The sequence below is a fragment of the Triturus cristatus genome, chromosome 7 (genome assembly GCF_964204655.1).
Source record: "Triturus cristatus chromosome 7, aTriCri1.1, whole genome shotgun sequence".
Classification (NCBI taxonomy): Eukaryota; Metazoa; Chordata; class Amphibia; order Caudata; family Salamandridae; genus Triturus; species Triturus cristatus.
The window spans coordinates 997145868-997290046 of NC_140590.1; positions in this window are offsets into that span (position 1 = coordinate 997145868).

Below are 144179 nucleotides of genomic sequence, written 5' to 3' on the forward strand. Positions count from 1 at the left end.
TTTATGGGATAACACAATTCCTTCACTCTGCCGTATTGACACAGCTGTCGCCGCAACCGAGCGAAAACACCCTGGCAATGCTCGGGCGACAGGATCAAGTACGGCCGAAAAGTATGCACAAGGGCGCTGCTTATCACCATGCATCTGCACTAAGACTGATAATGCACATCCATCCTTCTCATGCACATACAACGAAAAGGGTTTTGCATAATCAGGGGTCCCTAACACTGGTGCTGAACAAAGGGCCTGTCTCAATTGCTGAAAAGCAGCGTCACACTCATCTGACCAGGGGATCGGGATGGGCGTGTCTTTTGTCAAGAGAGCTAGTAATGGCTTAGCTATGTGTGAAAACCCCAATATCCACTGTCTACAAAACGAAACAAGACCCAAAAATGCACGCACATCCTTCTGCGTGGATGGCCTTGGTGTGTCCAAAATTACTTGGATACGATCTGGTGTGAGTGCACGCCCCTCCTTAGACAAAAGGTGACCCAAATAAGTCACCTTTGGTCTACAGAATTGCAATTTCTTCCTAGAGACCTTGTGATTGTGGGATGCTAAAAAGGAAAGTAAGGCTATCGTACTTTTCTCGCACAACTCCAGGGTGTCAGCCGCCAATAGGATGTCATCGACATATTGAATGAGGGCGACCCCCTCGAGTAAGGCAAAGGAATCCAACTGTCGCTTCAAAGCCTGACTATAAATACTAGGGCTTTCTGTATAGCCCTGGGGAATTCTACAAAAACGATAAGATCTATTGTTTAATGTGAACCCAAAAAGAAATCGGCTATCAGGGTGAATGGGAATAGAAAAGAAGGCATTTTTCAAATCAATCACTGAGAACACGGTCGCCGTAGGCGGGACCAAGGTAAGCAACGTCGTGATATCAGAAACCACCGGGTACTGAGGTATCACGATCTTGTTTACCTCCCTCAAATCAATTATGAACCGATAGACCTTTGCATCCGTGTCCTTTTTCAGAATAGGGAGAATCGGACTGTTACAGATATTATAGGGAACTTCTCCCACTACTCCTACTGCGATCAGGTCTTGCACAATCTGTATGAGAGCCTCCTCGCCCTCCTGGGAAATACGATACTGTGGGAGGCGTGGTAGTACGGCCCCCTCCTGGACACTAATGTGGACCGGAGGAATCACCATTTGTCCGACATCTGTGTCCGACGTCGCCCATAAAGTTCGGGGGAGGGTAGCCAATAACGCATCCTCTGAGATCGTACACATCCGCCCAGATCGGGGGTAGTTGTCATTTAAAATCACCCTCACACCCTCAGGGGAACAACGAATTGTAGCCCTAAAGTACTTTAACATATCAAGGCCCATAATGTTATCCGGTGTGTACGGAGCAAGCAGAAACGGGCAAGGCGCAGAAAAGCAATCAACTTTAAATGCAAGGGGCTGTGAAAGAGGGCTTCGGGAGAGTGTACCGTCAAACCCTACCGATGTAACTATTGAGCCGGATGGGGGAGCCCCCGGAACCAAGTACCTAGACAATGCACTACGTGTCGCTCCTGTATCCACTAGGAACTGATCAGTAGAACCTAAAACCTCAGCCGATACATAAGGACCCGTCTGATCGACCGGCACCTCAACTGATTCGGACCCCCATCCTACGCATTCCTATGCATGCTGAGAATCATGATATCCCGATCGATCGATGTCCGATACATGATACTGGTGCTGGCGATCGAAAACGTTTGAGCTATCTCGGTGCTGTCCGGCAGTATCGAAACGGGCATTATCGTTGGAATTCCCTCTAAAGTTCGAGAAGCCCCCTCTACCTCTCGGGCCACCCGGAGTGTGCCCCTGACGCGAAGCACGCAACGCTAGGCAATCCCTGGCCCAATGGCCCAACTGCTTGCAATACGCACACTGGTTCCTATTCAAATCAGATCGGCCCGAAGGGGGACCATAAGATCCACCCCTTCCTCTATTATTATTACCCCGGCGGGGCGGGCCATATACTTGTGCTAACATCACTTTAGTTTTGAGATCTTTCGATTTCTTCTCCTCCTGGCCCTTCGCCTCGTGCTCCTGACGCTCATAATACTGGGCGATGGTCAGAAGGGCCGTCGGTGTCGCGGAGGACCAAGAACTCTCACTCGCTTTTAACCGGGCCGCAACTGCCGGCAGCAGATTAGCCACATATTTGTCCGCAAAAAGGTGGCGGCCCGTGTCGTCAGTAAGCGACTGGCCACTAAAATCATGAAACGTCTCCTCAAAGCGCGTAAAGAAGTCCGCAACTGACTCGTCAACTTTCTGTTTACACGCAGCTAACATATTCCAATCAATCTTTTTAGGGGGGATAATCGTCTTCAACTTAGCCACAATAGCCGCAGGGAGATCTAAAATATTCTGGGGTGGTTTCTGTGCGGGCTTCCGTTCCCTATCCTCATCCTCAAGGTCAGACCACCGGGCCTTGAAGGCAACCGCATCATCTACCTTTCGGACAGAGCGCCACGTATCCGGCGGTAGGATAAGGCCAAAGAACAAGTCTATATCCGCTAAGGTCATAATGCAAGAATTCAAGGCCCCCTCGACTTCTTCATAGAAGGCCGCTGGATTCTTGCGGGGGTCAGGCAGCGCATTCTTTAATGCCATAACATCGGCCCTATGCCATGGAGTATAAACCCAATTATACACAAAATATCCCCTAGCATCGACAGAATTAATATCCGAGCTAGTCCCTGCTCCCTTGGGAGGAACATACAAAGGCGCCGCCTCTCGCATTGGTTTAACATGCACTATGTCATCCTTATCTGACTGGGAGGCGGATGGGTGGCCCCCTGCTGCAGACGAATCCGACTGCTTCTCCTCCTCCGTTTGTTGACGTGCTTTCTCTCTAAGGGCCAGCACCTCGTCCCGCAAAGCGAACAGCCGCCGAGCCGCCTCAGAAGCCTTAGGGGGAGAAAAAACACCATTACGTAATGCTCCGGCATCCGAAGACACTTCGTCAGGCTCAAGGACACTAGAATATTTTCGGAAAGCAGCAATTACTTCTTCTGAAAAATGAGACAGAAAATACACCCTCTCTCTATCTTGCCACGACCCCCAAGTATGGAACAACTCATCCTTAGACATCTTGCCCTTAAGTGCACGGAGGGAAAGTTTCCGAAGATCAGCCATATGCTCGGCCGATAACATGGACCGTGTGTCGACCTTACCCGGAGCCGGACCAGAATCTTGCGGCCGCGGAGCAGATGCGCCAACATAAGGGGGCGGAGAGCGATCTAGTAAATAAAAATCGTCATCAGGATTATTAAGGACAGGATAAAGCGGCTGACGAACAACATATTGACCCGAAACTTGTAGCCTACGCTCTTTCTCTTGTCTGTCCGTTTGCTCTTTGTCCTCCCGACGCTTCGCTTCCTGCGCTCGCATATGATCATTCTTTCGCTGCTCCTTATCAAACAGCGCTTTCTCACGTTTCTCTCGCTCACGCACTTCCTTCACCCATAATCGCACACACTCAAACATATCCTGACGAGCACGTCGCTTACACATACACTGTTCCACATACTCAATCTTACGTATATCAAACGATCCATACAAAGGCCATCGCAACTCAGGATCCTTCCTCGTATATTTCCTCCATAACGTGCTGTACATTATGGAAGAAAGACCATGCTTCACGTACATATCCCTATTAGGAGTCCCCTCTGGGGGAGCTGGAGCAGATTCCTCGAGGTTCAACCGGTTTCCAAGACAGCAGCACCACTTACGAAGTGCGCTAAAAGCAGGCATGCTAGGAATAATGCAAAATATGCAGTATTATCAAGAAAAAAATGGCACTTAATCGTTGCGCCGTTCAAAGTTTACACAGCTCCGGAGAAATTTCTCCACATTACCTGCCTATATGTGTTGCAACGCATATATTTTCACAAAGACAAATTCAAAATATGACTAGTCACCATCAATCAAACTCAAATAGCCAGACCAGGCTTCAAAACTCGGAGCAAGTACCGTACAACGGTTCTTACCAATCAAGAGTCCAGGTTCCAACTGCCAAGCTCCACAATCGCCCAAACGGCTCTCACGGCAGGACCGACAGAAGAGGTCTCAGTCGATGACCGGCGCCACCCAGATGGTCAGCTCGGAAGGGAAGGAAGAAAAACCTCGGGATGCCAGGGCTAAGACGCCGCTGGCAGTGATCACGTCCCCGGCCAAACTCCTCACCTTCGTCGCGACCAGTCCTTCGAGCATCCGAGTCGCCGATGAGCCCCACGTGACGGGCGCCAATTGATGAATACAAGCCCCAGCTAGGCCCGCAAGAGACAAGGGTTCGCTCTTCTGTAACGAAATCTATAAGGAAGTTGGCACGGAAACTGCAAAGTACAAAAACAACGTTTATTAACCCTTAAGGGTGGTCCTACAATCCACACAACACTCTTCAGTATTGCAAGGAGTAGCACAAAAAACTTGCATACACAGTCCCCTTTTATACACAGCAAAGGGGCTCATGAGTGGGTGGATACCACAGAGTTGAAGAACATTACCATTTAGGGTCATTCTCGATACCGAATCAATACATGGGCGGGGCTAACACACTCCTTGGGCCCGCGAAAACACATGGTCAAGCAAAGCTAATTATAACAGATGTGGTCAAGTCTGGGCATGCGCCAGACGGACAAGAGAGAGCTATTTATAAACTGTTGCTAGGCAGATTACAAGAGCAACTAACACAGAGGTCGGACTCTCCTCGTGGTGAACACATGGCAGCATGCCAATACAAATGGAGTCCGGACTTCGGCCAACATAATGAGGAAAACATGAACAAAGGGAAACACTAATGTCTTCAGTAAATGCTTAATCACATTCTGCCTTAATTTACAACAAGACTGCGCAGGTCCACACAAACACGGATACCATTACCATTGGCTTTAGAAGCAATAACTAAAGGGGCCAACCATTCAGATGCCTCTATAGGTTGAATGACACCCATGTCACACAATTTATCTAACTCACTTTTGAGGACTTCTCTCAACCGGAAGGGAACTGGTCGCGCTCTGTGGACCACAGGTTTAGCGCCCCTTTTGACTTTAATTCTGTGTTGGAAATCATTTAACTTTCCCAATTTTTCGGTAAAAAGATCAGGAAACGCCTCTTGTATGAGCTTATTGCCATTAGGAATGTCTACTAAGATAACCTGGTTCTCATTATTGGGGTCAAGGATAATACCCAAATCTTTCTGGTGTTTCCACCCCAACAGATTCGCACCCCTCTCAACTACATACACCTTGCCTACAATGGTTCTACCCTTGAAGTCTATGTGACTACTAACCATCCCCACCAAAGGGATGGGGTCCCTGGTATATCCCTCAGGCGATATATCAGGGGGAGCCAACATACCCTTGTCACGCCCCAGGGAATTCTCAAAATCTGCTAGGTTAATCAACGTAAACGGTGAACACGAGTCCGCATACACCTCAAGGGGTTTGTTGTCAATGAGAATGACACATTTAGGATAATTCGGCCTTTCCACTTCTTGACTATCTTTCACCTGAAAAATGAATCTTGCTTGCGACTCCCCACTGGTGTTGACAGTCCTAGCAGAGCTACTTGAACTTGATCCATCCCTGCATACCCTGGCTAAATGTCCTCTTCTATTGCATTTTTTACACAAAACCCCCCGTGCAGAACAAAAGGGGCTGTTGGCCAGGTGGTTATTGCTTCCACACCTAAAACATTTTAACCCTAGGGACTCCCTTATAGGATTACTACTGGGTGTGCTTTTACTACTTTCTCTATTGTTAACCTTAAAAACTTCTCCCTCAGACCCTTCACACTGAATGGCTGCCACAACCTCCTCTTTAATTTTCATTTCTCTGACACACTTGGCGGTGTGCTCCACAGATTGTGCAATAGAAATGGCATCCTTTAGGGATGGGTTTTTAGCTAACAGTTTCTCTTGTACTTTTCCACTATTTGTACACCTCACCAGTTGATCTCTTATAAGGGAATCGTTTAAGTCACCAAAATCACACAATTGTGTAAGACCTCTCAGGGCAGCTATGTAATTATTAATTGACTCCCCCTTTCCTTGGGTGCGACTAAAAAACTTATGGCGTTCAAGCACCACATTGACTTTGTCACCAAAATGTAATTCCAACGTCATCAGAGTAATGTCATACACATCAAGATTGTCCTCTTCTTCCAACTCAGGTTCAGGTAAAGTTTCATAGACTTTCCGTCCATGAACGCCCAAATTGTGTAACAAAATATGTTGTTTTCGCAGCGGGGAGAACCTTTCACCCCCAATTGCGATTAAATAGGACTCAAATAACTTTGTCCAGTCTTTCCAATGTATCTCTGGATCACCACAGTCATTGAGGAAAGACGGAGGTTGACTCATGCCAGGAGTGCCCATTTCGTAACTAAGAGGCTCACAAAGATAAAAGGCTATTTTACTGGCAACCTCAACTTAAACGGAAGAAGTGCAGGGTTGGGGCACTACAACTTATGCGAAGAACATAGCAAGAACAGGAGCAGGATTACCCATCTAAATACATGCCAGATGAGCCTCAAATAACAAAAACGCACAATGGTGTGCGTATCACCGTGGATTAGGCACCCAAAATATGTAGAGTAAGCACACGAGATAGATTAACCATGCAGGAATAGCTTAGACTGTCCAGAATGTGTGCGTGCCACAGTGCAGAAATACACGCAAAAGCATACAGCATTTGAGATGCACACCTCCTGTGTGCATGTCACAGAGAAGAAGGAGCACGCGATGAAAGAATGGCTATGAAAGAATATTTTCCACACGCCTATGTGCGCACGTCACAGACGAACTGAAGAAAACTGGATGGACCTTACTTGTTTATCTGAAGACTTCAGACCGACAGAAAAGGACAGGAGCGCCGGTAGAAGGTGCCTCAGGGCGGGGCCAAGGAGACTGCTGACCGGCCCAACGAAGACTGGTGCGCCGACAGACGACACCACAGGGCGGAGCCGAACACCTCCTCAGGACGGCAGCTACACAGGAAACAGCTGTACCAGGAGAAGGCGAGCGCCGGAGCTGACACCAACAGGCTGCCGATCCAAGGCTGAACTCGATGGAAATGCACTCCGCTCCGGGGGAAGAGCACGACAAACCCACCAAGCGGAACTTCACAGGAGAACAGCTGGGCACCAGGATCTCGGCAGACGGGGCTGATCACGCATCCCTCACAGGAACGCTGAGGCAAAATATGTCACTTTCCTCAGGGCAGGAATGTAAACTCCGTCTTTCTCCTTCAACAACGAAGCACAGGATGTCGACCGTCTCAGCACCCCACACGTCGGTCGCTCTCCGTGAGGACTTGACAGCACCTCTGTATAATAACCCAAGACTGACTTGTACTTGAGCACGTAGCAGGAGAGAACACATAAAAAGGGGAGATGACCAGCTGCCCCCTCCGCAGACGTCGCCAGTGTTATGAAAAGTAAAAGCACACACGAGGTGAGTGTGACTCTCTTTATTCTGATCATCCGCTCTCCACACTGAATCAGAATCTACGTTTCACAACATTCTATAGTGAGCTCCCACAGCCCGGCCATACCAACAGGGTCAGCAGGGAGGGGGAATGGGCTATACCATTATAACATAGATGGAGATTACAACAGGATGCTTGTTTCCAGTCCAGGGAGAACCTGGCCTGGCAGTTCGGGCTGGACTGTTCCCATTGGCTGCATGGTCAAGACTGATTTGCATATGGCTGGATTCAAATTGTAATGGCATGGGGAGCAAAAAAACAATAGATTCACGCCAAGATCCCTGTACTGGGGTAAATGTATGGCATTGTTCTGCATTCTTTCCATCAATTGTTGTTTTTGCATTTGTCATCCTGAGTGGGACGGGTATGCCCAGACGTGGGTCCTGTGCTCTCCATGACACTGGAGTCAAGCGATCCTGGCTGATGAGGGGTGAAACCGAAGGATCTGGCTTGGCAGTTCGGACTGGACTGTTCCCATGAGGCACAGGGTCAAGAATGATTTGCATATGGTTAGGTCTAAACTGGGGTGGCATGGTGAGCAAAAGAATGATGGATTTAACCCAGATTGCTTGACTGGGGTGAATGTTTTGATTTGTTCTGCATTCCGTCCATCAATTGTGTGTCTTTTGCTTTCTCGCCCTAAGTGCACCGGGTATGCCCAGACGTGGGTTCCGGGCTCACTGTGCTACCAGATTCAAGCCATCCTGGCTGATGAGGGGTGAAACCCCGAAACCGGTCCTAGAATGCTCGTTTCCAGTGAAGAGAGAACCTGGCTTGGTAGTTTGGGCTGGACTGTTCCCTCGAGGCACAGGGTCAAGACTGATTTGCATATGGCCAGGTTTAAACTGAAGTGGCATGGTGAGCAAAAGAATGATGGATTTAACCCAGATCTCTTGACCGGGGGTGAATGTTTTGATTTGTTCTGCATTCCGTCCATCAATTGTGTGTCTTTTGCTTTCTTGCCCTAAGTGTGCCGGGTATGCCCAGACGTGGGATGTGGGCTCACTGTGCCACTGGAATCCAGCTATCCTGGCTGATGAGGGGTGAAACCCCAAAACCAGTACTAGGATGCTTATTTCCGGTCCAGGGAGGACCTGGCTTGGCAGGGTCGACTGATTTGCATATGGCCAGGTCTAAACTGGGGTGGCATGGTTAGCAAAAGAATGATGGATTTAACCCCGATCTCGTGACTGGGGGTGAATGTTTTGATTTGTTCTGCATTCCGTCCATCAATTATGTGTCTTTTGGGTCTGAAAATAGGCCCAAGCACCAACATAAAAGGGACCCTCATTTGTCAGTTAAATAGCTAAAAAAGTGGCCTATCTTTGCAAATGGAGGGCAGTTTTGAATTTGTATCGACACGCTGTATAGTTGTTTTGCAGAGAATGGAAGACTGTGATGGGGCAAATTTTAAATAATATGGTTAAAGCTTTTCTTACCATCAGTTTCAGGGTTAAGGTTTTTTAATGCACTGGCTTCTAAGTACCACTCACTACAGGTGACGATTCTTTGCCACCGCGTTTTCAACCAGGATCTATTTCAACATCCTAAATTAAATCACAATAACACTTCTAATATTCAGTCTATGATGAGAGTTTGAAATAGTTTTAAAAGATGTATTTTTATTCAAATTAGTCAATAAATTGAGTACGTTTACAGACATCTCATTAAAAAAATGATTAGAACAAATAATACAATAATGCATAAAGCACATTCTATTAAGGCCCAAAATCCATATTCTAAAGAACAGCATCAGAATTTGAAGTTAGTAGAACTCATGAACAGTTCAAGTTTAGAGGAAAAGAGTGAGATAAAGAGAGCATTAAGCTCGAAACGTCAAATTAGAGCAGCAGTACTGCTCATGAAGAGTAGTTCATGAAAACTCCACCAAGTCTCGTAATTCGAGCAATCAATCATACAGTTGCAGTAGCACTCTGTCAAAATTTAAGCCTCAAAGTAAAGTAAGGGATAAACAGAAACAGTAGTAGCCCCAGCTGTCAGATCAGGGAAGAGAGAGTGGGATAAAGTCCATAAAATAATGGCATTGCATCTAACTAGGAACATGCACTTCTATAAAAGGCAAAAATAATGTTTCAAAATGAGCAGCAGGAATCCCCTCCTTGGATCCAATGAGGCACAGCATTCATCTGAGAGTGAGTTCAGCTCTTCTTTTCCCATGAAATAACATGTAGCTTGCAAAGTTTTATCACAAAGTTTGTCACAGACATCTGACATGCTTGTCCTTTTATTGATAAATCTTCATTCCAATAGATAGTGAATAAAGCTTAACCTTCAAATTTTAATGTCTCATGGCGTACACAATGAGCTGTGCTAAAAGAAGAGAAACATCAATTTTAATTTTCAAAATACTATTTAGTGATGTATTTCATTAATACGAACGAGAAATACTGTTTTAAAATGTGCAACTATTCTGTTCAAACATTATATGAAATATGGTGAGATTGGGAAGCTTAATCATAGCAAATAATATGTTGCTTAGTAAAATACACTTACTATAATCAGGACATTCTGCAGTTAATACAAACATTTCTTAACATGTCACATCAAGGTCAAGCATTTAAAATGCATTGTGCATATTTTAGCAATATCAAGTTAACTTCTGGCTAAAAGAAAATTTGTAGTTAGGCATTTCTGCCACCTTTACTAATAACTATGGCTTCCTAGTACAACTTGCACCTTTAAAATGTGTGTAATTTTCCTTTACTATTGCATGTTAATCATTGCACATAGCTATTAGTTATTGAAAATTGCATTTAATTAATTAACATTGCTCAACTGCATGGACTTGAGCTTGCTGCGGGCAATGTTTTAATATCAGGGAAATTAACAGTAAAATCTGTCCCAGAGACCATAAAACTGGCCCACAAACTGCACTGCCTAATTGCCCTACAGCCCACTCCGATCATGACCAAGACGTCTTTAACTGTGCATGGGACAATAACTAAAGGCAACTTCAGCGCACTCGAAAGAGAGACTATCATGAGGCTAACATGTTAATGATGTGCAACTACCCCCAACATAAGCCTAAAAGAAAACCTTTCTCAAGATTAATATATACTTTCTATTTTTATTTACAAAAAACTTACTTATAATTGTGAAGAAGCCTCACTATTGTGCTCTAACAACATACACACAAAAGTTGCTTTAAATGTTAAGAGAACAAAATACCCTGCTGAGTTGTCCGAGGAGCAAAATTCAAAAGAAAAGAAATGTGGAATGTAGTTGGTATCCATGGTCTCTGCAAAAACTTTCTAGGTGTTACTTCTTTCTCTCTGGTATCCTTTAAGTGCTGCTGCTGGGGAATGGCATTTAAAGAGTAATGAATAATGCTAACCTATGGAATTGAATTAAAATCACAATTGATGAAATTGTTCACCTGTCAATGAGATTCAGAAAGATTCATGTCATGAGTTCAGAATAGGACTAATAAGAAACACCACCATTTCTATGCTCATGTTTCCTAACTTGCCTTCTCTTTTACACACAATGACCATTGACATACATTTGCGTGTGTGTCAGTGCAGGATAACATTCTCTGAATCTCCATTGCTTATATTTTTAATTAGTGGGTACATATCATGACACCTTGAGCATTCAGTACAAGGGATAAAGTTCACTGTGCAAATTGTCATCATTGTTGATGTCCGTAAGGTGATGACGCTATCCAACTAGAATAAACAATTGATGCCTGACAGGGGTATACATACACAACCACCTCCCTGTTTGGGCAGGGGAGCACTCAGTTGACGCTGTGGGGTTACCACATATCGGAATTCCAGCTTAGCTGATTCCTCCATACCAACACAAGGAATGTCCAGCTCTACACCAAAACAGGCCGTATGATGGCACTTGCCCACAGGTAACTGTTATTCCATCCAGAGGGATTTGGCAGACCACCCACCCTAGGCAAAACTTGCTTAGGGAACGCTAGGTAGAAGTACAGCTATGCACAGTATTTGTATGCCTGCAAATATTCACTGTCTTAGCACAATGGTGAAAATGTTCATCCTTTTCACTGTGCTTGTGATAAGAATTACGCTAATCTGTTTCATTCTACTGAGTATCGCAGTGCATGTATTTTATGCAAGAATCACAATGCTTCTATACATTTTGAAAAGCCTTGCTCGGTATTTCCTGTGTACTTCTTTGGGTATGCATGAGAGTCCAAACAAAAAGCTTCAAGATCTACTGCCACGATGTCCTAGGGGGATCAGAGTTGTCATGTTCAATGGTTGCACACACATTTGTTGCCTTGCAAAGTTAGGGGTACAGATGGTGCACTGTGGCTAGCAGGGACATAGGCCAACATATCCTGAGGGTGTGCACGGAATCAGTCTAGCACAATCGTGATGTTTATGTTGTCTGATAAATGCCCACTTTTAATGAGGGAGGTAGAAGCCATATGACACTCTCTGGTGTCCTTAAGGTGTTGCCCTGGGGCGCAAAAGACACACAATTGATGGACGGAATGCAGAACAAATCAAAACATTCACCCCCAGTCAAGAGATCTGAGTTAAATCCATAATTCGTTTGCTCACCATGCCACCCCAGTTTAGACCTGGCCATATGCAAATCAGTCTTGACCCTGTGCCTCATGGGAACAGTCCAGCCCGAACTGCCAAGTCAGGTCCTCCCTGGTCCCTAAACAATTATCCTAGGACCGGTTTCGGGGTTTCACCCCTCATCAGCCAGGATAGCTTGATACCAGTGGCAAAGTGAGCCCAGGACCCACGTCTAGGTATACCTGGTGCACTTAGGGCGAGAAAGCAAAAGACACAAAATTGATCGACGGAATGCAGAACAAATCAAAACATTCACCCCCAGTCAAGAGATCTGGGTTAAATCCATCATTCTTTTGCTCACCATGCCACCCCAGTTTAGACCTGGCCTGGGGCGTGACATTAAAAGAGTGATGCCTAATGCTAACCTATGACAATAAATTAAAATCACAATCATTGAAATGATTTGCCAGTCAACAGGAGTCAGAAAAAAGGTGTTCTATCTGTGTCAGATATAAAAATACAACATGCTATCCAGAATAGAACACTTCAAGTTCATATATGCACCTGTGTGCAGTGATCCCATCATTACAGGTAGCAGCAAGCGAAAGGACTGTAATGAGGTATTCACAAAATAAGTCTTCTAGCAGCCAATGATTGAAAAACATGCATACAATTTGTAATGGACACTGGAACATAAAAAACAAAAATGAAGTTGCTATTTATCCAGCTGTCAACCAACTAATCTCTGCTACTTACCCAGCTGCCCACCAAACAGTGCATAATCTCTGCTGCTTAGCTGGCCACAGACTTATTAGAAGTGATTAGGTACAATTTGACTGGTGGCCAGAGAAGCAGCGTGAAGGAGGCCTTTATTTAACTGGCCATGAATAACAAAGGCAATCCAGGAAATGGTATGATGGTGGTCATCTTCTAATGGGGATGCTGTATATGTGAAGCATTTGAAACTATGTGCATATACAAATGTAAAATAGTTTGTGCAAATGTGCATGAATTAAGCTAAGCTGTTTACAGATAACAAAATGTGAAATCAATTTCAATAAAAACATTTATATCATTTTAGTATTCAAATGAGACATGTAGGAATCAAACTTATTTTTCAGGAGCTTCAGGATATGAAAACAAATATATTTTGTGCTGCAGTCTAGTAGTATTTGGCACTGCAAAGAACACTGAGTATGGCTTTAAGGGTCCTGTGCTCGCTATGCCACTGGGTTTGAGCTACCCTGGCTGATGAGGAGTGATACTCCAAAATGGGTCCCAGGATGCAACAAAAAAAATACAGCCCTGAACTATAATGACAAGGTTAGCTAGGAGGGCCTAAGGGCACCCTCAAGGACTGTCATATGTCCCGAGCAGGCCCATTGCTGTGTTTCCTATGTTAGCATGAGAATGCTGCAGTCTTTCCTTTGCTTTGCACACGTTACTATGCACCCTTATTTTTCTTTGTGCCACACTGTACTTTCACACAGACCCTACTGTTTTTTGTCATTTTGTTCTTTCCTGGGATTTAGTCTGAACTCTGTAGACAAGTTCAAACAACAATGCCCCTTGTGTGAGAAGTTGGCCTGGCATCTGCTGGTCACTAGTTCTAGTGGCCACCTTGCACCAGTCCAATTCGACTCTTGGTAGATAGGTTTAAAGACAACCTTTTAAAAGAAAGCTATCCTAGTGGTAGCTGTGGAGAGCAGCCTTCAGGCTAAGTCTCTGAGGAATGTAAAGCAGCTTGTTTTACCTTATAATCTCTTGGATTACCAAATGAAAGGACACCACACAGGTATATATATATGAAATATATAGGTATTTATTACTAAATATACTCTACTAATCTCTTTATGAGATTAGTCCCAGGTAAACATTCAAAAGATCAACAGTTCTCAATAAATTAAGCACATAAATCACTGTAGCCGTAGGGGCGTACCAGACCATATACTAAGTAAATGGTATAACAAATTCGACAAGCAAAATGAAGAGGCCTAGGGCCTTGGGGATCACTGGGGCTTCACTGCTGTAGTGTGTTCAGGTAAGTAACCAGCCCACAGGAGGCGCGTGCAGTGTCTACACACGCACGCGAGTTTCTCATAGACTTCAATGCAAAAATGTTGCGATTTGTATTTTAAAGTTCTAGGGCACTTCTGAGTGGACAACAAGCACACAATTTACAGGGTAAGTATTTCGATAGCCAATGCACACTTGGGCACCGTAATGCCAGAGTTACCTCACCCAGGGAGTCCGGGTGCACAGGTGTCCTTTGGTGTCGGGTTGCGATGCTGATTTCAATGGGAATCGAGGTGTTCTTGCTGCTTGAGTCGTCGAGAGAGGTGTCCGTTCGGTTCCAACGATGGATTGGAGTTGCAGGCGACCTAGAAATTGAGGGGACAGAGTTCAGAGTCACTTGCCAGTGACCGGTGGCCTTCAGGATAGATGACCACAACTGTCGCGTCGCTTTCGTCGCTGATGGTGTTTTGTCACTTCACCCACGTCATCCAGGAGGGATTGATGCTGATCAGCAGCTGGAGTTGGAGGGTCCCACAACGTCTGCAGCTGTTGGCGGTGTCGGCACTCGGATTGGAGCCAACAAACCTTGGCAACTGCAAGTCTCGGGTACAGTGAAGATTGTGAATGGCTCAGACCAGCAAGGTCCGAGGGACTTACCCAGCAAGGGTAAGTGAGGGTAGTCCCAGAGCAACCAGGCCAGCCCTTGGAATAGTTGAGGATGTCTTCAAGAGGGCTACTAGCCAACGGGCAAGCAACCGCGAAGACGCCTTTGCAGGAAAACTTCAGCAACAGCCCACGGTCACTCGGGACGGGGTAGGCGACTGATCTTTGGTTCAGCACCTGCTCGGGACTTGGACAGTTAGTGGTCCAAAGCACAGGTTTGTAGTTCGTCGTTCAGGGCTTGCACTCGAAATCAGTGCACGGTTCCCTGGTATTGTCGTCCCTCGTCACTCGTGGGGTCCAGACGCCACAGCTTCGATGGGGACTCAAAATGGCCGTAGAGAGGTCAGGAAATTGACTTCAGGGGACGCAGGGACTTCGGGCTCCGGCGGGAGCGGTAAAGTTTGCAACCGTTGTTCAGTCCTTAAGGTACCTGCAAAGCAGGGGAGCCACTCCTTGGCTCCAAGGGAGATCCTTCGGTCTTCTAAAGGTAGTAGAACGTTGAAGGGACCGGATTCTTCTTCGTAGAGCGTCGTCCAGGTGTAATCTGAATTGCATTGGCAATATTTGGTATCTTATACTGTAAAGATGGGAGGGACTAGCTCTATGGCCACTCCTCTAGGAGGGCCAGGGTAGGGGGTGGTTACACCCACTTCCCTTTGTCCAGTTTCGCGCCAGGACAGGGGCAGAGGCCCCTGAACCGGTTTGAGCTGGCATATGCACAGAGGAGCCTACTGCTCCCCCAGTGCAGGACTTCAAAGGCACTCTAAGAGTGCACCCACCCAGCTCCAATACACTAAATCCTGTCTGGAAGGTTGTGAAACCTCCCTGTGACAGGAAACCCTTTGTTGAGCTCCCTCCACTGCGAGTTTCGGTCAGCAGCAGGAGGGCAGCCCGGTGTCTGTGCTGGTGGCATCCATTTTGTGATGACAGGGCTCTAGAAGATTTCTACCGTTTGGTACAGTGGGTACATGTCGTCCCCTCTAGTAGGGTGGGATCATACTCCCACACCAGTGACTGGTGTGGGGGTATGATTCCAAAACGTTTGACACCAAACACGACATGTTTTGATGCAGTCATTCCAAAGTTAGCATTAACCGGGAGGTTATAATGCACTTAAGAGTATATGGTTTAACCGCATCCACAAACAGCAGCAGAGAATAGACTCTGCCAGCTGCAGAGGGGTCCTGCTCAGGCAGAAGCACCCCCTCACATAGTAAACCACGCACCCTGCCCTTGGGATTGATAGGGCCTACCATAGGGGTGACTGATAGGTTCATATGTGTGTGTATGGTGAGATATAGAAACCTATACCTCAGTGAGGAGTGCTAACACTACCTCACACAGGCTGCAGTAGCAGGCCTGTGGTGTCAGATTGAGAATGCTTCCCAGGGGTGGCATAATACATGCTGCAGCCCCTGGTAGGCCTGTGAAGTACCAATGCCCTAGGTACCTAAGGTACCATATACTAGGGGCTCACAAGGTACCACAGTATCCAATCACTAGTGCATCTAATATGCACACCAATCATTTTAGGGAGTAAGCAGATAGGCTGGGGTCCTGAATAGCAGGATCCCAGCCAGACTAGTCAAAAACCACTCAAACACCAGGAAAAAAGTGGGGGCAACCATATAGTCAGATTCCACCTTCCTACATAACCCCCCCCCCCAAACGAAAGGAGATAAGGCTAACCTTGTCCAGATAAGCCTTTATTTCCTGAGTGGCCATATAAGGAAGAACCTGCACTAGCATGGTTGCTCCCTGTCTCATGGTCCACTTGGGAAATTCTACCCCAAGGGGTTCTAGAGTTTCTCCAAAGTCTAGGGAAATTACCTGTATTGGTTTTTGGGTCAGAGGTGGGCTGGTGGGGTGTCTGAGTCTGGAAGTGAGGCCCTATTTGGGTTGGTCTCAACCTCCTCAGATCACTGGCCACTATGGAAGCCTTTCTGCCCATGACTGTGTCATATCTGGCCCTAAGGGTCAACCTCCGGCTGCCTACAGCTGGGGGTTGGATCCCTTTGGTTGGAATAGTGGAGGGCACTGGAAGGTTTGGGGCAACTAGGCCCCAGGTTTCCCTGTGTTCAACAACATCCATTTGAGGGGTGCCTATACCTAGGGGTAAGGGGGATCCCTCAGGTTGTAGAGGAATTTTCACCTGGCTAGAACTACTCTGCTGGGTGTCCCTAATCTGCTGATGAGGGGGTTCCTCTGGACAGGGGCCCATTAAGGGTCCACTGACCTCCCTGACCTCTGCAGCCCTGGGCTGACTGTGGCAGGGTAGAGAGGGGCAGGATACCTGCTCCAGACTGGGTACCACCTTGGAAGGATCCCCTGCCATCAGAGAGGTGACCAGGCCAGGCCTGTCCACTTCTGGGGCAGTTACTTCACAAGGGGCAGGATCAGTTCCCTTAGAAACTTGACCCTCACCCTTGGTCTGGTGGGGGGAGGACTGTTCCTCTCCCCCTATGCTCTCTGTTTGGGTAGAGTGATCCATAGTTTCAGGCTTCACTCCCCTTACTTTCTCCTGGGGTGGAGGTGAGGCCCTCAGGGTCTCATCCACTCTCTCAGGGATGCCTAACATTCTTAAATGGGCAATGCGGTCTACCTCAGCCCAGGCTGAGATCTCTAGATCATTCCCCAGTAAACAATCTACAGGCAAGGTTGGGGACACTGCCACTCTCTTGGGGCCAGTGACCCCTCCCCAGCTGAGATTTACTACTGCCATGGGATGGTCTGTCCTAATTCCATCAATGTTGGTCACCTGGTAGCTAAACTCAGGTAAAAGCTGTTCTAGGGGCACTAGTCTCCTTGTCACCATGGTGACACTAGCCCCTGTGTCCCTGTAGGCCACAGCCTTCTGACCATTGATCATAGGCTCTTGTCTGTACCTGCCCAAGATATTGGGACTCATGGTAAAGTTGGCAAACCCCATGCCACCATCACAGACTAGAGTTGCTTGTGTAGGGGACCTGGTTAGGCCAGAGTCCACCTGTGTTCCCCAAGAAAACCCAACTAAGTTTTTGGGTGCACTCCCACCACCTGGGGGATTACTACTGGTAGTAACAGGAGGTGTTGGAGCTGCTTTGGGAGGAACATTCTCTTTATTGCCATTCTTTGGACAGCTGGAGTCAGTTTTCCAGTGTCCAGGTTGCTTGCACATATGGCAATATGGTTTCTTATTGGAAGAGGAAGGATTTTGGGACCCACCCCCAGAACTTGGTTTTGGGGCCCTTCAGAGGACTTTTCTGTTTTGTCATCCCCACCTTTCTCTTTGGGCTTAGTGGAATCTTTCTTCTGGTCACCACCTTGGTTCTTGGGCCTAACCCTGGTTCGGACCCATTTGTCTGCCTTCTTTCCCAATTCTTGGGGAGAGGTCAGATCAGAGTCCACCAGGTACTGGTGTAAGAGTTGGTTTTGACAATTATTAAGGATCTGCTCTCTCATAATCAAATTATACAATCCCTTAAAGTCAGTGACTCTACTGCCAACAATCCAACCCTCCAGAGCCTTGGTAGCACAATCTACAAAGTCCACCCAATCCTGAGTCTGTGCTTTCTGGGTATCCCTGAACTTCAACCTGTACTGTTCAGTGGTTAAGCCAAACCCATCTATCAAAGCACTCTTCAGGGATTCATAGTCATTAGCATCCTCTTCTCTAACAGTGAGGAGCTTGTCTCTACCTTTATCTGAAAAGGAGAGCCACAAGATTGCTGCCCACTGTTTCTGGGGGACCTGTTGAACTTTACAGGCCCTCTCCATAGCAGTTATCCATTTGTGGATATCATCCCCACTCTGGTAGGGAGGAACAACCTTGGACAGGTTCCTATGGTCAGGAGTATAATCTCTGTTTCTAGGGACACTGTTGCTGCCACCAGGGGCATCTAACCCCTCCTTCTTTGAAGCTCTTTGGAGCTCGAAGGCTTCCCTATCTAAGGCCAGTTGCTTGGCTCTGAGAGCAAGCCTAGCTTCCTCATACTGTAGCAACTTGTACCTTCTCTCAGAAGAGGTCTCCCTGGGAAAGTTGGAGTTCTTCTGTGGGACAGATTCTCTTCCAGAGTGGTATGAATGGTCAGATTCCCTTGAGAGGGACCTAGGCCTCTCTCCCACTCTGTCAGTTCTCTTAGGGAGAATTCCTCTGTTCCTTTCAGACTCTTCTGAGTCTGGCCCTTCAATCACAGACTCCAGGTCATCTTGATTTTCATCATCAGACCCAGAGACTATGTTTGACCCACCCCCTGATCCAGACCCACTTGCTGCTAGAGCTTGTTTCAGGTCATCTGCTACTAGCAGATCTATCAGGTGCTGTGATGAGGGACTCCTGCCCACCCTCAGTCCTCTTTCAAAGCATAAGGCCTTCAGGTCAGTGTAGGCCAGGTCTTTGTACTGAGCTGGGATGGACCCACTGGCTCCATCCTGGTGAGGCATACTAGTGTTGTGCAGTGTTGTACTACCTACACTAGTTGTGGCCTACTAAACCTAGCTTGAGCTGTAGCAAGGGTGTGCTTATCCCTTTACACACAGCTCTAAGTTCAGTAGAACTTATTGATACTAGCTTGACTTTATATGTACCTTGAGTACCTTAAGTGGTTTTCAGTTAGTAATTCAAATTGAGATTTTCTGGTAAAACAATGGCAAGCTGTAATCCCACACGCTGCCCACCAAAGTGAGAAATTGGCCTGGCATATGCTGGTCACTAGTTCTAGTGGCCACCTTGCACCAGTCCAATTCGACTCTTGGTAGATAGGTTTAAAGACAACCTTTTAAAAGAAAGCTATCCTAGTGGTAGCTGTAGAGAGCAGCCTTCAGGCTAAGTCTCTGAGGAATGTAAAGCAGCTTGTTTTACCTTATAATCTCTTGGATTACCAAATGAAAGGACACCACACAGGTATATATATATGAAATATATAGGTATTTATTACTAAATATACTCTACTAATCTCTTTATGAGATTAGTCCCAGGTAAACATTCAAAAGATCAACAGTTCTCAATAAATTAAGCACATAAATCACTGTAGCCCTAGGGGCGTACCAGACCATATACTAAGTAAATGGTATAACAAATTCGACAAGCAAAATGAAGAGGCCTAGGGCCTTGGGGATCGCTGGGGCTTCACTGCTGTAGTGTGTTCAGGTAAGTAACCAGCCCACAGGAGGCGCGTGCAGTGTCTAAACACGCACGCGAGTTTCTCATAGACTTCAATGCAAAAATGTCGCGATTTGTATTTTAAAGTTCTAGGGCACTTCTGAGAGGACAACAAGCACACAACTTACAGGGTAAGTATTTCGATAGCCAATGCACACTTGGGCACCGTAATGCCAGAGTTACCTCACCCAGGGAGTCCGGGTGCACAGGTGTCCTTTGGTGTCGGGTTGCGATGCTGATTTCAATGGGAATCGAGGTGTTCTTGCTGCTTGAGTCGTCGAGAGAGGTGTCCGTTCGGTTCCAACGATGGATTGGAGTTGCAGGCGACCTAGAAATTGAGGGGACAGAGTTCAGAGTCACTTGCCAGTGACCGGTGGCCTTCAGGATAGATGACCACAACTGTCGCGTCGCTTTCGTCGCTGATGGTGTTTTGTCTCTTCGCCCACGTCGTCCAGGAGGGATCGACGCCAATCAGCAGCTGGAGTTGGAGGGTCCTACGACGTCTGCAGCTGTTGGCGGTGACGGCACTCGGATTGGAGCCAACAAACCTTGGCAACTGCAAGTCTCGGGTAGAGTGAAGATTGTGGATGGCTCAGACCAGCAAGGTCCGAGGGACTTACCCAGTGAGGGTAAGTGAGGGTAGGCCCAGAGCAACCAGGCCAGCCCTTGGAATAGTTGAGGATGTCTTCAAGAGGGCTACTAGCCAACGGGCAAGCAACCGCAAAGACGCCTTTGCAGGAAAACTTCAGCAACAGCCCACGATCACTCAGGATGGGGTAGGCCGCTGATCTTTGGTTCAGTACCTGCTCGGGACTTGGAGAATAAGTGGTCCAAAGCACAGGTTTGTAGTTCGTCGTTCAGGGCTTGCACTCGAAATCAGTGCACGGTTCCCTGGTATTGTCGTCCCTCGTCACTCGTGGGGTCCAGACGCCACAGCTTCGCTGGGGACTCAAAATGGCCATAGAGAGGTCAGGAAATCGACTTCAGGGGACACAGGAACTTCGGGCTCCGGCGGGAGCGGTAAAGTTTGCAACCGTTGTTCAGTCCTTAAGGTACCTGCAAAGCAGGGGAGCCACTCCTTGGCTCCAAGGGAGATCCTTCGGTCTTCTAAAGGTAGTAGAATGTTGAAGGGACCGGATTCTTCTTCGTAGAGCGTCGTCCAGGTGTAATCTGAATTGCATTGGCAATATTTGGTATCTTATACTGTAAAGATGGGAGGGACTAGCTCTATGGCCACTCTTCTAGGAGGGCCAGGGTAGGGGGTGGTTACACCCACTTCCCTTTGTCCAGTTTCGTGCCAGGACAGGGGCAGAGGCCCCTGAACCGGTTTGAGCTGGCATATGCACAGAGGAGCCTACTGCTCCCCCAGTGCAGGACTTCAAAGGCACTCTAAGAGTGCACCCACCCAGCTCCAATACACTAAATCCTGTCTGGAAGGTTGTGACACCTCCCTGTGACAGGAAACCCTTTGTTGAGCTCCCTCCACTGCGAGTTTCGGTCAGCAGCAGGAGGGCAGCCCGGTGTCTGTGCTGGTGGCATCCATTTTGTGATGCCAGGGCTCTAGAAGATTTCTACCGTTTGGTACAGTGGGTACATGTCGTCCCCTCTAGTAGGGGGGTATGATTCCAAAACGTTTGACACCAAACACGACATGTTTTGATGCAGTCATTCCAAAGTTAGCATTAACCGGGAGGTTATAATGCACTTAAGAGTATATGGTTTAACCGCATCCACAAACAGCAGCAGAGAATAGACTCTGCCAGCTGCAGAGGGGTCCTGCTCAGGCAGAAGCACCCCCTCACATAGTAAACCACGCACCCTGCCCTTGGGATTGATAGGGCCTACCATAGGGGTGACTGATAGGTTCATATGTGTGTGTATGGTGAGATATAGTAAGAAGAATGGAGTATGCAGTTCCTCGAAAACAAGGGAAGAGTGAGAGTGTCAGGAGGAGACCGTGTATAGAGGGAGGGGAATTCCTCTAGTCGGAACTAGGGTCCTCACACACCCAGCAAGCTAGGTGTCATGCTTCATCATATGGACCTGCTCCTCGTCGGGACGGCGCTGCAATCCCCGACGGGCACCCTTAAAGGGGCTCTTTGGCGGAGATCTTCTGTTCCTGGCCGTATGATGTGGTGTGTGTGAGGGGTCTAGTGATATAAATGTGGATGTGTGTGAGTGATTAAAACAAGTTGGATAGTCCACAAACAGGACTTTATTAAGAGAGGCTATCCACTTGATTAAAAAACAAGAAACAGAGTGGCAGCTGACTGACGTTAGGGTTCAGCTAAGCTATGCTCTTCTGTGATGGTCAACATGTTTCATGCCTAGTGGTCTAATGATCCATGGCAATTCTTCAGGACCTAATTAACAAATAACTATCCACACACTGTGGTGAGTACAATAGTTACCTGCCACGTGTATTTATGGGACAATGGTCTCACCATATGCAAGAGGGAACCTAAGGGAAGAAAAGTGTTATATAAGGTCACCCCGGCATCGGTCAGTGTTAATTTATTACTGTGAATCAAATAATAACACAAGGTCTCTCTCCCTAAACAATGTGACATAGAACGGTGTCAATTGTGACTTGGTGTAGAGTAACACACAGTACAGTTCAAAGTGCTCTTAGTGAAAGTGGGATTAAAAACAAGCACCAATTTAAAATCAGAAGACAGGAGATGGATACTTCACTATCCTTCTTTCTAAATACATTGCACCCTATTCTAGTGACTTATAAGGAAGCTAAACATGCCAATTCGGTATAAGCCAATGTTAGGGAAAAAGTACAAGCACTTTAGCACTGGTTAGCAGTGTTAAAGTGTGCAGAGTCTTAAGGTCTACAAAAGCGAAGTCAGCAAAAACAGGAGGTCTGAAAGCAAAATGTTGGGGGGAACCTACGCCAAGGATGCAAAACAACCACACAGAATAAAACTAAAGCAGCACTCATGCATGTTACTAGCAGCAAGAATAATATGAATATTTCTAACATGATTGGAATGTTCCTAGCAGCCTAACTCCCTAAATACTACTTCTATGTGCTACACTATGAGAGCAAGGAGTAGCTAAATTGCCTCTAGATTTTCTAGGGATTGAGCACACTGCATGCCTTTTCACAGTGGAGAAGCTGTGATTATCAGACTTTCGCCTGAAGAGAGTGTTCCCTCGGAATAAAAACATGCATCAGGTAAGCTGAGCTCTTCTCCTCTATGCATCTTGTCTGCATAGGAATGGATGCTGCAGCAGTATGGTAGGACCTCTGCGATAATCTAGGGCAAAGACAACTTCCCTTCAAGGGTCAAAATCATGTGTTATAGATAGTGTTGACAACTGGCGTTTAGCCTATATTGGGGGACTTTCCATTAATTTGAGACTGAACAAGCATGATGAAAAGACGTCAACTCAGACTCCATGTTTACTCTGTACATTCATAGTCAGACCTTAAAATGTACATTTCAAAGATCTTAAAACTGACTTAAGTGTGGTGTATAAAAAGGTCCATGACCTGGAGCAAGTGAAAAAGGAGAAAATAATTATCAACAACAGGGGCAGCCCTGAAACCTGAACCAGGGGCAAACAATACTGGAATCCTAACAAAGGTTCAAGTTTGACACTTAGATACACAAAACATACATCAAAAAATTATTTTCACTATTCAAAGAAAAAGAATCCTAAATATAAAGAAAGAGACAGTCAAATATAAAGTACCCATGCATAAGAAAATACGATTTGTAGAAAATTTATTAACGAAAGATAAATAATTACATCCAAAAACACATAATATCATTGGTCCTCAACACGGTACACAAACAACAGGATAAACAATACAGTGTGTAATCAAGAAAGTGGCGGAGGTAAACATTATACAAAATGGGAAGTTCAGGACAAGACAAAAACAACACAAAGCAAACAATGGGTTCTCTTCAGTTTGGGCCACATATATGCGTCGACGGCGTTTCAACCTTAATATAATTAAATTGCCATCATCAGGACAAGACAATGATTATAGGAGCGTCCAAAATAATTAAATGAAACATCTATTCTCATAGTAGATCCAACCGAAAGTATGACAATAATATAGAGTCCACAGTATGGTTGACTCAGACGTATGTTAATCCAGGGCAGAATGTGATGTATCCAAGAGACATAGTATGCAAAAGTTGGAAAGCTCAAGAGATGATGTACGTGACCAGCCTGCTCCTTCAAAAATTAGGGGCAGAGCCAAACTAATGCCAGAGAGCTTGTATGTAGATGTATACACACACATGCAATCCAGTCCCAAAGGATCTGGTAGTTTTCGGTATCTGTACAGAAGGTTACATCATTAAAATTAGTTATATCATAAACTTAAAACTTTGTCTTGGAAATTATGAGTCCAGCGAGAACTTGTAAGGGCTGTGCACAATGGCCAGGTCCCACCTGATGGGCTCTCTGTCACTGAAAGAGTACTAGGTATCAAGGAGAGAGAGAGGAACAAGACAGCTAGTTCCCTTCCCCTAATGACATGTATACAATCAAGAAGAACTAGCTAATACGAATGAAGCAACAAGAAGTGTATGTTTGTAGAAGAAAGAAAAACTATTTCCTATGAAAGCCCTCACCCACCAACCAAGTTGGTGGAATGCTTCATCATCGGGTCCCACCCGGTGGCACCGAGCGTGCCCCGGATGTGCTGCAACACCTGTTTACAGTGGAGCTGGTATTTTGGTGCTTGAGTGTGCAGTGATAGTGTGTGAGTGTAAATTAAAATCTGTCCTTGGGTCCTACTACCCACAAGAGTTATTTTAATAAATGGGCCTTTGGCAGTATTAAAAGCAAGACGGTGGATGTGTGTGGAGTTAGTTATGGTCTCCCACATCCGGTGTGGTCAACATGTTTCAGCCAGGCCTTGACTATGATTTGGCTTTCTTCAGAGCCTTGTATGTTTAAAGAGTGAGGTCAATTAAAAGTATAAGTGACCAGATATGTGCTGCACTCGCTAAGGTGCACTATGGGTAAGAGGGTAATTCCCTCTATGGTTTGTTACTCTTCTGATTAACAGAGAAAACCTCATGAGTATCCGGCAAGTGGTCTGGCTTATAGTCACACGTTCATCAAAGCTCAGGACCCTCATCAAACCTACTTGGTTGCGTCGGATCTCCATCCAAAAGATCTTCTTGTTGCTTCATTCATATAAGCTAGTGTAGTGACGGCACTTCACACTTCCTTCCCCATAGTCTCCTGCCTAGCCTGTAGAATGTTGAAATCATCATGATGATGTATTAGAATGCTGCAGTGCTCTGGGTTGTCAGTTGAGAGTTAGGGCTGAGCTGGTACCATCCTGCTCCTGGTGGGGTTTATTATTTCCTTTACTTTAACTTAATTTATGTACTCTTATCCTGTACCATCTACTTAAAATAAATATACTTGATCAATTACCTGGATTCAATGATCATCCTTCACTACATTTATTTTGGCGACGATCTGGTCTTCAAACCCTGCGTGGATTCAAATTCTATGGACTTTCATTTCAAGTAACCTTCTTTCAGCAACTAAGAAACCTACAAGGATTTTCAAATTCTAAGCAACTTCAAGGTAATGACTTTGTTTTCTTTCTTAAGCATACTGGCCAACCCCACCAGTGACCAATCCACCGGTCGTCCTCCTCTTCTTTAATATGCCAGTCCCTGCTGTAACCTTCTGCCTTCGTGAGGATTTCCCTGTGTTTCTACTTATTTTGCCAAATTGAGAAATCCTGTGAACTACGATCTGGCATTCGTTTTCAAAACAAACTGGCAGTGTTTAAAATACTTTAATAACTTAATTCGACAAAGTGTTAAATGATGACCACCTGTTATCTTCCTGCTACCTTCGAAGTATGTTTATCTAAGGCACAGTTTTCCACAGCAGCGTTCACTTTCAATCCTGCCTGCCTGCCTGCAAGGATCGAGTTTACATTCAACGGTCCTGGGCCTTTCTCTGAGAAACTGGCCTTGTAATTGGTTATTGGAGTACAGGCATTTTGGGGAGCATATGCGCATATTTTAAAAGTCTGTGCCATTTTCTTTCATTTTTTCATTATTTTCGAGGCGCTCCCCGACTATGATCAATGGCATCGCAATATTCAAATTCAAAGCACACGCGCGCGCTATTCACCTTACTTCTAGCGTCGCGTGGAGCCTGAGTGCATCTATTACGTCTGTCTCTCCTCGTTCCTCCATGGCTCTTGTGCAGCTGCCTATTGACGCCTGCATGCCTTTGCGCGCCTTGAACCACCCTGCATTGCGTCAAGAAACGTACCGCCATCTTGCGGTTGGCACTTATCCAAGCATTCTGTATGCGTGCTACCATTGATTTCTGCTTCATTGTACCTGCAACTTCAAAAGGGAGCTACTGCCAACCACGTTTTTTTTCAACAGTTTTGTCAACGTGCCTTAAGTACACTTGTTACCAAGAAATCTTCTAAATTTTCCATGACTTAGGGGACTTCGACCTTTTTCTCATCTCACAGGATTGTTGTTCCCAGTTCTTCGGAATGTGCAAGGCATCTGCAAATTCAAGGTTTTTGTCCCCTCAGGTTCTGTTGGTGATTGTACTCTTTTCATTAAATAACCACGAAGAACGTAAGTACTTTGCTCCTGTTACATTTCTACGGAGACGACAACGGTGACCACTTCTTTTATTTTATTTTATTGTTTTCTTGTTTCCTTCGCCAGAATCCAGATTGTACAATTTATTTATTATATTGTATTTCATGAATGTGTTATGTACGATCTGTTATGTTCTACCATTTATTATTTTCAACTCAAAACGTAACATGACTTTTACCTGCTAACTCTTTTAAAATGAAATTGTGAAACGCTTCATTTCCTTTCCCATTTTATCGTCTACACATATTTCATAGAGTTTTTGTGTTCTTCAAAAAAACTTTTTTTTTCATTAATTATGTATTTTCTTCGCAGGTTTGACTTCTCATTCGTTTTCAGAATGTATGCATTCTTCGTTTAGTTGATGCATGTTGTGTTTCTGCACTTATTTCATTCTAGAATTTTCTGTTTATCCTGATAGTTATGTCTTTTATGACTTACTATACTTAGTTCAAACAGCTGTTCACATTTTCTTCGTATTTTATGATGCATTTAATTTTCTATACTTGTTGGAATGCTTATTGATTTGCAGAATTTTTCGCACCTTCGCTTGAGTTCTTGCACAGTGCGTTTTCTCACAAGTTTTATTTTAGAAAATGTTTCATTTTATGCTGTTTTATGGAAATTTCTTCTTTTAGGTTGTCGACTCCTGCATTTTCTTATTTATTCACTATGAACTCATGAGTTTTACAGCGGTTCTGTGCACGGAACTCCTGTTGTTAAATGTTTTTCTTAAGTTTTGCCATGTTATGTTCTATTTTGCGCAAAGTTTTCATTCTGACCTTTTCCTGGCAAGTTAAGATTTTCCTTTAATTCATTTATTATTGTTACTCCTGTTAGGTGTAGTTTTCTTTTCCTCACCTTTCTCATTCATGTTTTGGAGATCTCTTATGTTCTCCTGTTGGAGTAATTTTCTTGCTTTTATATGTTCTGTCTTTTTTTCATATCTCATCGTTCCTTGATTCATGCATACATTCCAGTATGGCCAACTGGTATGCCTCGCTGTATCTTGAACGTTTTTCTGTACGTGTTACCTTTCGTCTTTCAGTGTATTCTTCGTTCTGTTTTCCTCTTTCTCTTTTCTATATTGTTGTTGAAGGAGATGATGTCCTGTCTTCCTTCTTGCATCCTTGATAATCTTTCTTCTTTCTTCCGCGCTTAGTTCTTGTCCTTCTCAGTGCACCCTAGCATTGTTTCTTTCATAATCTTTCTTCTTTCTTGCTTGCTTAGTTCTTGTCCTTCTCAGTGCCACCTAGCATTGTTTCTTTCATCTTTTCTAGTTTTTCTTCATGGTGTTACTTACTTGTTCCACTTTATGCCTTTATTGCTTTCTCTTATTCTCATTCTTGATGTGATTTTCTTGTTGTTCTTTCTTTTAGTGTTTTTCTTATTCTTCTCTACTTTGTCTTCTTTTTACTGCATTGTGTGAGCCTCATATTTTTGTTGATATTGTAAAAGGGGAAGATGTGTAGTGACGGCACTTCACACTTCCTTCCCCATAGTCTCCTGCCTAGCCTGTAGAATGTTGACATCATGATGATGTATTAGAATGCTGCAGTGCTCTGGGTTGTCAGTTGAGAGTTAGGGCTGAGCTGGTACCATCCTGCTCCTGGTGGGGTTTATTATTTCCTTTACTTTAACTTAATTCATGTACTCTTATCCTGTACCATCTACTTAAAATAAAAATACTTGATCAATTACCTGGATTCAATGATCATCCTTCACTACAGCTAGTTCTACTCAAAGAGTACTAACATCCCAAATCACTCCTGAAGGAGCTTTCCAATTTATGCATACTATGTCTCTTGGATACATCACATTCTGCTCTGGATTAACATACTTCTGAGTCAACCATACTGTGGACTCCATACGATTGTAATACATTCAGTTGGATCTACTATGAGAATAGATGTTTCATTGAATTGTTTTGGATGCTCCTATAATCATTGTCTTGTCCTGATGATGACCATTTAATTATATGATGGTCGAAACACCGTTGATGCATATAAGTGGCCCAAACTGAAGAGGACGCATTTTTTGCTTTCTGTTGAATTTATCTTGTCCTAAACTTACCATTTTGTATCATTTTTTCCTCTGCCACTTTCTTAATTATACACTGTATTGTTTAGCTTGTTGGTTGTGTACCGTGTTGAGTGCCAATGTTCTTATATGTTTTTGGATCTAGTTATTTATCATTTGTTGATACATTTTCTACAAATCGTATTTTCTTATGCATGGGTACTTTATATTTGAATGTCTCTTTCCTTATATTTATGATTCTTATTCTTTTAATAGAGTAAATAATTTTTTGATGTCTTTTTTGTGAAAAAAGAGAGGCAGGACCCAAAGGTGTAGGTGCAGGAGTACATGGGAATGATGGCCAGACAGACAAGGAAGTACAGGGCCATGAGCTTCGGAGGCTAGCTTGAACCAGAGGTAAAAGAACGTCAGAACTAGCAAAGACCAGGATGATGTGTGGTGGGCCAGGACAAGTTATTGCAAAGCCACGAAAAGCGGAAGGAGCAGGAGGACTCTAGCAGGAAGATTAGGACTAGATTGGCAAGGACTATGAAGATTAGGACCTGGAGGGCAATGGACAGTAGTACCTGGATACCATGAGAAGCAGGACAGGGTCTAGAAAGATGAGGGAACTCTGTAGCAGAAGCAAACAGAAGACTACAGCAAAGAGGACTGGGTGAACGTAAAAAGGTTTAAGGCCATGAGGACCAGAAGCTGAGCTAAGTGGGCCAAGAAGATTAAGACCTAAGGGATCAGGGCTTGGATTATCAAGTGGGTCAGAGCAATCATTACAGGCAGCAGGCCCAGGGTGAGGAAGATCAGATGTAAGAAGCCAACTAGAATCTGGAAGACCAAGGATACTGGGCAGTGGGGGCCAGGAGGACTAGAACCAAAATGACCAGGCTCAGGAGGACCCAAACAAGTAGAAACGAGATCTAGAGGGCCAAGAGTAATGGCTGCAGTACCAGTAAGACTAAGAGGACAAGGAACAGATCCAGGAACAGGTCCACCCAAATGAAGAGGAAAAAGACTAAGAGGGTCAGGACATGAGTGGCCAGATAGACCAGAATCTGCATTACCAGGGCTTGGAGGTTCAGGGTGAGGAGCACCCGGACCATGGTGAGGAGAAAATGGAGGATCAGGACCCAGGGCATCAGGACGGTGACGGGTACACCCTGATAGTCCACGCCACAAGTCTAGGAACAAGAAGGTCAGAAAGATGAGGAACAAGACGGCCTGGCCCAGGACAACCTACAGCAAGGAGGACAATGATATGTTGGTGTAGAAGCACAAGGATAAGAGGCAGGACGATCAAGACCAGATCCTGGAAGACTATGAAGATTAGGAGCATGAGGATTATGGGCAATACGGCCAGGAGACCAGACTAAGCAAGCAAGATGAGGGAGTCAGTACCAATGGTACCGGGAGGGACAGAGCCAGGAGGACCAGCGCAAAGATGATTAGAAGGATCAGCACCAATAGGACCAGGGGAAGGCCTAGAAGTGCCAGGGGGACCATGACCATAGAACCAGGTCCCAGAGTACCATGTAGCAGAAAGACCATGACCAGGTGTGAGGAGGATCCGTAGGACCAGAACAGCCACAGCCAGGAAGACTAAGGGGACTGCGCCTGGATGTACAGAAGGACAAGGACCAAAATGATGAGGCTCAGAAAGATCCAGGCACAGAGAACCAGAACCAAGCGGGACCAGACCATTAGGTACAGTGCCAGAAGGAAGAAAATGCACAAGATACAGGGCTTGGAGGACCAGGATTATTTAAACCAGGAAGACCAGGCTAAGAAGCCAAAGCCTAAGAGGAACAGAAAACAAAAGGCCAGGTGGCCTGAGGGAATCAGTAGGACTAAGAACTGATGTACTAGGAATAGGATGAGCAGTGAAAACAATCGGAATAGCCACATCAAAGGGACAAGAGTAAAGAGGATAAGAAAGGAAAAGTAAGGGCTAGGAGAAGGGGCCATGGAATTACTAGGATAGCAAGGAGAACCATAACAAAGACAATTAAGAATACAAAGACCCAAACGAGAATGACCAGAAACAAAAGAATCAGGTCTATTGGACACATGACCAGGAACAGAACACAGATTGTGAGGACCAGGAATAGGATGACCAGTGCTAGGCAAACCCGATAGGGTGAGGAAAACTAAGAGAACAGGACCTGGGAAATCAGATTGTATAGCCAAGAAACCAGAGTCAGTAGGACAAGAGCTAAGAGGACCATGGCAAGAAGGCCGAATGGGACCAGAGCGAAAGAGAAAAGGAAGGTCAAATCATAAAGGCCCAGGAGTATCAGTACTTGGTATAAAAGGACAAGGAAGACCAGGATAATGAGGAAAAGGAAAGTCAGGACAATGAAGGTCAGGATAACAGGAGCCAGGATGACCCAGCTTGGAGGCTAGAACAGGATGACTTGGACAAGGAGGATCAGGACTAAGTTGACAAGTTAGTGCAGAAACAGGATGGCCAGGAGCAGGAGCACCAGGACCAGAGTATCATGACAAGTGTGAGGAGGACAAGGATAACTAGTTAGAGCAGTGTTAGAACCGGCGGCCTCTAGTTGGCAGAGGTATACACTTCTGACAAATAGGGACCCACCAACTCTAGTCAGGGCAAGGGGATTACACACTCAGATAACCCCTGCTACCCCCTTGGTAGCTTGGCAGAGCAGACAGGCTTATCTCAGAGGCAGTGTGTTAAGCATTTATGACCACATACAGTAATAAAGTGAATACACTACAAATGGACACAACACAGGAGTTATTATAAAAATAGTATTTTTATATAAGGCTTAGCACAAGACCAAATAACGACAAAAATATACCACAGTCTTAATAAATACTCTTTGGAAGGAAAAATAATAGTTCAAGTAAAGTTTCTTCTCAGGAAATAGTTCTTTAGCAACAAAAGTACGTATTCTTCTTAAAACACAGTTCTTGGCAACAATGTGACACCCACAGGAGTCACACAAACGTCGAGTTTACGATATTCCCAAGGTTCGGCGTCGACCGCGAGGAGCGCTACGTCGAGCCTGGAGTTGCAACAGAACCCCCAAACACAGTACCTTTGGAAATGAAGAAAACGATGATCCACGGCGTCGAGATGTCGGCGTCGAGGTCAGCGTCGGTCGTGCCGCGAATTCGGGTCGATCTGCAGCGGCGTCGAGAGGTGTCGGGCCGGAGCAGCGCTCATGGCGTCGAGAAGGGCGTCGAGTCGATGCGATCAGCAGTGGCGTCGAGACGGGGTCGCTTAGAGCTGGAGCCGATACTCACTACTCAGCGGCGTCGATACCGGCGTCAAGACGGGGTCACTTGGAGCTGGAGCCGATACTCACTACTCCTGGCGTTGCTGCTGGCGTCGATCGGGCCCGGCGGCCGGCGTCGAAGGCTCGGAACACTGGAGCCGTTACTCACGATGTCGAGCTGGATTCGGCGGCGTCGGCGGCGTCGAGACTGCAGATTTTCCCCTGTGCACTGGAAATAACCCTTCCCAGCAACCAGCAATTCAGTAGAGGGTGAAGTCCTTTGGCCCTGTGACTTCAACAGGAGGCTAGCACTCTTCCAGCCCTTGGAGATTTTCTAGCAAGCTTTTGAGAGTACACACCAAGTTCCTCTCTCCTTGTTCCATGGCAAAAATAAAGAAGCAGCTTCAGGTTCCCCCCAGAAAACAGCACACTGGCAGAAGGGGGAGGCAAGTTTAGATCAGCAGGCTTCTTGTCCTTGGTAGAGGTTTCCTTTTCAGAAGTGATCTGAGTTCTTGGTTCAGGGGTCCTTCTCTTATACCCCTTTTCTGCTTTGTTCCCATTGTCCAAGCAGGGAAATTCCCCCCATCCTGGGTTTGTTGTGGGTGTTGCCAGGCAGAGGCCCCTGGTCTATTCACTGAGCAGGGCAGGGTCCTCAGCCGCCCAGCAGGAGGCGGAGCCAGTATTGTCACTGGCAGGAGCAGGGCTATCAGTCGCCCGGCAGGAGGTGGAGCCAGCATTGTGTCAGGCAGGGCAGGCTACTCTTCCCTCACTCTAAGTGTAAATGCCTCATTCACCCCACACTGACTCATTCAGACCTCTGGAGCCACCCAGCCCCTGACACACACACCAAACCAGCAGAGACCGGTGGATGGTTGGACAAGAAAATAGCCACTTTCTAAAAGGGCTATTTTCAAACACAGAATTTAAAAACCACCCATCCTAAAGGGTGTGTTATTAAATTCTGAGTTCAGGGATACTAAACTCGATCTGCTACCATGCTCCCTGAGTCAGTTAGATTATAATGGAGTTAATAATCAGTCTGCCCAGTCTGGCCTATTGGAGGCAGGTAGCCCTTCAATAGTGAAAAACGAAAATGTCTGTAATTCACTATTAGGTCATGCCACACACATCAGGGCATGACCTACCTTTTACCCACAATGCACCCAGCCCTAGGGCCTACCATAGAGGTGTCTGAAATGTGGCAAAGTGAAGGTTTTTAGAGACTGGCAAGTAGGTTTCCTTGCCAAGTCGACATGGCAGTCAGGGACTGCACACAGGCTCTGCGATGGCAGGCCTGAGACACATTTTACACGCTGCTTCTGTGGGTGGCACAAGCAGTGCTGCAAGCCCACCAGCAGCAGTTAACTTACACGCCCTTGGCACACGCAGTGCACTAGACTAGGGTCTGAACAGTAAGTCAACCAAGCCAATCATGGTAACACCAATCAATGTCTCAATTTAACATTGGGGAGCACTTGCACTGTGGCACTGATCAGCAGTGGCACAGTGCCCAAAGCAATATTCCAGCAAAAACATCATAAACAGAGGAGGCAAACGGAAGAAAATGGAGGAGAGACTCATGCAAATGAGGCCAGGTCTAACACGTGTCCCCTCCAGTTGAAATGTGGGGAGAACTACCGTTCACCCAGGGAGTCCTCATCACTAAGGTGGAAAAATCTGGACAGACCATCAGCATTGGCGTGATCTGTACCAGGGCGGTGTTCCACCGTAAAGTCCATCCCCTGTAGGGAAATGGACCACCTCAACAGCTTTGGGTTCTCACCTTTCATCTGCATTAACCATCTGAGGGGCCTGTGGTCTGTCTGAACCCGGAAGTGAGTCCCAAACAGGTAGGGTCTTAGCTTCTTCAGCCCCCAGACCACAGCAAATGCCTCACGCTCTATCGCACTCCACCTTTGTTCCCTGGGAAGTAACCTCCGGCTGATGAAGGCTACAGGTAAGTCTCGGCCCTCCTCATTCATCTGTGCTAGAACAGCCCCCACACCATGCTCTGAAGCGTCTGTCTGGACAATGAACTCTTTTGAAAAGTCGGGTGCCTGGAGGACCGGTGCTGTACACATTGCAGTTTTCAGGGTGTTAAAGGCTTTCTGACAGGCGTCAGTCCAGATCACAAGTCTTGGCTGCTTCCTGGAAGTCAGCGAGGTCAAGGGGTGCACAATGTTGCCATACCCCTTGACAAACCTCCTGTAGTAACCCGTGAGACCCAAGAAGGCTCTCACCTGCATCTGGGTTTTAGGCGGTTCCCAAGCCAGGATGGTATCTATCTTGGGTTGCAGGGGGGCCACCTTGCCGCTCCCTACTTGGTGCCAGAAGTACACCACTGAACCCTGCCCAATCTGGCACTTACTGGCCTTGATTGTGAGGCCTGCTCTGCGCAGGGCCAACAACACTTCCTGGAGGTGGCGCAAGTGTTCCTCCCAGCTGGCGCTGAACACTGCTATATCGTCCAGGTAGACGGCGCTGAAATCTTCCAGCCCGGCCAATACCTGGTTAACCAACCTCTGGAATGTGGCAGGGGCATTCTTCATTCCAAAGGGCATCACCCGGAACTGGTAGTGCCCATCTGGTGTGGAGAATGCAGACCTCTCTTTTGCCCCATCAGTCAAGGCGATCTGCCAGTACCCAGACGTTAGATCAAACGTACTAAGGTACCGGGCAGCCCCCAACCGATCTATGAGCTCATCAGCTCTGGGGATGGGGTGCGCGTCAGTCTTGGTTACCGAATTGAGTCCTCGGTAATCCACACAGAACCGAAGTTCTGGTGAAGCACCAGGCGCTGCAGCCTTTGGGACCAAGACCACTGGGCTGGCCCAAGGACTGCTAGAGGACTCAACCACCCCTAAGGCAAACATCTTGGAGACCTCCTCCTTGATGTATGCTCTGACCTTGTCAGTCACTCTGTAGGCCTTGTGCCTCACAGGAGTGCTGTCCCCGGTGTCCACATCGTGGACACACCACTGAGTGACACCAGGGATTAAGGAGAACAGATCAGGGAATTGTCCCAGCAGATGGCGACAATCTTGCTGCTGCTCAAGGGTCAGTGTGTCAGAGAGGACAACACCATCCACTGACCCATCTTGCTCTTTTGCACACAGGAGGTCAGGAAGAGGCTCACTCTCCTCCTCCATTCCAGCATCTGTGGCTAGGAGCATGCCCACTTCGGACCTTTCTAAGTGGGGCTTTAACCGGTTGACATGCAGGACCCACAAGGGGTTCCTGAGAGACTTCAAGTCCACCAAGTAGGTGACATCGCTCTTCTTCTCCACAACCTCAAATGGTCCAGTCCACCTGTCCTTGAGTGCACAAGGTTCTACAGGGGCCATGACCCAAACTTTCTGACCAGGTTGAAGCTCAACCAGAGTGGCATTCTGGTCGTACCACCGCTTCATCTCTTCCTGGCTGGCCTCCAGATTTGCCTGAGCAAGATCTCTGAAGCGCCGAGTCTGGTTCCTAAAGGCCAGCATGTAACTGTATACATCCTGGGGAGGTTTCCTGGGAGATTGCTCCCAGCCTTCTTTGACCAGACTCAAAGGTCCTCTTACCGGGTGTCCATACAAAAGCTCAAAGGGACTGAACCCCAGAGACTTTTGTGGCACCTCACGGTAAGCAAACAGCAGGCATGGTAAGAGTACGTCCCATTTACGCCTCATTGGTTCTTCAAGACCCATAATCATGCCTTTTAGGGTCCGGTTTAATCTCTCAACCAGCCCATTACCTTGAGGGTGGTAAGGAGTGGTAAACTTGTAGGTTACCCCACACTCCTTCCACAGAGACTTCATATAATTAGAAATGAAGTTGGTGCCCCGGTCTGACACCACCTCTCTGGGGAACCCCATGCGGGAGAAAACACCCATCAGTGCCCGTCCCACCACGGGCGCCGTCACTGTGCGGAGAGGGATGGTTTCCGGGTACCGGGTGGCATGGTCCACCAAGACCAGGATAAACCTGTTGCCCATGGCTGTCTTGGGGTCCAGTGGCCCCACAATGTCAATCCCCACTCGCTCAAAGGGGGTACTGACGACGGGAAAAAGTTGGAGGGGAGCCTTCTGCTTCCGCCCACTTTTCCCACTTGCCTGGCAAGTTTGACAGGTCCTACAATGGATATCTGAATCCCTTCTCATCTGGGGCCAATAAAAATGGGTGACAAGCCTGTCATAGGTCTTGTCCTGCCCCAGATGTCCAGCTAACGGAACGTCATGAGCCAACCCCAGTAGGAAGGCTCTGAAGCGCTGGGGTATCAACAGCACACGGGCTGACCCTGGCTCAGCAGCCTTAGGCTTGCTATACAGGAGGTCGTTCTCCCAGTAGATCCAATGTGATCCTGACTGATCACCTGTCATTTGGGCTGAGGCCTGCTGCCTCATACCCACAAGAGAAGGGCATACTTTCTGTTCAGCACAAAATTCCTCCCTGGAGGGACCACCATCCTGCTGCCAATGGGTCAGCTTGGGCAGGTCTCCCAGTTCGGCCACTTGTTCTCCTGTCGGTTCCAGGGCATCCCCCTCAGGGTCTGCTCCCTCCTGGACCGCGGGAACGATGGGAGACGGTTTCCCACGCCCCCTGCCTCTTCTCTTCACGGTTGGGACCTGGGCCATACTTTCAGGCTCCAGGGCCCCATCAACACCCTTACTAACTGACATGGACCGGGTGGTCGCACACACCCACTCAGGCAGACCCAACATTTCCAGATGCGACTTTCTCTCCACCTTAGCCCAAGGGGAGTCCTCCAAATCATTGCCCAGGAGACAATCAACAGGCATGGCGGGCCTCACAGCAACCTGAAGAGTACCTGAGACCCCCCCCACTCAAAAGGAACTTGAGCTACCTCACACATACTCTGTGAGTTGTCAGCAGCTACAACGGGGTAGAATGCATGAGGGACCACCTGCTCTCTGGACACCAAGTGACACTTGACAGCTGTCACACTTGCTTCGGTGTCTCTGAGAGCTTCCACCCTATGGCCATTAATGGTCACCCACTGCCTATATTTTTAGTGTTATTAGGCAGAGGGGTTGGAGGGACCATTTCCACGTCTCCTAAAGAGACCAGGGACATTTCTGCGGGAGCCCACCCACCGGGGGCACCCATCTCACTTCCTCCCAGGGCTACGTTCACTACCTGACGGGGGGGTGCACGCGGCGGTGCATTCGAATCCTTCATGGGACACTGGGGATCATAATAACGGTGTCCCACCTGCTTACAAACGCAGCAGGTCATTGGGCCCCTGGGAACAGGTTTACCTGTCGGGACCTCTGGCTTCTTTACAGGGGGAGGCTGGGAACCCTTCCCTTGGTTCCCTTGGGGATTACTTTGGGGCCCTTTCTGAAACTCCCGCTGTTTACTCCTGTCCCCCCCACTCTTGTGCTGGGGACCCTGCCCACCTTTGGCTGAGTCTCCCACTGGACCCTTGTGGACCCTGGTACTGACCCAGCGGTCCGCCTCCTCAGCAACTTTTCTAGGGTTAGATATCTTGCTATCGATAAGGTGCTGGCGTAGCTCTGGAAAACAGTTATTAGACAAGTGCTCCCATGCAAACAAATCATAAAGAGCATCATAACTATCCACCTTGCTACCCTTTACCCAACCATCCATGGCTCTGCAAAAGAAGGACACATATTCAACCCACGTAGTACCAGGCAACTTCTTACATTCTCTAAAGGTTTGTCGGTACTTTTCTGGAGTTAAGCCATACCTCAACATTAAAGCATCTTTCATATGAGTATAAGACATCCTATCCTCAGCAGGCCTGTCCAACAAGGTATCTCTCCCTTCATTGACAAAGCGACCCCACAACCCCGCTCCCCAATCTTTCTCAGGGACCCGGTGGGCCAACAATGCTAACTCATATGCTTTAAACCATTGACCAATATCCTCATTTCTACTGTAATCTTTTATCACATCTTTGGGAAAATAAAACCTACTTTCTGCAGGCACAGATGGAGTGCTGCCACCAGAGGGATTCAACTCTAAACTCTTAGTTTTAAGCTCCATCTCCCTCAACATCTTCTCACGTTCAAACGCTAATTTCTCTTTCAAAATCTAATCTTTTGCTCTCCATTTCAGCTTCCCTTTCGCTTCTTGCATTCTCTAATTCCAACTGCCCTCCTAATTTAAGTTTTGCCATCTCTAACTTGTATTCCCTCTCCTTCTCCCTGTCTTCCAACTCTTCATGAGAAAGGCTCTTAGAGGAAACACTGCTGCCGGGAGATGACACGTGCCCATTCAGGTTCTCTTCCTCTTCCTCTTCCTCTTCCGGTACCACCCCCGGATCAGAGGGATCTCTGGCCTCTAACCAGGCCTTCAGCGCTTTAAGGAAGTCGTCTCTCACTCTGAGACCTGTGGTAGGAACTTTAAACTGCTTGCAAAATTGCTCTAGCTCCTTCTTCTTGTACTTATTTATCAATTTCTTATCAAATTCCTCCACAACAATAAGAGAAGGGGTAGCATCTCCGGCATCCTCCATGGTCAAAACTGGCAGTGTTTAAAAAATAAGCTCCAGGAAAGCGGAGAACAAAAATAGAATATCCTACCAAAACAGATTGTGGCTGCGCTATGGTCTGCTTTCACTATGTAGCGCACACTAATCACTGCACATGAGTCATAAATGCAAAGTTCAATCCTCACCGCTGACCACCAATGTTAGAACCGGCGGTCTCTAGTTGGCAGAGGTATACACTTCTGACAAATAGGGACCCACCAACTCTAGTCAGGGCAAGGGGATTACACACTCAGATAACCCCTGCTACCCCCTTGGTAGCTTGGCAGAGCAGACAGGCTTATCTCAGAGGCAGTGTGTTAAGCATTTATGACCACATACAGTAATAAAGCGAATACACTACAAATGGACACAACACAGGAGTTATTATAAAAATAGTATTTTTATATAAGGCTTAGCACAAGACCAAATAACGACAAAAATATACCACAGTCTTAATAAATACTCTTTGGAAGGAAAAATAATAGTTCAAGTAAAGTTTCTTCTTAGGAAATAAGTCTTTAGCAACAAAAGTAAGTATTCTTCTGAAAACACAGTTCTTGGCAACAATGTGACCCCCACAGGAGTCACACGACGTCGAGTTTACGATATTCCCGAAGTTCGGCGTCGACCGCGAGGAGCGCTACATCGAGCCTTGAGTTGCAACAGAACCCCCACACACAGTACCTTTGGAAATGAAGAAAACGATGATCCACGGCGTCGAGATGTTGAGGTCGGCGTCGGTCGTGCCTCGGATTCGGGTCGATCCGCAGCGGCGTCGAGGGCCGGAGCAGCGCTGACGGCGTCGAGATCGGCGTCGATCGTACCTCGGAGTCGGGTCAATCCGCAGCGGCGTCGAGGCATGTCGGGCCATGCAGTGCTCACGGCGTCGAGAAGGGCGTCGAGTCGATGCGATCAGCAGCGGCGTCGAGACGAGGTCGCTTGGAGCTGGAGCCGATACTCACTACTCACTGGCGTCGATACCGGCATCAAGACGGGGTCACTTGGAGCTGGAGCCGATACTCACTACTCCTGGCGTTGCTACTGGCGTCGATCGGGCCCGGCGGCCGGCGTCGAAGGCTAGTAACACTGGAGCCGTTACTCACGATGTCGAGCTGGATTCGGCGGCGGCGGCGGCGGCGTCGAGACTGCAGATTTTCCCCTGTGTACTGGAAATAACACTTTCCAGCAACCAGCAATTCAGTAGAGGGTGAAGTCCTTTGGCCCTGTGACTTCAACAGGAGGCTGGCACTCTTCCAGCCCTTGGAGATTTTCTAGCAAGCTTTTGAGAGTACACACCAAGTTCCTCTCTCCTTGTTCCTTGGCAAAAATAAAGAAGCAGCTTCAGGTTCCCCCCAGCAAACAGCACACTGGCAGAAGGGGGAGGCAAGTCCTTAGATCAGCAGGCTTCTTGTCCTTGGTAGAGGTTTCCTTGTCAGAAGTGATCTGAGTTCTTGGTTCAGGGGTCCTTCTCTTATACCCCTTTTCTGCTTTGTTCCCATTGTCCAAGCAGGGAAATTCCCCCCATCCTGGGTTTGTTGTGGGTGTTGCCAGGCAGAGGCACCTGGTCTATTCACTGAGCAGGGCAGGGTCCTCAGCCGCCCAGCAGGAGGCGGAGCCAGTATTGTCACTGGCAGGAGCAGGGCTATCAGTCGCCCGGCAGGAGGTGGAGCCAGCATTGTGTCAGGCAGGGCAGGCTACTCTTCCCTCACTCTAAGTGTAAATGCCTCATTCACCCCACACTGACTCATTCAGACCTCTGGAGCCACCCAGCCCCTGACACACACACCAAACCAGCAGAGACCGGTGGATGGTTGGACAAGAAAATAGCCACTTTCTAAAAGGGCTATTTTCAAACACAGAATTTAAAAACCATCCATCCTAAAGGGCGTGTTATTAAATTCTGAGTTCAGGGATACTAAACTCGATCTGCTACCATGCTCCCTGAGTCAGTTAGATTATAATGGAGTTAATAATCAGTCTGCCCAGTCTGGCCTATTGGAGGCAGGTAGCCCTTCAATAGTGAAAAACGAAAATGGCTGTAATTCACTATTAGGTCATGCCACACACCTCAGGGCATGACCTACCTTTTACCCACAATGCACCCAGCCCTAGGGCCTACCATAGAGGTGTCTGAAATGTGGCAAAGTGAAGGTTTTTAGAGACTGGCAAGTAGGTTTCCTTGCCAAGTCGACATGGCAGTCAGGGACTGCACACAGGCTCTGCGATGGCAGGCCTGAGACACATTTTACACGCTGCTTCTGTGGGTGGCACAACCAGTGCTGCAAGCCCACCAGCAGCAGTTAACTTACACGCCCTTGGCACACGCAGTGCACTAGACTAGGGTCTGAACAGTAAGTCAACCAAGCCAATCATGGTAACACCAATCAATGTCTCAATTTAACATAGGGAGCACTTGCACTGTGGCACTGATCAGCAGTGGCACAGTGCCCAAAGCAATATTCCAGCAAAAACATCGTAAACAGAGGAGGCAAACGGAAAAAAATGGAGGAGAGACTCATGCCAATGATGCCAGGTCTAACAAGCAGCAACAGGTGGACTAGGGCTATTAGGACCATATGGGAAGGGATAGGTCAACTAGAAGGAATCCGAATAAGCAGGACACAGAAGAGGGCTAGGAGGACCAGACATGGGTCACAACTAATGGAACCAGGCCCTGAAGTACCGAGTGGAGCAGTAGGACTAGTAACTGGGATATCAGGACTAGGCTGGTGAGGACCAGGACAACCAGAGCCACTAGGACTAATGAGACCAGATCAGGACCAAAATAACCAGGCCCAGCCCAAGAGGACCTAATAAGGAGGTTCAGAACCTGTGTACATAGTACCATGTGGAAAATGAAGACCGGGACCAGGGCAAGAAGAATAAAGATGACCCAATCCAGGAAGTCTAGGAGTGTCAAATCTAGGAAATCCAGGACAACGGGGTTAGGTGGAGAAGGGCCCAGCAAACCAGCAGGATCAGGGTGAGGATCTGCAATTCCAGGAAGAGGAATCCACAGGAAGGGCAAATACGGTCTGGCAGGACTAGAACCAGGTGCACCAGATTCAGAAAACCAGCACCAGGGTGACCAGAACTAGTTGGACTGGGACCAGTATGAGGATCATAAAGACAAAACACCTAGAAAAGGAGGACTTGGAACAAGTCCAAGAAATGACCCAACACTAGAGGGGGATCTAAAGGTGAATGAGTGAAAAGGAGTGTGGTCTGCGAAGAATACCAGAAAGGATATGTGAACCTCCGATGGCTAAAGTCAGCAAACTTGGTTAATGGCTAGCAAAGGGGGTTACAAGTCTATGGAAATTTGCAAAGCGGAGCTCAGGATCTTAAGAAGGCTCAGACGAGCAGAAGAGGGAGTCAGAATTGCTCCAGATTGATTGTCTCAGATTCACCAAAGAGGGATGCGAAGTAACAAAGGGCTCTGATTGCCATCTGAGACAGTACTGGGAACCAAGGCCAGCAGTGAAAGCTTCATCAGTAGACGAGTGGTCTGTGAAACTGTAGGGGCTAGATGAAGAGTGTTTGGAAGACCAGAAAAGAGGGAATGAGTGTCAAAAGCCGCAGACTAGTGTGTGTGATTCCCAGAACGTTGAGCTAGCATTCCATGTGCATGTATGTGCAGTGGATATGTAGCAAGTGTGAAGTACTAAGACTGTGTTTGGTAAAAGTCTGACTGCCTGGACCACTGGGATGCATTTTGTATGACGTGATGGATAGTAGATAGAGCTTCCCTAGACAGTGGAAATGTATTGACTGCAGTGGCTGCAGGATGGAGACCTGAACATTAAAGTGAGGCAGGATGGATAAAAGGCTTCCCACATGTTAGAAAGGATAGACGGACCGGGAGGGTCGGCCGGGGTCAGGAGGAGAGGTCTCCGGGGAGAGCCGTCTCCAGCGATCGTACAGACAAGTAACTTCCCCCCCACAGACAGATACCACACACGGATAAGGTTCAGTGTTCTTTATAAGCACTTCTTAAGGTACGGTTGAATGGTACAAGGAGGACTGGACTCAGGGGTCCCCTCGATTCAAGTCTCTCAAAGCAGGGTAAGGGGTAGCGGGACAGTCTGTCTACCAGTCAGGTAGTTTGGATGAGATGATGATTAGCTCACAATCCTCGAGCTCAGTTGGTGCGGGCCGCGGCAGCGCCAGCAGGTCCCGGAAAGATGGTCGATGTACGGTCCGCGGCAGCGCCAGCAGGTCCCGGTGAGGATGGTCGTTACAACGGGCCGCGGCAGCGCCAGCAGGTCCCGGAAAGATGGTCGATGTACGGTCCGCGGCAGCGCCAGCAGGTCCCGGTGAGGATGGTCGTTACAACGGGCCGCGGCAGCGCCAGCAGGTCCCGACGAGGATGGATGTTGTAGAAGGCCGCGGCAGCGCCAGCAGGCAGGACGATGGTTCACAAGAGCGGGCTACGGCAGCGCCAGTAGTCCGTCAAGGCTGAGTTCTCTCGGTGTCTCTCGACTCCAGGATACAACTGCCTTCCTGCTCCGGAGTTGCCCCAGTTATAGGGCAGGCGCTCTTTGATGTCCGGACCCTCGCACTTGGGGGTCGGAGGGCAGGGATGAAAGTGTCCAGACACCCAGCAGGGGGTGGGGCCAGCGCCTGGGGGAGCTGGAGGCGATCGGCACCTGGCGGGGGAAGAGCTCTTTGACACTTCGTCCTCCCATTGACCTGCCAAGTGGTCCGCTCACCTCCCGGGTGGATGGTGGTGCCGGGATGTCGGGGCCGGTCAGGCCCGGGGTTAGGGTCGGGGCGAGGCCACGCGGCCTCGTGGTGCAGGGCCCAAGATGGCGGCTTGAACCGGCCGGGGGAGCCGGTGGGGCTGGGCCCCGTGATGAGTAGAGGTCCGAGGGCAGAAGATCCGTCGGGGGACGGGGTACGGGTGCTTTTCGTGGGTTATGCCTGGTGGGCCGGAGCTCGGGCCCTGTCGTGCGGGGAGGGAGCAAGCCCTTCGTGTGGCCTGTCCAACATGCGTCCCCCCCAGCTGAAGGCGGGGAGAGTCACCCATCTCCTTGGGGACTCTCTTCGTCGAGGCGGAAAAAGCGGGACAGGCCATCCGCATTGGCGTGGTCTTGGCCTGGTCGGTGCTCCACAGTGAAGTCCATTCCCTGCAGGGAAATGGACCAGCGCAAGAGTTTTGGGTTCTCCCCCCGCATCTGCATCAGCCACTGCAGGGGTCGATGGTCGGTTTGTACCCGGAAGTGGGTACCGAAGAGATAGGGCCGGAGCTTTTTGAGGGCCCACACCACTGCGAAGGCCTCCCTCTCGATGGTGCTCCAGCGCTGTTCTCGGGCCAGGAGACGTCGACTGATGAAGGCCACCGGTTGGTCATGACCTTCGGGGTTTAACTGAGAAAGGACGGCTCCGATGCCGTGGTCGGAGGCGTCGGTCTGTACCATGAATTCCCGACTGTAATCGGGGGCCTGGAGCACGGGGGCGGTGCATAGAGCGGCCTTCAGCTTCTCGAAGGCCGCTTGACAATCGGGGGTCCAGTTAATCCGCTTCGGCTGGTTCTTGGACGTGAGACCCGTGAGGGGCCCCACGATGCTGCCGTAGTCCTTTACGAACCGCCGGTAGTAGCCGGTGAGCCCCAAGAAGGCTCGGACCTCGGTCTGGGTGACGGGGGGCTGCCAGGACTGGATGGCAGCAATCTTAAGTTGTAGCGGGGCCACCAGCCCGCTTCCCACTTGGTGCCCAAGGTAGGTCACAGACCCTTGGCCAATTTGGCACTTGCCGGCCTTAATTGTGAGGCCGGCCCGCTGGAGGGCCTGTAGGACTTCTTGGAGGTGACGGAGGTGGTCGGGCCAGTGGTGGCTGTACACAGCGATATCGTCCAGGTAGGCAGCGCTGAACTCTTCGAGCCCCGCCAAGACCTGGTTCACGAGGCGTTGAAACGTGGCGGGGGCATTCTTCATGCCGAAGGGCATGACCTTGAATTGGTAGTGGCCATCGGGGGTAGAGAAGGCTGACCGTTCCTGAGCCCTGGGTGTGAGGCCGATCTGCCAGTAGCCCGCTGTTAGGTCGAAGATACTGAGGTAGCGGGCGGCCCCCAGCCGGTCGATCAGCTCGTCTGCTCGGGGGATCGGATGAGCGTCGGTCCGGGTGACAGCGTTCAAGCCCCGGTAGTCGACGCAGAATCTCAGTTCAGGTGCGGTGCCGGGGGCAGCGGCTTTGGGGACCAATACAACCGGACTGGCCCAGGGACTGTCCGAGGGCTCGATGACCCCGATTGTGAGCATCTTGGCCACCTCCTCCTGTATGCAGGCCCGTACCCGATCTGGTACGCGGTAGGCCCGGTGTCGGACAGGGGGACTGTCCCCGGTGTCCACGTCGTGCAAACACCAAGGGGTGACCCCGGGGGTGAGGGAGAACAGGGTAGCGAACTGCAGCAGGAGGTTCCGGCAGCCCTGGCGTTGCTCCGAAGTGAGGGCGTCAGAGAGCCGGACCCCGTCCACGGAGCCGTCATTCTCCTGAGTCTTCAGAAGATCCGGGAGGGGTTCGGAGTCTTCCTCTGCCCCACTGTCCGTAGCCATCAGGAGGCTGAGTTCTGAGCGCACAAAGTGTGGTTTGAGTCGGTTGGTGTGGAGGACCCGAAGGGGGTTCCGGGAGGTCCCCAGGTCGATGAGGTAAGTGACGGGGCTTTTGCGCTCGACAACTTTGAAGGGCCCCGTCCGCTTATCTTGCAAGGCACATGGTTCGGTGGGGGACATCACCCATACTTGTTGTCCAGGCTCGAACTCAACGGAGGAGGCATTGTGATCATACCACTTCTTCATGTCCTCCTGGCTGGCCTCGAGGTTCGCCTTGGCCATCTCTCTGAAGCGCCGGGTCTGATTGCGTAGGGCCAGGAGGTATTTGAAGACGTCTGGAGGGGTCTTTAGGGGGGCCATCTCCCAACCTTCTTTTACTAGGCTGAGGGGCCCTCGCACAGGGTGCCCGTACAGGAGTTCGAAAGGGCTAAAACCGAGGGACTTCTGGGGAACTTCGCGGTAGGCGAAGAGGAGGCACGGGAGTAGTACATCCCACTGGCGACGGAGGGGCTCTTCCAATCCCCCAATCATCCCCTTGAGGGTGCGGTTAAAACGCTCCACTAGTCCGTTCCCTTGGGGGTGATAGGGGGTCGTGAATCTGTAGGTGACCCCGCATTGTTGCCAGAGGGACTTCATGTATTTGGATATAAAGTTCGTGCCTCGGTCGCTGACGACTTCTCGGGGGAAGCCTACCCGGGAGAAGATCCCCATTAGGGCCCGGCCAACCACCGGAGCTGTCACGGTCCGTAGGGGCACCGCCTCGGGGTAGCGGGTGGCATGGTCCACCAGTACTAAGATGAACCTGTGTCCTTGTGCCGTGCGGGGGTCCAGAGGCCCCACGATGTCTATCCCCACCCTCTCGAACGGGGTGGTGACCACAGGGAAGGGTTGCAGAGGGGCTTTCAGCTTCCGACCACTCTTCCCGCTGGCTTGGCATGTGGGGCAAGATCGGCAGTGGTTCAGGACGTCGTTCCTCATCTTCGGCCAGAAAAAGTGGGTCACTAGGCGGCTGTACGTTTTATCTTGGCCCAGGTGTCCAGCCAGGGGGACATCATGGGCCAGGTTGAGCAGAAAGTCTCTGAAGCGGAGAGGTACCACCAGTACTCGACCGGCCCCCAGCTCGGCGATTCTTTGCTCGCTGTATAGCAGGTCGTTATCCCAGTAGACCCAGTGAGTTCCGGTGGAGTCCCCTGCGTTCTGGGCGCTGGCTTGTTGGCGGAGTCCCTCGAGGGAGGGACAGGTCTTTTGTTCCTGGCGGAACTGTGCTTGGGTGGGCCCCCCCTCTTGACGCCACTGAGCCAGGTCAGGAAGGTCCTGGGGTTGCGCGTCCCCTTCGGCCGTCGGGTCTGGGAGGCTGGCCTCGTCGTTGTCTTCTACTGGGGCGACTGGGGGCGGAGGTGCTGGCCATTCTGGTTCTTCTGATCGAGGGACGGCACGGGCGGCCATGGACCGGGTGGTTACGCAGGCCCAGTCCGGGAGGCCCAGCATCCCCAGGTGCTCTCTTCTCTCAACGGTGGCCCACGGGGAACTCTCGAGGTCATTCCCCAGGAGGCAGTCCACGGGGGCATCGTCCCGGACCGTCACCTTCAACAGGCCGGAGACCCCTCCCCATTCGAATGGAACGCAGGCCATTTGACACATACTTTCAGAGTTGTCTGCCGAGCGGACGGGGCAGAGAATGTTCGGCAGGATCTGCTCGGGCTTCACCAGGTGACAGCGGACGGCCGTCACACTGGCGCCTGTGTCACGCAAGGCCTCGGCTCGCTGTCCATTAATGGTCACCCACTGACCGTATTTCCTGGTGTTAGCGGGTAGGGGAGCCCGCGGGACCATGTCTCTTCCCCCTAAGCATGCCAGGACCATGGCGGCCGGTTCCCACTCTTGCTGGGCCGGCTCATACTCCTCTGGTTCCTCCAATGATCGCTCTTCCCCCAGGGCGGCGGCAGCTACCTGGCGGGGCTTGGGTGTTTGGTTCTGCGGGCAGCTCGGGTCATTGGCGTAGTGGCCGACTCGCTGGCATCGGTGGCACGTGACGTTGGCTCGGACCCCAGGACGCCACGGGGGGTTGCCCCGACCGGCCGGAGCCGGGGTGCTGGCCACGGGTGTTGCGGGCAAGGCGTCTCTCCCTCGCCCCTGGCCCCCTCCTCCTCCCCGAGGACGGTGCTGGCCTTGGTTGTTTCTGTTCTGTTCGTGTGGCCCCCTCCGGCCCACTCGGGTGCTTTCCCATCGGTCAGCTTCGGCGGCGAGCTGCCGGGGGTCAGTCAGCTTACTGTCGAGGAGGTGCTGCCTGAGCTCGACGAAGCAGTTGTTCGACAGGTGCTCCCATACCATCAGGTTAAAGAGTTGTTCGTAGGTGGTGACCTGGCTCCCCTTTATCCAACCCTCGAAGGCACGGCTGAAATAGTTCACGTATTCCACCCAAGTTGTACCTGGGATCCGGGTGCAATCTCTGAACCTCTGGCGGTACATCTCGGGTGTGAGGCCGTAGCGGGTGAGGAGGGCAGCCTTCATGTGGTCGTAGGACGACATTTGGTGATCTGGGAGCTGCAGTAGGGCATCGCGCCCCTCGTTGATAAACCTCCCCCAGAGTCCGGCTCCCCAATCACTCCGGTCGATCCGGTGGGAGGTCATGGCGATCTCGTAGGCTTTAAACCACTGTTGTATGTCGTCTTCTCGGACATACTCGCGGACAACATCCTTGGGGATGTGGACTTTTTTCTCGATTGGCCCCGGGGTGTGTGGTCGCTCAGGCACCCCCAGTTCTTTATTCTGTTTCCGAAGTTCTATTTCCGCCAGTTTGCGCTCGTGCTCGAGCGTTATTTTTTTCTCCTCCAGTTCTCTCTGTCTCTGCTTCTCTTCTCGTTCATCTCGGAGCCGCATGTGCTCGAGGTTGAGTTTCTGTTCAGCTAACTTGAGTTCCCCATCCATCTTGAGTCGTGCCATTTCCAACTCGTGCAATCTGGTTCTTTCTCTTTCTCGGATCTCTTCCTGCGAGAGGCCCGTTCCCCGCTCCTCGGGAGCCGTGGCGTTCCCCTCTGGTGTGATGCTGCTTTGGTCGGAGGGTCCGGCGACCCCCGTTTCTGTCCATGACTCTAGGGCGTGCTTTAGATCATCTTTGGTACTCAGGCCGGTGGTAGCAATGCCAAGTTCTATGCAGAATTGTCTCAGTTCGCGGTGGTTGTATTCTTCTAATTTATCCATTTGGAATTTCTCGGTGGAGTTGCTATCTTTGGCTGACATCGTGTTGTTGTCGTGGGGTGAGCTACTCTCTGTACGATTACGCGTTGATTCGGATCGCGCCGCTGGCCACCAATGTTAGAAAGGATAGACGGACCGGGAGGGTCGGCCGGGGTCAGGAGGAGAGGTCTCCGGGGAGAGCCGTCTCCAGCGATCGTACAGACAAGTAACTTCCCCCCCACAGACAGATACCACACACGGATAAGGTTCAGTGTTCTTTATAAGCACTTCTTAAGGTACGGTTGAATGGTACAAGGAGGACTGGACTCAGGGGTCCCCTCGATTCAAGTCTCTCAAAGCAGGGTAAGGGGTAGCGGGACAGTCTGTCTACCAGTCAGGTAGTTTGGATGAGATGATGATTAGCTCACAATCCTCGAGCTCAGTTGGTGCGGGCCGCGGCAGCGCCAGCAGGTCCCGGAAAGATGGTCGATGTACGGTCCGCGGCAGCGCCAGCAGGTCCCGGTGAGGATGGTCGTTACAACGGGCCGCGGCAGCGCCAGCAGGTCCCGGAAAGATGGTCGATGTACGGTCCGCGGCAGCGCCAGCAGGTCCCGGTGAGGATGGTCGTTACAACGGGCCGCGGCAGCGCCAGCAGGTCCCGACGAGGATGGATGTTGTAGAAGGCCGCGGCAGCGCCAGCAGGCAGGACGATGGTTCACAAGAGCGGGCTACGGCAGCGCCAGTAGTCCGTCAAGGCTGAGTTCTCTCGGTGTCTCTCGACTCCAGGATACAACTGCCTTCCTGCTCCGGAGTTGCCCCAGTTATAGGGCAGGCGCTCTTTGATGTCCGGACCCTCGCACTTGGGGGTCGGAGGGCCCGGGATGAAGGTGTCCAGACACCCAGCAGGGGGTGGGGCCAGCGCCTGGGGGAGCTGGAGGCGATCGGCACCTGGCGGGGGAAGAGCTCTTTGACACTTCGTCCTCCCATTGACCTGCCAAGTGGTCCGCTCACCTCCCGGGTGGATGGTGGTGCCGGGATGTCGGGGCCGGTCAGGCCCGGGGTTAGGGTCGGGGCGAGGCCACGCGGCCTCGTGGTGCAGGGCCCAAGATGGCGGCTTGAACCGGCCGGGGGAGCCGGTGGGGCTGGGCCCCGTGATGAGTAGAGGTCCGAGGGCAGAAGATCCGTCGGGGGACGGGGTACGGGTGCTTTTCGTGGGTTATGCCTGGTGGGCCGGAGCTCGGGCCCTGTCGTGCGGGGAGGGAGCAAGCCCTTCGTGTGGCCTGTCCAACACCACACAAATTCTGTCCTTGTTAGCAAAGGGCTGAAGATTAGTTCTTCCTGATTGACAAATTAGGCTAGATGTTAGGAGTGACAGGTAGGTCAGAGGATTCTCTTGCAGAAGGGGACAAAGTTTCTAAGAAAGGCTGCCCTTTGTCTGTGCTTGATGACTGGTCAGTAAGGTGGATGACAGTCAGGTGCGGAGATCTCACGCTTTATTGTGTCCTTATTTTAGATACTTCTGCTTGGAGTCAGCACTATTGCTACTGCTGTATGAGAGCTATCACCTAGCATAAAGATTGTGTCTGAGTCTGAGCTAGCGCCAGCAGATGACATTTGAAAGAAAATCCCCACAAATCAGTTCTGAAACCTCAATTGTGGATCCACATTCCCTGTCTGGAAAATGAGAATAAAAGTGGAACTGTCAAATGAATGTTCCCCATATCACTAGAATTGAGATAATAAAATGTCTGTTTATTCAGTATCTTATTTTTTTTTGTGTGTTGGATGCTGATATGTCTTTCTCTGATTTACTGGGAATATTCATTTGTATTCCGATTACATTCAGTTCAATTATAGTCTCATTTCTTTCCTCGTGGCTCCTTGATAAAATTCTTCCTCCGGTGGCCCAACAAAGTAGCGGGTCATCGGAGGACAGACTTTACACCATCCACTCTATTTAGGGAAAACCTGATTGTAAGGGACAGGAAAAAAATAATGACACTGACACCATGAGAGAAAACTTGCAGCATGTGTTTGCCATTAGTTGTTCGCTTTCAAAAACACACTCCTACTTTAGGAGTGTTTTTTTGAAAAACAAAAAAAACTAGAAGCTTAGTCGGATTTGTTTACATGAACTGAACAAGAACTAATAATTCCAGAATGTACTGATTTGCTGCGATAAAAGAGGTGTTCTGATAACATGGAGACTTTTGCTAATCCTATATCTGGCCTTGGTACATTCCCATGGATTTGTAGGTAAGATTGAGTACATAGCAGTAGAAGAGTAAACAGCTTCAACTAGTCTTGTAAGGGTTTTAATCATCCTTATCATTAGCCACCTCTGCAAGTGAACGTAAAGGAATAGGAGGATTTGTGGAACACTAGACAACTCCATAAGGAGCCCCCCTAAGTAGATGTGTCTTGGCCCATGATGTATTGGAATGGCATTCTGTGCCTCATCTGTCAAAATAATATGTAAACATTCAAACATTTGGGACCTTTAGATCTAAAAGTAGGGATGAGCATAACTTGTGTAATTTGCTGTAGCGTAGTTACGGAAAGATTAAGTGGAATTATGCATGGAGCGTAACCCAGTATTTGCGCCATTTTCTTAGCGCAAAAAGCACCCTCACATTCAAAATAGACCGAGGATTAAATTTGCGCTAAGAAAATAGGGATAAATGTAACAGAACAAGAACAGCAGCAGCCAATTGCTCTAGCTAAGTTCATTATTCAAATGCTCATGAGGAAGGATTTTTTACCCAAATTTCTCTCAAGTGTGCAATTGTGTCATTTTCAGTGATTTTCTATCTGAAAAGTAATGTGGAAATACCAAAATTACTCCAGTGTAATTGAAATTTCACACAGGCGTACTTATAACACAGTGCTTGTATCTAAGACAACTTTAGCACTGAAGGCCTCATATCATGAAATCACTGGGTTTGTGACCACAAAAGTTCTGTTCATTACAAAACCCCTTTTATGAGTTGCAAAATTCTTGAGACCCATGAAAGAACTTTTGTTTTTTTTGTGAATTGAAATAGAAGGGGTCATGAAAGGGGTTTCCCCCTCTCCTTTCCAATTTGGAAAATAATTTATTGATAGTTTACGACTGCAATTGCTACCAAAACAGAAACATGCGTTTTTTAAAGCAGCACTGCTTCCTTTAACCCCTTCGCCGTGGCACGAATTTTGCTGCAGCGCTTGGGGGGTTTGGGGGCAGCGCGGCGCCGCCATGCTCGTGACGGAACCACTCCGTCATGAGCCACGGGCGCGCTGTGCTCATGACGGAGTGGTTCCGTCACGACTTCGCCCACTCGCGCTAATCGCCCGCACAGGCAGGGAATCAGCGCCGCGTGGGCGGAGCGGCCGCGGCCGCAGCATGACGGAACCACTCCGTCATGAGCACACGGCGCCCGTGGCTCATGACGGAGTGGTTCCGTCATGAGCAGGGAAGGGGTTAAGAAAGGCAGGCTGCTTTAAAAAAAATGTTTTCCTTTTTGGAATTCAGTAATAAGAATGGGTGTGAGCAGTAACTTGCAAGCCTCCTACCTGTGACTAAAGCCAACCAAGAGGGTCGCAAATTGGCACATGCATAAAGAATATTAATTAGGCATGTCATTTTGCAACGTCCTGTGATTCAGTAAATTGTGAACTAACCAATTAGTACACAGGTCAACTTGCAAAATACTATTCCTTTTGCAAAAAGTATGAGTTCAATTTGAGACCACATTTTGGAAATGAAATAATAAAACATCATGAGATATAAGGAGACAGATGACAATTATATTCGCTCCTTGTTTGCAGTCTGCCTGGTGGCAAGTGCCTATTTAAATCCTCATAAGGTATAATAATTGTGGAAGACAGTGGCCTAGTGGTTAAGGTATCTGACTCTGAACCTGAAGATTCCATGTTCAAATCCCAGTGTTTCCATCGTTTTGGTTTCTGAAGAAAAATTGTAGGGAAGGGTGCTTTCTCAGGTAAAAAAATTAATTAATTAAATGAAGGCTGTTTATACAGCAGCCTGGTAAATAGAGACGTTCCACTTCTATTTGCAATGCTATTTGGCCTTTTTGTACATACTGTCTGCTATTTAGTGAGCCAACAGGTGAATAATGAAGTTTCTTTTGCAGGGTCACTGGCCAAACAGTGCATCAGTTCTACTAGATAGCCAGCAGCCAGGTAAACATATTTTATTTTGCTATTTGCCAGGCTACTGGTGTAATAGCATATAATCTCTACTATTTAACCAGCAGCTAAGAACATAATTATGTTTATTTGCTATTTGCATAACTGCTGGCCAAATTATAAATAATAAAAATCTGCGCACACACGTACTCCCAAGGCAAAAGGGCCCACCTCAAGGACCATACTCCTACATTCCTAAATCTGACATCAAAACGGGTGCGCGATCCTTAGTTTTATCGAGGCTAGACTATGGCAAGTCCTATTTCCTGTGATGCACCCTGCATTTTTGTAGGCGGTGCTATATGCTACCACTTGGATGGTGTCAGGTAGAAAAAGATCTGATCATGTATCCCCACTTCCGGTCTCATTGCTGTGAATATTGAAACCAGAAGTATTTCCAAAATGGCTTGTATGGGCCTAAAGCTCTATAGTCTGGAACCTCGAAATGCCTTGCTCATAAAAAAGACTATTTTGGAAATGTATGTTATATAAACAGACTCTGGACCCTTCTTAAGGAATGACAAGTCTTCACAAATATAGAATGCATTAATCCTTCCCAAGAAGGGCTTCCAGGATCTGGAAATATATTCTTCCTGAAATGCAGATTGACACATCACTTTGAATGTTCAAAAAAGATCTGAAATGCCTCTGCGCCCAACACTACTTCCAGAAATAATTGGTTGTATGTTTCCTAAACCCTGAACATCTCTCTGTACATTGATTCAATGAAGTATCAGAGCAACAGAAATATGTTAATTAAACTGTTTTATCCTTGATTAAAAAATAATTTAGCAAAAAATGTTGATATTCGCTTACACATTTACTTGAGATGACAGACAATAAATATGATATATTGTGGGCTGGGGATGTCTTAAGTATTTAGGTTAAGAAGTGAAGTCTTGAATAAAATTGCGTTAATCTGCCAGAAATTTCAGGAATGGGATTATTACTATAAAATAAGGCAAATCAATTTCCCTTTGAGAATTTGAGAATAAATCAACTAATTATGTACTCAGAGATTTCCAATTCAGCTCCCATTTCTAAGCCAATCGCAGACGGGTTAGTCTGCTTGCCTCCAGAGGTCAGGAGTAGCTTGCTGCAATCGAAAATGGCGTGTCTGCTTCCAAACTGTGGATGAGAAGGTACGGTTTAAACGAAACTAGTGCCTGTTAAAAGTGGAGTCTGACACCCAGTATATCTTCCAACAAAATGGCCATTTTACTGCTTGCATACATTGATTGGAGTCCTTCCTCTGACATAGAAGATGGTTAAAATGTGCCATCTGCTGAATGGTGGTCGCTTTCAGATTGAACTCACAAGTTGACTCAGTGGTGAGGTCCATCAAATGCCAAATGAAAGTGATGGGTCATAGTCTCCTGTTTCTTTTAATCACAGATCAGGCTGTATTTCTCAATGCTTCTTCGGTTGAAGCAAGATGTTGAATATGTTTTCAGTGCTGGGGGTTTACTTGCTTTACCTCGACATTCGTTAGCCAATCTTTAATATCTGGAAGTGCCACGGCAGGCCTTCAAGCTGTTAATGGGCTTCCCACTTGAGCGCGTCATAATGCCCGGCTCTATCTAAAACATAAAGGTATCAGTGGTCAAGCCAATGTGTGTTCGAAACACAATCCATCTCCATGGATATTATGGCTGCACTGTATGTATTATAACCTATACTTTCTCGGGCCTGAAGACCAAATATCTCCGATCTGGCACCACTACTACGGAGTTCATTACTGAAGTCAATTCATTGAGCTAATGAGATTTTACCAAATGTTCGCTCTGGGCGCCATGCCTTTGTGGAATGTTTTGATTGCAGGTTGAGCGTGGTTTACTTCGGAAGCTGAAAACGGTAATGGCTGGATATGCTCTACCCGATCTGAAGGACTCCTAATCCCTTTGTGGACATTCATTCCATCTTTTGAAGTTCACCTGTGCCATTACAGATCACAGACGGGCTAAGCAGCGGACAAAAAGTCTCATTGGTCAAGCGCCGAGAGGTACAGGTCCTCTGGTTACGCTGCTATTCTTTGTACCAATGTAGTAAAGCAAAATGACAGCCCCCCCCCCCCCCCCCCCCTGCAGAATGTGTTGAGGAGCCCTTGAGTCTCCGATAGCTATTCGTTGGCACTGGGCTGAATGGAGGCCCTTAAAAAACTGGGAGGTCCCCTAGAGTATTGGCCCCGTCCCCCGAGGTCTTGTTTTACACCCCAGCCTTCCACACCTGGAGAGGAGTACAGACCGTCCCTGACATACCTCAGACTCGATGGGCCCCGTCATTGAGATGCCGCCGGAGTCCCTATGACGCAGCGAGCTTCAGACCCACATTTGGGCACATCTCTCCTAGTTATTGAGACTCACCCATCGCACCAAGTAACGGGGTGACTTTTTTTTTAATACATTTGAACCACTGGTAATTAGCCTGGCAGCACCCCATTCCATCGTGTGTGAAGTACTGCCAAAAAGTGAATTTATTTATATTGGCACCCTTACGTAACACATTGAAGCAAATGCAGGCAATGAAAAACTTTCAGTATATCCATATGCTGAAAGCGCGCAAAGGCACTTCATAGTCTGTGTATAATATCTGATAATCAGCAGAAGTCTCCCTTCCTTCATTTCATAGCCTGAGGGGGGGACGTGCGTTTCCGAGAGACGTGGCACGGTTCGCGCACGCTGTAATCTGCCCACACAAGGGAGCTATAAATGCTACACAGGCCCAAAGACATGATAACAGCGGCAAGGTGATTCCAAGCGCTGCATAATGATGATTACAGCAACGCAAATGAATACAGCGGCCCCTTCAAAGCGGACATGATAGCTCCGGCATTGTGCTGCGGACCATCCGAGGACTGCTAAAGACCCGCGCATTCAGCATGAGGTCTGGATGTCAATCCGCACAAAAGGAACCAGCCAGCCTTATCTTGATGGCTTCCACTTTAATTACACCGGCTCGCCCCATCGATTTTCATGCTTTCGCACCAGTGGTTTGAGAGACAAGACCTGGAAATTACAGGTCACAAAGAGCCTTATAATTGCTGGTCCTTTGAGGCTAGCAGAGTGCAGCCCTGTCGATGCATGGAACCTTCAACGTGCCGTCCATCCACAGCATGGCAGGGATGCACTTAGAGGATTGGAAAAGTACGGGCTATCGATCACATACCTCGGCAATATCATTTGGAAGTACTTCATGGGATGCATTAATCTATCATTTAAAACCTTAACATATTAGGGCACTAGGAAAAGCTTTCTTTTGAAAGGAGCCATCAAATGTAGAGAAACAACACTTTTCTCTTTTACCAGCCCTGCATCTCCCACAACCACAAACAATAGGAGAATGTTCCTTTGTTTGATGATCTCAGTTTGGACTTCGTGACATAATTTACTAGATGGCCTCTTAAGGTGCTGAAATCGTCACAATCACGTCAGGCTGACATCACTATGTATTCCATCTCATTTTTCTCAATCCTCACATTTATGGTGCTTGTGGAACTGTTATCTCTGTTAAAACATCAATACAAAAAACAGAAACCTACTTTTCCGCTTAATCTACCATAATCCTCTCTAAAACTCCATGGGGTAAGTTTCTGAAGTTTGCGTGCGGGTGGGGGGGGGGGGTCGCATGGTGTAAAGTGCCACAAAGCGTTGCGTCAAACAATTACAACAAATAAGGCCTGAGGGCGCAGGGCAAAATTGTGCAGCACCAATCAAGCACCCATGAATTTTAGTACATTTAGGCCCATGTTAGACTCGTTTCATTCTTCAGATTGTAAAGCAGCATTGGGGTACCAGAGTGGTTCTCAAACTTTTTGCATCACGGCTCCCTTGACCTATTGGTCGTTGGCCGAGGCTCCTCATTATGTTACTTTTGTTTGGCCGGCAGGAGGATGTAAGCCCGGCCCCTAGAGTATTTCTATTTTTGTTCCTGAAAATAATTGGAATGAAGCTGATGAAGGTATTATAATCATAGATGTAAACTCTAATTGGTTAACTCAGAAACAATACAAGGGAAACTCTTCAGCACTGGATCCGTATATGTAATCATAGGTGTACAAAATAATAAAGACATTCCACCGGTGGGCTCTCCTCTAGAGTTAGCACTCGCTTCACAAATCAAGGGAAACATCTTCACCATCCACCTCTAAATTAGGTCTCCAGACTGCTCGACTGCAAGGGAACTACGCTAGTGTGTATGATACTCTATCCATACTTCCCTGGAGACATCCTCTCTCCTTCCTTAAGTCTTCACTTTGTCATTTACTCTTCAATCCCTTCTTTGGCTCCCTGGTCTAGAATTTTAGTTCTCACTCTGCTCTCTTTCACTTTACCAATCCATTGCTCTTGTCCTCCTCTTCATTCTTTATCCATCCTTTCTTTTTTCCCTGCTTTAATCGATCTGCATTTTCTCTAGTTTTTCTTTCATTCATTCTGAGCTCTTTCCTCTTTTCTTTTCCACATATTGTCTCTCTCTTCTTTCCTCTTCCCATCTTGTCAGGATGCTGTGTGTGGCAGTATGATCGTGAAGTATTCGTTTTTTTGCTTTGCTCTCCACTGTTGTGTTTTGGCCCAAGCCAATCCAAGTTGGAAATTTTAAAATCCCAAAAGAAAAGCCATTTATGAGCCAGGAGCTGCACTGATATTTAGGTTGCATCTTCCATCCTATGAGCAAAGACACATATTTGGTGACTATGGACGATTGCCCACAACTGTGTCTCATCGTACAGCAACATGCACCACATGACCATCTGAGATGGTGCCCCTGGACTCTAAGTGACATTGCTAATGTGCTCAAAGTGGCACATGTTGGTATTGAGCATGGGTGCCCGGTCAATCAGTGCTTTGGAACTCATGGCTAATGTAATGATTGGCTCCGCAAAAGATCCTTGTCCGGCTCAGTTCTTCAATACCTTAGCCCCACTCATCAATACCCCATTAAACCAGATTTGGAATGCCTCCCTCTGCTCTGGCTCTGGTACCTTCCCCTCAGTGTGGAAACAGGTCTTTCTAGTGCCTATTCTTAAAAAACCGGATGCCAACCCTACTGTAAATAAAAATTATAGACCTATCTCCCTTCTACCTGCACCAGCTAAAATTCTCGAAAAATTAGTTCGGGAACAACTCTCCAGCTATTTGGAATCCCATAACCTTTTCCATGACTCTCAGTCCGGCTTCAGATCTGGCTACAGTCCGAGACCGCCCTCCTCGAAGTCTCTGAGACTATCCGTGAATGCGTGGATTCAGGCAAAGCAGCCATGCTAGTGCTCCTTGACCTGTCTGCGGCATTTGATACGGTCTCCCATCCTATCCTTCTAGACAGATTAAACCACCAGGGGATTCAAGGCACACCCCTGTCTTGGATCCGGTCCTATCTGGGCAATCGGACCCAACAAGTTTCCCTCCCTCCTTTTGTCTCCGACGAAAAACCCTTGCTAGGTGGGGTCCCCAAGGCTCTGCCTTGAGTCCTTCCTCTCCTTTTCAGTGTCTATCTCTCCCCCCTTGCGGCTATGGTTGAATCTTGTGGGGTGAGGGTGATCTCCTACACCGATGACACCCAACTGGTGTTTTCCTTTGAAGAACACTCTGAGGTGGCATTCTCTAATTTTTTACTTTGCCTGAGTAACATCTCAGCGTGGATGTCACTGAATACCCTTAAGCTAAACTCTGATAAAACCGAAATGCTTTTCTTCAACCAAAAAATCTCCCCCTGTCGCTCTGGGGGCCACCCGAGATGAACCCCCCTCCCAAGCCTGTGGACTCGGCCAGGAACCTTGGCTTCTGGTCTGATAATGAGCTGTCTTGCAAAACCCAAATTAGACAGGTGTCCTCCTCCTGTTTTGGGAATCTTCACATGCTTCATAAATTTCTTCATTTCTTCCCCTTGGAGTCCCGCCGGACCATAATCCATGCTTTAATTACCTCCCATCTAGACTACGCCAACAGTCTCTATCTTGGGGCACCAGTGATGGAGCAAGGACTCGTAGAAAAGAGACTTGCTTGGAGGCGATCCGCTCCTTTAACTCACTAACAAGTTATTAAAAACATTTAGTGTAAAACTAATGCGAACCACATGAACACGCGGGTTAGTGAAGCTTGCTTATGTGTTTATTACCAAGAATAACATGAACGAAAGACTAAAACCGCTTTAAACGGGGAATCTTTACTGCGCATGAGTCAACTGCATCTACGCAGTATGACAAGTTAACGCTTGGAGGGAAAATTCTTGCACATGAGCAGAAGGCCCGAAAATGGTGTCTTGGAGACTCGCGTGCACGGCATCTGCTTGGCTGAAAAAAAAAAAAGCTACTTTACTAATGCTAATGTGTGGAAAGTATTAATAAATAAAGGGGAATAGAGGGGAATAGAGTAGAGATGGCTGGTATACAGTGAAACCATTTATTTTTTAAAGTAACATTTGCCTTTCTGACTTTATCATTAGTGCGCATTTGTGCCTCTCGTGTATGACTGAAGTAAGCTAAGCCATGTCACATTTGTGCATGTCTACTGAAAGTGAACCCGGAATGACGACTCAGAGGTTGAACAAAAGTCAAGGACGCAAAGTGTCCCAGCCTGAGAACAGATGGTGAAAAGTTCAGTGGAGTGGACTTACATATTAGACTTTTAACAAATGTTGCAAATGAAATGCGAATGGGAAATAAAGTTTTGAATAAAAATTAAGGGGATGGGTTTGCGAACAATGGTTTAACTGAATGAAATGACATGTAAGCATGGTGTGATGATCTTCCCCCCTTGCCTGACCAATTAGATATCATATTTTTACAAAATTGAATCTTTAGTGGGTGGAACATGCAGAACGAAAGGTCTAATTGAGACCGTTTTAGTTAGTTAGTTAGCAAAAGAGCACGAGAGATGGTGAGACGGAGATGCTGTCGGAGTAGCGGGTGATGCTGGGAGAGATGCTGTGAGATGCTGATGACGAATCGAATGCAGAGCCTGAAGCAGAACTTTCTAACCTAATTTAATTGGGTTAGATAAGAAGATCATGGAAGAATCTCGAGGAGGAAGAGAGTGTCAGAGAGGGATGCGGCGCAATCGTCGGTTCTAGAGAGGTCAACTATCCTGTCCTGAATCCTGTCCTGAAATCCTTGTCGCCTGAACTATCCCAGGGGACCCTTACCAGCCCTTTGGACAGGGGGTTGGTCTTCACACCATTCTTGGTAATTATAATTTCGTGTATTTGCAGATGTTGTTTTCTCTCTGTCATCTCCCTTTCTGAGCATAAGTCACTGCATGAGTCCGAGGTATGCGTTTGATGATTAATTAATTGAATTTTCTCTCCTACGAATGATGGTGACTGTATTTTTGGTTCACGCGCATTTAATTTAGATAAAGGCTTAAAACTTTCCGAGTCTGTGGTTATTTACTTCAAAGTATAGAAAAGTTAGTATTATGTTCGTTATCACCATCAATTAGTTCAACTAATGGTCCATTGACCACAGGAAATACATTTTTGATTTGTGATGGGTTAGTAGAGGTATTTAGACTTATCCTAAACATTGTGGAGAAACGTTTAAAAACCTAGTCCAGCGGTTTACTCGACAATGGGCCCAGGTGAGTATATGGTAGTAGAGTATCTGTTGTTGGTACGCCGCTGGATCAGTTTTCTGGTAGCAGAGTTATGGTTATTATTGACTAGTTTGGTGATAAATATTGATTATTGATTTATGTTTAACAAAAGAGTTAGCGTCTTTGTTTTATGTTGTCCAGAATTCCCGGGAAATGAATAGCGGGTGGTGATAGAAGCCACACTGCAGTGAGGTTACTCGTCTGTTGGAATAGCACTGAGAAGCTACGCAGGGCTGGCAGTGTTAAATTAGGGACTATTTTCGTATAAAAGTTGAGAGTGAGTGATAGCAGAAGGTTCGTTAGTGAAACTTTGGTCCTATTTCCTAGTAAGGTTAACACTGAAGGAGTAACATGTTCTCTCAAGCTTGAATGAAGGGGAAACAGAGGTTTTTACTCGCAGTAGAAGAGGGGCAATTCTGAGACTCCAGAATAAGTCTAAAATCTATCCTTTGTTTAGCGGAACAGGCAGAGTAGTGAATGTTTTTATGTTGGTATTAACAAAGAAATTAATGAAAAGTATTAAGAAATGCGTTTTTCATTTTACCTTGTGAAGGGAGGGTCAGTCGTGGGAGTTGTACTGACATCACAGAGATCCGCGCTGGGATTGGTTGAAACAGCAGGTGTGAAACAGAAGCAGATTGTAAAGGAGGGGTCAGTAGTAAGGAGCAATTCTGATGTCACAAAAGGCTGCGCTAGCATTGGTCAGACCACAAGCGTGAGCCAGAGTCTGATTGGTTAAACAGATAGAAGCCGCGCTGGGATTGGTCAAAAGAGAAATTGTATATTGGATTCTGATTTGACTGCTGGTGTAAGTCGCACAGATAGTAGATTTCAAGGGTTTGCAGAGTATTCTTTCATTTATCATTCTTCCAGAATGTATGGAGAAAAGAGAAAAATGTTGTTAATAAAGAAAATTAAGAATTTCTTTAAGAAAGATAAGCCTGTATTGACTAGAGAGGGAATTCCTGTTCCGCAACCGAAAACGCCTGCTTCCTTTATGATGATGGAAAAAGGATATCATACTTGTGTATGGTTGGAAAATTGGATAGAATATACGAAAGGTGATGGAGTGCTAGCTTTTCCTGAAAATGGTACGTTTAATGGGAGAATATTTCAGAACTTGAGGATGAAAATAAATGATTTGGAACCAAGACCTAGGTTAACCCAGTATGAGGCTTTAGAAGAATGGGAGACTGAATCATATGAACAAGAGAAATGCAGAGGTGGGAGATATAAAGGATTTTTCCCCCAAAATGTGTGCGAGTCACATGAAGGTCAGATGAAGCAATGGAGAACAGCTATGGTATCAGAAGGTTTATACCCAGTGTTAATGGCTGTGGAACAATCGGGAAGCAAGTGTAAAGAGAAAACAAAACACATAAATGTGACAGGATATGGTGAATCTGATGATGAATTGTTGGAGGATATGTTAACTAAAAATCCTCCACCGTACCAAGAAGGACCCAGTAGAGTCACCCCAAGTGCACCGGTAATGGGAACACCCTTAATACCTCAAATTTTACACAAAACATCTGTTAATAGGGTGCTTCAAGATACAGAAAGAGAAGCATTAAATAGAAATAGAGAGGCACTAATACAGAAAATAAGTCAATTGAATTTAAACCCTAAAGCATTGACAGTACCAGTGACTATAGGTCGTGTTATCCCATTATATGGAGATAAAATGAGTTGCCCAAAACCCCAAGCTGTAACAACTCCTTTGAGAAATCCCAGAAAAGAGATAGTAATATCTTATGATCAGGCCAGTGAGTGCAATTCAGACATTTCATTAATGGACCTTCCAATAAGGGAACCTTTAACTGAGACCCCTAAAAGAATTACACCCGGAAACTCGAAAGAAGGTCTATGGTACCTTTAGGAACTAGAAGCTCAACAGCAGTTACCCCAGAATATTTGGAGAGATGGGCACAGGGAATAGAAAAACAAGGCACACCACCAAAGATTTTATATATTTACAAATTGAAAGTGGAGTTGGAAGAAATGATAGCTGCAAATGTGGGAATACATAGGTTGAATCTTTACAATGAAGAGGAGTAGTTGTTTATATGTAGGAGCATAACCAGAAATGCAAAATTGTTTCATGAGAAATCGACAGAGCCTGCTTCAGAAATTGGAGTGGATATAGGGAGCTCAAAATTGTTACAGACACCATACAGAGTGGAGTTTACTGATAAGGATTTGGAGAGTATGAATATGTCTGTAAGAAAACTACAGATAAAAGATTTAGGGGCATATGTATGATACTCCCATTTTGCGAATCTCAAATTGCGATATTTTGCGATTTGCAGTTTGAGATTCGCAAATCGGTATGTAAAAAAAAAATCGCAAATGTTTAGCGATTTCTTAATAATCGCAAAAAAGTCTCAGAAACATAATTTGCGATTCCTTAATTGCGAAATTCGCAAATTAAGAAATCGCAAAAACGGGAATCTGCAATACAGGTGCAGCCTGATGACATCACAAACAGGAAGTGGGAGTGATTTCCTGCACCTGCTTACCTGAGCCACACCCAGAGGCTGTTTGGAGAGTGTGAGGAGGCATCCCAGGAGAGAACAAACACCAATGGAGTCCAACAAGCAACATGAGGGCAAGGATGCAGAGAAGAGGAAGAAAAAACACAAGTTTCCTGACAAGGAGCAGGAGGTCCTCATAGAGGAGATGGCATGCAGTCATGAGCTCCTTTTTGGTAAAAAGGCACTGCGGGTCCCAGAAGCAAGGAAACACAAAATCTGGCTGGACATTCAACAGAAGGGGAATGCTGTGGGAGTGACCAATCGCACCATCGAGGAATTGCGCAAGCGATGGTATGATATGCGCCAGAGGTCGAAGGAGAGGGTGGCAGCCAGACTAAAGGATGCAAACCAGACTGGGGGAGGACCATCCACAGCAGCACAGCCAACACCCCACGAGGAGCTTGTGGAGTCCACTCTCCTGCCTGAGAGCATCGGTGGTGGCGCTGACATTGACAGCTCCGACCCTGCATCCAGCAGCCAAGGTAAGATGCATGCTAAATCAATCTGCACTGATCCCCATCCCATGCACACTTCCCCAAATGCGCTAAATATCCTCACAAAATGTAATTCCAGTCAAAGTCTTACAGCACACCCAGCAATGCATCATGGAACTTGTAGTAATATGTCTGACAGTGTGTCCATGAGACATAGGAAATCTAATGCAACATGTGGGTTGGGGATAAGTGAATGATACAGTGTCAGAAGTTAGCCGATACAAACTGTAGAAACTTTATTGAGTGCAAATTGCAGACAAAGACACAAACTCATGTAGTCCCCTTTACATCCACAGCACAAACCAGGGCACGTGATGACAGTGCAGAGGGAGAGGAGCCTGCACATCCTGAGGACTCCAGTGATGATACGGAGCACACACCAATCCTGCACAGGAAGCGCACACATGTGCCCCCACTGCCTCCATTTGAGGATGACATACCGGCCACAGGGGAGGACAGTGACAGAAGAGAGGGGAGTCAGGGTGTGTCACACATGCCCAGTCAGGACACACCAAGGCCAAGCATTCCACCACAGGATACATGCAGGTCAAGGCCCAGGAGCAGCACTGCCACTGAAGCGGAGGAAACCGTATTTTCTGGGCTGGAACACAGCATGCTGCAGGAACAGCGCCTGCAAAGTAAATCTTTGAGGTCAATAAATAGGCAGCTATGCCGTATTCACAAAGATCAGCGAAACATGGGGGAGGGCATCATGGCCATGGCATGTGCCATCCGTGACCTGTGTGACACTCTGAGGCACAACCAAGCCGCCAGTGAGAGGACAGCCCGACGTGCCAATGCACGCCTTCACACATATACCAAGGCCGTGAACCGCCTCTGCACCACCACCAGCACTCTGACACGCAGAAGCGTCACAATGCAGGTGGAAATGGCACACTGCTGTCAGGACATAGCCAGAGGGCTAGCACAGGTCACCAGTGCAGTGGAGCAGCTGCAGACGGCCACCTCAGGTGGCAGCGCTCTCATGGCCTCTGGCGAGAGTGAAGAAACCTCCAGTAGGAGCAGCATCACTCCTACATTGTCTGGAGAAAGACGATGCAGTTCGAGACAGGGTGCAGGAGCCAGGAACACCATGGAGGGCACTCAGCCTGGACGCCAAACACCACCAATGCGTCACCGAAGGAGGTGAACTGTCCAGTGACAATGAATCAAAAAAGGGTAAAGTAACCCAACTATGCAGATTGCACAGTTACTTGTGCCGTACCTGCACTGTGTGCATAACATGTGCTGGGTACAGGTACACTTTTAATGATTGTGAAGTGTGAATAAACACAGCACACATTAGAAAGATTTTTTGTCTCATGTCATCATTGCTCACCTAGAAGTAGTTTTGTGTGATCTCAGTCCGTCTCTGGCGTCCAGCAGCTGCCCCGACTCCTGACGCTGGTCTGCCAGGGGGAGCAGGGCAATCGTCATCCGATGTGTCTGTATCGGTCACATCAATTCTGGTGCCTTTCCTCATAGCCATGTTATGGAGCATTGCACAGCTTGCCACGATTTTACAGCAGGTCTCAGGGCTGTATTGCAGTGCGCCTCCACTTTTATGCAGGCACCGGAACCGGCTCTTAAGGATTCCAAACGTATGCTCAATGACGCAGCGTGTAGATCTGTGTGCCCTGTTGTATCTCCTCTCACTTGCATTGGCTGGATCCAGATACGGGGTCAGGATGAAGTCCCGCACTGCATAGGCACTGGCACCTGCAGGGATAGACACAATAGGTAAGTCAGTGTCCCCACCCTCCAGTGATGTAGTGGATGTATGGATGTGCGCCATGTATTTACCTAACAGGTATCCCTCCCCAAACTCTCCAGCACTCAGACGTCTGTGTATTCCACTGTGTCTAAAGATGAAAGAGTCATGTGTACTGCCAGGGTATTTGGGTACAATGTCATTGATGATATACTTTGCGTTGCACACAATCTGTATATTGAGGGAATGGCAGCATTTACGGTTTCTGTAGACATATTCAGTTGCTGATGGGGGTGTGATGGCAACATGGGTCCCATCGATGCAGCCAATGACGTGGGGGAAACGTGCAATCTGGTAGAAGTCAAGTTTTGTTTGCTGTAATGCCTGTTGGGTGGTGGGGAAGTATATGTGATGTGAGAGCCTCTGTAGCATTGCATCTAGAAAGGCATGAAAGAAGTGCGAAAGTGCACTCTGTGACACCCCACCAACCTCCGCTATGACCCGTTGAAAACTCCCTGATGCCAGGAGGTGCAGGGAGCACAAGACCTGCACATGTGTGGGAATTGTTTGTGTCCTGCGTATAGGGTGTTCCAGGTAGGGTTTCAGCTCCTCAATCAGGTCCAATATGGTCTGTGGGTGCAGCCTGTACTTGTCATGGATGTCCTCTTCAGTGTGCTGGAACAGAGTGATGCGCAGCCTGAATATACGTTCCTGTCTCATTCTCCTCTGTGCAAGAGCCCGAATACACAGCCTCCTGGCTATCACAAACAGTGCTGCCATTGTGGTTTGTTCTGTTGCATTGTGGGGTGGTATAAGTACCTTGCACCTGTTTACCACCTGCATGCACTTGGTGTTAATTGCGATTTCTTATTTTGCGAATTTCGTTATTTCGCAATTAGCGAGTTTTTCATACATTTGCTTGCGATTTCTTAATTTGTGATATCCTTTTTGCGAATTTCGCAAATTGAGAATATCGCAATTTAAGAAATCGCAAGCATAATCGCAATTTTGGAGTTTCGCAGCCTAAGAAATCGCTAATTTAGCGATTTCTTAATTTGCACTAGGAATGTGTGTCATACATATGAAATTGCGAATATTTAGTCGCAAACGCTGTTTTTTGTGATTCGCAGCGTTTGCGACTAAAATTTGGTTTCATACATATGCCCCTTAATGAACATTTTGCAGAAGTGGGGAAACATTGACAAGTGGAGAACTAGGTGGACAAGAAAGAAGGAGGAACCACAGGCAAAGGAAGCTTCATCTGCATTCTTGTTAAAAGAATCAGAAAAAGCAGAAAGATTGTGTCCCATGAGAGAGGTTCCTGGTGGTAGATATGTTCATGTTTCATGGAGCAGACAGGATATTTTTCATTTAAAAACGATTTCCCTAGGTTAAGAGAGAAGCCTGTTCAATGGTACAAACAGGTTGAAAGATTTGTGAACGTTTCAAAGGTTCTGTTGAAGGATCTGGATGGTCTGGTTGATATAGTGGTACCTGTTCATTTATGGACAGAGTGTAAGATCACAGTTGATTGGCCAGGTGAGGAGTATGCTAGAGACTCGAAAACAGGAGCCCCCTCAGATGAGGTGATGAAGAAATATCACCAATTGATTACTTTTCTGAAAGGGAAAATCCCTCCTAAAGAAACAGATTGGGTAAAGATAGATAGAACAACTCAAGAGCCAAATGAGTCTGTACATGCATAGTATGAGTGGTTGCTACAGGTGTTTAAGCAGTATAGTGGCTTTGAGAATATTGGTGATAAGGATATGGGACATTTTGTGTATCAGTTTGTGTATGGTTTGAAACCGGAGATTAGTCAGATGATTCAGCAGCCCATGTTGTGCTGGCAGAGCAAGTCGATTGACGAAATTTTGAAATATGCAAAATATTGCAGGGATGACATTGAGGCGAGGCATAGAAAGTTAAAAGAGAAAATGATGTGGGCACAAGTGAAATTGGCAGAACAGCAGAAAATTAAGATGAACACCCAGACTGATAGTCAGGTGAAAGAACAGAGTCAGAATGATCAAGCGGCAAATGGTGGTAAATTAAGAGGATGAATGAATGGACAGGAAGCAAAGAAGAAATGTTCTTGTCATGCGTGCGGAAAGTTTGGATATTGTAAGAACGAGTCAAAACAACAGGACAACAGCCAACGCGTTTCGTTCCTTTTATAGGAACTTCACCAGGGCATAAATATCTTCTGTAATTCACGTCCCACTTAAAGTATCAAGGCGATAGCCAGCCCAACGATGTAGATAGTGTAGGATCTGAATCAGGCCAGAGCGTGTAAGTAACCCTAGACAATATCGGCACAGTATTCCGACCAGAATCAATTGACTGTGGTAGTTCCCTCACAAGTGTCTGACGGGAATTTTGTAACTGAGTTCATTTTTCCACATGCACAAAGTTAATACGTAGCTGCCCGCAATACCCCAGGACGAATCAAGCTATGATATACTTCAGTCAATAGAATCGCGAATGCCTCGTATTTCGGCGGCCATTGATAAGCCCAAGCCAGCAGTAAAAAGGAGCTAGCGGGTATTACAACTAGTGAGAAGTTTCTTGTGCACTGGCTTTCTAATTACCTCGAACACTTTCATCTGTTAGATATTTACCAAGTGGGCTTTAGGCAGGTTTGGGAATTGAGACTACATTTTTGACTTAGTGGAATAATCTCAATTGAGATCACATTGATGGCGCTTCCACCTGCCTCATCCTGCACAGCTTTTCCACCACTTGTGAAATACTTGACTGTTCCATTTTAGTCCTGCTTACGGAGGAGGCAGGGCTGCTGGAGAAAGTCATGCTCTTCTTTGCCTCCTTCCTTTGGGCAAACTCTTTGGCACTTCCTTTTTTCCACTTGAAATCCCTCTGGGTTACTTGTGGAGTTTCTCATTGTCCCCCATTTGTTTGAACATCTACCTGTGCCCCCTTGCCAGCTTAATATGGGAGCTTTTGAGCTCAAGGCAAACACTTACGCCGATAACATGAAACTGTTTCTAGGAATTAAAAACCCTACTGCCAAAATCCTAGATAGGATGCTAGGATATCTGTCTGCCACCCTGCTTTGGGTGAATGGCAACTTCCTAAGGCGCAATGTCTCCAAACGGATGTTTTGCTGGTGGAAAATTAGTCTTCATGGCCCCATCCTTATGGTACCCCTCCTTCTAGCCCCCTTGTATGGGTGACCAGCCTCCCTCAAAAGACAAGGTGGAAAACCTTGGTTTTTGGCTGGATAAAGATATATATCTATATATAGAGACCTAGATCAGGTCAGTGGTTTCTTCCTGTTACTTTCAGATGAATCTCGTGAAGAACACATTTTCTGTTTATTTTTCTCCACCTGAAAGCTTGTGTGGTTAATGTCAGTATTATTTCTAGTATGAAATATGCTAATGCCTGCTAAGTTGGTCCTCCTTAATATACTCATTTGTAAACTGCGAGGAGTCCATAATATGCCAGTTCAGCATGTTTCAAACTTTAGGCAATTTGACAGGGTCAGTGAGACTTGGTGTCAGCTACACTGGCTTCCAGTCTCCAGGAGGATCCACCACAAGGCGCTTTATTTTGCCCACAGACCCTTTTACGGGATAGCACCCACCCTGCTTCAGCATCTGTTGCCAAGTGAACTCTTCATTCAGACGTATTCCTTTTTATGGCCGTACCCAGTGCTTAGTTTATAGAAAAATAATTGCGGGTGCCCAAAGCTCTGCTCAGAAGCCCTTGGCTGGCACCGACGTGCCGAATAATTTAGCTGCATAGCCTGGAATCCACCTCATGCCTCTTTAATGGAACACCAGGCTGTCCCAGCACGTTTATTTTACTCTTGCAGGTTCTTGTTTTCTCTCTTTGCGACGGGTTATCTATCTCTTTCTTCTTCTTTCACCTTTGGGTGTTTTCTTTCTCTTGCTGTGGTGAAATGTCTGATGAGGAGCGCCGGTCTCCAGAAATGAGAGCCAGTGAACCTCACCGGCAACCACTGGCTCAAATTAAGCACTGGATGCACCACAGTATTTAAGGTCTCCTTGTGGAGAACACTCCTTTTTTGCTGTTGTGCCTTTGCTCTGTGCTCTACCTTTTATTGTTTCAGATAGCGAACCATGGTGTGGTCACAAAGGCCTTTAATACACCCCTAGTTCTGTTGAGTCTCTGTTATTTATTCTTTACACTTCATAGTCAGTTCCAGCACCATGATGCCTTTGAGAGTTCATCTGCGGTGTACAAATGCTATTTCATGTTTTCATGCATTTAGGCTTAAGCCCTAGTGCTAAGTGTCTACACTGTGGAGTGCATACACTGCAGAAATACCTATTTACATAATATCCCATATCAAGATCATCATGTATGTCCAAGATAACTTCCTTGACAATTTGCAGATCAAATCTACGTAGCGTAAAAGCAGCTGCTCACTAGGTTCAAGATGCATCATCCTGGATCTGAAGATTCTTTGTCCTTCTCCTCCCCAGTCTCTCATTGGTTGGCTGCTGGTCCCCTTCTGAGGAATCAGACAAAAGATGAAGTGGAACCCATTTATAGCCTCCATGTCAGGGGTCTCCAACGAGTAGCTCGGGAGCTACTGGTAGCTCGCCAGTACCTTCAAAGTAGCTCTCTGAGGTGAAGTCAAGTCCAGTATCAATTTCAGAGTAGGTGCCTATTAAAGAAGGCAGCACTGATCATCTCAAGATGCTAAGAGTGACAGCCAGCCAAACCTATCACAGTAACTCATACTAACACTCCAACACACACTGTGCCAGCTTATAGGACCTGCTACATGACAGTCTGTATACAATCTCAATATAATTAAGCCACAAGGAGATTGACCATGTTACAGTCCCTCCTTTATCAGTCACAACATGTGTGTGAACAGTGCACCATCACAACAGTATGGCAGCAGTAGCCTGAGCTGTAATTAGTGCTGACCCACCAAAGTGCGGGACTGCAGGAGTCAGAGTGAAAATGTGTCAGTTAGATGCATGATCAGCTCAAGACCTGAGGAGAACAGGGTATGATCCAGACCAGAGAAAATTAAGAGATTCATCAACATTTATGTGCGTGCCCATAATAAACACTGTTACTTCCTAAAACTATGTCTGGTGCCAAGAATTGCCAAATATATATGCTAGCCCCATCATAAGAGTGTTATATTTGGCATATTTGTGTCCATTCTTGACATAATAGTGCCAATGGCATAATTATGGTCATCCTTAACTATCTTAGTATTTTTTGTGTAGTTGTGGTATGCTGGCAGCCATCATAGACCTACTCTGAGCATGACTGGCCTATATGTACCTATTCATGGCATATTAATGGTCATGACTGATATGTGGTCTTATCCCTGATCCTTCTGGTTTCCAGCCTTGGCACAACTGTGGCCCTAGTTTAATGGTGGGCATTACTGGCATAATCCAGGCATCCGTGATGCTATGGTGAGCATCCATTATGATATAATGGGGTAACGGACATGGGTAACGATTGGTATAGGTCAGGAAACAACGGTCCTAGACTTCTTTAAAGCTACAATTCAGCTATGAAAAACATTCATTAGTTAAAGGGCATCCGGTACATATAAAATTAGCATTGTATCATTAATGTACCACCATTTTCTTTACAATTCAAACATGTATATCCTCAAAAGACACAAAGGCATAAAATATCGCTCCAATAGTGACTGTTTATTATTTAGTTACTTTTATAACAGATCACCATATTCAATGCTCCAAATAGAGAAAGAGGTTGCTCCAACCAAGGGGAGTGTGAAAAAGGAAAGTGCTTGTGAGGTAGGACAGATATGAAGGAAGGGAATCCAAAAGGCAAATTCAATAACCAATCAATTACACATTCTGGTATCCTTAGTAAAACTGGTCGTGGCTCATAGTGGCAGAGGATATAAATTACCCTCATTGTACCAGGGTCGAAACGTCGACACTCTCCCCCAGTGGGCCTGTACCTGATATCATCCCAGCCCTGCCTTTTCACAGATGAATGTTCTCTGTGCGTCATCAGAAAATCATTAAATGAATATTTGTAAATCCATAAGGGACAGGCATAGCTGTAAAACTGGCGCCACAATGAAGCAAAACCAGTTTTACTAAAATGTCTCTATTTGGAGCATTGGATATGGTGATCTGTTATAAAAGTAACTAAATGATAAACAGTCACTATTGGAGCGATATTTTGTGCCTGTGTCTTTTGAGGATATACTTGTTTGCATTGTAAAGAAAATGGAGGTACATTAATGATACAATGCTAATTCTATATGTACCGGATGCCCTTTGACTAATGAAGGTTTTTCATAACTGAATTGTAGCTTTAAAGAAGTTTAGGATCATTGTTTCCTATACCAATGGTGAGCATCAATGTCATGACTGTAATAACTGGGAATTCAAAGTAGTCTGTCCATATGAGGCATTTGTACATGGAAGTACACGATGATAATGACAAGCTGATGTGTTGAGACTGTGCATTTCTAAAAAACTGAAAACTGATATTTTAAAGGCAGGTTTAGTTTTCAAAAATGGGGTTTCTTCTGGAAAATTGAGTTTGTGTGCCCACAGTGGAAAGTAGTATTAGATAGAAAAATGTGCATTTTCAGAAACTGGTGAATGATAATTCAAGCTGAGCTGGGGAGACGTACTGCTTTGTGCCACTGGGCATGTCAAGATTTGAATGTTACTTCATAAGTCAAGGGGAGGCATTTAATATTGAAGAACTTTTTCCCAGCATTTCTACTGGTAACCGCACTTAGTATACTTGGGTGGTAACCACTGAAAATCTTTCTGTGGGTGGTCATAGTGTAGTCACTATTTTACAGGTATAAAATTTGCTAGTAGCTCGGGAAGACTTTCCTTGAGGAGAAGCAGCTCTCACTACAGAAAAGGTTGGAGACCCCTGCTCCATGTTAACCCCTTCAGTGCCACGCCCTTTCCTCGCCCTGTGCCGGGCGTTACATTAGCGGGCGGGGTTCATGACGAGATAGTCTCGTCATGGGCACAGCGCAACCGTGCTCCATGACGACACTATCTCGTCATGGGCACTGAATAATAATCAGTGATTACACCTTTTTGGCTGATTCCTATTATAACCTTTTCTGCGGAAAGAAAAACAGTTGCAGCACGTGTTACAAGGAAGCATTTTCAAGCCATGCCAGCACCAAACGTTGGAACTTGCATCTTGGTTGTGCAGTGCCTAATTTATACTGGTGATTGCAGGGGGTTGAACAGCGGCATTCATTTTTGGGGACTGGGACATATTGTTCAGCATACGACGTTGACCCAAAGCAAAATAGAGAAAGGCAGAAAAGAAACACGGGGCAGGAGAAAGATGCAGAAAACAAGATAAAGAGAGAATGTAAAAATGAAAAATAGCCTAGAAAAGTCAGATAAAAAGAGAGGAAGTGTAGAGTGGTGGCAGAAAGAGGCATAATAATACTAATTCAAGTCCTTGTATATATGCAAAAACAGGACCCAACCTATAGACCCCGACCACCTAAGGCCGCCAAAATCCCCATCAATGATCCTGCCGCTCTTTTCCATGTTGTACACGTCTCACATCACCTAGGTGTGCATGGCCACGTGCACCTCTGATGCAGCCTAACAAGAAATGATTTGATGGGAGAACCCCACAGGCTCCTAACGTTTTATTTCCCCCATGTCTTGATTTGTGATGGTATGAAAAATTGTGATTACATTTAATGGGTTTCTTCCAAATCAAAGCCTTTGGCTGTCTCACCATTCAGGGCTTATAAAAACGCTCACAAACAATATAGTTAGCTTGAAACTAGAAATAAAAACCCCAGGATAGATTAAAAAATACCTTATTGCTTGTGCAGCATCAGTAAAACGTTTACATTGCTTTGTTTCCACAGAAATGTAAATAGCAATTACAATGCGAATCAAGCAACGATTCTGTATACCTTGTAATAATAAGATTGCCTTTGTCTCTCTGCTTCCAAGGCTTTCAGCTTATAGTTATTTAATTTCGCGACCCATCTCTTCCTCGTTTCAGTTTAATGTGCAGAGATTTTTTTTCAGTATTTTTATAGATGCCTTTGTGTTTTTTATTTTAGCCTCTGCCTCCGTGCTTCCCGGCATCCTTTACTGTGCTCCCTCTACTTCTTCACTTCGGTGGTTGCTTGCTTTAGTGTATGTCCAAAGTGTCTTTATGATTCGCCCACTGTGTCCTTTTGCCAAGTCTGTCAATTCCTTCCTCCCCTCTATTCGTTGTTATCCACCGATGCCCCTTTATTTCGTCGCCTCAACGCCTTGCCCCACGTCCCCTCTGTTCATTTGTTATGCCTATTTGCTTATTCACCTTTGGTCTTTGCTCCTCTTTGTTTCAGCCTTTTTAGTTTACCCTCTGTCAGTTTATGTATTTTTCACTTCTTGGTTTTCACTTTGCTTGGTCTATTTTGTTCATTTGTTAGTGTTCCCCCAGCCTTTGTCTCTGCCTCTTTGTTTCCTTACATTTACCTATGCTTAGGCCGTCATGCCACTTAGCTTTTTACACTCACTTTGCTTTTCTTTCCCCATTCATTTTCCCCATTCTTATGTTCCACGTTGACTATAATCGTTGATTCATTTGCTTTTTCTCCTGTGTCCTTAATCTTCATGCCCTCTGTCCATTTGCCTATTATTGTCTACTGTTAGGCCTGGCATCCTGGGTGTGATTCTCCACTAACTTTTTGCCTTCGAACCTCCTGTTTCATTGACTTCGTTTTTGCTTTTTACCACTGCTAACCAGTGCTACCCTGCTTGTGCTCTCTCCCTAAAATTGGCAGAATTGTCTTACGCCCAATTGTGGCACATCTAATTTACTACTCATCCTTAGCACTGAATCTTACATTGACCCATGCTTTTTATTTTTTCCCATTTGATTCTGACCTGTGATGTCTTCCCCTCATCCATTGATTTGCCTCATCGGTCTCCCAGATCTCACCCTCGAACAATAGTTACATCTTAATTAACCCTTTGATCTTTCCCTTTTTTCTGTTGAATTGCTCTTATATGTGGCTAGTGCCATTGGTCTCTCCCGATGTCCCTTGATTCTGCCTCATCTGTGCCTGTAAGCTTTACAGCTGTCCGTCAATCATGCCCCCCCTGTGGTTTTCGCCTTGTTTTCTGGCTTTTGTTTCTACCTAATCTTCACCTCTGTCCTTCGATTTTGCCTCATCGCTGCCTTTGAAGTTTACCACTATTCTTTGATTGTGCCCCCTCTATGCTTATCATTTTATCCTCCAGTATTGGATTCAATCAATATAAACTTTATTTGGTTCATAAATCAACCATAAAAGCATGTACAAGCTTAAGCTTAAAAATACATAACAAACCAGCAGTGCACAATCATGAAATACAGAAGACCATTTAATACAGTACTACCAAATACACTTGAAACTACACAATAAATTACATGAAACATGCTGTACCCACACAGTACTAATATCAGATCCTGAAAATCTAAAAAGCATCATAGATTGCCCGGTTACTCAAAGTGCATTGTGCCTCGTGATCGCACAGAGGGTGAAGAAATAGGCTTACACATAAACAGATCTTTTCATCTGAAAGTTGCTGAAGAAAATAGTATGACTGAACACAATGGCTTAATCTCTTAAGTTTTAAAAAAGGAACTAAAAACATCTTGGTGTAAATATTATAAAAATCGAATAAAAAAGAAAATTAAGCATTGATTGGCTAGAAAAATGATTGCATGGGCAAACTTTGCATTCTAATTTTTACTGATATCCAAACAGGAAGCAAAGCTGCTGAAGATAATAGTAGGCCTGAACACAATACCCTAAATTCCAAAATTTTAAAAAGGAACTAAAAACCTATAGTAGCATCAGCATATTGGGCCTCATGAATCAATGTATTTAATTTAGCTTCCTCCAGTCACTGAATAACCTCATCTACCATATCAAACCATCTAGGTCCTCCGATGGATCGTGTTCTGTGCTGAAAGCAACTGGAATATTTTGGGAATGAGCGAGTATCATATAAGGACCTGGAATAGATCATCGCCAATATTAAAAAATATGAGCAATCTCCCAGGCAAAACCCACTCTTAACTAGTTGATCATCAAATCATCTTTGAATTTAGCCGCAACCAAATAAAGAAACAGAATCAGTAGAATCTTTCATCATAATATATTTCAGTTTAAGAATCAAAGGATTAGCATACAGTCTTAATTTCAAATTTGAGGGTGTTTAATAAGCATTTGCAAATTCTGCGAGACTCATAATTAAAGAGCTATCCACCTCAGCTGATGGAGATTATATTGCCTCTAAAATAGTGAATTAGCAGGAAATCAGTTGAATCTTATACCAAACCTCTAGGAAGGTTCAGCAAATATTGAATGACCAGTTCCAGTTCATAGATACAGTCACCTGGCTCTGTCTGAACTGTGGCGTCAATGCCACAGCTGCTCTATTATAAACCCTTTCAGCCTAGGGTTCCACTACGATAGCATACCAGCCAGCAGCAAACGCTGTATTTCGTCAAAGTTGGTATTGTTACTAGAAGTCTCACTCGTCAGTCTCTGTACCGCAAGATGGGTAAAGGGGGTGACGCCCCTTAGATCAATATTTAGGCAATTATACTCCATCGATTTCATGTTTACACCCCTTGACATCACCAAATCTGTCCCATTGGTCATTCTTGATAGAATGGGATTATGTAGTACAAATCTGGAAGGATTAAGTAATCCATTCCAAGCAATTTCCTTAGGACCACTGTAGTATTGTAATACGATTGTTTGTTGCATTTAGAAAGTAGGCGAGTCCAGGCTCTCATTTCTTGTCAGTCCATTCTCAAGCATTGCTCTAGGAAGTATCACTTTAGTTGCAAGTCTAGTCAAGTAAGCTGCAAACGTGAAAGGAGATGATTTAGTGGTAGAACACAAGTGAATACTTCATGATAAGCCCCCTTAGGCTTCAGACTATTCAGTTCATAAGTGCATACTAGAAAAGGAAGCAAAGCTTGATGCCTTCATGAAACACAGCCCATGCACAATGAAATTGTGCTAAAATATGAATCTCACATTACGGAGAACAGTGAATTAATTCTTCAATTAAGCATCACTTCATTATAAATGGAAATTAATTCATGTAAGTATGAGGTACTCATAAAATTTTAACACACACTATCATTTTACATATAATTTTGTAAATCCCTTTTGCAAGTTGTATGTTAATACATCATACAGGAATTTAAAAGCACACTCGGAAATAAACTTTCTACGAAGTGCAAATAATAAAATTAACTTGGGTAGCGCCTACTTCTCTCGTCAATGCTCACGTAATGCATTCTAGTGTTATTATCTTCTTTCTAATACATAAAGCAATTTTATTCTGATATAGAAATTTCTGTATTATTATTTATTTACCATGTTTGTCTATGCAAATGAATACATATCACTAAGATGTCAAATTTCACATCAACCTATTGTGTGTTAGGCGTTATCAGAAATGTAGCATCCTGCATACTTTTAAGATGCAGTATCTAAATCAGAACTTTATTTGTGTGTTTCTTGGAATAGGGTAACCTAATACACACTTTGCCATTATCATGTAAAATAGTGTCACAATCCATATTCTATGCAGAAATTGTAGTAATAATGATTGATAACATTTCTGCTCCATCAGTACATTATAACCAAATACACTTAAAAGTACACAATAAATTACATAAAACATGGTGTACCCACACAGTACTAAAACCAGATCCTGAAAATAAAAAAAGGATCTTAGATGGCCTGGTTATTCAAAGCAAATTGTACTCCGTGATCGTACAGGGGTGTGAAGAAATAGGCTTACACATAAACAGCTCTCTTCATCTGAAAGTTACTGAAGATAATAGTAGACCTGAACACAATGCCTTAAATTCCTAAGTTTTAAAAAAAGGAACTAAAAACCTCTTGGTGTAAATCTTATAAAAATCACAGAAAAAAAATTAAATGAAGCATTGGTTGGCTAGAAACATTATTGCATGGGCAAACGTTGCTTTCTAATTTTTACTAATATCCAAACTGTAAGCAAAGCAAATATTTACTCATATCAGCTCTGAAGCAAACAGTAATGAATGCACCCGGTGTCCTCTAATATTCCATAAATAGATGATAGGAGAGAGTTCAGAACTTAGGTGCAAATAGCTAGCAATAGATGTGCTCAGGCATCTAACATTTTCCCTGCCCACTTGTATCTATGCCAGTAGTAATCCTTGTACTTGCTTTCTGTCACTTGCAATACATGATGCCCTATCAGAAGAAATCTCAATTCCTCTAATCTCCTCAAATCAATTCTTGACCAACACCAGCCAAGGGATTAAAAGAGCCTTGTTGCATGCCAAACAATCAGTTATTATGTCCCTAGTTAATGATGCCTCCTCTTTCTTCCAAACAGAAAGCTAAAGGGGGGTTTAGTGCAAATATAATCATTCAAATAATTTGCACCCGATTTTCTTCCTTCTACAGATTCACATGATCTTGTATGCCCCAAATTTCTGCCCCATACGTTGCTATTGGAATGCATTGGGCAGTTTAAATCTATAGCAATGGGCAAGTGCCCTGCCACCTGACGGGCAGGGAAGACTAAGAAGGAATCCCACAACTCTAGACAATTTTGCTCTTTCATAATGATACATGAGGGACCCAGGAGCCTGAAGAACTAAAAGGCATACCAAGATAAAAAGTTCCAGTAATCATTAATCAAAGACTCCCTCCTCGGATCTTCATGAGTTTAGTGCGCTAAGGGCCAAAGCTTATAATAAAAGATTTGGCATAATTTGCTGTTAATTCAATTAATAGAAGATCAGCAATAAAATGCTTTGGGAGTGTGAGCAATACGTACGGCGTCATCTGCATACAACAAAGCAGGTAGCGGAGAGAAGGTTACTGTAGGGACATTGGGAGTACTTCAAATTAATTCAGAGGCAAGTTTATTAATGTAAAGAATGAATAACAAAGGGCCGAAGGCGCACTGTTAACGGACTCCATGACCAATATTAATTACGTTTGATACCTCGCCATTTTGCCCAAGCCTGACCCTGGCTTTGGTGTTAGTGTGTAGCGATACCAATAAATGTACTTAATAAGCATCCACGCTCATCACAGAAAGTAATTGCCACAGCTTTGGCCATTTAACACAGTCAAAGGGCACTGACAGGTCCATCAAAGCGAGGTAAATAGGTGTCGGCTAGCTACCGTGTATTTCCCAATAATAAGGCTCGAATTTAAGCATTGTTCCACAGTACCAGTGCCAATGCAAAACCCGCACTGACATACATTTATGATGTTTTTCTCTTGGACCCACTCCAGTATCCTGTTATGCAGGACTCCGCCAATAATTTTGGCTGGTATAGCTATCAATGTAATGGTACGGCAGCAATGTGGCTTGGAACGATCGCCCTTTTCAAATATTGGGACAATCACCCTGCTCCCCCATGAAGTTGGTATAGTCTTATGGCTTAATTTATTAAAAACATTTGTCAACAGGGATGTCCACAGTTTGACATTACATTTAATGAAATCAGTTGGGACACCATCAGGCACTGGAGCTTTCCTCCCCTTGTTCTGCTGTACAGTGATAATCACTTCCTGCAATGAGACTTGTAATAATGGGGAAGAATCCAATGGTAACAAGATCCTCGGAGAAGAATCTGAAGCTTGATCAATAAAGGAGAACTGAGCCTCCCAAGCCGTACTCTTTACATGACAGCTAATAGATGTTGATGCTTGATTCAGGAAGCGAGACTAGAGACTGCTCTAAAGATTTACTATCATTTGAATATGCTTGATGTATCAATGTATCCCTTACCGGCTGTTTGTTCGGACCTGCCACCGGACTGTTGTTGCTGCCTTCTTCGCCCTCTGCCCTCTGGCCTTGGAAACCACCAGCAACTCACCGGACCCGCTTTGCGGGTCCCGCAGCGCATATACCATCAGCGAGAGCTGCTGCTGGGAGAGGGGCTGTCTCCTGTCTAAAGACTTGGGGCGTGTTGTTGCTGGCAGGGCTGCGAGCACGTTAGCAGGGACTCCATCACCCAGGAGTCCCAACGAGCCCAATTTGCTTCACCTGGGCTTCTCTCCCTGCTGGCCCCGCCCCCCGCCCACGGAGTAAAAGCGGACTTCAGGACTTTGTTTGTGGGACCCTTACCGGCTGTTTGTTCGGACCTGCCACCGGACTGTTGTTGCTGCCTTCTTCGCCCTCTGCCCCTTGGCCTTGGAAACCACCAGCAACTCGCCGGACCCGCTTCGCGGGTCCCGCAGCGCATATACCATCAGCGAGAGCTGCTGCTGGGAGAGGGGCTGTCTCCTGTCTAAAGACTTGGGGTGTGTTGTTGCTGGCAGGGCTGTGAGCACGTTAGCAGGGACTCCATCACCCAGGAGTCCCTGCGAGCCCAATCTGCTTCACCTGGGCTGCTCTCCCTGCTGGCCCCGCCCCCCCACCCACCACTCCTTTTTTGTTATTTTAGAAGGACGCACGCCCGCAGCGGGGGAGCGTCCCGGGAGAAGCTCGGGACAAGGGCGGGCCCTCTGTGGCCCTCCGAGGCCTGTAGGGTCTGGTCTGGGCCATAGCTCTTGGTTTTGCTCACCCCACTGTATTCTGATTCTTGTTTAGCTGTCTTGGGTATATTTGTTGTGAGTAACTCTGCCTACCCTTATATTATTTGCTGGTATTCTGACGTTGTAACTGTGGTTGTATATTGTTTTAGCTAGTCAGTAACCCTCGGTCATAGTGATGTGCACACGTGAAACTCGAAGCAAGGCTGCGGCTGGTGCTTCGAAGCTGACAGGCACATTAGATAACTTTATTGTGCGTACAAACACTCTAATTGATGAGGGGATTGCCCTCATGGAAAGAATAGTGTCACAGGATCTCGCACAAGCAAGAAGATCATCTCTAGGCCTCATAGCCTCTGTGCGCACACCAAGTAAAGCCCAATGCACTCACCAACCAAACCCCATTCAGTCTATACCTGCAACCCATTCCATCAGTACCAGTCAATCTGTACCCCTGGACTCTGCTTTTTTGTGCCCCCACCAGTAGCCCCTCTTACCTCTCCATGGCTTCCTCGTTAGCTATCGACGACCATGATAAAACACTTGCACAAAGGGGTTTAAGGGAGGGTGCCATTCCCAAATGCTCCCAAATATCTAGTAAGGACAGTGCTGATTTAGTAGTTATAGCTGATGGGGCAGGAGGCCCCAATGACTCTGTTAGCACTTTTTGTGGGCCAGAGGTGGGGAGGGCTAATGTGGATACCATAGATAATAGTGGAGGAAGAGCTGAGGCGCATCGTGCTTCACACCTGATACCATTGGGTATTCCTGACGATACAGCCTCAATTTATAGTTTAGCAAGTCTCCTTGAAGAGAGTAGTCTGGATGAATCTTCTGAGGGGGCCGAAGACAGGAACGGTATATTTATGAGCTCCATATCTGAGCTCATTAAATCCTTACTGTCTCCCCTGGAGACTAGACTACAGGGTATTGAACATCAACTACAGGCCCTAAATCTGGAGTTAAACGCCAGACCCAAAGTTTCTGCCCAAAAGGCAATTCGTGGACCAGCACTGGCTGGCATCAAACTGCCTCTGTCTATTAAACAACCAGCAGGGAAGAACCCTTCCCCTCCAAAGTGTCCACTAAAAATACCTACACCTAAGGGTAATACAAATAGTACTACTAAGTTGCGTTCCAAGGCACCCAGTAAATCACAGAAAGTAAATGGTCCCATTATTTCTGCTCCCAAACCCCTTTTATCCCTTCCAGCGAATCCTAAGATACGCCGGAATATTAATTTACCTCCTGACGCCCACTCCTTTGTAATAGTTCTAACAGGTGTCCCCGAGCTTGCCCCCTCATCAACAGAATCCTTTTGGGCTCTCAAAAACAAAGTTTGCCACTGGTTAGATAGAAACTACCCACTTCCACCCAACATTCGCAGTAATTTGCTTATGGTGGATCGAGCACCATGGGTGGGTGAGAATAAAAAAAAATCTCCAGGGCGACTGCGTTGTTGTAACATTTGAGGACCCACGTATGGTGGAATATATCCGTGCTGGGCCCCCATGTAATAACAACTCTTCAATCTTAGTTAAACCCCTCTCCTATTTTTATATGCTTGCAGATCACCGCAGTAATAGGTGGAGCTGGTTAAGAGCTCAAAATTACACAAGAAGGGGGATGAGAGAGGAGCCTTTTATAGATTATAATTCTAACCAGTGGGATGCGGGTGAAGTTGGAGGGTGGAGCACAGTACACAGGAGAGTAGGTAGGCCCCCTTTTGGTTCTACTCAGTTTCAAGGGGAATGGCATGGTCATCAGCATAACCCCCCTCCATTACCCTGTTTCAATCGCTTCAGTGGCCTGGAAGTAGTTGATTGACATTCGATCCAGCACTCTGGCCAAGAGGTTATGAGGGAGGAGGTAGGGTTACCACGGGCTGTAACTCCAATTGGAACGGGGGTTCAAGTGTTTGTGGATAATGGTTGCCCTAGCAGGGGCGAATTGGATTGTAGTCCAACAGCCACACCCGTTGCACCAACTGTAGTACTCTCTTCGATTAACATCCTTTCTTGGAACATAGCAGGGCTCAGGAAAAATCTTGAAAATCCGGATTAGAATGACTTCATTGACTCCTTCCATATTTGTATGTTTCAGGACACTTGGAGTTTGTCCCCGCAATATAAAAATAGGTACTCTACATACTTTGTCCCAGCAGTTTCCATCGGAAAAGGCCGCCCCTCAGGTGGTCTGCTCATCTGGGTAAAGGTGAATTTGAATTGTACTATTATTACACACAAGGTCCAATCCAATGATATCTTGCACATTTCCCTGAAAAGCCCACACGGGGGCATTGTTCATTTGTTTTGTGTTTATGCAAGAGGGGTACAGGGTGGTTTAACCTCGCAAACAATTGAGCTGCTTGATGTAAAATTGTCTGAGCTTCCACCTAGGTCCAAAATCCTGTTGGAGGGTGATTTTAACTGTACATTTGAACCCCTGGATGACGAGGATGTATTGGGTTTGAATTCAGAGGACTGGAGACAGACTATTCCCCCTTCAGTACTGGCCCCTATTAAGAAGTGGTCTGCCATAGCTATACAGTTGAACGCACTGGCTTTGGAACATAATCTACGGGCATTAAATGGCCGGACCACTTCTGATCGTAACGGGGCAATGACCTATAATAGGATAGGCTGTCCATCACGTATCGATTACATCTTTTTAGATGTTCATTCATGGGCTAGTTTAGTAGATATGGAGGTCAGGCAGTCTTCAGATAGCGATCATAACCCATTATGTATGGGAATCAACTTGGCTAATGGGATTAGTAAGAGCGGGGGGCTGGAGCTGATCACCAAGGATGTCCTCCCCTCTAATTGTAACCGAAAACTTAGATGGGACGTGGTAAAATGTGAAGAGGGGAAAATTAATAGTATTGGGGACTTAGTTAAAACAGAAAACTCCAGCCTCGCAGCGGTGGATCTGGGAGAGGTTCACTCTCTGGGGCCAAAATTATTGGGCCAGTACGAAAATTTCACAGATAAAATAGGAAAGTATTTCCTCTAAAACACCCAAGGGAACCCCCCAGTGGATCTTTGACCCCTGAAGGCGAACTCGTGGTATACAGTGGAATGTAGGAAAAAGAGGAAAGCCATTGGTTTGGCGATAAAATTGAAGGACCCAATAGCAGTGAAACTGGCTAGAAAGGAGTACCGTAGTTCAATAGCCTCAGCCAAGAAAAATTGGGAGGAGGAGCATTGGCAGCAGCTTAAGATCGCTGCCAGCGGGAAGAATTCTATTATTTTCTGGAAATTGATCAATGCTTTAGACCGTGGGGGAGTTGACCCCATTTTAAATCATATTAATGAACAGCAATGGCACGCCCATTTTTTAAAATTGTATTGTGAGGAAGGCGATCAAGTCCCTCCATTGCCATTAGCAGTGTGCAATAAGCGCAACCTTAGTTTGGAGTTGCCCAGTAATGAAAACTTATTCTCCCCGCGAGAAGTCAAGGTCGCTATTTTAAATATTCTTCCAGGCAAAGCGGCTGGTCCAGATGGCCTGCCCGGGGATCTTTTACTTCATGACCCCCAAATTTGGGCAGACTATATAGCAAATCTAATGAATCTCATCCAGCGAGGCCATCCCGTCCCGGAATCTTGGAAAGGGGCGGAGGTGATCACGATTTATAAGAAAGGTGATAGAGAGGACCCTGCCAACTACAGAGCAATTAGTTTAATTGACATCATTCAAAAGGTAGTTGGCAGGGTCATTTTAAATCGAGTTGAGACATGGCTAATGGATAATGATATTCTAACCCATTTCCAGGCTGGGTTTAGGCGGAATGTTGGTGCAATGGATCAAGTCTTCCGGTTTTGCGCGGTCTATTGGAAGTCAGTATCAATTATTAAGGGTTGTCTTTACTTGGCTTTCATAGACCTGAAAACCGCGTTTGATGTTATCCCACACGCCAAGCTATGGGAGGTTTTATTAGCCATGGGGTTTCCTAGTTCCCTGCTGCAATTTGTTATCAAACTCCATGAGGATAACTACGTAAGGATACGTTGGGGGCGCCAGGGCCAATTGACAGGGAGGGTATCAGTCAACAGGGGGGTGCGGCAGGGATGTGTGATGGCTCCAACACTGTTCTCCCTCTTTATAAATGGGGTGGTGGACCATTTGAGGGAGGACCCTGCGGATGCCCCCGTCCTTGCCGGGGAGAAAACCCCCACACTTCTTTTTTGCGGACGATACCCTCCTGATGTCCAAGACCCCCAAGGGTCTCCAAAAATTGCTTGACCGCTTCTCCCTCTTCTGTAACGACCGTGGGTTAACGGTCAACACTTCGAAGACAAAGTTAATGGTTTTATCTCCAAATAGAAAGGTTAGGAATGTTCGTCTTACTTTGTATGGGTCCCCTTTAGAGGTGGTGAATTGAATTTGATTATCTAGGGGTTAGGTTGTCCAACAACATGAGCTGGGATTCCCATATATCAAAAATGGTACTAAACCTCAAAAGGGTCTCCGGTGCCATACTAAAGAATCAGCGCCTCTCTATTAGTAGACCGGTTGCCCCTGCCTTGGTAGTCTATGAAGGGAAGGCTTTAGCCTCGGCAGTCTATGGCTCCGAATTATGGGGTGCTGAAAACACTAAGGTCCTGGCAACTGCAGAAAATAAGTTTATCAGAGATCTAGTCTCACTTCCAGTTTCAACCCCTCTGTTACCATTATTTTTTGATATGGGTAAAAAATCAATCTTGGACAAAGTTCAATTAAGGCCGCTGTTATTTTGGGTGCGCCTTACAAGAACCCAGGAATTAGCTAGATATGCTCGAGTGTTGGACGAGTTAATATCCCTAAATGTTTCTCACCAAATAAAGTGGCTCAACAACCTTAAGAAACTGGTAGTATTAATTGGCCTGGGGGAATCCTGGGCCACACAAGTCCCCCCTGCAAAACAAATTGTAAAGAAATTATACTGGGACTGGGTTGAGGCCAAGGTTAACAATAACTTAAACCTGGGAACTTTAACGATGAACTTTCTTGACCATAAACCATCTATGAAGTTGGAACCCTTTTTAGATTTTATCCAACTACCTAGAGATAGAACTATGTTCTTGAAACTAAGATATGGCACTCTTCCCCTTAAAGATTTTTTGGAAAGGTGGAAGGCCAAGGGGGGGCTTGATCTAAATTGCCCAGGTTGCCAATGTCCAGAGGAATCCCTTGGCCATTTTTTATTTGCTTGTTCAGCCTACAAGTTCGTTAGGGCTAAATGGTTGAAACCTGTATGCAGGGAGCTGGGAGTAAGGGATCACAGATCAGCCCTGCGTATTATTTTAACCAATACTGTTTCTATGTATACCATCTGTGGGGTTGCTAACTACCTCTCGGGTGCCTGGTTAATCCGCTCTAGGCTGCTGGGTAATATATAAATTCTCATGAATGAAGAAAGCATTGTTTTAAATTCTGTTTTTATTTTTTGTCCCTTTTTAATTCGCTATTTTCTGTTCTGGATGTAATTGTAGTACTATGGATGGATTGTTTTGATGTACTTTGCATGTTTGTACTTTTATGATAAATATCTATCGAATAAAGTATTAAAGCAAGCAAGCAATGTATCCCACCGTTGAGAGATAACTTCATTCCGCCTCTGGGTTGTCACTATTGTATAACGTTTCCACAAGGCAACTATGGTATGTGGTCTCTCTGTGCTTCATTTAAAGTCTTACACGAGAGACGGTTGGTTTGAGAACAGCCATGGTCAAACCAATGCGGCGCTTGCTGCACATAATATCGTAATAACATTTGCACCAAGTAGTTTCTTCACAGTACTGGGGTTTTTAAAATCTACAATACCGTCTCCTTCTATGTCTTTTTTGAGATGCCAACCCAACTTACTCGACTTATAATTAAAATTTCATTTCCATTTGCAATATTAAAACTTTTATGCTCACCGAGCCAGTGAAGGACTTTGATCCGAGCATGGACCTATGTCTCTGTTTAATTTTCCTTCATAGGCGGCACTCCTGCCTTTAGTAAAACATAAGGGCGGACTTCAGGCGGCAATCTCAAAATCGTAGTACTGGTCTCATTATCTGCAGCTCCACTTGTTTCTCGTGTTAAAATCAACCGATTAGATCCAGTTATGGCATTCAAAGGGTGAGTATTTAACTCACTATGTCCTCTACCCAATACTTCAGAATTAAAATCAGAATAATAGTTTCAATGGGCTAGCCCCATTTAAGGTATCTTTTGCAGTTGTTAATGGATGTGGATTACGGGATATTGATTGCTCCCAAGCGGGTGGCCCTGGTAAACACACTGCATGACTATGAGAGGTTACAAGCTCTGCAAGAACCTCACAGTTGCTGATTATTACGCAATTTGATGAATTATGAGATACTGCCAAAGTTGCTAAGTGGCATTCAATTACATTCAAACGATCTGATAGTGGTCTTAAGTGCTTTCCAAGGTGTCAATACATTTGGCACATAGTTCCTCCATAGTCATATCTACCATTTATAAAACCTAGGCCCTTCCCAGTAAGCAATTGTTTAGATTTAGTATTCACTAGGGAGCCTGGCTGGCCATTCTCTTCTGTTTTACAAATGGTTCTAGTGACAAAATAGGACCGGAGCTGACAGTGATTGCAGACTAGGCTAACTGAGTCCCTGATCCATCTTTTGCAGGTGTAGCCTCGGACATAGTAGTTATATGAAAGTCCAAAGGTGCATCCCTGATATCCTTCCCAGCAGCGTCCACCTACAAGTTGAGGTTGTTCGCACGTCAAATCCTTGACTCGTTTCACCAAAGCCACTTCCGTGCCCCAGAGATAGTCTTCGTTCAGTTAAAGATATTTCAGTAGATACCACCCCTATTGCTCTCTCCATGATCATATCAATACTCGTGGGTTTATAGGGGAGCACCGTATTCCTAATAGCCATTCGTTTACCCATAGCACTTTGATGAAGAAAAGAAAATAGAAAAGCATTTGCCTAGTGTTGGAGAGTGATGAAAGAAAATTTGCTGCAGGTGGGGATGCAATAAATGGTGGTAGCCCTAGCCCTCCATGGGGCAAAGCAGGCTGGGATCTGAAGTCCCTTCTCCACCCCAAACAGTGGCTTTATAGCACTGCAGGTGGGAATGCGGGGAATGGCTGTAGCCCGGCCACTCCTTGGGGCAAGACAGGCTGGAATCTAAAGTCCCTTCTCCAGCCCAAACAGCGGCAGTAACGGTTCTTTTTGTAGTTCTAATATCTTTCAATATTTTACACCCCTTCTTCTTTTTTCTCTGTCTTCATCTCACTTTCTTATTAGTCCTTCCTCTTTTAGTTTGTTCCTTTCTCATTTGCTTATCACTGCAGTACCTTGGTTCCTCGTTTCTTCCCTTGCTCCTTCAACTCTACTCTGCTATAATGTTTCTTTATTATTTACCCTTTTTCTTTAAATCTTTATACTTGTGACACAGCCTTTTCTCCTATCTTGCCTCCACTTTCTCTCCCATGCTTAATGCGAGGACATTACCTACCCCCTAAGGATTCACCCAGAGCGTACCACACCTGGTAGTGGTACCAGGTGTTATCAGTTAATCAGTGCCGCTAGAGAAGTCATCACAGAAATAAATGACAGAAAACACTTGGGTTCAAGATTTGAGTCCACTGGTAAGGATAAATAGCATGTTAATCATAACATGCAAAATGGAGACAAGAGTTCTCAATCCATAGTTTGTCTTTTATTTTAATTGAATATGTTTATTATTTTATAACGCAGAACAAGGTGCAGTATACAGCAATAATCAAATAGTGCTATAAAAATGAAGATATAAGAGCACCATTTCAATATCTTTGTGAAGTGAAGAGAGGTTATTCTAAAAGTAAAAGCAAGAAAAGACAGAAAGTAGAAAAAAGAGGGAAAGGGAAAGAGAAGAAAAATATCGAAATCCTATGACAGTGATAGTTTATGTCTAAATTAACAAAGATAACAACCAAAAATTGTAGCAATTATATAGCATACCTATAACAGGTGACCACAGTCTGCCACATTTGATTGCTACTGAGGTTGCATGAATGTGAAATGTATCTAACCTACTATTGTAACACATTATATTCCACCACTATTGAATTGGTATCTCGTCCTTCATTTTGAAATTAGATGCAGTGACTTGTATCACAATAGCAAACAGCACGTCTACCATGAAGGCGATCATGAGTCCAAATATCGCGCAACCCTTCTAAGAAGACATTTTCTAATGAGAAAGCTGAATATCCTTGATTTATAAAAAACTGACTTCCAAAATTACAATACTTTGGAACAATGAAATAAAATGCACATAAATTAACCATCCAAACTATTACATCTCCAACATGGCTGTTGTCCTGCAAGTATAAGTTTAGATATATTTTCCAGGTGTGTAGTATAGTCTTTTATTTACAAAAATAGAGTTTACACTAGAGAGGCTGAACATGCAGTAGAGTGGAGTTTCATCCATATCTTATCCCACAAATCTACCAACCATTTGAGAGCTAAGTCAGATTCCCATGGGTTTCAATTTTAGTTTTAGTTCTAATAAAATGTGAGCAGCCAAGCAATTTGTACATGATAGATGCTTTACTGTGTGCCTATTACACTATCCCTAGCATTGCAAGGGAGAAAATCTGCAGGAAATAGTTTGATTTTATTGCGTTATAATTTAAACTTTTAGAGCTGTGAGTTCGGTAAGTTAAATTTGGAAGAAATGTCAGAGAAAGTGAGGATGCTATCTTTATGCATAAACTGTGAAACCATCATTATTCCCTTATCCATCCAATCGTTCCAATGTAGTCAGCAGCCCTTATGTGTAAGATTATTATTGTACCAGATGGGACTAGAAAAGTGTTATCTACTGTATAAGGTCTCATAGGTTACAAGTGTGGAGTGTAACAGAAAGCATTGAAGATATAGGATGAGAAGACATGCATAATATGTGTACATATGTGAATGGATGAATAAGTCTAAGTTCCAAATCAGACCATAACGTATTAGGAGTAGAGGTTGGAGATAACGACAATCTTTGGATTTGTTTAATACCAATATATGACCTTGGAGATGTGTGACTCAGAGTGGCTGTGGAATTTATTTTATGTCTGCACATAAAACAGTATTATGAATAAATCAATTGAGGACTCCCAAAGTGAAGAAACATGTCAACTATGCCAAGGTGAGGAAAACCACAATATTAAACCTTACTACCCATAAGCTAATGGGTAGTGGATCCAAACTCCAGTCATAAAGAAGAGGAAAATATTTGCTAGACAAACATCTTCACAGTCAACATTGCACAATATCTTTACAAGCTGAGGCGAAAACATGTAGCACCCTCACATCAGTACAAAACGATGGCCGTAACACCTCCAGCCCATAATCTAAGTATTTGTGCTTGCCTCATGAATATTAATGAAGCATGCAATTTGCGACCTCATTGGGAATAGCAAAGTGTCTGAGACACTGTTGTACATTGCATTTTGCGAGGCACAAATCGTGAGTTCCAAAGCGACGCAATTTGTGAGTTACAAAATGCAAGCGTCGTCCATCTGGCCCTAAATTAATAATTTGAACCAACTCGAATAGTGCAAATATGGCAGCACTGATGTCCGCGACCTAGTCATCGCAATAATGAGCATCAATCATTGGATGAGAGGCCCAGAATCCTGAGTAGCAAGCCACTATTTCTCTTTACAGATAAGTCAGATTTGAAAGCAAGTGGCATAAATCTGCTTTACATGGGGGTACTTGGCATTTGACAGCTATCCTGAGTGTAAAGAATTGCAGAAAAGTACAACAAATTAAAATCCCGAGCTTGAAGGGCACACACCTGAAGGTGACTGGTGTCTCAGTCAAAAAAGTCAAAGAAAAATAAAACAATCTCATGCAGTGATTGAACATCAGTGCTATTACCATGCCGCAAATTGCTAAATGTCTTTTTGCACATTACTCTTGACACCTTCAGCGACTCCTGGCATTTTTAACAACCCTACTCAGCATTCTTTGTCTCGTAGATTTCAGAGCCCATTAAATGCTTGCTTTTGAAGCTGCCAATATACAAAGTGAGGTTTGCGAGAAAGTATGTACAGGCTGTGAACATCACACATAACATCTGGTCTCTAGGCAGCTGCAACATAAACTTCTCTCACTAAACTGTTATTGCAGAGCTCGTTAAGTGTGCGTTTCTTATCCAGACTCGGTTTTACCCTGCATTATATCACTTGTAAATTTTGCTTTTCCCATTACGTGCACACAATTCAAAGTTCCCAGAACAAGGAAGAGAATTAGATCAGCTATTCATGCCTGATAAGGGGCAGTTTGAGATTCATGTAAATGCTGCTGCAGCACAGCCATTAAATTGTACCACATAAAAACAATGCAAAGTGAGGTTTAGAATGTTCTGAAAATATGGTGGATAGTTTTCAAAATGTTTACAACCTGGAACCCTGTTAATTGACCCAGCTCTGGGGTAATCCAGCAATCCCTGCTGAGTTAGTGGAAGGAACAGCAGTAGGTCAGTGGCAACCACCTGAGACCTGGCAAGTGGAGATATTGATAATCCGTAGTTGAATTATACTCAGGGCTCCCCTTACCAGTTAGAGGAGCCTATTTGTAATCTTTATAGCAGGGGTACTGGCTTTTTGTCAGGCATGATAAACGAGAAGCCATTCTGCATAAAACAGGGATTGTTGAAACAGGAAAGAGGGACTAGGTCTCCTCTGCTTGTGTGGCTTTCCTTTCATGAGTGGACAAAGTAAATCCATCTCTGGCAATACAAAATGGAAGGGGATACATAGGGATAGATCTGAGCCCTTTTGAAATCAATTATATCTCTAAAATATAAACTTTTCAGGGGTTCCTATGTTCAACAATAACTTTATTTTGCCTTTTTCAGATTGTATTATACACCATCTGCAATCCATTCATTGTTTCCAGGGTGAACCTTATCTGACAGCCTTGTGAGAATCAGACAGATTTGTAAGACGATATCATTTGTTTATTTCCATCACTTCATGATTCTTGGGTGCAAGTAAACTCTTCTGAATCAGCTTGCTCAGGTTGATAGCCAAGAATGCCCTAACTGGACTACCAGCATCGTTCAAAGCAATGTGGCCTAGAAAATATGATGTAGTGTTTCTTGTCAATTTCGTGGCTGGGAGAGTGATAGCTAGTAAATGGAAGAACAGAAATCTCCCAAGGACCAGAGAATGGCATACTGAAATCAGGACGATCACTAGGTGGGAACAGAGATGTTTTAAGGCAGGGGCAAAGTGGGCACTGGCCCAGCGCTCAAGCCTTTCAGGGGGCCAGCGCTGTCCTGACGATAGTCTTGTCCTGATGACTTTGAACTATTCTTAAAAAGATCGTTTTAAATACCAATATTCCTTTAATTTATTTTTTGTGTGAGTGATATATGGTAGTCTATTTGTTTTTCAGAACCATGCAACATCCATAAAAAAGCTTATTTTAGATCAAAAAATAAACTCACATATGACAAATAGGAAGGGGTCACACAAATTGTTTGCAATAATATTAGTGAGCTACTGCTGCATTATATATTGAAAAAACATGTCATTATCACTTAATAGTAGATGTAAACAGATTTAGACTGGTGTGCCTAGGTTGTAGGCAAAGAGGGTGTTATACCGCAGAGTTTCTCCCTACCACAAGAATACTCATGAGTCAAAAACCCGGCGTCCAAGTCAATGGATCTTTGAAGTCCACAAAGCATTAGGAAGCTGTGATCAATATAAAATGTTATCAATTATAAATGTCTTCTAATTCACTCAATAAAGAGATTTAGTGTCAGTTTAAGAGTTTTATTCATTGTCATTTAGTTTGACTTTAGAATTTCTAATGTTTGTGGAGTTTAATTTGGGTTTGTATACTGTAGGAGAGTAGGATCTGCTTCACATGGGTACCCCCACTTTTTGCTGGTGTTTCACTGTTTTTCGACCTTAGTCTGGCTGTGGCCCTGCTAATCAGGACCACAGCCTAGCTGTTTCCCTTTCTAAAGTGGTTTGCATGTACATTCAATACATATCTAATTGGATTTTGGAGTGCCTTATAAGCCTCTAGTATATGGTATACTATGTACCTAGGGCATAGGTACCTCAGAGGCCTACCAGGGGCTGAAGCATGTATTATGCCACCCCTGGGAAGCACTCCAAAATGGCACCACAGGTCTGCTACTGCAGCCTGGGTGAGGGTGTGCTTGCACCCCTTACAGTGGTATAGGCTACCTATATCACTACCATTGCACACACATATAACACCTATAAGTTACTCCTATGGCAGGCCTTAACAATCCTGAATGCAGAGTGCTTGGTTTTTATGTGAGAGGGTGGCCCTGCATGAGCAGAGCCCCTCTGCAGCGTTCGGAGTATCTCCTCTGATGCTGTTTGTGGTGCAGCCTGACCATATACTCTTAAGTGCATTATAACCTAGCGGTAAATGCTAACTTTGGGATGGCTGCACGGAAACATGTCGTGTTTGGTGTCAAACGCTTTGGAATACTACTACTACTGGACAATAGGTTTCCTGTCGAAGGGAGGTGTAATCACCTCCCCAGACAGGCAGATGTGTATTAGGGCTGGGCGGGAGCACTCTCTGGTGCTTTGAAGTCCTGCACTGGGGGCACACTTGGTGTTCCTGTGCATAGTCCAGTTCAAACCGGTTGCAGGGGCTACCTGCCCCTGCTCTGGCGCGAAACTGGACAAAGGAAATGGGTGTAACCACCCCTCTTTCCAAACCCAAACGTGGGTCCCTAGAGTATGTCTAACCCCCAAACTTAGTATAAGTATGGGTACCCAGTCCTTGAGACTTTAGAATACCCTGGACGAAATTCTGCAACATATATCCTGGACCTTCGACTTTCTATTTCGACTAGTAGATGGAAGAAATCTCCCTTGGGGTCAAGGAATGACTCCCTTGCTTGGCAAGCACCAAAGAAGCAACTGACCAGAGGTGGATTTCCAGACTTCCCCGAGGCTACCCTGAGTCCACAGCAAAGCTGAGGCCCGTGGATATTGTGGGTGATCTGGAACTGTGACCCCTGGACACCGTGAACTATTGCAGCAACACTATCTTCTGGGACTTCCTCGAAAATGGGCTTTGGGCTCCGAATATCCCCAGCCTTGAGCACCTCTTGCACCGAAGATTGCTGGCCTCCACTCCACGAGTGACCCGTGGGCCAGTTTCAAGTGCGACCACTTGAGGCTCCTTCGTTCTCGCTAGCCCATTGGCTTGTAGGTCCCCACAAAGGCAACTCCTCTTCTACTTGGGCTTTCCTGGTCTCTCCAGATGTGCCCTGACTTACCCTTGCTGGGTGATTCCCTCAGACCTTGCTGGTCTGCACCGCAGTCTTTTCTCTGATTTCCAGTGACTTGCCGTTGCTAAAGCTTGTTGGGTCCAATCTGGTCGCTGACACCGCAGCACTCAACAGACTTCATGGGAATCCAGCTCCTGGTTGTCATCATCACCTTCTGGACCTCGTGGCTAAAGAGTCAAGACACCCATCAACTCACCTGAAGCACCCGACATCTGTGGGTATTGGTCCATCCTGCCCTCGGTCACTGACTAGTGACCCAGACTCTGTCCCCTCTGCTTTCAGGTTCCTTACATCCTAGATCCAGGCTTGGATCTCTTCGGACACTTCTGTTCACGGCAGCAGCAGTTCTTCGCCAGCTTCCATTGTAATCGACGACGCGACCGACACCAAAAGACACCTATGCACCCGGCTTCCCTGGGTGAGGTAACTCGAGTACTCCGGTGCTCCTGTGGGTGCTAGCCCTAGAACTTCTTAAGTCCAAAAGGGTTTGTTCCTGACTCAATTCTAAGTGTCCCTAATCTTTAAATTTCCAACCGCGACATTGCCCATGGAAGCTAACGGGAACCCGCGGTTGTGTTTACACACTGCATACAGTCCCCGTAGGTCCCCTGCGTCACTACCTTGGGTGGTTCCTTGGGGTCCTAGCGATTCTACAGGCTCTAGGCCTTGTGTCTAGTTCAGTCGTGGTTCTTATACCACATTTTTGGTATATGGTTTGGTACGCCCCTAGGGCCCAAACGTGTATTTGTGCTATTACTGTTGATTGCTAACTTGTAAATTAAGTACTTCGAACTCCAGTCTCATAAAGAGACTAGAGGGGTGTGTTTTATCCTACATACATATATTTTGAATACATACCTGGTGTGGTTGTCCTTTCATTTGATCATTCAAGAGATTATAGACTGGTAAAACAAGCTACTTTACATTCCTTCAAGACTTAGCCTGAAGGCTGCTCTCCATAGCTACCACTAGGATAGCTTTCAATAAAGGTTTTCTTTAACCATTCACCATAAGGGGTTGTTTGGACTGATACAAGGTGCCTACTAGAACTAATGGACAGCATATATCAGGCCACCTTCTCACATATACCAAACATAAATAAAGAGTTTTCGTAACTATAACTTATGCTTAACCCTTGGTTTTTTTGTGTGAGTTTCAATGGTTTTTATAATGTTAGTAATAATGTTTAATATTCATCCAGTTTACATTAGTGCAGTTGGCTGTTATATGGCGTGCTATACATAGTGCTGGAAATGGTGTTGTAAAGTGTACTTTACTACATTATATTGTGGTATAGTGGACTGGAGTAAAATGGAATGAGGTATAGAGGAGTAGCGAATAGTGTAATGGCGTACAACAGAAGGGAGTGGCATACACTGGAGTGGTGTACAGTGAACTCTGATACAATAGAGTGGCGTATAATGGAGTGGCATAAAGTGTAGTGGTGTACAGTGCACTGTTATACTGTGGGATAGCAAACAGTAGAGTGTGGTAAAGTGGCCTTATGTCCTGTAAATATTGTAGTGTGTATTTGTGTACACTGTAGAGGCGTAAAGTGGAGTGCTAGACACTGAAGTATTTTACAGTGTAAGGGCATATATTGGAATATCATGTACTGAAATAGCGTACAGTAGAGTGTGATACAGTGGAGTGGTGTAAACTAAAATAGGGTACAATGGAGTGGAGTATGCTAGAGGGCTATATATTGCATTGGGGTACAGCTGAGTGGAGTACAGTGGGCTTATGTATAGTGTAGTACACTATAGTGCTGTAAAGTTAAATTGCGTAAAACTGAGTGGCGTATATTGGAGTGCCGTACAGTGCAGTGGTGCCGAGTGGTATAGTTTAGACTACAGTGGGGTACAGTGTAATACGGTACAGTGCATTGGAGTATAGCGGAGTAGCGTAAATTGTAGTGCAATACAGTGGAGTGCCATATAATTTAGTAGTGTTTAGTGTAAATAACATTGAGATTAGTGGTGTTACCAGTTCAGACATACAGTGGAGTGTCATATAGTGGAGTAGCATACAGTAGAGTGTCATACAACTCAATAGGATTCATTATAAAAGCATAGACTCTAGTCACGTACACTGAAGTGTGGTTTAGTGGAGTGGCGCAGAATGTAGTCTTGTGAAGTGAAATAGCATACATTCGACTGTGGTACAGTCCAGTGGCGTATAGTGCATTTCAGTACAATGGAGTGGCGTAGAGTGCAGTACAAGACACTGGAATAGTATTCACTCCACTGGTGTACCATCAAGTGGGGAAAAGTGGAATAACATATAGTGGAATAGCGTGAATTTTGTTGGATACAGTGGTATGGCGTAGAGTTGTGAGGATTACAGTTGAGGGGCATCCAGTAAACTGGCATACACAAAAGTATAATAGAATACAGTGAGGGACAGTATAATAGCATAGGGTTTAGTGGTGTATATTGCAATGGGGTACAGTGCACTTGGGTGGAGTAGAGTGGTGTAACATACACTGAATTCACATAGAATGTAGTGTGATACACTGAAGTAGCATACTGTAAATAAGCTTACAGTGGGTTTGCATACAGTGAACAGTTAAACAGAGGAATGGCGTAAAGTGGAGTGTGTAAATTAAGGGAAATATAGGGGTCTATTACGATGGCGGGCGGACTGTAACGGTATGTGGGACCGTTTGCCAGAGGTGCGGCGGTCCTGCATTGGCCATTAGGATGCTACCGCCACCGTGGCGGTGGCATCCCCCATCCACAACATTGTGGTGGGTGGTGCTCACAGCACCGCCCACCACAATGCTGTGGATGCACGTTGTGCATTGGCATGCACAAGGTGACAGGCACTGCGCGGTGCCTGCCACCTTGCCCATGCCAATGTACCCCCCATGTGCACCCCACACCCCCCCCCACTCTGGGGGCCCGCAACGGGCCCCAATAGCAGAAACCGCATGCCCTTCATTTGTAATATGTAAATATTGTTGGGGCTCATAAAACGTGCTTAAATTCAATGTATTTTATATAAAAAAAAATATTACTTTGCGTTTTGCGAAATCCATCATTTTCATTTTGTTAAAACTTGGCAGGATTTGACATTTGGTGGGCAGATGCTTATTTTGGGATGTGTAAGTATTTAATAAGGTTGAATTTATTTAAACTTTGCAAGATCTGTGTGCATGTTATTTTTGCAAAATATGGATGTATTTTGCTGTATTACAACTTTACATTATGTTAAAAATTCATTACCTGGTTGGCTATTGGCTGCCATCACAAAAGTTAAAGGCAGGCATTTTATTTTTAGATACACTTTGGCCGTGTTCTCCTTTACGCCTTCCGATAAAGGTAAGTATTTGGTTTGGTATTTTTGCCCTACCCATTAAGGTTCTGATTCATCGAGGTAAACGTAGACCTAAATTCTAAGTTTAGACCTAAAGTATTACTTTAGACCAGAAGTCAAAGGGCCCAATTCACAAAGGTAAAGTTAGACAAAAGTCTAACTTTAGACCTAAAGTCTAACTTTACACCTGAAGTCTAACTTAACACCTAAGGTCTAAGGGCCTGATTCAGAAAGGTAAAGTTAGACCAAAAGTCTAACTCTAACTCTAACTTAGACCAAAAGTCTAACTTTACAACTTTTCGGTATTCACAAAGGTAAATTACTTCTAGTAGTAAAGTTACTAGTAGTAACTTACCTTTGTGAATACCAAAAAGTAGTAAAGTTAGACTATTGGTCTAAGTTAGACTTTTGGTCTGAACTTAGACTGCAGGTCTAAACTTAGAATTCAGGTGTAAAGTTATACTTCTGGTGTAAAGTTAGACTTTAGGTCTAAACTTAGACTTCAGGTCTAAAGTTAAACTTTTGGTATAACTTTACCTATGTGAATCGAGCCCTAAGTTTAGACCTGAAGTCTAAGTTTAGATCTGAAGTGTAACTTTAGACTTGAAAGACTTCAGGTCTAAGTTTACCTTTGTGAATCAGGCCCTAACACTTTACTAAAGTGTTAATAGGTAGTGCAAAATAGCTATAAGTATCTTTATGTATTTTTTATAAATACAGAGTAGCGCTGTACTATTGCGGTACCACAAAATAATATTCCAAGTTTACAATTCATGGGCCTCATTAATGGGTTTTTTTGCCGTAGGGCAGCGCAGCAGGGCTTGTTGCTGTGCTGCCCTGCAGAAAAACAAAAGAAAAGGAATGTGCTGTATCTATTAGATACGGCACATTCCTGTCCTTTTCCCCGGTGCACAATACCTCCCGTGCGCCAATGCAGGCACCTTTGCACAATGTTACCAGGGTGCCTGCGTTGCAGGGATGATTATTTGTGTGTAAGAAGGGAAACCTTCCTACACAAGACCAATCACAAGAGACTATTTACTCTGTCTATGTGTGCTGTAGAATGCAGAACACATAGAAAGAGGAAAAATGAGGAGAAATAAAGATATTTCTCCTTGTTGTGCCTCCCTTATTGTATAAATTGCTCATAGTTCTTTTTCTTGTGGTCCTGTACTAGTACCACAGTACTCCCCCCCCCCAAAAAAAAATATATATATATATATATCGAAAAAGACACACGCACCCTTCAGCTGCGTGAAGCAGGCCACTCCATTGTGCTGTTAAAATTCCTTTATTTCTGGCAGACACAGCATGACGCGTTTCGAGGTAAGAAACCTCTTAATCATATGCAACATTGCAGGGGAGGGTTCGTTAGCTTATTTAAAACGTGACTAGGACATTGAAGAAGGACCAGTGTCCACTTGTTTGTTAAAGAGGCAGTTCATATTTATATTTTTCGAATTTTACATAACGCATGGAAAATACTTTCCTTGTTTGTCATGTATGGAAAGTCTCTAAGGAGATTGCATGATTGTAAGTTTCACATGTGAAATTTCAATGCTTTCATTCTTATGCCCCTAGAAGTTAGGACTGCAATCCCCAAAATGCCTCTCTCATGTACATAGTTCTTAATTTCTTCAATGTAGATCTTGGCAAAACTTCACCTTATATTTACTCGGTACCAAATGCTTCCAAAGCCTTCACTGGATTTAGTACCTTACTGTGGCTGCATCCGATGGTCCGAATAACAAGGGAAGATTCCACGACCACCCCGGTTTCTGTTAATTGTCACTTGCCTTTAAAGTAAAAGTTCATCAGCACGGCGTGCTTTGGGACAAATTCCTCCAGCAGACTCTGGCTAATTCAAAGTTCATCTCCCAGGTGAGGCGGGCCTCTCAGTGTGGCCGTTCCAATCAATCCTTTTCAATGTAAATTGTTTCAACCGTCGGGCGCTCATGTGTAGAAATCCAAAAGAAGATTTTCTGACAAAGAAGAGCGTCACAGCCTCTCGAGTCGGGGCCCGTCTTAGGTATGTCAGACACCTTGTAAAATCGAAAAAGACACACGCACCCTTCAGCTGCGTGAAACATATATATATATACATTCACTGAAAAAACCATAGGTTTCAGGCCTGATATAGTTAGGAATTAACATTTAAAAAACCTTAGAAATTCACTGAAAAATCCATAGGTTTTAGGGATGTTATAGTTAGCTGGACATTTCACTCGTAAAAAACCATTCAAATTCCTCCGATATAGTTAGTTGTACTAACTATATCTCGCACGCCCACAATCCACTGCTGATGATGTCACATATTACATCATTCATGACATGGTCAGTGACATCACTGATGACATCTCAAATGACATCACTGATGACATCACTGATGACATCATCCAGTGAATGTGGTTTGGTTTGTTATTTAAATATGTATTATATATATAGCAATTTGCATTTAAGAATGAGTGGATATATAAATATAAATATCTGGATGGAGGATTTAGTAGCAGTGTGATTGACTGTTTACTTGACTAATTTATAGTGTCTCACTAAATATATTGGATAGTGACTAAACTGTGTGAATATCTGTATCACTTTGTCAGTTGTTGTGTTAACTGCTTCTCCAGTTGGTTACTAGCTATGTGAAAGTCTATATTATTTATTGATTAGTTAACTGAGTATTTGTATGGGAGAGTGAATGTGTGTGTGGTTCTGTGGGGGGGGGTGTGACTGCCCAAAGATGTGTGAATAGTTGATTCAGTAGGTATATGAAGTTAAAACTACATGTTATAACAGTTGTTTGGGTGAGTGAATATCTTTATGGGTGTGGTGATGAGCCAATATATGTCTCAATGGTACATGTCCAACAAACTAGAAAAATAAAAGCCAGTGTATGTGTCAGTTGTTGTATATAAATAAGTATACATAAGACTCAGTGATTGTATGAGTGACTGTATGGATAACTGTATACTTGTAATAGTGATTTTATAACACACTAAGTATGAGTTACGATCTACATGAATAGATGAAGTGCTGTTTGTACAAGTGTGTAGCTAAGTAAATGTAAGTATGATCCATTGCTTGAATAAGTGAGTAGTATGACTTCATAAGTGGCTAGGATGTGTGCTGGTGTGTAATGTCGATATAGGTGTATAAGTCTATTTGATAGTGTTTTATTGATCATTGACAGCATGTATGAGTGAATCTATAGGTAAGTGATTAGATGTGTGTATAGATCTAGGAATCACTGAGTGGGTGTTTAGAAACTTGTATTGGTGTGTCAATGGATACAAATATGGCACTCTGTATTTTACAGTGAGTGATGAAAGGTTACACTAGTATATGATGAGGTGTGTCTGATTGTCACGTGGATGATGTCATCAGTGATGTCATCAGTGATGTCATTTGAGATGTCACCAGTGATGTCACTGACCATGTCATGAATGATGTAATATGTGACATCATCAGCAGTGGATTGTGGGCGCGCGAGATATAGTTAGTACAACTAACTATATCGAAGGAATTTGAATTGTTATGTACTGTCCAGCTAACTATAACACCCCTAAAACCTATGGTTTTTTCAGTGAATTTCTAAGGATTGTTAAATGCTAATTCCTAACTATATCAGGCCTGAAACCTATGGTTTTTTCAGTGAATTTCAAAGGTTTTTTAAATGCTAATTCCTAACTATATCAGGCCTGAAACCTATGGTTTTTTCAATGAATTTCAAAGGTTTTGTAAATGACAATTTTTAAATGTATTAATTGTTATATTTATTTTTTTGATACTGGTTTACTACATTTTTTAAACTATTTATTTTTAGATATTTTATTTTTTTAATTACATTATACATTACATTACAAAATATACTTTCTCAGAATGAATTACTTTAGTTTAAATACTTTGCAAATAGGCAATAGACTTTTAAGTACAGTAGTTACAGTTGTTGCAACACAATTTCAAACACAATGCAACATTGAGCTTAATGTGAATTTCTAGTTAAATGCAATTAGTTACTTTATGGATCACTTTTCTAACCACAGGACTGGATCCTAGATTCAGTCCTTGGACATCTCCTATAAACTGTTGAGTAAAAGCGTTTTGGTTACAGTAGTGATTTTTAAGGAATATTATTGTATTTTCAAAGTTGACACAAATTTTTTCACATAGAATCACCAATGTTATCCTATGGCAGAAAATTCACGTAGCAGGTAAGTAGTGTTATTGTTACTTTTCCTTACTCAGTGGTGGATCCTGGATCCAGCACTGGTGCATCTCCTGTAAACAGTTGAAAGAATGCGTTTAAGTCATACAGACGATTTTTAAGGAATATTTGTAGTTTGTGAAAATCGACACTTAGAAACTTTTCTGGTGAAAACGAGACAATGGATTCCTATGGAAGGAAATACAAGTTACTTTTAGGTGAATATTTTAAATTTCCAAAACTCCACACTTAGAAGAATCTCCAAGTGAAATCAGTCAATGTTAGCCTATGGAAGGAAATTCAAGTTACTGGTAAGTACGGTTAGAATTACTTTTCAGGATCAGTACTGGGCTCAAAGATGCAGCACTGAGGTCTCTCCTGATAACAGGTGAGTAAATCGGAATTCGTAGTTCTGCTGATTTTATAGGAATATTTTAATGTTCCAAAACTCCACACAGAAGAATTTCCAAGTGAAACCAGTCAATGTTACCCTATGGAAGGAAATTCACTTAGCAGGTAAGTAGTGCCACCGTTACTTTTCCTTACTCAATGGTGAATCCTGGATCCAGCACTGGTGCATCTCCTGTAAACAGTTGAAAGAATGCGTTTAAGTCATACAGGCGATTTTTTAGGAATATTTTTAGTTTGTGAAAATAGAAACTTTTCAGGTGAAAACCAGACAATGGATTCCTATGGAAGGAAATACAAGTTATTGGTAAGTACGGTTAGACTTATTTTTCAGGGTCAGTGCTGGGCTAAAAGATGCAGCACTGGGTTCTTTCCTGACAACAGGTGAGTAAATTGGAATTCGTTGTTCGGATGATTTTAGGTGAATATTTAAAAGTTCCAAAACTCCACATAGAAGAATTTCCAAGTGAAACCAGTCAATGTTACCCTATGGAAGGAAATTCACTTACCAGGTAAGTAGTGTTATCGTTACTTTTTCTTACTCAGTGGGGGATCCTGGATCCAGCACTGGTGCATCTCCTGTAAACAGTTGAAAGAATGTGTTTAAGTCATACAGACGATTTTTTAGGAATATTTTTAGTTTGTGAAAATAGACACAAACTTTTCAGGTCAAAACCAGACAATGGATTCCTATGGAAGGAAATACAAGTTACAGGTAAGTATGGTTAGAATTACTTTTCAGGATCAGTGCTGGGCTAAAAGATGCAGCACTGGGTTCTCTCCTGATAACAGGTGAGTAAATCGGATTTCGTTGTTCGGATGATTTTAGGTGAATATTTAAAATTTCCAAAACTCCACACTTGGAACAATTTCCAAGTGAAACCAGTGAATGTAAGCCTTTGGAAGGAAATTCAAGTTACTGGTAAGCATGGTTAGAATTACTTTTCAGGATCAGTACTGGGCTCAAAGATGCAGCACTGAGGTCTCTCCTGATAACAGGTGAGTAAATCGGATTTTGTAGTACGTCCAGTAGGCGCCACAGAGCTGCGTAGCAGAGAGATGTAAAAAGGGGCACGGCCTGCACCACCTCTCTGCAACGCAGTGCAGTGGCGCTTCCTGGAAGCACCTGGTGGGCTACTTGGCCCCCATGGTCCCTCAGGTTTGAAGTGGAATTTTTTCCCCAACTTAAAACGCGCCACAGGGCATGTTTGCACACATCACGTCAGGCCCCGTGCCCTACCTTCACCACTGTGTAAACGCGCCCTGTCACCGTTCTAAGTTGAGAGATTAAGTCCCCTTCAATCCTAAGGTTCCCTAGGGTCAAACTAGCCCACTAGGTACCTCCAGTAAGCGCCACAGAGCTGCGTTGCAGAGAGGTGTAAAAAGGGGCATGGCCTCTGAACACCTGTCTGCAACGCAGCTCCCTGGCGCATACTGGAGATACCTGTTGGGCTATTTGGCCCTCAGGGACCCTCAGTATTGAAAGAGAATTAATTCCCCAACTTAAAACGCGCCACGGTGCGTGTTTGCACAGTGGTGAAGGAAGGGGGCGTGGCCTGAGGTGACATGTCTGCAAACACGCCCTGTGGCGCGCTTTAAGTTAGAGAATTAATTTCTCCTCAATCCTGTGGGTCCCTGGGAGCCAACTAGCCCACCAGGCACCACCAGTATGCGCCAGGAGGCTGCGTTGCAGAGAGGTGTTCAGAGGCCACGCCCCTTTTTACAAAACTCTGCAAAGCAGCTCCGTGGCGCTTACTTGAGGTACCTGGTGGGCTAGTTGGCCCCCAGGGACCCTCAGAATTGACAAGGAATTAATTCCCCAACTTAAACAGTGCCACAGTGTGTGTATGCACACATGTGAACTCAGGTCCCGCCCCCTCCCTTCACCACTGTGCAAACGCGCCCCGTGGCGCGTTTTAAGTTGGGGGATTAACTCCCCTTGAATACTAAGGGTCCCTGGAGTTCAACTAGGCCACCAGCTACCTCCACTAAGCGCCACAGAGCTGCGTTGCAGAGAGGTGTAAAAAGGGGCGTGGCCTCAGAACACCTCTCTGCAATGCAGCCCCCTGGCGCATACTGGAGGTTCCTGGTGGGCTAGTTGGTCCCCAGGGACCCCCAGTATTCAAGGGGAATTCGTTCCCCATCTGCAAACGCGCCACGGGGCGCGTTTGCAGAGTGCAGCAAGGAGGGGGCGTGGCCTCTGGCGCGATGCTGGTATTTCTTTTTTTCTTTTTTTAAGAAGTGGAGCTGCGTAGCCCCCTTCTTTTTCTAATTTTTGGGCCCTAGGGACCCCATCCCCCAGGGCCTGCCCCCTAATTTTTTTTTTAAAAATTGGGAAGGGGGCCGCGTGGCCCCCCTCCCGAGGCCTTAATTAGCCCTGGGGACCCCATCCCACGGTCCCGCCGGCTCCCCGCCTCCTGCGGGAGCTGGCATTGCTTTTCTACACGGGGAGCTGCTCCCCCGGTGGAAAAGCAATCTGCTTTACTATTTGGAAGAGAGAGCAGGTTTCCCTGCTCTCTCTTCCAAATAGCAAAGTAGTTTGCTATGGCAGGGTGGGAGCCGCCATAGCAAACTACAGTGTCCCGGGGGTGGGCACCCCGGGACACTGCAGGAGCCGGCCCTGGGGAGTGGCGGTCCCCAAGGCCCTCAAGGACTCTAGGAGGGGGTCCACCTGGCCCCCCTCCCACCTTCTTCAAAGCCCTGGGGGTGGTGGTCCCCGGGGCTGGGGGGTCCATCACGGACCCCCCAATTTACATATATAGAGCCCCAGGGAGGTGGCGGTCCCCGGGTCTTGTGGGGGGTTCAAGCCCTCCCACACAGGTTTTTTTTATTTACAAAAAAATAAGCGTTGTGCCCCCCCGCAATGTTAATTACATAGAGCCCCAGGGGGTGGCAGTCCCCGGGGCTCGGGGGGCCTTAGAGGCCCCCCAAAAATTATCATATTAAGCCCCGGGGGTTTGGCAGTCCCCGGGGCTGTGGGGGGCCGTGACCCCCCCGCATACATTAGCAAAAAGCCCCGGGGGTGGCGGTCCCCGGGGCTGGGGGCCCCATAACAATTAAAACATTGCCCCCGGGATTTGGCCTGCCTGGGGGCTAAATAGCAATGAAGCGCGGGATTCCGCGCTTCATTTTTTATTTTTTTTATTTCGGCGCTGGGTGAGCGAATTTCGCAGATTTCTTTTATTTTTTTTTATGCTTTTTTGGGCCCTGAGCAGGCCTAGGGGTCAGGCATTTTGCGTGTTTGTTTCTTAGGTTTCTTGTGCCTCGGTTCTAGCGAGGCACAAGATGGCTGCCAACACTTCCTGATTTGGAGTGTTGACAGCCAATTAGAATACTGCTCGTGCACGGCAGGGTGCGCTTAGGCTGCGCTTAGGGTACGCGGACCCTCCAAGGCCATTGATATATATGTACTTTCAAATGTCATTTTCTCAGGAACTACTGAACGGATTTACACCATTTAAGCAAAAGGCACAAGTCTGAACTAAGGACTACCTCTTTGCCAAATTTGGTGTAATTCCGTTAAGCAGTTCGGGCTGTAGCTGCGGCTAAAGGTCCTATGGGAAATTGCATTGGGAAAACGCGTTTTGGGACCCCCCTTTTTTCTCAGCCCCCGCTTGACAAATCACCGTGAAACTTTCAGGATAGGAGCGGACTGGAGCTGGCCAAAAGTTTTGAAAATTGCACAAAGATTCTTCAATCGGCACCAAAGTTATTCCAAATAGAATGTTGCGGATTTCCTATGGAAAATAGGTCCTAACTATATCTACCTACTGGCGACCGCCAGTAGGTAATATATCTATATGTGCAAAGGAATCCTGGGTCGTTCGGTGCGCACAATAGCGGGTGCCTCGTGAAGGGGCTGGATCCAGGCCCTAAGTTTCAATTTTGTGTACAAAGGATGCAGCACTCCGGAGCTTTTAAAGTTAAGCACTTTTAATCCAGCAACACTCCACCAGCGCGTTTCAGCCTCAACTCGGCCTTGATCACGGTTAGTGAGTCCTTCCTTTAATGCATTATATATACCCACTCTGCCTTAATGTGGCATTGTGGGAATTGTAGTGCTTTCAATTCAAACTTTATTTACAACAAGGAATTTGCTCTATTGTCATTCCTTAGGGGTCATCACATTATTCAGCATGTATTAATATAGTACATTTGTTATTTTGGCGCGGCATTAATTTCTTGTAATTATCATTGCGCCATCAGTTCGTTTCAGGATTGTTACATCTCGACATCCTGTTTTCACAGGGTATAGTACCCATTCACACTCATTATGTAGGCGTCCATTGTACAGTCATTTATACATATTCTTATTGATGTTAAGGTATAGTACTTAATTTGGAATTTTCTTAATGATCATTCAAGTTCTTATTCCAGATGGACAAAAAGCTCCTCATCGTTAGTCATCCCTTTCGGTGTCTTAGTTCTGAGCTTTATGATATATCGTGATTCCAATTGCTGCAAGTGTTTGACTCTGTTACCTCCGTGTTCATTGGGTGGTATTGTGTCAATGACAAAGTAGCACATTGATTTCCAATCCCCACTTTGGCATTGTGCCAGATGTTTGGCGGTGACATACATCATATCCTTATTTTTTATGGCTCTTATGTGCTCCAAGATGCGCTTTTTCAACATGCAAATTATGCTTCCGATATATCTCAGTCCGCAGTTGCATTCAATGATATAGATAGCATATTGAGTGGTACATGTGATTTTGTGATTGATTTGGATGACGTTACCATTGTACACAGTTATATTTGTCATGTTTTTGCCAATTGTGCAAGCTTTGCATGAATTGCACTTTTTGAAGTCTTTTTGTTGATCCTTTAGCCAGTTTGTTTACTTTGATTCTTGAAAGTGGCTTTTCACTAGCAGGTCTTTTAAAGATTTTGTTTTCTTATATGTTACAACTGGTTATGATCCCAGAAGTGGTCCCACGTCTGTGTCACTTGCAATTAAGTGCCAGTATTTCTTGATCTTATTGATTATTGTCCCACTTTCCTTACTATAGGTTGTCACAAATCTGGGAGCTTCTTGTTGATCTGATTTCTTGGCTTACTTTTTCGGGATCAATGTATCTTCTCTTGATTTCTTGTTTACATTTGTTCAACACTGTATCCCTATATCCTCTCTTTCTAAGTCTATTGGTTGTTTCCAAGATTTTTTCTTCAGCACCTTCAGGTTTGGAACAGTTCCATTTCATTCGAACGAACTCGCCATAAGGAATACTTCTTATTAACGATTTGGCATGGAAACTTGCCCCATGTAGAATGCTGTTTGTAGCAGTCTTTTTTCTGAAGATAGTGGAATGTATTTGATCGTTGTCAATGTAGATTAAGGTGTCTAGAAAGGCAATTTCTGTTTGGCTTGTTGCACATGTGAATGACAATCCTATATTGTTCGTATTTAGTTTGTGGAAGTATTCTTCAAACACATGTTCGGTGCCATTCCAAATTATAAAGAGGTCATCAATGTAGCGGACCCATAATATAATTTTTTTCCAACTCAATTTGATGTTCCATGCTCCAAGCTATTGTTTTCTCCCACCAGCCCATTGTGACGTTAGCATAATTTGGAGAGAAAGAAATGCCCATGGCAGATCCGCATTTTTGTAAATACAATCCTTTGTATTTGTATTTGTATTTGTATTTGTATCTGGGTTTTGTATCGCGCCAACTCACCGACAGGTCTCAAAGCGCTACTGACCAAGTACAGAACAAAGATGGAGGAGATAGAAGGTAACGGGTCTAGCAATTTGTTAATGAAGTGGGAACGCGTTCTTGAAGAGTAGAGTCTTCAAGGCCTTCCGGAAGCGGAGGAGATTGGGCTCTCTACGAAGAGCCTCTGGCAGCTTATTCCAGTTGATGGGGGCCTGTACTGAGAACGATCTTTGTTGAAGATAAAAACATCATTTCTTAGACACATTTCAATCATTGAAAGCAGCATGTGTGTATGTTTTAGCTCAGTTACCTTTCTATGTTTTAGAAAGTAATTACACGCCTCCAATCCGATTGCATGTTTGATGGACGTATAGAGCGAGATTACATCGGTGGTTACTAGTAAATATTGATTGCTCCAGCTGATGTCTGTTAGTATTCTCAGGAAATCTCCTGTGTCCCTGATGTAAGAACTGAGGCTTTAGGCTAGTGGTGCGAGAAACTGGTCCACATATTCTAACACATTTTCATAAAGAGAATCGCACGAGGTGACGATTGGTCTTCCTGGGGGATGGTGAAGCGTCTTATGGATCTTTGGTAAGAAATATATTGTGGAAATTACCGGAAAGTCATTCATCAGAAATGTGTACTCTTCATCGCTGATAAGGTTAGACATGTGCCAAGTGGCACATGTCTAACCTTATCAGCGATGAAGAGTACACATTTCTGCCAAGTGGCACATGTCTAACCTTATCAACGATGAAGAGTACACATTTCTGATGAATGACTTTCCGCCAATTTCGTCAAAATCTGTTACAATTGGCATCTTTGGCATTGTTTCCCCTGACATTTTTCCTCTACCTCCTGTATTTTTGATGCTGTGCTGGAGTTAGTTTTTGCTGACTTATGTACTTTGGCCACTTTGTCACTGCTGATCAGTGTCAAAGTGCAAGCGCTCCCTGTGCAAATTGATGTTTCAATTGGTTCTCCCTAATTGGTATATTTGATTGACTGGTAGGCCCTTATTAAAGTGCACTGAAGTGTGCCGGGGCCTGTAAATCAAATGCTGCTAGTGGACCGGCAGTACTGATTGTGCCACCCACATGCGTACCTCTGAAAAGGTAACTCAGACCTGCCACTGCAGTGTCTGTGTGCAGTTGTTAACTGCCATGTCGACTTGGCAAGTGCACCCACTTGCCAGGCCCTAACCTCCCCTTTTCTTACATGTAAGGCACCCCTATGGTAGGCCTAAGGTACCCCCTTTGGCAAGGTGCAGTGTATGTGAAAGTTAGGACATGTACTGGTGTGTGTGACATGTCCTGGTAGTGAAATACTGCCAATTTCGTTTTTCACTGTTGAAAGGCTAACCTTCCCAGTAGGATAGAATTGGAAATGCTTTGTAACATCTTACAAGTATAACTACCCCTTGGGCAGCCGCAGCCCGGGGAGGGAGTTCCGTGGGGTGGAAAGGCGGTGCGGGGGAGGAGCAGGGTGGGGGGTACTAAAAACCGGAATATGGATAATTGGAGGTAAGTAAACAATTAAATAAATAAAATGAATTTCGTAGTGCGCGCTGCATCGCATTTTGCGATGCAGAGCGCACAACAAAATTAGTTTTATTTATTTAATTGTTTACTTACCTCCAATTATCCATATTCCGGTTTTTAGTACCCCCCACCCTGCACCTCCCCCGCCCCGCCTTTCCGCTCACGGAACTCCCTCCATGGGCTGCGGCTGCCCTTGGGACAAGATAGAGAAATAAAGTTTAGGCTCTCTGAACTCTGAATTTAATAACACATCTTTTAGTAAAAAGGGTTTTTAAATTGTGTGTTTGAAAACGCCACTTTTAGAAAGTAGGCATTTTCGTGTTTAACCATTCTGTGTGCCTCTGCCTGTTTGTGTATTGACTGTCTGGATTTGGAGTGACAGGGGCTGGGGATGTGCATTCACTGTAGACAGCCACTAGCGAGGTTCAGGTGTGCCTGGCAATTCCTGGATGACTCAGTGCTGGGCTGAATAGACCCTGGCTGAATCAGGAGTAGTGAGAGGAGATTTCCCTGTACCTGAATAGGGCCTATCTCCCTTGCACAATGCTGTATCTACCCCCTGCGGTCATGATGCACCAGTGAGGACAGAACTGGTTTGGACTGGGCTCAGAGACCCTTGCAAAAAGAGAACAAACACATTTTGGGGTATAAGAATTAGACCTAAACCCCCTGAATGTTAGACTACTTTTGGAATTAAGAGGAACTTTTTCCAAGGAGAAGAGCTGGAGAAACTGGAGGAGGAGTACTGCCCTTTTGCTGTTTGCTGTTTGGGGTTGACCTGCTGTAGCTGTTTCTGCCAAGAAAAGGACAAGGACTTTGCTGTGTGCTGTGCCCCCTTGCTTGAGGAAGATCTCCAAGGGCTTGAGTAGAGCTTACCTCCTGTTCTGAAGGGACACAAAGCATTCACCCTACCTCCCCTGAACTTCCTTGCTCAGAGGTCTGAGCTGCCAAGAGGTGCCTATGACTGCTTTTGGCCTCTAGAGGTTGTTCCTGCTGTTGGGACTGGAAAAACAACGCAACTATAAGAAAATTGATGCATTGCTCTGCTCGCGGCTGTTTTTCTGATGCAGCTCATTGTGCAAGAAGAATCTCCTTGCATCGCCACGCCATTGCTGAAACCGACACAGCGCCTGTTGTTTCATGTAAGAACCAACTCAATGAGGGATCGCGGCTGAAGAAACAGACGCAACGCCACTCAACGCTGCCGTATCGATCATCGACGCATCCTGTATTTCCAAGCACCTGTGAGGCAAGTTTTCCCAGACGCATCACCCATGGACTAGAGCTGTCTCGAAATCGATGCATCACTTCCCCCTACAGACCGGATTAGATGCATCACTTCTTCTGCGTGCAGCAGAACTGTTTCATTGCCTCCCCATGGTCAAAGGAGCTCACGCATCTCTTTATTTTTTGACACTTCCCGACTCTCCCACTGTTTGGCCATGTGAATTTTGTTGCAGCTACAGGTACTTTGAGAGAAATCACACATCCATACTTTTCTATGGGCCAAGTTGTTTGAAACCTTTTTAAAGTAATATTCTTATTACATGTATGTTGGATTTTTTTGTCATTTTGGTCTTGCTGACTTTAGATAAAGATACTTTATCTTTCTAAACTGGTGTGGTGTCAATTTGTGGTGTTATCACTGTATTACTGTGTGTTTTGAGTGCATTGCCTTTGGGATAAGTCTGTCTGCTCGTGCCAAGCTACCCAGGGGGTGAGCAGGGGTTATCTAAACTGTGTATCCCCCTTACCCTCACTAGAAGCAAGGGTCCCTATTTGAACAAAGGTACCTACCTCTGCACACTAGAGACCCCCATTTCTAAAAGTGGTGGTCAGCAGTGAGATTTGAACCCGTATTTGTACTTGACCCACAGTGATTAGTGTACATCACTAGTTTAGTGCGGACCTCTACGTAACCACATATTGTGTTTTAGTTTTGGTTCTATTTTTGATTTGACCCGTAACCCGGTTACCGCAACTGTAATTCCGTCGCGGTGCGGGGCGTTTCATTGAGTGGGCGGGGCCGCGTCGGCCAACGGACGTGCGCAGCACTACCTCGGTAGTGCTCGCGACGGCCGTTGGTCAACGGGCGCAACGAAAGGGTTAAAGTATCCACGCATCATGTCTCTGAATGGTAAATCAGCAAGTGAGTCTGCAGAATTGGAGTTTGACATTAAAATGTTAAGTAGGTACAAAGTCGAGCAACTCAAGAAATTCTGCAAGAGCTTTGGATATCCCATGAAGAGCACCTCTAGGAAAGAGGAGCTACAGAAGGCCCTAGGGGCCTGGTGGGAGTCCAGAAAAGCTGAGGAGACAGATGATGCAAATGTGGATGGAGGTGCACCAAATGGTGGTTTCAGATCCCAGGATTTGCCTGTTGGGAGAGCAGCCTCTAAGGCTGGCAGCAATCATTCTTCCAGATATTGGGTGCCAGAGGAAATGGAGGAAAGGTGCAGAGCCAGGGATCATGAGTTGTAGGTTTTGAGGCTCCAGACCAAGGTAGAGGAGAGCAAGAACCCTTGTGCTTTGGATGAAAAGAAATTGATCTTGGCTCAGGATTTGAGTATGAGAAAACTGGACATTAAAGCCAAACAGGTGGAGTCCAGTACAAATGGTGGCAATGCACAGCCAGTGCAATGGAGTAAGGTGTACATTCCTAAGGACCTAGTAAAGAATTTACAGAAGGGGGGGGGTATTTATGCATGGTTTGCATCTTATGAGGCAGCACTGCATATGAATGAGGTCACAGGGAAACATTGGGGGGTGGGCCTGTGGAAACACTTTGAGGGCAATGGAAGGAACACTCTGACAGCTTTGGAGGAGGCAGGTGCTTTGTTCTATCCCAATAAGAAGGAGGCTTTGTGCCTCAGGTATGGGCTAACACCTGAGCAGTACAGGGAACGTTTAGGTCCTTCAAGAAGCGTCAATCCAAAACGTGGGTTGAGTGTGTGAACATTTATTGGAGAGCACTGAATGGTTGGATAAAGGGCAGCAGGGTAACTGGTTACCAGGGGTTGTACAACTTGATTGGTTGGGAGCACTTGAGTACTCTTTGTGTTCCAGAGCTGCACCAGCATCTGATGGATTGTAAGCTGACTAACCCCGGGAAGCTTGCTCAGGAGGGGGACCGCTGGACGCGTACCAGGCTCCAAAGGGGATATGTGGGAAACCCAGCCAAAGGTGGGCAGGGTCCCCAGCGGAAGAGTGGGGGGGGCAAGGGTAACCAAAGGGAGTTCTCTAAAGTGCCATAAAATAGTTCCCAGGGAAAAGATTCCCACCCACCCAGCTCCCAAGAAGCCATGGCCCCCTAAGGGTAGGCCAGACAACCGGGTCCACGCAAGTGTTATGCATGTGTTCTGGAGGGTCAAATGCAGAATGACCCCAAGTGCCCCAAGTCACCACCAGCACCCACAAGTCACCACCAGCACCCACTGATGCACCGTCACCGGGGTTAGTTACTGTTGTGGAGTTGGTTCCTAGTGAGGGTGGAGAGCCAGCTGTGATGAGCCTTATCTCATTAGGAGCTAGAGAGACGGTCCAGAAAACCTGCCTGGCAGATAACACTAAAAAGTACCTGCAGTGGGTGACCATCAATGGGAGGAGGGTGGAGGCTCTGAGCGACACAGGAGCCAGTGTGACATCTGTCAGCTGTCAGTGGGTGTCTGAAGAGCAGGTCATTCCCAATGTACTTCACCCTGTAGTTGCTGCAGACAAATCTGAGCGCCTGTGTTAGGTAGTGCAGTTTCTCTTTAAGTGGGGGGTCTCAGGTTCCTTGAAGGTCATTGTAATTCTATCCATGCCTGTTGACTGCCTGCTTGGCAATGACCTGGAGAGCTCACCTTGGAAGGAGGTGGAGCACCAGGCTTATTTGAAGTTGTCGGTCAATGGCAGCCAGTAGGAGTGATAAAGAAGACCTGGAGCCTGAAAGAGTGGCCCAGGTGCCTGCCAGAAGGAGGAAGGATAGGGATCATGGGAAATCAGCCCCCGCAGTACACACAGTCTAGCAGGAGGCAGAACCTGAGGGGGATGCCTTGAAACCTACAGGGGAACAAGTGGCCAACTGGGAGATCTACCTAAGCTGACCCATTGGCTGCAGGAAGGAGGTCATTCCAGGGAGGAGTTAAGCAAGGCGCAGATGGAGTGCCCTACTCTGGTTGGTTTGTGGACGCAGGCTGCAGACCAGCCATAGGTGGTCCATCCGGATCACATTTGATTTATTGGGAGAATTATCTCCTTTACTGTGAGCCTAAGGTTGCTGAGCCCAGGGCAGTCCGTGTGCTGGTGGTACAACCATGCTACAGGACCTTCCTACTGGGTCTGGCTCATGACGTGCCTTTGGCAGGATATTTGGCGTGCGACAAGATCTATCACAGGCTTGTCACCCACTTTTACTGTCCTCAAATGCAGAAGAATGTTGGCACACATTGGAGGTCTTGTCAGACTTGCCGGGCAAGTGGCAAGACTGGAGGGAAGTGTAAGGCTCACCTCCAACCCTTTCCTGTGGTGAGCACCCGTTTCGAGCGGGTAGGCATCGACATTGTGGGGCCACTAGAGCCCAACACAGCCTTAGGCAACAAGACCCAGAAGCTGTCCCTCACAGGACAATTACGGCCACTCTGGTGAGCCGTGCATTGATGGGGATCTTTACTCATGTGGGGTTCCACAGAGTGGTGGTCTCTGACCATGGTACAAACTTAATTTCCAGGTATATGAAGTCACTGTGGGAGGAGTGTGGTGTAATGTATAACCTCATTACTATTTACAATTCCCAAGGGAATGGGTGGGTTGAGAGATTCAACCGGACCCTGAAAGGCTTGATAAAGGATCTTGCAGAACCCATGATATATAAGTGGGACGTCTTTCTACCATGCCTGTTGTTTGCCTACAGGGAGGTACCACAGAAATACTTATGGTTCAGTCCCTTTGAATTACTGATGGGCAGCCTGTGAGAGGGCCTCTGAGTTTGGTGAAGGCAGACTGGGAAGAAACTCCTGGTAAGACCCCCAGGATGTGTTTAGCTACATGCTGTCCTTCAGAAACCAGACTCAACGCTTCAGGAAACTTGCTCAGGTGAACCTGGAAGCCAGCCAGGAGGAGATAAAACGAGGGTACGGCCAGAATATCATTGTGATTGAGTTTCAGCCTGGCCAAAAAGTGTGGGTGATGGCACCAGTGGAGCCTTGTGCACTCCAAGACAGGTAGACGGTCCATTTGAGGTGATGGAGCACAAGAGTGATGTGACCGACTTGGTCATCTTGCAGACTCCCAGGAACCCTACGCGTGAACCGCCCTTAACCTCAGTTTGATAGGTCTGAAGTCACAATGCTCCTGGCTACAGATGATGGAATGGAAGAGGAGAGTGAGCCTCTTCCTCACCTCCTGTCAGTCAAGGAACATGATGGGTCAGTGGATAGAGTGAACCTTTCTCCCACAATGACTCCAGGGCAGCAGACGGACTGTTGCCAGGTGCTCGTACAGTTTGCCTCCCTGTTCTCCCTGACTCCAGGAATCACCAATTGATGTGTGCATGATGTAAACACTGGGGACAGTTTACCTGTAAACCGAAAAATTTACAGAGTAACTGACAAAGTCAGGGCCAGCATTAAGGAAGAGGTTACCAAGATGTTGACATTAGGGGTGATAAAGCCCTCCAGAAGCTCCTGGGCTATCCCAGTGGTCTTGGTTCCAAAAGCTGCTGCACCCGGTGCCACTCCTGAACTCCGGTGCTGCATGGACTACCTTGCGCTCAATGCCATCACCAGGACTGACGCACACCCCATCCCAGAGCTGAAGAGCTCATTGGTCGGCTGGGAGCTGCCTGGTACCTTAGTACGTTTGATCTAATGTCTGGGTACTAGCAGACTACCTTGACTGATGAGGCAAGAAAGAGGTTTGCATTTTCAATGCCAGAGGGGCACTACCAGTTCCGTGTCATGCCCTTTGGGTTGAAGAACGCCCCTGCCACATTCCAGGGACTGGTCAACCAGGTACTGTCCGGGCTGGAGGAATTCAGCACCGCTTACCTGGATGACATTGCTGCGTTCAGCTCCAGCTGGCAGGAACATTTGCAACACCTCTGTGAAGTGTTAAAGGCTCTGCAGAAGGTAGGCCTAACTATCAAGGCCAGTAAGTGGCAGATAGGGCAGGATCTGTGGTGTTCCTAGGGCACCAGGTAGGAAGCGGCCAGGTGGCGCCCCTACAGCCTAAGATCGACACCATTCTGGCTAGGGAGCCCCCAAAGACCCAGACAGAGGTGAGAGTCTTTTTAGAACTCATGAGGTACTACAGATGGTTTGTCAAGGACTATGGCACCATTGTTGCCCCCTTGACAGAGCTAACGTCAAGGAAGCAGCCAAGGAAAGTCATCTGGACCAATACCTGTATGACTGCTTTTGATGCACTGAAATCTACCATGTGCACAGGGCCCATGCTCAAGGCACCCAACTTCTCCCAAGAATTTGTTGTACAAACAGATGCCTCAGACCATGGTATGGGAGCAGTAATCTCACAATTGAATGATGAGGGCTTGGACCAACCCGTAGCTTTCATTAGTAGAAGGCTACTTCCCAGGGAACAGAGGTGGAGTGCAATTGAAAGAGACACTTTTGCTGTGTTCTGGGTGCTGGAAAAGCTAAGACCGTACTTGTTTGGGACTCACTCCAGGTTCAGACAGACCACAGGCCCCTCAGATGGTTAATGCAGATGACGGGTGAGAATCCAAAACTGTTGAGGTGATCCATCTCCCTACAGGGAATGGACTTTACGGTGGAACACTGCCCTGGTACAGAACACGCCAATGCTGATGGTCTACCCACATTCTTTCACCTTAGTGATGAGAACACCCAAGCAGGTGGCTAGTTCTCCCCATATTTCAGCTGGAGGGGACACTTGTTAGACTTGCCATCTTTGGCGTGGTTTCCCCTGACTTTTTCCCTCTACCTCCTGTATTTTTGATGCTATGCTGGATTTCGTTTTTGCTGGCTTTGATGTTTTGGACACTTTGCCTCCGCTGATCAGTGTCAAAGTGCAAGTGCTCCCTGTGTAAATTTGTTGTTGCAATTGGTTCTCTTTAATTTGCATATTTGATTTACTGATTTACTGATAAGTCCTTAGTAAAGTGCACTGAAGTGTGCCAGGACCCGTAAATCAAATGCTACTAGTGGGTGACACCCACTGCAGTGTCTGTGTGTAATTAACTGCCATGTCGACTTGGTAAGTGCACCCACTTGCCAGGCCCTAACCTTCCATTTTCTTACATGTAAGGCACCCCTATGGTAGGCCCAAGGTATCCCCCTGGGCAGGGTGTAGTGTAAGTGAAAGGTAGGACATGTACTGGTGTGTGTGACATTTCCTGATAGTGAAATACTGTCAATTTTGTTTTTCACTATTGAAAGGTTATCTTGCCCAATAGGATAGAATGGGAATTGCTTTGTAACATCTTACAAGTATAATTTCCCCTTGGGACAAGATAGAGAAATAAAGTTTAGGCTCTCTGAACTCAGAATTTAATAACACATCTTTTGGTTTTTTAATTGTGTGTTTGGAAAAGTCACTTTTAGAAAATAGGCATTTTCTTGTTTAACCATTCTGTGTGCCTCTGCCTGTTTGTGTATTGACGGTCTGGTTTTAAAGTGACATGGGCTGGGGATGTGCATTTACTGTAGACAGCCACTGGGGGCGGGGGTTGAGGTGTGCCTGGCCATTCCTGGATGACTCAGTGCTGGGCTGAATAGACCCTGGCTGAATTTAGAGTAATGGGAGGAGATTTCCTTGCACCTGAATAGGGCTTGTCTCCCTTGCACAATGCTGTCTCCACCTTCTGTGGTCATGTTGCACCAGTGAGGACAGAACTGGTTTGGACTGGGCTCATAGACACTTGCACAAAGTGAACAAATACATTTTGGGGTATAAGTATTAGACACAAAACCCCTGAACTTTAGACTGCTTCTTGAATCAAGAGGAACCTTTGCAAGGAGAAGAGCTGGAGAAACTGGAGGAGGAGTACTGCCCCTTTGTTGTGTGCTGTTTTAGGTTGGCCTGCAGTAGCTGTTTCTGCCAAGAAAAGGACAAGGACTTTGCTGCGTGCTGTGTCTCCCTGCTTTAGGAAGATCTCCAAGGGCTTGGGTAGAGCTTGCCTCCTGTTCTGAAGTCTCAGGGACACAAGCACTTCACCCCCAGCTCCCCTAAACTTCCTTGCTGGGAGGTCTGACCTGCCAAGAGGTGCATGTGACTGTGTTGGGCCTCTGGAGAATGTTCCTGCTGCTAGAAGCTGGAACACAATGCAACTACAAGAAAATCGATGAATTGCTCTTCTTGCGGCTGTTTGTCTGAAAGCACTGCTGTGCAAGAAGCATCTCCACGCAACACTGAACCACTGCCGAGACCGACGCAGCACCTGTCGCCACTGCAAGAACTGATGCATCAAGGGATTGCGGTTGAAGAAACAGATGCAGCACCGCTCAACACTTCCGCATCTATCGCTGACCCATCCTGGATTTCCACACATCGTACCTGTGGGGCAACTTTTGCCCGACGCATCTCCCGCGGACCAGTACCCTCTCGGAATCGATACTTCCCTTCCCACTACAGACCAGATTTGATGCATCATTTCTCCTGTGCGCAGCAGAACTGTTGCATTGCCTTCCCATGGTCTCAGTAACTGACGCTTCTCTTTGTTTTTTGACACTTCCCATCTCTGCGGCTGATTGGCCTTGTGAAATTTAACACAACTATAGGTTCTTTGAGAAAAGACCTCCAAGGGCTTGAGTAGAGCTTGCCTTCTGTTCTGAAGTCTCGGGGACACAAAGACTTCACTCTCAGCTCCCCTTAACTTCCTTGCTGAGAGTTCTGACCTGCCAGGAGGTGCCTGTGACTGTGCTGGGCCTCTCGAGGTTGTTCCTGCTGTTGGGAGCTGGAAAAGCAACACAACTACAAGAAAATTGATGCATCGCTCTTCTTGTAGCTGTTTTTCCGATGCAGCACGACTGTGTGAGAAGAATCTCCATGCAACGCCGTGCCGCTGCTGAAGCCGATGCAGCGCCTCTCGTTGCTGCTAAAACAGACATATTGAAGGATCACGGCTGAAGAAACTGACGTAGCGCCACTCTGCGACATCCCATCGATCGCCGGCGCATCCTGGATTTCCACGTACTTGTGTGGCAAGTTTTTCCAGACGCATAACCCTTGGATTAGAACTGTCTTGGTATTGATGCATCACGTCCCCCTACAGACCGGATTAGATGCATCACTTCTCCTGCGTGCAGCAGAACTGTCTCTACTCGTCTCCCCATGGTCTCAGGAGCAGACGCATCTCTTTTTTTTCTACGCTTCCCAACTCTGCCGCAGTTTGGCCTTGTGGATTTGGTTGCAACTACAGGTACATTGACAGAAATCACGCATCCATAGTTTTCTATGGGCCAAGTTGCTTGAAACCTCCTAGTCTTAATATTAACACTAATATAATCACCAAGGTCACAGGTATCAGTATTTTACCCACAAAAGAACTACCTAATTTTGTTAATAAATTCTTAATAGTAGAAAAACTTCTACCAAGTTTCTCCCAAACACTTTCAACCTCCAGTGAAACAATTTCTTCATGCAAATCAGTTATATTCTTAATGTATTTCTTTAGGTTTCGACTTTCGTCAGGAATGTAAGTACAACAATGTTGCACTTACAGCATTCCACAGACTCCTCCGTCTTTGGCAAATATAATATCAAGGGCAAGTCGATTTTGCATAATCATAGCTCTCATGGCAACCATTTCGGTATTCACCATTAGGAACCCTCCAGCTGTGCTGGATGATAAACGATCCACAACTGTAGACAATTTTCTAATTTTATGGGCATTCAGAGATATTCCAACTGCTGGTATCAGTGCTCCAAACATATCACCTATAATTTCTGACCAACTCTCCCTCCTTCTACGTGTTAGTTGCCTACCTATTTCGTGCAAACCGTCCTCTCCCCTTCCCACATGAAATATTTTTGGGAAGACCAGGCCTAGGTAGCATGCTCCATACAGTGGTCCGGTATGTATAATAAACTCTGTTCTCACAGATGAAATATATTCCAGGGAATACCGGGTCATTTCCTCCTTTAAATCCCCATCCTCCCATGATTTTATATAAGTCATGGCATTTACTTGCACCTACAAAATAATTATCATAAACAGTATTATCTCTACTGATGCACAATTTGCCTTTCTGGGGCCAATCTAAAGCCATTGCGGGATTTGTTTCTCCCTTTAAATGATTTTCCTTCCCAACCTCCCAAAATGTTGTTTCAATTTTTTCCCCAGACACTTTCCTTTGCATCTTAACTCTCCTCTCCTCTACAATGTTCAGGAAGGGTTTCTCTTCTTTTCTCAAACTACAAGTAAGATTATTCTTAAACACTTCTTCTAAAGTTAACTCCCTTGTTTCCAAGAAAAATACACCTAATGCTCTACCAGGAATCACCTTGTTTAGTTCAGGAACTACAGGTATCTGTGAGAAAACATTATCTACATCACTGTAATAGTATTCTAATTTCCCTGTTTAATAAAACAAACTAGCTAAAACACTATAAGTTATCCCATATGTCAAATGAAGATGATGATAAGTGACACCTTCTGACACAGATGCAGGTAACTGCATGCAGACGTTACAGTCCCTAACCTCCATAGTCTTTACATACTCGTGCAATAACTGTGAAAAAACATTATTAGACAAATCATTTATGGAGTTATCTTTGTGAAGTTCTGCTCTATCTACCAGTGTTGTAACGTGACTTTCATCAATCCTCCCCTTATTAGTCCTGTTTTCGGTGTGGTTTTCTATATATTCAAATGATACTCTAAATGAAATTGTTATTGCCAATATGATCCAGACAAGCATTAGTAATCCTGTACAACAAAAACACATTTTACACCATCTTCGGAGAAACCCACATGTAGGTTTTCTACTTTCTCTCTTTGCCATTTCGACAATGATCAGTGTCTTTTGACTTAGCCTCTTTTCGTCAACAATTTACCTTTGTCAAAACTTAAGGCCTTGATTGCCTACGTTGTTCTTTTCTGGTCATGTGTCTCGTCCGGAGTTTTAATTCCTTGCAATTTTCTTTGTCACTTCAATCCATGCATAAATCGTCTTTGTCTTTAGGTTCACAATCTTTGTTCAGAACTTCTTGATCATCCGTTTCTTCTCTGATGTCAGACAAGATAACTCTCAGGATTTCCGAATCTTCTTCTTCTTCAACCACTTCCTGCACAGTCACTCCTAGACTTTCTTGGCTAACCGCTTCCTCTTATCAGGAAGTGCCACATATGTCCATTCCGGTGACTTGTACTTCTGGTTCGGTTTCTTTATCCTCTTTGCTCCTTGCAAGTGTTTCTGATCAGTGTCTGCTGATTTTTCTTGACTAGACACTTCATTCCCTTGTTCAGCATTAGAAAATTTTATTCTCGTTAATAGATATCTCAATCTTTTGAGTTTTTTGGGCCAAATTTCTTCTTTTGACTGCCTCTTTAATTTTGTTCCTTTCCCTTCTCACTACGTTTTCCAAGCTCTTTTTCTTAGTGTTCTTCCCCCTTTGTTTTCTTCTTCACTCTCTTCAGATTCTGTATTGGTCTGCCTTTTACTTTCTTTGGATTTTATCCTCAGGACCTCAGGTTCACTATCTACCATTATCCCTCCTCGTGTTTCTTCCAAGCAATCTTCCTGCTGACTATCTGTCCCTTTTTCTACCTGGGTGTGTGTTGTCCCTACACCTCCTCGGGGGTCTTCCGCAATTATCTTACCCTCACTCTCTGTATCTAATTCCTCACCTTCTATTTCCATGATTTCGGGTGGAATTTCTCTTGTGCTTGTACTCGGGACTTCCTTACCAAATATTTCTTGCTGAGTTTCTCCAGTATTCTCATTTATTCTTTCTCATATTCCAAGTTGTTCTGTCTCTGATTCAGAAATGGTATTAGAAATTTCAAGTCGTCTTCTTAGTGGTATATTTTCTTGACCCACAATTTGACTCAAATCCGCTTTGCCTGCTCCTGGGTTTTGTCTTGTTCTTGTCTCTTCTGATTCTGATTCAGAGCTGGTATCTGACACTTCCTGATACTCTTCTTCAGATCAATTTGCAGGACTGGGAACTCGAAGAGTGTGACTGGCATGAATACAATTCTTTACCTTTGCACACTTCACAGCAGTCGTTGTGGTCAGAATCACTTGACGTGGTTTCCCCCAGCGTGGAACCAGACAATTTCTCCTTTTGTGTACTTTGATGCGTACCCAATCGCAAAATATAATTTGAAGTTAAGATCAAGGAATTCCTCTATAATCCTAAAATAGTAATGCACATTCCTTCCATCTGTAAAGTCAAGTCGAAAGTCCAAACTTCTATCCTTGAAATGTTAGGTCATAAATAATAACCTCATATCCTAGAAGCTGCATACCAGAGATCCGCAATCAGAACCTCGTTGCACGATTATCGGCGTTAATCGTTAATATTTTAGGATTATAGAGGAATTTCTTGATCTTAACTTCGAATTATATTTTGCTAAATTGCCCTGATGAAGTCCATGGCTAACAGCTTTTTGGACGAAACACGTGTTGGCTTGGCTTGAAGGCATTTATTTGAAGAAACTGTACTGGAACAAGAAACAATTATCTGAGAAGCACGAATTAAAAGAAGAATAAAACACAGAACTTATACTTGGACTTTATTTGATGCTTTGACTTTTGAGCTGTTTGCTCGGTTTTCCTTTATTCTAATTATACTAGGTGGGCATTGCCCATAAATTACAACGCAAGGTGGTCGTTGTATGGTTAACCTTGGAGCAGTGGCTCTAAGTAGGATATTTACTCTAATCTAAGATTACCACTTCCCTGAACAGATTTTCCCTACCACTGTTCGTACTGTTGGGTAACAACCTGCTGCTGTCGTGGCGGTTGGCCACTCACCTCATTCTGCACCTATGGATTCAATGATGCATTATCACCATTAGCTCTCGGTGGAAATTTACACTCGGATTTCCAATGCCCTAATTTTCCACAATTGTGACATGGCCACTTCTTCTTAGCTTCCTCTATGCTGACCTGTCCTTTTCCTTTTACAATATTAGGCTTTTATTTTGCTTGGCCAATACCATTAGTTTGCTTGATCAACTGGGCTTCTTGTCGCTCAGCTACCTTAACCTGTGCCCACATTGCTTTTTCTTTCATTTTACGTTGTTTGGCTTCAATTTCATCACTAACATATTTTGCATGTCGTAACACCTCATCTATCTTTTTATTCTGCCAATCTACTGTATGTTGTTTGATAATTTCACTAACCTCAGGCTTTAAACCATAAACAAATCTGTACACAAAATGACTCGGAGCCTTTTCGCTTAATTTCTCATCGCCACTATATTACTTAAAGGCTAACAATAAACTCTCATAATATGCATGTACAGATTCTTTAGCCTCTTGGTGAGTTCTGTCAATTTTTACCCAGTCAGTTTCTTTTGGAGGTACTTTATTTTTCAAAAAGGTAATTACCTGATCATATTTTTTCATTACCTCCGGATCTGGGGCTCCCGTTTTAGGATCCCTAGGATACTCTTGCATTGGCCAATCTATTGTAATTTTACATACTGCCCATAAACCTGCAGGTACAATTATATCAAAAAGACCGTTCAGATCTATCCACAACACCTTTGAAAATTTGACAAACCTTTCTACCCGTCGGTACCATTCAACAGGTTTTTCTCTTAATCTTGGGAAATCATTGGTAAACAACAAAATATCTTGTCTAGTCCACGGGACATGCACATAACCTCCTCCTGGGATTTCTCTCATGGGACATTCTGTTACCACTGGCTCTTTTTCTCTCACCGGGAATGCTGAGAAAGCCTTATCTGTAGTTTCCTCTCTTTTTCGAAACCATCTACTTTTCCACCGATCCACATCTCCCCATTTCCTTAGCAAGGCAATCAGCTCTTTAATTTGGGTCAACCTTCCTGCAGTATTCAAGTTTTCAATATCCTTTTCGGAAAAATCTACCCTATATGGTTTTTGTAATGACCTTATTTTCTCAAAATCAATTCCCATTTCACTCGCTGTCTCTTCTAATTTTTCATGTAAAGTCCTCGCTCTCCAAGTTATACTTTTGCAGAGGAACATTAGCTCCTCATCCTGATATGCTTTTAATTTTTCTGTTGGAATGGTTCCTACGATTAATTCTTCTAATGTTACCTTTAATTTTGCGACATCTAAAAGTTGTGGTTCTGTATCTTTTCTCTGTAAACTTCTTAACAAATCACTTAATTCTTCAGATGTGGGTCCTACAGGGGTTGTCTCAATTCTTATTTTATCCGTTATTCTCTCTGGGGTTTCAGTTGCAGATTCTATGGTCATAAGTGTCTTACTCGCTGGACTTTGATTTACAGTTACATTTTTAGGAGTACTTAAACCTGATGTTCCTGCCATATTTTTCCATTCATTCCCTCCGGAACCGCTTCTTTCTGTCTCTTTTTGCCTACTACAATTATAAGGAACTTAAACAATGCTCACTATCTTTCTGTTTATCAAAGACAGGCATCACCGGCCCTATAGTTACAGGTACGGTCACCGCTTCCATATTCTTAGTTAACTCTCTAATTTTCTCAGTTAATTCCAGTGTAGTTCTAGCTAACTCCTCAGGAAGAAGCAGGTACTCTGGTAGAAATTACCTGCACTTCTATTTTTCGATTTCAAGCACTGTTCGTATTGCTTACTGTTCGTTCGTGCTAGCCACAGTCATGTCATCCAGCCCTTCTTGCACGGACAACTGGGCTCTCAGCTTAGCCATATATTTCCCAAATGTGGCCAGTGCTGATGGTTCTGTGCAAGAGAACAAACTAGTAAATACATGCTTTGTGCACCAATGGTTCTTGCATGAGTAGATAGGGCAAACCAGACCCCGAGTATGTCTGCCTATTGCTGTGGGGAGTTTGTGGGAGAAGCTTGGCAGGTAATAGGAAGCAAGGCACTATGGGGTATATCTACAGGTACTGCCGCTAACTAGTATTAGCATTAGTTAGCAGAAGTTTTCTTAACGTGGTCTAGCACCAAAAACGATCGCCCTGTTAACGATGTATTTACAATACATCGCTACATGGCGATAGTAGCGGCTAGCCGCAGTAAAAACTCATGTTGGTCAGCCCAACGTGACTTTTTTTGCCTCTAGTGGCAAAAAGAGCCTATATGTCCACCTTCAATAAATAATAGGAAATAAAACCAATGGAATAATAAGACTTTATTGTTTGGTTAAAAACCATTACATTTTAAAACACATTCGCTTTATTCATAAAAGCGACCGCTGAAGAAAAAATACAGAACTTGTAAATCGCTTAAAACCCTCAAAAGCTTAGTCGCAGATAATGTTCAGCTAGGAATACAGGATCTGATCGGCTATTATGGGCGCTCTAGGGTTCAGTTGTTGAGCCTGCAGACTGAATGCCGCCCTGCTGGGGTAAAGAAGATTTGGCGGCACTATTGTCTCCCAAGAGTTTTGACGCCTTGTGGACAAATTTGGTAAGCCCAATTTTGCTTGGTGTTGTCTGGGTTTAAGGCAGCTATTATGGCCTGGCGGCATGATCGAACTCGTAGCCTGATCCATTCTTCCCGCAATAATGACCGTCTGACTGTAAGCATTGTGGGGCATACACAAACTATGTGTTCCATTACTTCGAAGTGATAACCACACCACCTGCATTTGATACTATTGCCTGGACAGGGCCATTCGGAAAGGTTCTTAAAAAATGCCCAGTCACCCATCCTCAGAGCTAAAAACTTTTGTTTCCAATAAAGTGCAAATGTGCTTGATAAATAGGGAGATTCAACGCCCGGTTTAAAATTGGAAATTACTGCCCAAGCGTGTTTCTTTTTTGACAGTGTTGCCCTGTCTGAATGAAAGGACCACAATCTGACGCTCTTCTTGATGGCAACCTTTAGCACCGGCTGGGAGGGGTTTGTTCCCCAGAGTTCTTTGGCTCCCAGTAATTGTAAACTGTGATCGAGGTGTTGTCGATATTTCTGGCTGGTCTGGTTTTTTGATATTTCCTGCCAAAGTCTGGCCTCCAGGGAACCCTCCCGGCAATGGCGCAGTCTGTTGCAAAACTTTATGAATGCGCCAGCCTCTACGCTATGATGGTCTAGTAGGCCCAGTTCGAGTCGGACTTGGGCTGGCTGATTTTGGCAGGCGAAAAGCACGTTTAAATTTTTTTATTGTTAGTTTGTTTAATAAAATACTTGTTGTACCCTTCGTGACCTCATAACCATACTACAGAGAGTTGGTTATCTGCGCCTTCATCACTTTCAGCATAGGGGTTAGGCTTGGGCCTTGTAGCAGTTTTGACAGTTTTGCGGCGGCGGCCTCTAATGACAAGGCTTTGGTCCTTAATGCTTCTTTCTGCTTGACGAATGATAATCTGGTGTCCAGAAAGATTCCCAAATATTTGTAGTAAGATGTTGATTCAAGTTTTGCATTATTGAAGTACCACCCTCCGCGTGACCTCTTTTGCTTCACGAAAGATATTATTTTGGTTTTTAGCAAGTTCAGTTCTAAGGAATTTCTTGTGGTCTAGTAGCCTCTGTAGGCCCATTTTTGTGTGGCTTAGTAACACCAAATCATCGGCATACAGCAAGTTAAAAAGGAGTGGAGCCAACACACAGACTTGTTTGACACTGGTTTTAGTTCCGATCTTCCCAGACACGTGGGCGCCTTCACCCAACTTGATTTTGATCCCTGTTTCCGTGTGGACTATAGCGTGTAAAAGGGTCGGAGGTATGCCCCAGGACTCTAGTTTTTGCCACAGCAGATCCCGGGGGACGCGGTCGAAGGCCGCTTTAAAGTCAGCAAAGCAGCAGTGCAGTTGGGTTTGCTGAACTGACGCTTTCTCCAATAGAACAGTTAAGGTAAGTAAATTAGTCGTTGTGCCTGATTAAAAGGGATGCGCATTGTTGTGTCGGGCCAGGCCTGCAGCTCTTCCAATAAAATGCTGGCATAATATTTGGACTCGACGTCTAGGAGAGCTATCATAAGATAATTATTAGGGTAATTTCTCTTAACGCTTTTATAAATTGGGTGAATGATAGCACCTCTCCAGGACTCTGGAACAGTGTTGTTTAGTCTGCAGTAGGAAAACAGGGTGGTCAGGTAGGCTGACCATAGGTCGACATCAGATTTGAACATAGCCTGGGGAAGACCATTTTGCCCTGGAGCTCCTTTGGCCCTGGCTTTCCTTATGAAGCATGAGATCTTGTTTTTTAGTCCCTCTGATTTCACTGTGGTCTCCAACAAAGCGTTGTTGTTTTTCACAGAGCCCTCGTTTATTAGTTCTTCTGTCGCGTTATTAGCTAGGGGACTGAGATCGAGCCTTCTTGGGCTCTTGGATTCCAGAGATGAAATCACGGCATTGGCTGGACTGGGGGATTTGGGATGGTCGTCCTTTTTGCCGTGATCCCTAGAGTGAGATAATAAAAACTGGCTCCATTCGTCTGCACTGATGTTTGCACTACCGTGACCACTTCTACCTTGTAAGCCCCGGTTTACGAGGGACCAAAATTGCCTTGAATTTGGATTTTTGCTTTCGTGAAGAAGCTTCAGCCAAAATTGATCCGAGGCCGCTTGTTTTTCCCTTGCGATCTTGAAAGCTGCTTGTGCTTGCTTGTAGATGATGAATTTGTTTTTATTGCCAGGGCTCTTCCTCGACAGATGGAGTGCTTGATTTCTGTGTGCTTTTAATTTCTTTGTGGCTTCTGAAATTCAAAATTGAAATGTTTGTTCCCTAGTGCTCCTCTTAGGTGGGAATTCTTCAAATAGTTGGTTTATGAGGCTAGCCCAGCTGCTGATATCAGACGTATCGGACTCCAGTGGTAGGTGTAGTAGAGCTATACTTTTTTCATCAAGGGGAGAGCCACAGCATCCGACCGTTTTATTCGCTTTAGGTTCTCTATGTCACAGCCTGAGTGGGTGTGAGCGAGTTCCTGGTGACATGGGATGGAGGCGGATAGTGTTGTAATTTGTGGCCGATGGTCACTCTCGCATTGTGGTGCAATGTAATAACTCAATCAGAGGCAGTATTTCCCTGCTCCCTAGGGTGAAGTCCAGAAAGGAGTGTGTTCGCCCATCTGATCGGGTCCAGGCGGGAGGAGTGTCCATATGGAAACGCCCATTCAATATGGCAAATCCTACACTGCTAATCTGGATTACTGCATACTCCCCCAGTTTCGATGGTCTGTTTCCTGCAGGAGTCGACTGTGGAATGAAATGTGGGGGAACCATTGGCGGATCAATCCTTGTGTCCTTGGGAGAGTTACTATAGAGATTGGTGTTAAAATCTCCGGAAATTATGCTGGGGATGCAGCTGTGCTCACTCAGTAAGTTGCAAACGATGTTGGTCAGACAGTCCATTTTAGATTTCGTCTTGGTGGTACAAGGAGAGATATAGAAATTGAGAAGGAGCAGCTGGTATCAGTGGATGAGCTTCCCAACACTATTCCAGAGAGCCAGTCTTCTTCAAATTTTATCTGTGTGATACATTGGGATAATGTAGTTGATGCGTAAATCGCAAGGCTGCCACTCGGCATGCCAAACTTGGACTGTCTTGAGGCGAATGACGTAAAATCCAGGTAGCCTTCTATGGGGATACTATCTACTTCCCAGGTTTCCTGTAAGAGAATGATGTCATGTTCCTTTAAAAAGCCAAGGGTGGCGACCGATTGAATTTTTCTGCCCAAATCCGTTGATATTCCAGGAACATATTGTTAGGCCGTGGTTGGAATTTTTTCAATCGTTCCGGCTTCTAGATACGGCCCCTGGTAACAATGACCAATCTGCTCTCTCAGGATTTTGCTGGTTAGTTGTATGCTCTGTGGTTGCTGTTGGCGAACAGCTTCTTGCTGACATTAATACTGAAAAGGGAGCCGAAGTTGTATTGATAGTGTGAGCCTGGTTATTTGGAACACAGAATGGAGCAGCCAGGGCCAAGTGCAGCACAGATCAACAACCCCCCCCCCCCCCCCCCCCAACCTCCCGATGACCAGGATGACCAGCCGGAGTCCCAGGGAGAGAGAAAATGCAGATTCAGGGCTATAGTTATAAAATGAGGTGCATCGCTGAGAAAAACCAGTGATGCATTACTAATCATACCTCCCCCTTGTAACACCATGGCAGCCAAAACCTTGAAAGCAGGGACAGTCCCTGAGGCCTGGCTGGGCCTGCGTCTGTGACCCGGAGCGGGAGGCAGAGGTGCTGTGGAGTTGCTAGGCCTTGGTGGTAGACATTGAGGCATGGTGGGGAACTCCACTAACTCAAGTCGCTGAGATCGGCCACTGGTCGCAGTGGGTGCCAGGGGCATAGGGCCGGTTCTGGCCCAGGCCCTAGAGATTGCAGCTTTATCCCCTGTTACTCGCTGGGGAACACACAATCTGGTCACCACTGTTAGATCAGAAGAGGCAACCGGATGGTGCTGCCTTTCCTTGCCCCCTGTTAGTTAGCTTTTGGGTGGACAGGGGACTAACCCTTTGTGGACTTCCTCTTTCCACAGCACTACGCAATCTGCTTGCTGCTGCTGCTGTCCCCATCTGCTGCTGCTGGTTCCTCTTACCCAGAGGTCAGGGGTTCAAGTCCCTCCTCCACCCGCAGGCTCCTGTCTGCGCCTCAACCCTGGTGGTCCAGTGGTAGAGAGTCACTGCTCTGCAGCTTGACTGCCCTCCTGTCCCTCTTTTCCACTGGTCCTGTTCATCTTGCTGCTCTTCCCCTTTGCTTTTCAACCTTTGTCTATTTTTATCTTTGCTTTGTTTTTCCTGTGCTTTTTTGCAGTTCCTATGTCCCTATCCTCTCCCTTGTTGCACTGTGATCCCCCACGTCCCCGCCCTCTCCAGTGTCCTTTCCCACGTTTCCCATCTCCCAGTTGTCCTGCCCCCTGCAGCAATACCTAATGGCGGACGGTGTGCAGCCATGCGCACCGGGCCTGCCACTGGTGTGCTGAAGGTAAGTCAAAGGCAAGCCCGTCTGCCTCTGTCGGCCCCTGTACCGCACCTAGCACCAGGGAGGCTGCATCTCGGACACTCCACTGCTACGACACTAGCACCTCCTCGCCTTCAACCCTGGACGCCATACTGCCTGCCATCTAGCATCACCGAAGAATACCCTTGCACCCTGCGCCTGTCGAAACTGCAGACACTCCTCCTTCCTCATGAGTACACCAGCGCCTCTTGCCGCCCAGCTGACCAACCGTGCACCCGACCGGCTCAACTACATCATCCTCAACCTGCGATCCATCAACAAATGCACCACAGAAATCTGGGACCTCCTTGACGCCACGTCTTCATACATCGCCTTCTTCATGTAAACCTGGACCAACTTCTGCTCTGGACAAGACATCGCCATCCTCGACGGATACAAAATCACCAGCAAGGACCACCCTGACCGTCCAGGATGAGGCATTGCCATCGCCTACAAAAGCACGCTCTGACTCACCACTCACTCTATTGACCCAACGATGACCATGGAACACCTCCACTTCCAGATCTGGACCAACCACAACACCACCCTCATGGCACCCTCGTCTACAGGCCCCCAGGGCCATGAATCCCCATTCACTGATACCATTGTAGACCTCAGCGCACCCCAGGCTCTCCTATCCACCGACTACATCCTACTCGGAAACCTCAAGTTCCACCTGGACCACCCCAGTGACCGGAGCACCACCCCCCTCCTGGGGAACCTCGCCAACATCGGACTCAAGCAGCTAGTCACCGCACCAACCCACATAGCTAGACACACGCTCGAGCCCGTCTTGTCCGCTAGCGGGATCTTCAACTACAACCACACCACAGACCTCTCCTGGACCGACCATCATTGTATACATCAAGCCTTCGCCAAGCCCACCGTACACCACCGCCATCATCGCCCCCGTCACAGCTGGATCAAGGCCATCGAAGAACTTCTCGTCAACTCCATCAGCACCACCACCAACGCTAACAGACACCAACAACAAAGCGCGCAACCTCCACCGATGGATCTCCAACTGCACCGACACCCTGGCACCCCTGTGACTGGGGGTGAATGTTTTGCCAATGTGCTACATTCCGTCCATCATCTTGTGTGTTTTGCTGTTCACCCCTCAAAAAAAGACCAGGCAAACAACACTCCAAGAAGGCCAAATCTTTCACTCCCGCCCTCCTCTAGTCCAGATGTACCTGCAGACGTCTCGAGTAGAGATGGAGCAACAACATCAATCAACTCCACAACACAGTCACGCGTGCACCATGGCGCAAGGGTGCCTGCTTTGGTGCACGGCAGCCATTGAGCGCCATCGTAGGGAGAAAGGACAGGGGGGCTTTATTCTAAGCCCCTTCCGGCACTTTAACGCTGCCGGTGCATCATTTTCTAGACGTACCTGCAGCGTGAATCTTGCACCATTTTGTGCCATATTTACAAAGTGGTGTATCTAGGCATATGTGTGACCTTGTGAAGCCCTGTGCCACATTATACCTGCTTCTGGTATGATGTATGCAGGTAGGATTGGCGCAGTGAAGTCTCTCAGATTTTACTGCAACAATTCTAGGACACCACTGCGTCAAAACCTTACACCTGCCTCAGCGCAGGCGTATGGGTGACGCAGTGCCATAGGGATAGGCTGGCCCCATGTATTGCTGAAGTTGCATCCTGCTTGCAGCACAAATGTAGCAATGTGTGACTTTAATGCTGCCAGATAGGTCAGCATTCCAGACGTATCCGTCATTGATTGCGACATGGAAGGCCGTACATTGAATAAGTCTAGAAAAGGGGAGTGATTCTGTTCAGGTAAATCAGAGGTTGGAATCAAAAACTATCATCAATATACACAAAGACAGGTACTTCTGGTTAAGGCCGGAGAAACGTGCACAAACGAGGAAGAACTAGTTTGGATCCAACCGATGCAGAGGAATGTACGGTGTTAAGTCACCGCCATTACGGACCGGGAGGCGAAATCTAGAAGAGAGAAACACCCCGGAGTAAGAGACACTACGGACTGAAAGGCGAAACCCCGACGAGATTGCGGACCGGGAGCCGACTTCCTGAAGAGAGAAACGCTACGAACTCAGAGATACAAAAACAGGTACTGGAAACCCACACGCTGGTCATGACAGTAATTCTGAGCGAAAAAGATCTTAAAGCCTCACCTGCAATACGAGCACTGTGCACTTCAGTTTGTTATACCCACACCCCGTTTTTAAGCACAAAAACACCGGTAAAACTGGGACATAAAGGAGTCGATTGATATGGCACTAATGGGTGGTTATTAATCTGAGGTTCCGGCATGACTAAAGGTGGTTAGCCTTGGCTAACATGTACAACACTGAGCTAACAACACAGGTCTGCCAGAGAATAACATGTTTCCCTAGAGGAACCCACAGTGGATAATACTCAATCCACCTCTTCTTTCCCTTCCCCAATACAGAGTCAATGAATACCATTATGAACTAAACGCAACAGAAAGGAATACAGGAGCTCCACGGTATCCTACCACGTGAGCCCAAGATGGTATGTCACAAGCCTGATTTAAAATATAACTACAAATCGACATAAGAGAAAACAGTACCTAGTTTTTAACTAGTTTTTTAATTAATGTCTTATTTATGCAGGCATCTAAAGTCCTACCTGTTTAAAGCCCCGCCCTGACGAAGACCTTCGTTTGAAACATTGCGCTGGGTCCCACTCATTGAAGGTCGAAACGCGTTGGCCCTTTACAAAGAGAGGTTCAGAGCAACCAAGTTTAATGACATTGCTCCATATTAAGGCACATATGAGCAGAACAGTGGACGCTCTCAATTAGAGTCTGTAAATAATTCTCTTACCTCTCCAGGACCTGTTTAGTGATCATAATTGAGGACTGAAGAAAATAAAGTCCCAATTAAAACTATAATCCAGTAGGACTTACTCATGTTAGCAACGCGTCTTTAAAATCAGGAACACATTGTTCTGTTTGTACATTTGTCTCAAAGTGTTAGGTCACTTGAATGTTAGTGATGTAAATATCGTCTCTGTGTATTGTATTTTTGTTCAAAGCATTCTATGTATTTAAAAAGAAGGGGTCCTATGTCCTAAAATGTTATGTGATGGTAACCTCTTTTTTCTACCTATTTGAAAATAACGAATTAATCCATAAATAAATGGTAGCCCAAGGTTAATTGAGAAAACCATAGTGGCAAAATGGAAAATTAATTCATGGTGTCAGAGGTACTTTGTGTATATTGATGGTACATTGAATAAGGCGCGTCCGTGGTGTCGCAAGGAGGGCGCAGTGAAAAGTGTTGCAACGCTGTTTTGTCGCAGCAATGCAACACTTTTCATGAATGAGGCCCAGAAATCCACCCTATCTTATTGATAGCGGGCATTCCTGCCCTTTTGTTTTGTCGCAGGGCAGCACAGCAACGTTCCTTGCAGCGCTGTCCAGCACCAGAACCCCTCAAATGAGGCCCCAAGTGCACCAATTTTAAGACCAGCTATTTTCTGGTCTTAAAAAACTGCCTCGAATTGGACTTAGCGGCAGTTTCAGGGTGTTATCGCCGTATGGGAATTTTATTGTAAATATCGCAAAGTGGGGTTAGCGGCAGTTTTTGCACGGGAACGCCCACCGTGCATCTCATTTTTGTTAAGTCCCGCTAACAGAAGTGGCTAACTAAAAAATGAACGTTTACGCTGGATAAGTGCAACTAACTGCAGTTAGCAGCAACTTGTACATACGGCGATTAAAAAAAGCCAATCATAATGTCAACAAATTGACGCTACGGCAGTCCTACGTTTTTGTACATATACCCCCATCTGTCTACAGAGGGGTACAGGATTTTTTTGTATGTGTGCACAAAATAGTTAAGGCTAGAGACAGTGCATATTACATTAAAAGCCTGGTGGTTGGTTGAAGTCGCTCGAGTGGTGGCTTAGGAGACCGCCCAGGGGTGGGGCTAGAAATAGTGCAGCAGGTGCAGTGGCACTGGGGCACGGAACTGTGAGAGACTCACTAAATCCCCATTTATTGCTGCCTTTTACTAGGAAACCATGACAATGGAGGGCATGTCCTCACCTTAAAGCCCATGGCAACTTTGGTACGCCAGTAGGGCTGCTTTCCGCCCTAAAGACAAAAAAAGCCAGGAAAATAATGATTTTCGATTTAGCATGGAAAGATCGGAATGCAGTATTTGCCGCGGCGGTAGCACAACAACATGGAGGGTCTACAATAGAAAATGTAGGTAGAATTGGCTTTGAATATGGGGGCCCTATACAGAAAATATCACTTGATGATGGTCCTCGGAATGGGACAATAATAACCTGTGACTCAAAGATGCTCTCTTGTGGCGCGCTTCTGTTTCAGTGCATGACGCGAGAGCAGGACCTGTCTAGCTATCAGACAGCGACATGTAGCCATAAATATAAAACGTATATGATAGAAAATGCTTTCCGTACATAAAGTGCCAAGTGTAAGCATTACTCCTGCAGCTGGCTGTTCCACCGCGTTTCTTCTGGATTTCAATCAAATCCTATCAAAATAAATAAGTCATTTATATGCAGCAGTATCTATAATCTCTCTCCTTTGTCTCTCTGTCGGGTGGGGTTGTCTTCCTGCGCTGCGAGCCAACAGCGTGCGCCTTTCCATTACTGGGAGAAGCCGCTCTCTAATGCAGCCAATGTACAGCAGTAACTCAGGATGCGATTTCAGAGAGTGCCATCTCATAAGCAGAGTGCAGGATCATTTGACCCAGCCAATTTACACAATGCTTTTATGTGCCTCTGGTGATAGAAACTCCTATCTGTTTTTTACTTAAATGTAAATAGGAAAAATACAAAAAAAAAAACTCTCAAATGGCCTGGTTGGATTATCTTTTTTCCTTTTGTACCAAAGTCAAACTGTGCTGTATTTTGTGTTTTATTCCAGGCACCACAGTGTGAGAGAAACACAGTAGAACAAAATAAAATGGTGTTTAAGAGGTTGTCAATTCATCTAGCAATGGAGGAACACGTGACTGAGTTGGTCAACTAGTGGCAGCTTGGAGCTGAGACAGGCACAAGCTAACATTAACTAACCTCAGACCCAGGAAGGGGGAGGTGGCTTGATCATTGCTTATTGTCAGCATTTGTTTATGCTGGCAGTATAAACGAATGCAACAAATTAGTAACCAGCCCCCATAGGTAACCAGTGATGTGTTGTATTTTTTTTTTCCTCATACAGCAATATTGTGGAATTGGAGGTGTCGGGGGCCCACTTTCCATTCTATTTCAACCTTTCGGGACTTCTCCTGGGTGAGCGCAACGTGTGCGTAAAGAGTTTCTGATTTCCCTCAGTGCTTGAGCCCCTTTTTGTCCGTTTCCAGCGCAAATCGATTCTGGATTGAGCTAGTCATTTTGACTACTTGTTCAAGTTTCCACTTGAAGCTTTATTGCATTGCTTAATCATTGCACCATACAATGCATTTCATCATTCTAATTCGTAAGGTTGTAGTTTTCCCAAATGTTCCAAAATGTATTTCTCCTTCCCCTGTGGCCACTTGTATCTAGTTTATGTATTATTTGTACTGAGACTAACCACTCTTTATGTGTTGGAGGTACACATTTCACCCACTTGATGCATATTTCTCTCCTTGCTAATAAAATCAGAAAAAAGAGAATTCTCTCTTGATCTTTGCTCAGCTTTGATAGTGTTTCCTTGTTTTTACTTATCCCAAAAATAACCAAGTCTATACTCACCTCCACCTGCCGTCCCAGCACTTTGGACAGAGTCTTACCCGTCTCCTTCCAGAATTCCTCGAGTTGGTTGGGACTGCCAAAACATGTCAAGGTCATCTGCACCCTTCTCTCCACATTTGGGGCAGCTTTTCTCCCCTTGGTCTTTGATCTTTGACAGCCTCTTTGGCGTCCACTATGCTCTGTGGATAGTGAATAAGTGGTTTCTTCTTATTGGTGCAGATTTCACAATTTTCCAACAAGTAGCCACAGATACTTGCCATTCATGTTGGATATCCAGCTCCGGCAGTACTCCTCCCCAGATCTCGCTTGGAATTTTGTCATCTTCCTCCTCTTCCTGTATCAGAGCCCAGTACAAATATGCTATTTTTTTCATTAATCTTGTTTCCCTGCACCATTTCTTCCACTTTTCCATTTCCATCTTGGCTATCCTTTAGATTCTTGACCCAGCTGGTTAGTTGGTAATACATGAATCGCGAGATTGTGCCTTTAGTTTTTTCACTCAGCATTTCCTATTCTATGACGGCGTTCTGTGTTTTTAATTCTCCTCATCTTATAATGTTATTTTCCCTCAAGGGATTTGCTAGCTTATCTTTTAGACATTCAGGGGTTCCAGGAGAATCCCAAATTGGTGCATATCTACTATAGTATGGGATTTTGAGAGATATTCTCATTTTATACCAAAGCACGGAGGCCGCCTTCAGTGATTTTAGTTTTATTTTCTTGAACTACTTTGGGTGCCCAAATTTATACAGGTAGTAGCTACCTTCCTTTTTGACTGTCGCCTTCAAGTGGTCAGGATATAGTTCAAAGTCCCCTAGCAATATCCTAATATATTTGAATTGAAAAGCTCTACAATATTGTAGGATATCTGGGCTGGCGATTCCTACTTGTGCCTTGTTCCACCTTATCTTTCTCCAGGCTGTCCTTGCTCCCTGTGCACTCCAGATGAAACTACTTAGTTCTCCTTGTAGTTTTTTTTTAATCTGGTCCAGTTTAAATTCCAACGGGATAGTGCTGAATAAGTAAGTGAATTTTGGGAGTATAGCCATCTTAATTATATTAGATCTTCCCATATGAGAGAGCAGTAAACCCCCCCAAGTTTTAAGTAATTGTTTTACATCTTTGTGAATTCTCTCAAAGTTCAGGGTTGCTATTTCCTCTATATCCTTTGTGAGGTCTATGCCCAGGTACTTTATTTAATTTTTTACTCTGGGATCTTGAAAGTCATTGTTCCATTCTAAGATTTCTGTCTTAGATTGATTCACCAGGTATCCTGATACCTTCCCAAATGTTCTCACAATTTCTTCTACTTTTGGAAGGGAAACCACAAAATTACTAGTGAACACCATCAGGTCATCCACAAACAGCGCAAGCTTCTTCTCCCAACCCTGATGTTTGAATGGTATTATTTCTTTAGCCTCCCTTAATAACCCTGCTATAGGCTCTATATACAGGTTGATCAGTAAGTGAGATAGCGGGCATCCCTGCCGTGTGTCCCTTTGTATCGTAATTCTTTCTGTTAATGATTCATTTACTAAAACCTTGGCTGCGGGGCTTGCGTATATTTGTTTGATTGCACTCAGAAAAGTATCTCCCAGGTTGAATTTAGTAAGAGTTGCATTTAAAAAGGGCCAACTCACTCTGTCGAAGGCTTTAGCGGAGTCCAGGGTTAGAATTGATAAAGGAGTTTTGTGGTGAATTGCTAAATCGATTGCGCTTATGAGTTCGTGTGTAAGTTCTTGTATGTATCTACCCCTGATAAAACCTTTTTGGTCAGTATGCTCCACAGACCCCACAACCTTTCCTAGCCTTCTCGCTAAGATTTGTGTATAGACCTTATAGTCTGTATTTGAGAGTGAGATTGGCCTGTGGGATTCATATTTTGAGGGGTCCTTTCCTGGTTTGAGTAAGACACTGATAATTGCATCCTTCCATGAGGCTGGGAGGGTTCCTTTTCCTATAAATACTTCATTTAAAAGTTCTGTCAGAGGGGAGACCGGTTCATCTTGTAAGTCGACATATAGCTCATTTGGGAGTGCATCAGGCCTGCTGCCTTGCTTTTTTTAAGTCCCTTCAACATTTCTAGTACATCCTCTCTACTAATACCCTGGTTAAGGTCTGCCATTTGTTCTTGTGAAAGTTTTGGTAGTGATACTTCCTCTAAGAATGCTTTGATCTGTTCTTCTGTGGCTACCGCTTCTTCCGAGTACAGATTGTTGAAACATTTTGCAAACTCTTTTCTGATTTCTTCCTCTTCTGTGGTATACTGTTGGTCTTCTTTCTGAATTTTAATTATACTGTTTCGAGTTGCATCTGTTTTCAATTTCCACGCTAGTAGTTTCCCACAAACTTCCCCATATTCGTAAGTGATATCTTGCTAGCCCCCAATTTTTCTTTTACCATTAATGCGAGAGTATCGTCCAGTTCTGTTTTTTTCAGCATTCTCCTCTCTTCTATATCAACTTTCTGTTGCGTGGTATTAGTATTTTTATCTAGTTCTATCTCCAATAAGGCTATATCTTTCTAATTCATGAACCTTATTTCTTTTTGCTTTATTCTTGTGTGCCGCAAGACTAACTATTTTTCCCTTGATAACGGCCTTTTAAGCCTCTCAGGTGATTTGTTTTGTGGTCCCTTCTTTGTTCATGCGGAAGAACTCTTCCATCTCTTTTGATAGTTCTTCTGTGCAATTCCTGTCTTGAAAGATGACTCTATCTACTGTCCATCTAGGACTGGAGGTGGGGCACTTTAATTTAAGGTGCAAGATCACTGCAGAGTGGTCTGATAAGTGTGCTGGTATGTGTTTTACCCCTTGCGTGGAATTTGATAAACCCCTGTCTATCAAAAAATAATCTATTCTTGAGGCATGCCCCAATCTTTTGTTTTGCAGTGTGACTTTATTGGTATTTGTCGCCGTTTTCTCTCCATATATCCATAATCCCTAAGTCTTAAATACAAAGGCTCACCCCCTCCCTCATTTTAGGTAGATTGGGACCATAATTGGTTGGAACCTGTCTTTCTTTGGGTCTAGTATGATATTAAAGTTCCCCCCCCCCATTATTATAGGCGCTTGTGCTGATAGGAGTTGTGAGTAAATTTTCTGAAGCGGTTCTGGGTCATCCAGATTGGCACTGTAGTACCCAACCATTGTATAAGGGTGATTTTCTATCCTCGCTTTCACTATCACCCATCTTCCTTTCTTATCCACCTCTGAGGCTTTGACCTTCGCTCCCAGAGACTTTAGAATGCAATCGCCACCCCTTTCACGGTGCAGTCTTCATTAGTGCACACACGTCTCTATCCATTTCTGACTTTTGAGGATTTTCTCCCATTCTCCTTTCAGTAGGTGTGTCTCCTGTAATATAATTATTTCACAGTCTACTATTTTCAAGTATTCCATAATCTTTGCCCTTCGTTTCCTTATCCGGAGCCCATTCACGTTCCAAGTCATTATGTTAACAGCCATTCACTCCATACTCTTTTGTGCGCATCCTTTTTCCAAAACCTTTCTGAATCTTGCGGGAGTTGTCAGGGTTCCCTCGACCTCACATTGCTTACTTAGGACATTTTTATTTTTTCCCCCTATTTTGCTCCCCACCTTGTGCACTTTTTTTTATTATTTTTACCAAAATTTCCGTGCAATTTTCTTCCCCTTTTTCCCCACCCGGGAGAAGCCTCCCTTGGATTTCTTCGGGGCATTTTCTTTGCCCTTTTTTGAGCTCCTTACTCTTCTATTGTGTCTTGTAACAGATTTCCTTCATTGTTCTACTTTATTTTTGCTTACTCTTTTGCCTTTATTCGATCTACAAAACACTACACCTCCTTGGGATCTCTGATGTTATACATTTTATTTTCCCACATTATTCTCAGCACAGCTGGGAAGCGCATTTGTACCGCTGCTCCTAGTGCTTTCAATTGTTGCATATATTGGCCAAGCTGCCACTGCCTGTCTTGCGTAGTTTTTGAAATATCAGATCTAATTCTGCATGACCAGTTGCTTTTGGAAAAAGATCCTGCTTTGAAACCCTCACTTAAAATCCTCTCTTTAAGCGTGTAAGTTTTAAAATTCATGAGGATTTTTCTTGGGTTTTTCCTAACATTGTTTCTCCCAAATGGGTTGCGGTGGATTCTTTGAATGTCCTCTGCGAGGTCTATTGACTTTGTCTAGGGAGTGAGCTCCTCTAACAGTTTTATCGTGAAGCTTTTAATATCTTCCCCTTCCAAACCTTCTGGGACATTTAGAATTCTTAGGTTGTTTCTCCTGGCCTGATTCTCCATGGAGTCCAACCTGTCTCTTATCTCGTTGTCCGTGGTTTTAAGCAGATCGATTTCTTTCCTTTTCTCTTCTACTTTTTTGTTTATCACCGCTACTTCCTGTTCTACTGATGTAACTGTTTCCATGAGCATGTTTATTTTATGGTCCAGCATTTCGCATGCTTCCTGAATTTTAGTCTGGTTTTTCTCTGACGTCACAAAATTAGCCCTCATTTCCTTCATCAAGGTGCCCATAATTTTTCCATGCTGTCTTGGGGATGAAGACTATCACTAGCAGACTTTGCGCTGGTGGCCTCTGTACCAGAGTCTGCTTCTGTGGCTTGCTCCTGTTGATCTTTTTTGTCTACTGTCATTAAGGGAGTATACCTGTTACTATCCATTGACATCTCTTCTATTACTTCCTCTCTACTTGTTCCTGGTTGGCCTTTGTTTGGGTCTCTATTGTTTTGATGCTGCACCTTCTCCTGCACTTTAAAGTAGGACCTTAAGGACTGTAATATTTTCTGTTTCGTGGAGTTTAAAGCCTTTAATTTAACCTGACTTGCTCTAGACAGAGGAGGCTGAGAGTTTGCTACAGTAGTATGTCTTTTCTTTTTTTTGTACTCTTTGGAATCGCTGGAGGGGATACTTCTGACGTAGAAGAGAAGGATTTAACCTTTGTGTTCAGCTTTCTGGCTTTGGGGTAATAATCTGCCTCCACTTCTCCCTCCACTTCTTCTGGTGGCAGGTATTTGCTCCTCGGACAACAGCCTGTTTTATCCCTGGGTTGCTTGTACTGAGCTGGCCTGTCCCGAGCTGTTTCTAATATTTTTCCACTGTGTAAAATGCTTCTATCCTTATAGGGTGAGTGGGGGAGGGGGTTGTCTCTATTTTATTCTCTGTGCTCACTTTAGCATTCACATTTGAGCTTATTACCTTCCCCCTTACTTCATCCAGTTCTGCAATATGAAACTTTTGTTGCACAGTATACTTAAAGTCAAGAACACTCTTACTTGTTTCACCAGCTTTACCACCCCGCCTCCCCCTCACTGCAAACCCCTGCCTTTTTCCCCTTCCACTTACCGGGAACTCCTCTGTCAGAGTTGCTTCGTAAGCTGCTGTCCCGTCCTCCAAAGTGCAGGGCAGATTGCCACGATTCTCCCCCTTCGGCGAGGGCTTTAGTGCCTTTCCTCTATACGGCACTCTTGCAGCAGCTCTCTTGGCTCTCCGACACTCCGTGGCCGCCTCAGCCCACACTCTGCCTGGTGGAATCGTGTAGCACCGATATGGTGCCCCCTTCTCCTCCGCTTCTGTCAGTTTCATTCGGGACTCCCTCCTATGCTCACTTCCGCATTTTCTCTTTCACCGCCTTCCTACTGCACCGGGTCTTACGTTGTCCCGTGTTGTAGGCGATTTTTGCCGCCTCCCTGCTCCCATCAAAGTTTCGCCCCTTGCGCTCGCGGCTCTTACCTTACTCCGGTCCTCAGCTTCCCCAGTGTCCAGCCTCGGCTCAGCGGGTAATTTTGCCGTTATACTGTTTTGCTTGCTTCGGTTTCAAACACGCTTCCCTTTTGGGAGGGAGGGGTGGGGGGGGCAAAGCAGACCGCTGACCAAGGTATGTGTGTAAAAGGCCGCTTTATTGGAGACAGGTGCACATTACAATTTAACAACCTTGGCCGAAACGCCTTCCAAAACGAAACCTCACTAAATATAACATACCTAACCCCGCCCCCCACCCCCTCCCCTAAATTCCTTCGAGCCCGCCCCCGCCCGTACAATACAACATTACAACAATATCAAACATTACATTCCTGTATAACCTCCCCAACAATCTCTAAATACAAACCTTCCGTTAAACAAACTCCCCTGCCTGCCCCTTTACAGCTATCGGCCCCCAAACTGTGTAACCGAACTAAACTTACCAACCTATCCTTTCCCTGTCGATAACCCAACTCAACAACATAACTCCACCAACATCCGGTGAAACTATCCAAAATTCACCATAACCCCCGCCACCCAGAAAGAGGGGGGCGGTGCAACTACCCTCCCCTCTTTCTGCCCCCCAACAAAAAAGGGCTTTAAACACAACGAGCCTGATTCTGCACATTCAAGCACCGAGACAAGACCTCCCGAAGCTCCAACAAATACAAATCCATGCCCAACCTCGACAAATGGACCCCATCTCCCCGAAAAAATTCTACCGCCTCGAAACGAATATCTTTGTGCGTCACCCTCCCAAAACCCAGATCTCTGCAAAACCTGGAGATTTCCAAATTCACCTTCCTCCGAGACCTGTCAATCGCCCTGGGATTCTTTGCCCCTCTCCACACCCTCCGCGGGACCAATTCTGTCCAAAGAACATGACAACCCGACCATCGCTCCTTCAACAAAGCCAAATCCCGTTTCATGGCACGCAATAATACCACCCCTTTTACACTGCAAAGATCGTTCTCCCCCAAATGTATTAAAAGAATATCCGGGCATTGACCCTTCACCATGGCTTTGTTCAAACACGGAATCAGTTCCCTCCAAAGCATACCTCCCTTCCCTTTCCAGGTCATTCGAAAAAGGCTGTCATTAAAACCCAAACTCCCCCCAAAATAACTCTTGCACGCTTGAACGTGTGCCCACTTGACGAAGGAATGCCCCACAATCCACACCGTCAATTCCTTTGCTTGTGGCCCAGCCACCGAACCTGAAAAGAAAAACAAGAATGAGACTCAAGCCATAAAGGTGGACGCAAGCGCCTCCGCTGCATTTGCACGTACATATTTGTTAAAGCAGTCCGATGACCAGCGCCCTAAGCGCATTATGTCGCCCTGAGACCAACCCCGATTATGCGCTTCAGTTGCCGCCCCAATTCTAAAAGAGTGCGTCCCAAACTGGGCCCCATCCAGCCCAATACGCTGCAGCCCCTTGCGCAGAACCATACGCAGCTGATAGTCCGTGACGCGCGCCCCATTCATATGCCTGAAAACCAAATCGCCCCCATCTCCCCCCGATAAGATCTTCCATTGCCTCGCCAAACGCAGCGGACACGTACAACTGGGGGCTCCTGCTTCTAACCACACCCCCGTACCCTTCCCCCTCTGGTCAGTTTTCGAACTGGTCAACCAAATGTTCACACCTGTGTCCGAGAAGAAAACGTCCTGCCAACGAATGCCCCTCCTCACCTTGGTCCCGAGGAGCTCAGAAACCCGAAAAGCCCCAAAAAACATGAACACCATAAGGGTGGCAAATAACGAAGCCTCAAAATCATCCCTGCAAACTGCAGGCAACACTGTCAACAAACGTGCTAACATCTGCCAGGAAATAGGTAAACGGGCCATCACCGTTCCCCCCCGCTCTCTGGCCCAACCCTCTAGCATCCTGCATCCTATTTCCCCAGCAGGCGGAGAATAGCCCCAGAAAAGCTTACCCATAAAGGAAATTCCCGCCAACTTCCCAGCAATGGTAACTCTAGACAAACCCCTGTCGATGAGGTCAAGGATAAATTGAACTACATCCTCTGAACTGCGCCACCCTTCCTCTCTCCTACGCGCACCTGAAGACAAAAATTCCTTCCACGCCAAGGCATACGCTGCACGAGTGGAAGCAGACAGAGAACCTACCACCAGTTGAAATACCCTACGTTGCCTACAGACCAGAGGTGCTCCGGCATCGGGGTCGGTGTCCTGTCCGCCTCCTTGGCCAGCCCATGGAATCTGTCCCACTGCGAACGAGACAAAGCATCCGCAATGTCACTGTCCACACCTGGCACATGCAAAGCCCTGAATGCAATATCATAGCGCAAACAGCCCAACACAAACACCCTCATCAGTTTCAAGATCTGCTCATCCCTAGCCGACTGCCTGTTGACTATTTGCACCACTGCCATGTTGTCCACACGGAACAAAACCTTCTTATGTTCCAGCTCCTTGCCCCAAATTGTCAGAGCCACCAACAGTGGAAAAAGCTCCAAAAAGGCAATGCTCCGCCCACCATTCTTCCACTCCTGCGGCCATTTCTCTGCACACCAACGCCCTTGCCAGTAAATGCCAAAACCATCACTGCCAGCTGCATCTGAAAACAATTGCACGTCCCACTGCATATCCTCATCTCTGGCCAGGGGTACCCCATTAAAGGAGTATAAGAAAAAGGACCACATACGCAGGTCTTCTTTCACGCCTGCTGACAAACGCACATGATGGTGAGGTAAATGCTGACCTGCCAAGGCCCGACCCAGACGCCTACAGAAAGTCCGACCCGCCCTTACGACCCTGCAAGCAAAATTCAAATGGCCTAACAGCACCTGGATGTCCTTCACTGTCACTTTCAGTCTGGCCAACATCGTGTCCAGCAATGCCAACATTTTGGATTTTTTATCCTCGGGCAAACGGGCCTGCATTGCAACTGAGTCAAGCTCAATACCCAAAAAGGAGATAACAGTATCCGGCCCCATTGTCTTTTCCGGAGCCAACGGCACCCCCAATTCCTCCATAATCCCCTGAAAAGACTCCAGAGCCTGCCGGCATTCCGAAGAGCCCGGAGAGCCCACAAAGAAGAAATCATCCAAATAATGGGTGACCAAGCTGTGACCAGTGCGATGCGTGAAAAACCATTGCAAAAAAGTGCTGAACAGTTCAAACAGAGCACATGACACCGAGCACCCCATTGGTAAGGCCTTGTCCACATACCATTTACCCTCAAACTGTATGCCCAACAACGGCCAATCGTCCGGATGAACCGGGAGCAGCCTGAAAGCCGACTTAATATCACACTTTGCCATACCTGCAGCTGCGCCCGCGGTCACGACAAGTGACATGGCGACGTCAACTGAGGAGTATGACACCGAAGCAGCGTCTTCATCGATAAAATCGTTGATGGACGACCCTTCAGGCCATGACAGATGTTGAATCAGTCGAAACTGCCCTTCCTCCTTCTTGGGCAGCACACCAATAGGGGAAATGATCAAATTATGAACTGGCCACTCTCCAAACGTGCCTGCCATCCTCCCCTCCTGCACTTCCTTATCCAATTTTTCACGCACCACCATAGCGTGCTCTGAGGCGGATTTCAAATTATCCGCCCACCGTCTCTGCCGGGGCCCGTGGTACCCCAAATGAAAACCCCACCTGAAACCATCAAGAAGTGTCTGCCGAGCCACCAAGTCCCCGTAGCCCTGCAATGCGTCCTCAAGTGGAGCCAACTTAATTGGCGTAGGAGCCCTTCGGCCCAGAACCCTGTGCGCCCCTACCTCCCCGCCCACCTTGTGACTGCTGCGCATTGCTAGACATCCCTGCGCCTGACTGCTGACCTTGCTGTCCGCCTGACGGCCTAACGCCCCAGCAATTGACGAGAGGGTGGCGCTTGCCGCACTTGGAACACTCGTGACGGTATTTGCAATACTCCCGAGTACATAGGCCTTTGTTGAAATCCCAACATGCCCCGACCCCTGACTGTGACGCGGCTGAGCCTCCCACCCCACCCCGGGTGGGCTTGCCCTGAAAGGGCCGATAAACTAAAGGCAGACCACTAGCCGTAAAAATAGTCTTACCTCCCGGTGCGGCCCCCATGGTATGTTGCCACAAGTCATTATCTAGCTCACCCCACTTTGCCTCCGGATCCCAAGCCATACGGGCCCTAAACTCTTCATCATACTGTGCCCAAGCGTAACCAGTACCTGTAATCTGGGCCTTCCGTATGACATCCATATACTTGAATATGGCCACACAGCGCTCAGGAAACTTTTCACAGTAGACACTGGCAAAGATTAAAAATGCCGCCGTCCAATTTTCAATCGTCAGCGGCACCTTAGGGCGCTTCGCCAATTCATACTCCTCTTCCTTAGAGCCCTCCTTAGACCTCACCTCCCTGGGTAAGAGCTTCAAAATTTCCACATATTCGCCCTTCCAAATGCGCTCCTTGGTCGCTAACATTAAATGGGCGCCTAAAGGCTTAGTCACCCCCATATACGGTAGCTTCTTAATCTTTAATTCTTTGCTCTGTGGCTTGTCCTTACCCTCACCGACCTCTGTATTTGACCCAGTCTCCACCTTGGTCCCCAAAACCACTCCCTCTGACCCCGTACCAACTCCTGTGTCTTTCACATATTTACCTTTATAAAGTCTCCCCTCCGACACCCCTCCTGCCCCATCCTCCCCAGACCCCACAGACACCATAATAGGTTTGGCCCGTGGTTTAGCACTCTCACCTGGCTCTAAAGAGGGTGTGCGGACCGACTCCGACCGCCTCGCCGACCTCTCAGAAGAATCCCTTGGAGGATGTGCCCTCACTGACGGGCCGTGCTCTCCTTTCGCTGTCCCCACCACGGGCTGTGCCATGTGTGCCGCACCAGACATCTGTAACATACTGCAAGAAGCATTAGAGTGTCCCCCCTCCTCATAACCCCGTATCTCCCCTTCTTCGGGGCTGTCCTCCTCATAATCAAGCAAAAGTGGCTCTTCCACCATCAAATTTTCTGCAGCAAATTCCACCACACGGGCCTTACCGGACCCAGAATTAGCCCAACAGGCCTCCACGGCCTTAAAACCAGCTTGCAGGGGAGCAGACTGTACACGCCGGTCCTCCCCCCTACGCTGAGCAACATAACCATCCATCTTATTTGAAAAATCCGTCCACCTTGACCGCCGTGACGTTGGGGCCAGCGAGGCCGCGCCGGACCTTCGTGAGCTGGCCGCGACAGGATCCCCCGCCGGTACGGAATGTGCCGCGC